Source organism: Bidens hawaiensis, unplaced genomic scaffold (assembly GCF_021521415.1).
Source record: "Bidens hawaiensis isolate Kalapana, Puna unplaced genomic scaffold, B.hawaiensis_p1.1 tig00014923_1, whole genome shotgun sequence".
Taxonomy (NCBI): domain Eukaryota; kingdom Viridiplantae; phylum Streptophyta; class Magnoliopsida; order Asterales; family Asteraceae; genus Bidens; species Bidens hawaiensis.
This window is the reverse complement of record NW_027492326.1, coordinates 166,337-310,515: the sequence shown is the minus strand read 5'-3', so window position 1 is coordinate 310,515 and position 144,179 is coordinate 166,337. Positions and strand designations below refer to the sequence as shown.

Here is a 144,179-nt window from a genome sequence, read left to right as displayed (position 1 = left end):
TTTAGGCAATGTACAACTAGAATCTAAAATCATGTTTACATAAAGGACAAAGACTTACCACGTCTGCCGTGTCCAGCTAACGCGGCTTCCAATTGACCGCAGTTGTAGTCGTACATAGATTTTGTTGGCGACTCATACAGTACTTTCCACCAGTAATTGAATGATTTAGAGATATCATCCTGGAAAAGACTCTTATGTTTTCTCTGTATGTTCTGCATGATGTGCAACCTATAAAGGTTTTTGGTAGCATTGGGAAAGACTGTTTCACAGGCATTCATCAAGGCTTGGTCCCTGTCAGTCAGGATGACACGCGGCTCCCTGCAGTCGATGAGCATGTCTTTAAGGCGTTCAAGGGCCCATGTGAAGTTACACTCTTGCTCCCTAAAGATAACTGCGTGCGCAATACAGAAAGACTTTGATGTCGACGTCACACCAACAAACTGAACGAACGACCACTTGTACATGTTGGCGTTGTACGTCGTGTCAATCAGCAGCAAATCTGGGAACGCACGCCACATGGTATGCGACTTCTCGTGAGAAAAGAAAACATTCTCCGTCCTATTGGTGGAAGGATTCTTCCATGTGTAAAAGGTAAACCCATGGGTTTGAAGAAAGTTTTCAAGTACCTACGTTGGGTTTAACAAAAAATTAATAAATATTACAAATATTCTTATTAAACATGATTATTATAATAAAATGATATTATTAATAATATTCTTATTAAATCTTACAGAATATATATATTTTATATATGATAAAACAAAACAATATATATTCAAAATAATATATATTAAAAAGAAACTTACAAAATAATAATATTCTGACAACAAGTACCTGCATGGGGGTGTCACCAATTTTATCTTGGTCACGAAGACCCTTCACGACGTTGTTTATATCCCTAGTAATACATTTGTTACCGGGAAAGCTTTTCTTTAGTGCTGACTTAATTTTAGCAAGCCTCAGACCCTGCCTATGCAACGTCGCAACAATATCAATTTATTCGTCGGTCAGTTTCCTTAGTGTCGGGTGCCCCTCCTCAAACAAAACGGGATCGTGGTTGTGCGTCTCGTTGACAACCTCTACCTTCCAAAAATCACCTGGCGCGTTGTACCTCCCGACAAGTTTAAATGGACAACCCCTTTTAATACTCCCGATATGCCTCACCGTTCCCTTGAGTTTTGGTTCCCCACCTCGATTGCATGCAAGTTCAACACTTCTCTCCCTTGAACGTTGGACTGAGATAACACAACCATGCTCACGTCCTGTCTTCTTAACCCAATCCACCAATTCAGCAACAGAATCAAAATACTGATATCAAACAATGTAAATAAAGTAATATTTAGTAACGTGTTGAAAAAGAATAATAATAATTTTTTTTTAAAAAAAATAGGTCATACATTATTAGTTACATAAGAAAATGACGTCTCCCGTATGAAACGATCACCACCACCATCCATTAGTTACATAAGAAAATGACGTCTTCCGTATGAAACGATCACCACCACCACCATCATCATCATCAACAACATCGTCATCGCCTCCTTCGCGGTGACCCTCTTGAATGCCATCAACGACGTTGCTCGTGACTGGTCTTGACATGTATGGTTGCTTTCCTAAAGGTAACTGGTACGAATTCTGAGTTCCGTAATACGGACCGTTTACATGTAACTGCTGCGAAGACTTACCATAAGACTCCTCGACTCTGGCCTCATATGTATTAGACGATGTCCTATTATCCTCCGGCCACGAAGGGTGACTACCGCCGTATATGATATACCCCTGATAAAAAATATTTTGGCAAGACAACGTATAATATTTAAAATATAACTAACGCGTTGTTGTACTATATAAACACACTAAATAACCTGGTCTGGATTTGGTAAGTCGTACTGCTCGATATTTCCATACCCCGGCTCATGGTTCAAGTCGGGAACTTCATTCAAATCTGGCAAGCCCGACTGCTCCGGCTGATCGTTGTATGCGTAGCCCGACTGCTCGTCGTTCCCGTCACCAAACAAAATATCATATAAATCCATTATAGTTTAACAAACACAAAACACAAATACTTTCTATATCTAATCAACGAAAAATATTGTCTACAATATTTTGATGATATATGAGAAATGAGCATGATATATGTAGAGAAAGGGAGACGGATGTGCCAAAATTAAATTATTGACTTGATCAGCGGCGGATCGATCGATCCTCGGCGTATTAGGTACGGTTATGACGGATTTGATATGCCGATGTTGATGTGTACTCGATAAGCGGCGTATCTCTCAATCAGCCGCGTATTTGGTACAGACATAATAAGACAAAACCTGTTGACATAATAGGACAAAAAGGTGTGATCCGCGGCGGATCGATCGTTAAGCCGCGTAGTGGGTGGGTGTTTTAATTTTTGGGTGGTGTCTCTAACATCACCCTTTACATATTGTCCGCTTAATTATAATATAATAATAGCAATATTAACATTAATGTCTAGGGTCAAGATACTGTACAATAATGCCTTAACGTACGATAGGTACGCGATATGCTCAAAGGAAAAAAAATACTAAAACGCTCAAAACGCTCAACCAAAAACCTAAAACGCTCAGCCAAAAACCAAAACGCTCAAAAACGGTTTTCGTGAAGAAAAGTAAATAATTGATCGATTAACGATCCAAAACTGTATACTTCGGTGAACCAATGATTAATCTGATATATATTGACGATTTCGAGATCTTGTAATGTGATGTCATGGATCGATTTCATGAAAAATAAGTATTCTTGTACGTATTGTATTGAATTTTTTTCTTAATATCTAATATATTACTTAATTTTCTATAATAAAAGACATCCTTTTTGTCTTATAAGTTAAAATTCAAATTACTCTTTCATAAACATCGGAAAGTTAGTTAATTTGTTTTGTATTTAAACATCACTTTGGTTTTATAATTCCTTCAAGATATTGATCATCATAATTAGTTCTTCAAGATTTGAATAATGAATTATAGAACTCTAGACCTCAAACATTCAAAAGTACTAACAAACCCTAGGATCTTCGACAAATACAATCATGTCTACACGGTTGTATCCGTCACGGACAAAGCCGGGATGGTTCAAAAGTTCAAAACCACGTGGAATAAACCGATGAAGTTCATCGTTAACGAAGCCGCCTTGCTCGTAGTAAAGATCAAGGCCAAGAGGATGTTTGTTGATAAGAAGTTGGGAGAAGTTCGTGTGCCGGTTAAAGAGCTTATGGAAGGTGTGACAAGTGAAGGGAATTACACCGTCCAGACTATGATTTGTCCGGTTAAAGGGCGGTCGGGTGAATCGATGGGAGATCTTACTTTTTGTTATGAATTTGGGAAACGAGTTTATGGTGAGGCTAAGAAGAACAAGAAGTCAGTCACGACGTATCCAATGGTGGGACGAGTTCATAGAGTGACTCTGGTTTAGGATTTGGAACCGGTTTTCTAGGTGCAATGTTGATTGGTGGTGGTGGTGGTGGTGGCGGCTTTGAAGGAACATTATGGCGTAAATAATGAGTTTTTAGTACCCTATATGATTACGTGACAATGATAAGTGTAGTGTATTGTTGGATGTTTATGCGCGTTATATAGCGCTATACTGTCATTTTTTTTGTTTTTTTTATATATTTCTTGTGTTTAATGTATGGAAATAATAAATTTCTGAATGTAGGAATGTTATGTTATTTAGTATCATATGTCAATTAAATGTTTGGAATTGGACAGTGTGTTGCTTTGGGTTTCATTTTCCAACTTTTGAAGTTGTTTCCAAAGATCCTACCAAGATAGCAAGTCTTACCGAGAATACCCTTGGACTACCTTATAGATTATTATGAAGTTTGAACAACACATATACACACTTCTTTGCTACCATATATGTAATGTACCATACCATAGCTATGTAATTGGTGGAATTTACTGAGTATGATGATGATGATGATGATGATGAGTTATTGCATATTGCTTGATATTTGTAAAAGCCTCATGTTAATTGGGTTGTAACTTGTAATAATATATAGAAAATATTGTGAAAAAAGATCACTTTATTCTACGTACCGGCATGACATGTAAAAAAAATCCGTTTTAACCCGTTAGCCACCTTAATATGATATTTGGAAACACACTAAAGACGTTAATTACTGAATTCAAGATGTAATATTATTCTTGATCACACTACATATGAAACTTTTGAAGAATTCAAGATGTAATAGATGAACATATTAAAACTTGAAAGATACACATGAAAAGTAACATGAACAACATCTACCTATCTCAACTTGAAGCAAAAGATAAGAAAATGAAAATAAAAGAATGTTAAGAAACAAAATTGCTCAAAAATCAGGTTCAAATTTGCATCTATAGTTGGTACTTATAACTGAAACTTGGTTCTAAAAGAAGAAAAAATAAATGTACAAAAGCATCTCCTCATATTCATTCTTTTAACGTGTGGGTTTAATGGCTTCATGTTATATGGATCAAACCACTATTTTCATCAAGATAACGGTCATCAGTTAATTTATTGATCATTGATGAATCTAACAAAAAAATTACCATAATAACCATGAACACTAAAACTATTATCAAAATAGACATGGAGTACGTTTCATTGCTATTTCTTTTGGTTCAGGAGGACAAAAAATTGGCGTAGGAGACATGATGGTGCAGGTCAGGATGTCGTAGGAGTTTAAGGTCCGCGCATGCAATAGATTAAGGTTGGTGCAGGACATCAAGAGATTCTTGTCGTTGACCAATATTGACGCAGTAGGTGATTTGTTGCGGCATATGGGCGTAGGAGAAGGAAGATAAGAGCATAGGAAGTATTGAGATTGGCGAACAAGATCATGAATAGTTGATGCAAGAGCAAAAAGTGAAGGTAATTTTGGTAATTCAAAAAATGTATAGGCCCCCGGGAGGGCTTTCAGGGACTGGGTAGGGTGGATTATAGAGCTAGGGGCTAAGGTTTGTCCATTGGGATTGGGCATGGACGACTAGCCAGCATTGATGAAAAATGACAAAAGAAAAACTTCTCCCATCGCATCATTAACCGGTGTAGGATTAAAGATCAGGTCCAGGATTCGAGTCAAATCGACCTTCCCTCTCATCTCAGGGTGAGGCAAGGAATTCAAGCAAATGTTCGTTCTTCAATCTCTCGGCTGCTCAAGAAGTTGGACTAGCTGCTCCTCCGACCCGGAGTGGATTCTAGTGGAAGGGCAGAGCAAAGCCTTGCAGTAGGAAGGTGTTCGTTGCTGGGACGGGTTCAAACTGGACTGAAGGGAGGAGGAATTCAATAGTCCTCTCTTCCTGGTGATTCATCACTGGCTAGGGCTTTCGAATCAAAGCATGGGCATCTGCAACTAAGAGGGAGCAGTAGATCGTCGATGGAAGAGCCATGTCAGTAAACTTGACTTTTTTCATATATATATGTATATATATATATATAATAAAAGTTTTTTCATGCCACATGTCATTCTCTTATGCATTCTTATTCTTTCTTTCCGCTTCTCTCTCCTATTAATTATACATACTTTTTAAAGTTCTTTTTATATATTTTTTAAAAACGTTAGGTTTATTTATTAAACATTTTTATTATTCAACGGGTTCATTGTTAAAAACATGTGGATCTTTAATTGAACCCGACCCGCCTTCTTTTCACCTGTAACCATAACATCTTTCTTTCTATCCAAATTTTGTCGATCAAAAATTTATCGATTCTCCTTTACTGTACATTCTTCAACTAATCGAACGTTTTCTTCTATTGATGGTTGGTTCGTATCGATTGTACCGTTTATGTTCTCATAATACTATTTTACTTTAGTTGTTACCGTATTTTTAGTGTATTATTTAATTTTATATCGAAAGAAGTATTTAAAGATTTATGATTTATATTTAAGTTTGTGAATAGTAGTTATAATTTAACTTTGTACTTAATGTATTATTCAACTTTATTTATCAAAAGTTATCACTTTCAAAATTGAAGTTGTCCAACCCGTGTAAAACACGGGTACATAACCTAGTGTATATATATATATACATTTTTGTTATTTATTTTGGTGACTTTCACTTTTCTATAAGACTTATCTGACTGCCTTTTTTGCAGTTAGAAATAAGCAAGAATAACATCATATTGAAGTACATTTGATTGATTTATAATCGGCCTTTGTGAGGTGACACGTGTTTATCGAATTTTTTTAAAAAATAGGGTATATTTGAGTTTCTTAATCACTTGGAAGGCTGACTTCTATATTTAATCACAAATAGGGATTAGCTTTTACTATTGACGAATAAGTAAAGTGGGTATAGATGTACAAGAGACGGTCAGAAAATGTAAGAGAGTTGTCATATCAGAAACCTTTATTTGTAGTTGGTAGTGACGAATAAAATTAATATCTTTTGATAGTGACGAATAAGAGTGAACCAATGCTATTTACATTTAATAGTGGCGAATAAGCCTAATAGCATTTGATATTGGCGAATAAGGGCTACCACTTACTATACATATAGCATAGATCAACTATTGCCTTCACGTAAGAAATAAAAAATACAAGTCGGTTGATTCACTTGTCTACATGATTCACCTGTCTGCATCATTTCCTTCTCTCAAATATTAAAGAAATTCAAATAACTAATCATGTCATTTGGCTGAAAGTTGCCGGTGTCAAACACCCCGGTTCCACCACAAGCAAAGTTCACTCCGCCTCGCAACTTGTCCCGCGCATATTTTCTGAGCGCATACGGCAATGGAGACTTGATCCCCATACATGTGGCTGCAAAAAAATATCTTTTTTGGTGGTTAATACGTGTTGCACGCCAGGTGTTCGACGAAATTACGACTTACGTTCGGATAAGTTAAAGGTCGTTTACTTGCATTTGGGTGCTTAAGGGGGTATTTTGAGTTGGAGTTCTACCCAATTTGCTTTATTTTAGAGTTATACCTTCCTCCTCTTATGCCTTAGCGGTTGTTGTGGGGTGCTAGATGGGGGGTGAGCAACCCGTAGTTGCTCCCCTCCTTCGAGTGTGAGGGGTTTGGTCTTTGATTATTGCTCTAACTCATCTCGAGTCGGGGTCTTTAGGGGTCCGTTGTCTTTTGTGATTTGTTTGTTTTCTGTTCTCGTGTTTACATGGCTACCATAAAAAGAATTCGGAACGTAAATACAGGAGGGCTTGGTCCTAGCTCCACTAACGGTTTAAGGCCATGCCCTTTTAAGCATTTCCACGAGTGTAAGGATGGTAGACCTGGGTCCTCGGGGTTTTTCCGCCTACTTGAGCACATGCAAAGTACCCATTTCAAAACGGATACTCGGAAGAACCTTTTAAAAGATGCTATCTCCAAGGATTTGGACCTTTTTATAGATGTTGAGGAAGCCCTTCGGGTGGGGGATAAATGGTTATGTGGGAGGTGCATGACGTTGCATGCCCTTAGCAGGGGGTGCAAGCATGCTGATGGTGTCTATTCTTTTTCTGTGGATTCTGGAGATGCTGGAGAATTCATCGTTGGGATCCATAAACCTAATCGTGTGTCTGTGGATAGGGACCCAGGTCCATCTGTAGGAGTGGTTGGGGATGTATCCCTTTTGGAACGGGTTTTCTCCCTTCCCATTCAAACGGTTAAGAGCATCCCCCCAAGTTGTCGTTTGGCGTTTGCTCAGACTTTGGCATGCGCTTTACGCAAGGTAGTGGATTCACCAGGCTCGATTGAGAATTGGGTCAAATTACTATTGTTGTCGCGCTGTACTTTAAGGGTGGTGAAACCTTCCACTAGGCAGGAACGCAGGTCAGGGAATCGAAAGTCTTTGCAATGTAGTAGCATTTAGCAAGCACTTGCGGTGTGGAAAGATGGATCTGGTTTTGCTGACTTGGTTCTTTCTCTCTTTGATAACGTGGGGGGAAACACTTTTTCTATAAGAGAGGTGGGTGGGGAGGAGGGTTCTGAAAACAACCTCAATATTAAACAATGTCTCAGGAAAGTCAGGGATGGTCATTTCACAGCTGCAGTCAAGATATTATGCTCAAGTGGGGTTGCCCCTCTCGGAGATTCAACCATGAAAGCCCTCATTGATAAACACCCAGTGGTGCTGCCTCCGTCCCTGCCTTCTAGCTCTGTCGCCCTGCCTACTCTCTCTGTGGATGGGGACTGTGTGCTTAGATGTATCCGATCATTTCCTAAAGGGACCTCGTGCGGGAGAGACGGGATGCGGGCGCAACACTTGTTGGACGCTTTTAATGGTGAGGGATCAGTGACTTCCATGGGTCTGCTCTCAGCCATCACTGAAGTCGTCAACTTATGGCTAGGGGGTCAGTGCCCCAAGGTGCTCGCTGAGTTTATTGCTTCGGCCCCCTTACCCCTTTATTAAAGCCGGATAATGGAATTCGGCCCATTGCTGTGGGGGCTATCTGGCGTAGGTTGGTTTATAAAGTGGCTATGAAGATGGTTGGGAAGGAAATGACTCAGTATTTAGGAGACTTTCAGTTTGGGGTAGGGACCCCTAATGGGGCAGAGGCGGTGCTTCACAGCGCGAACCGGTTTCTTAACTCCTTTCACGTGGACGGTTCTTTAGCTATGCTTACCGTGGACTTCTCCAACGCCTTCAATATGGTCGACCGCACAGCCCTTCTCTGGGAGGTTCATCATCATTGCCCGTCTATCTATCTATGGGTCCAATTCCTTTATGCCCAGCCGGCTAGGTTGTATGTTGGTGATGACTGTATAGGGGCTACTACTGGGGTTCAGCAGTGAGACCCCCTTGGGCCCTTCCTCTTTTCCTTAGCATTACACCCTCTTGTTCTCCGGGTACAAAATAACTGTAACCTCCCATTTCATGCTTGGTACTTGGATGATGGGACTATTATTTTAGTTTAACAATTTACTTTTTACATAATATTGATCAACCAAGTCAATATCTTTTCCAAGTGGTGAAATAAAAAAAAATCAATTCATTTAAAGATCTGAAAACAAACATAAATGAAAAAAAAGAAACAAAATTGCTTAAAACCAGGTTTAAATATTGGTTTCTACTTGGTACTTATAGTTAAAACTTAAAACTTGGTTATAAATGACGAGTAACTTAATTAAATGTATAAAACACCTCATACAAGTGTAATTATAATTTTAAGTATAGATTAAAATAGAACAATATTGGTGTCCACAAGATGATGATTGGGCCACTTTCTGGCATTTGGTGAGCCACAAGATTAAAGACGTTAATTACTGAACGTGTATATATATATATATATTATTCTAGATCACACTACATATGAAACTTTTGAAGAATTCAAGATGTAATAGATGAACATCTTAAAACTTGAAAGATACACATGAAAAGTAACATGAACAACATCTACCTATCTCAACTTGAAGCAAAAGATAAGAAAATGAAAATAAAAGAATGTTAAGAAACAAAATTGCTCAAAAATCAGGTTCAAATTTTGCATCTATAGTTGGTACTTATAACTGAAACTTGGTTCTAAAAGAAGAAAAAATAAATGTACAAAAGCATCTCCTCATATTCATTCTTTTAACGTGTGGGTTTAATGGCTTCATGTTATGGATCAAGCCACTATTTTCATCAAGATAACGGTCATCGGTTAATTTATTGATCATTGATGAATCCAACAAAATAGTGTTTACTTCTTTTTGGAAACCAAATTACCATAATAGCCATGCAGAATAAAAATATTATCAAAATAGACATGGAGTGCGTTTAATTACAACCTTTTCTGGTTCACGAGGACAAAAAATTGGCGTAGGAGACATGATGGTGCAGGTAAGGATGGCATAGGAGTTTAAGGTAGGCGCATGCAATAGATTAAGGTTGGTGCAGGAGATTCTTGTCGTTGACCAATATTGACGCAATAGGTGATTTGTTGCGGCATATGGGCGTAGGAGAAGGAAGATAAGGGCATAGGAGGTATTGAGATTGGCAAACAAGATCTTGAATAGTTGATGCAAGAGCAAAAAGTGAAGGTAATTTTGGTTATTCAAAAAATATAAGACTATTTTCATATATACATTTTTTTTGTTTATGTTGGTGGCTTTCTCTTTTCTACTTATAAGACCTATTTGACTGCCTTTCTTTTGGTTAAGAACTTGTTTAAGCCAATCTAAAGCTTACACAAAACAATCATGCGTCGCGCTTGTGGCATAGCAGATTCAATTTGTTGCACCAAATTCTAATGAAGATCGTGGTTTGAATGGGACCGTTTACTCAACATGAATCTCATGTGCCACAGGAGCCAAAAAAAGCAAGAATAGCATCATATTGATGTTCATTAGATTAATTTATAGTCGGCCTTCCGACGTGACAAATGTTTATTGGAACTAAAAACAATGAATTTGTAGGCTAAATTAGATATATCTATTTAAAAAAAATTTAGTCAAACATGTTTATTATAGTAATTTACGCTAATTATATCCATTGACTTCTGTAAAAAGAATTTCACCAATCTTACTATACTATTAAAGCGGATATCCACATGACATTCAACTAGAATGTCCACATAGGCTTCCAAGTCATCCAGTTTTCATCTATAAAATTACCACATAATTCACTAATTAATATTTTCTACAATCATAACCTCACTAATTAATGTTTTCTATAGTCATAATCAACTATTTCCTTTCAAATGATTTAAAAACTGATTTTGATCACAATTAATTATTTATAATTGATTTTTTATTCTCTTTTTTAGTATGACTATTACTTTAGAAATTCAGTGATTTGTATAACAGTTTCTCATTCCACCATTTATACATATTTTTCCTACATCTTGTGGTTTTGCAGAGAACATAGTAAAGAATTCTTATGATATCTACATATATAAAACGTTTGAAATATTTGTCACATGTGTATAACACGGGCCAATATCATAGTGAAATTAATAAAAGAATACTAGCGACATTATTATTTTCTAGCATATATTGTTTTTAATTAATGGATGTTATTAATAGGTAAAGTCAAATCCTTTAAAAACCTGGATTAGGAAGATGTGTTGGATAGGTCTACATGGGCACGTTAATAATAGATATCCATGTTATCTTACAATTCAAACTCTTTCATAATCATCCGAAAGTTTGTTAATTTGTTTTGTATTTAAACATCACAAATCTCATATTCATATTGGTTTTCCAATCTCCCAAATAATAATATCAATTCTTGCATATTCAAATCATGGAATACACAACCTTAGACATCTCTCTCATCTCTTCTTCAAAAGTATTAACAAACCCTAGTATCTTCTTCAAACATAAGCATGTGTACATGGTTGTTTCCTTTTTGGACACAACTAGGAAGGTTCAAAAGTTTAAAACCGCGTGGAACAAACCGATTAAGTTTAGGGTTAATGAGGCGGAATGTGTTCGGAATGAGGTGACACTTTTGTAAAGATCAAGGCTAAGAGGATGTTTGTTGATAAGAAGTTGGGAGAAGTTTGGATGATGGTTAAGGAGCTTAGTGAAGGTGTGACAAGTGAAGGGAAGACCACAGTTAGTTATCCAGTTAAAGGGCGGTCGGGTGAATCGATGGGAGATCTTACTTTATGTTATGAAGTTGGGCAACTAGCTTATGATGAGGCAGAAAAGAAGTCATGACTCTGGTTTAGGGTTTGGAATCGATTTTCTACGTGCAACGTTGGCTGCTGAGGCTAAGAAGGAGTCGGTCAAGGCGGGGATTGGTGGTGGGACCAGTTCCCAGAGTATTGACTCTGGTTTTGGGTTTGGAACCGGTTTTCAACATGCAACGTTGGTTGTTGAGGCTAAGAAGAAGTCAGTCAAAGCATATCCGCCACGAAAGGCGGGGGTTGGTGGTGGGACCAGTTCCCAGAGTACTGATTCTGGTTTAGGGTTTGGAACCGGTTTTCTAGGTGCAATGTTGGTTTCTAATGTTATTACAAGCAGCGGTGGTGGTGGTTTTGGTGGCGGTGGTGGTGGAGGGTGTGGTGGCGGTGGCGGATGTGGTGGTGGCGGTGGCTTTGAAGGAATATTGTGACGTAAATAAAGAACATTGTGTGGTAGTAGTAGTGAATTAGTGTTGGTTGGATATTTGTATATACGTGTTGAAGAGACGTGGATCGACTCACTGGTAGACGATCTACTTTCCTCGGGTGTGATTATACTATTTCACCGATGGTTTTCTTGGATCTGGGTTCTTCCACCTACAAAATGAACAGCACCGTCAACTTACCCCTCAGAAAGGGACAGAGGGGTCCTCTTTGGGGTAACCCTCCGGTGTGAGAATAAGTATTTGTGGAGAAGATAATAATATGAGAGTAAGGAAATCTGGAGAGTGTTGCTTGATAGCTGAATACTCTGTGATTGAATATGATTGTGTATGTTACTGGCTGTAACTGTCTGTGATTGAATGTAATTGAATATGATTGAATGTGAATGAATGTCCCTCCTTGTGGAGTTGATGCTGTATTTATAGTGCTAGGGTTTCCACTGATTGGGCTCAGCCTTGTTGGCCTCCTCCAATTGCTCTGCGCCACGTGTCCTCTGGGACACCTGGTGCTTTCTCATTGGTTATAATCACGTGGTAGCACATGGGTTATGCTGAGTTGTCCACCTTTCATTTGGCAGCTGTCAGCATCAGCATATTCTTATTCCTTAAAAAGATACCTTCTGGAAGGTTGTCTGACGTGCACAATCAAGGTTGCCCTAATCCTGATTTGGGTAAGGGCGAGGTTGATTATGTGCATGTATGATATGCGCCCATCCTGAGGATGCGCGAGGTCTTCTCTTTATTCTCACGCGCAGATGTTTCATGCGCAGATGTGATATGCACGAGCATGTGATATGCGCCGCGCGCATATGTGATATGCGTGAGCATATGTGATGCGCGAGCATATGTGTGCCTGGGCATATGATGCCTGAGCATGTGTGGTGCCTGGGCATATGATGCCTGAGCATGTGTGGTGCCTGGGCATATGATGCCTGAGCATGTGTGATATGCGCCATGCGCATAGGTTTTGGCTTTGTGACTTCTTAATGTCTTGATTTCAAGCTTCTTGTCTATATCTTGTGGGTTGACCCGCCTTGCTCGGTGTTGAGGCGGGTACATACCTCTTCAAGCCCCCCCAGTCTAATGTGTGTCTTGTCTCGCGCGAGCGAGGCAAGATAGATATTAGACTTATCAGTTTGGTCTTTTAGTAGTGGTTTGTCTTTTTCTTCTTATTATTCACCGTTGCGCGAAATTCTATCCTCTTGGTTGCAAACGAATCGTCCCTGGACGTGGTTGGTTGTTGCTGACGTGGGCCAGTGATGGAGACGTGTCAGGCCTTTCGTGTGCTCGAGGTGCTACAGTTACCTTTCGTGTCCCCTCACATGCTGTCAGGGACACGTGTCGCGCTCGCGTTGGTCCGTTCCTGCGAGTGGTGGCGCGTGAACTCTGGAAGCAGCCGTATAGTTTCCTTTCATGTCCCCTCACACAGTGTCAGGGACACGTGTCGCGCTCGCATTGGCCAAGACCTGCGAGTGGGGGCGCGTGAAGTCCGTTCAGCACCAAAATTTCTCTCTCCTGGGCCTATAAAAGCCAGCCCTTAGAGTCTTTTTATCCTTCATCTTTTTGTTTAATATTCATAGCTCTTTTCTTTCTTTCCTTGTATTCCGATTACCCTTGTTCTGCTTCCAGCTATCTGTTGTTCAGAAGTTTTCCTTGTTCGATTTTACAGTTGTATGTCTGATAGTTCAGACAATACAATCTCCCCCATCCATTGCCGTAGAAAATCGTTAGTAATGTCAACATTGAAGAAGACCGGCAAGGGGAAGAAGGCTGCTGAGGGCTCATCGGAGGAGGTAGGGAGGACCAAGGCGGTGAAGAGGTGGAATGAAATCCCCTGCAAATTGAGGCAGGCTGATCTTGACAGCCTTATCGCCTCTCAGGGTTTTCCCACCCTGTTTGGCTGCATGTTGCCTGTGGCCGGGCAAACGGCGGCGGACCCGCCTACCGGCTATATATCCCTATATAGCCATTTTTTCACCCACTGCAACCTTCGTCTCCCGATGACAAGGTTTGTGGGTGCACTGCTTCAGTTCTATGGGATTCATATATCCCAAGTCCATCCGTTTGGACTTGTGCGCACGACTCACTTTGAGTTCATGTGCAAATCCCAGCGCGAGGAGCCCACCCCTCGGCGCTTTCAGTTTTTTTACAAGCCCAAGATCCAAGACTCTTGGTTCTCTTTTATTCCTCGTAGTCAGAAGGTGAAGTGCTCCACTGTTTCATTCAAGAGCCTTCATGACTGGTCTGAGAGGTTTTTCTATATAAGGGCTGGTGTGATCCCCATCCGTATGACCATGCGCTCGATTTCTTCTGCGCCTGCGGATGTGGGTGTCCTCAAGAACCCAACTGGCGCCTGGGTTAATAAGCTGACCGCTGAACCATCCCCCGCCAAGAACATTTGTGAGGAGGCGCTGGTGGGGGTTGGTATGAGCAAGAGGTGGGCGGACAGCGCGCTTGAGCCCGTTATCCAAGTCGACGGGTTATGTAAGTTTATTTCATTTCTTTACTTCTGCGCGAATATAATTGTTATTGCTGATATCATTTGACTTGTTTTGTGCAGTCACCAAGGAGTACATCCACGCCGCCTATGATGAGCACATGGAGGGTGGCTCCGTCGCGCTTGGCGCTGGGGAGGTTGGTTTCCCTGATCGCTTTGATGACATGTTCATCCCTGTTGATCTGGGATTTGTCTTCGACAGCGATGCGCCTGGTAAGCCTTTGTACTTATGCATTTTCCTTTATAATACCAAATTCTGCTAACACTTCTGCTGCATGTATTGTAGATGCGCTTGAAAATTATGAGCTGGAGCTCGCGGAAGAGGAGGAGGAAGAGGAGCCGCCCCAACTAAAGCGTAAAGCTAAGGGGAAAACTGGCGCAGGGGCCAGTAAGAAACAGAAGAAGGATGATGCCCCTGTTGTTCAGGATCCTCCTACCCAGGCGGGGGGATTTGGGAAAACCCAGGAGTTTACCACCAGGGTTTCCTTGGCTTCCCTGCCTCAAAAAGTGGGCAGACCTCCTGTCCACTTGAGGTATGGTGGCGCTACCTCCTCCCTTCCCGCGGTGGAAAAGGGAAGCGGAGTTGCGCCCTCGACAGGTATACTTTCCTTATCTTTTGCTTATCTTTATGGTTCTATGAGCGCGATTCTGATAGAATTACTAATGAATCTTTGCTCACTCAAATGTTTGTAGAGCCGGCGACCGCGCAACAAGATGCCGAGGCTGCGCCGGAGGTCGCTTCGAAGTCCCCTGTTTTACCCTCAAAGAAGGGTAGAATGGACTTCATGGCGATGTTTGCTTCGCGAACGGAGTTGCGCCAAGGTACGTATTGCGCTCTTTTTTTCTGACTTTCTTTTAGATCAAGTCATTAACCATTTGTTGTTGTTGATTTTTTCATAGAAGCCGTAGCTGGCGTACAAGCTTCTGGCGGCACTCCTGGCGCTGGCGCCAGCGCCGCTGGCTCTGCTCCTGCTCCTGCAAGCGATGAATCTCCCCTCATTGGGATTACTAAGGAGCAGGAGGCCGTTTTGCGCGCCGACCTGGCTGCGCCGAGACCTCCCTCACCTCCTCCTGCGCACAGCCCTCCTCGCGAGACTGATTTTGACTCTAGGTCGCAGGAGAAGAGGCCTATTTCAGAGGAGGATGAGGAGGTTCATGCTGAAGACTCCTACGGCGCCCGCGCCAGCCCTGCAGCGCCACGAGGTTTCGCGGCGGAGCCTTCTGGTGGGGCTGGCGCTGACTTTTCTGCTTCATCCCCGCAGGTATAGGTTATTTTTGCTTCGCTGCGCGGACTTCCATCTTAATGTTTTGATGACTTAGATAATTTCTTTGTTTTTGCAGGAAGCCGATCACACTTACCGCCCGAGATGGAATATTACTGAAGATAGCACATTTCAGTCCATGGGGGTGTGTGCGGAATTCTGGGCTCATGCTGTGCCTCCATCTGAAAGGAGGTTCCAGGAGGACCGCGCTCGCGACGACCTGCTCAATGATCATATGTTTGCTGGGTCGGCCTTCTTTGCTGCCTCCCAAGAGCTTCGCTCTGATTACGTAAAAGTACGTGATGCTCTTGCGGAAGCCAAGCAAGAGGCTAAGGTGTCTGCTTGGCATCTTTCTGATGCTCGCGAGAGAGCTGAGAAGCTCCAAGCAGAGCTCAGTGAGAACAGAGCGAGTGCCAACAGCGCCTTTGTGAAGCGCGGTCATGAGCTTCAGGCTGCGCGGGAGAAGCTGCAGGCGGCGGAGGCTGATGCTGCCAAGTACGCGCGTAGAGTGCGCGACTTGGAGCTCGAGGCGGAGGCGCGTGACCAGGCTCTTGTCCAGTCTGTCACTGAAAAATCATCACTGGAGAGTGAGGTTGCGCGCCTGAAGAGGGAGCTGGCCGCTGCGCAGGCCGATAAAGATGAAGCCCTGGCGACGGCAACGTCTAGCCAGGAAGCACTTGATGCTGCGCGGGCGGAAAAAGAAAAAATCTTGGCGGCAGCAGCGTCCGACAAAGAGGAGCTAAAAAAGACTAAGGAAACTGTTGGGTTATTAAACTCTCAGGTTCCTGCCCTCGAGACGTCTGTTGCTGGCCTCGCGCAGGATCGCCAATGGCTGATCTCACAGGGCATGACTCGTTGCGCTTACGCGATGAAATACTCATACGAGTTTCAGGCCCTGGTGATGGATTGCAACGCTGCCGCGCGCTTGGTGGGCCGAGCTGAAGGGTTCACGGATGGTTATGAATATGGCATGTTGAAGAAGAACCCATCCGAGTACCCTTATCAGAGCGACGCTGCCTGCGCGGAGATGGCCGCGATGGGGGAGAAGTATATGAATACTCCCATTCCCATCCTTGCACAGGTATTTTAACCTTAATGAGATTACCTTGACTTATTTTCTAAGTCTTTTTGTACTCATATTTTTGCTTATGATTTGCAGATATCCGCGCTTGCTGACCAGCCCGATCTCGCCGCGCTAAAGAAATTACTTGACGAGTGCGAAGGGGCTGGCGGTGGCGATGATGGCGCGGCGAATGCTGGCGTTGCTAGCGGTTCTGGCGTGGCCAAAGGATCCGCTCCTGACACTGTTGTGCTAGAAGACTCCATTCAAGATGAACAACTTGACTATGGTCAGTTTGGAGATGATGAGGAGCAGGCTGCGCCAGATGCTGAGGGCGATGATGAGGATGATGAAGAGGCTGATGTCAACGTGGAGACTTGAGAAGCCCTTCATTTTTTTTTTTTTTTTTTTTGTAGTTTGTATCTCATCTTGTAAACAAGTAAATTTCAATGCTTTGGAATGAAATTTTGTTTTTCCCTTCTTCGCATCTTGCGCATTCCCATTCATCTCTTTATATAAGATGAGGATAATGAAGAGGCTGATGTCAACGTGGAGACTTGAGAAGCCCTTCATGTTTTTATTTTTATTTGTAATTTGTATCTCATCTTGTAAACTTGTAAATTTCAATGCTTTTGAATGAAATTCTGTTTTTCCCTTCTTCGCATCTTGCGCATTCCCCATTCATCTCTTTATATCGCATGTGTGCTTGTTGAATATAAGATATGCTTGCACGTTGGAATAAGAACAAGGTTGTAAGGAATTTATTATACTTAACCCTTGTCATATTGTAAGTGATTTTGCCATATCTTGATTGTGTTGACACGTGTCTTGGCGCTTTCATTATTCCTCTTTTGCGCGACGTTATCGCGCTTTTATGGAATTATGAGTTTTGTAGATTTACGCGTCAATGTGTTACTCAGATATCCATTACAACTTTATGCGCGACCTCGACCTGAGACCTTAACAACTATGTTTTGGCATTCGCTTTGCCTTAGTTTTGTTTAGGTATTTTATGGTCAGGCTGCGCAGCATGCAGGATGGATGTTGTGAGTTGTTTGAGCTAAGGCTCACATTATTGGGCTAAGGCCCTGACGTTTTAGAGTTAAGACTCTTTAACGCGTTTGCGCATGTATGTTTTACTTCGTTTTATTTTGTTTTGATGTCAATACAATGTTGTCATATTGCTCAAAATTAATAAAGGGAAGTGTGAAACATGTATGCCAAAGGTAATAGAATTGGGCTAAGGCCCTGACGTTTTAGAGTTAAGACTCGTTAACGCGTTTGAGCTTGAAGCTCGCGCATGTATGTTTTACTTCGTTTTATTTCATTTTGATGTCAATACAATGTTGTCATATTGCTCAAAACTAATAAAGGGAAGTGTGAAACATGTATGCAAAAGGTAACAGAATCCACATTAAGCGAAGATAGCGCGTATCATTATTCATAATGGCTTAAAAAGCCTTGATTACAAACTTGACATTTTTACATGAAACATTTTCTAAGCTGTGCCGCGTTCCATGCGCGCGGGATCTTCTTTCCATTCAAATCTTTTAAAGCGTATGCGCCTTTTCCCAATTCTTCCGAGACTTGATAAGGTCCCTCCCAATTGGGGGACATTTTTCCCGGGGGTATCGCGCGGCTAGCTTCATTGTTTCGAAGGACAAAATCATTTTTCTTGAAGTGGCATTCTTTCACACGCTGGTTGTAATATTTTTCCAGTTTTTTCTTGTACTTGGCTTCACTGATGATAGCCGCCTCTCTGCGCCCTTCAAGTAAGTTGAGATCCAACCTTCTTTCGCGCTCGTTATCAATTTTGCTCATCATGAGCACTCTATGGGATGGGCATCCAATTTCCGCTGGAATCATTGCCTCTGTTCCATAGGTTAGGCTGAACGGGGATTCGCCATTGCTGGTTTTGCTTAATGTCCTGTGTGCCCACAGGACATTAGGTAGCTCTTCGACCCAAGAATGGGATTCTCCCTCCAACCTTTTCTTCAGCCCATTTAACAAGCTTTGGTTCGCGCGTTCCACTTGTCCATTCCCCTGAGGGTGATAAACTGAAGTGAAAATTTGGTTGATGCGCAATTCCTAGAGCCAGCTGGATATCTTCTTGTCAGTGAATTGCTTTCCATTATCGCTCACAATTTCCATGGGCAAGCCAAAACGGCATATGATGTGGCTCCAGATAAACTGCTTCATCGCTTCGGCTGTTATTTTTGCTAGTGGCTTGGCTTCAACCCATTTTGTGAAATAATCTACTGCCACTACCAAAAATTTTACTCGCCCGGGCGCTTGCGGTAGGGGACCCACAATGTCGATTGCCCATTTGTGGAAAGGCCATGCAGAGGTCACTGGAATCAAGTTGTTCTTTGGCCGCATGGTGTTTGGCGCATAGCTCTGACATGCTTTGCATTTTTGGATCTCCTTTAGAGCGTCCAAGTACATGCCTGGCCAATAATAGCCTGCGCTCATTGCCTTGGCAACCACCATGCGCGGGCCAGCATGAATTCCACAGATTCCTTCGTGTATCTCTCTGATCACATAGCTCGCTTCCTCAGCATCTAGGCATTTCATGAGCGGCCCAAGATAAGAGCGTCGATATAATGTACCGTCAAGCAGTTCATAGTTCTGCGCCTTGTGTCTTATCTTCCTCGCTTGCGCGCGATCATCTGGTACTCTTCCCTCCTTCAAGAATTCCATTATTGGAGTTATCCATGATGAAGGTGTTGTATGAGTTACCAGGACAGACTTCGCTACCACCGACGGGTTGCTCATTACTTCTACCCTGACATCTTTGCCAAAGTGATCAAAACTGGTTGATGCCATCTTACTCAGCGCGTCTGCAGATTTGTTTTCACTGCGCGGAATATGAATGATTCTGAAGCAGTCAAATTGCTCGATGAGCTTTTTCGCCTGCTCTAGATATAGAGGCATGGTGTTCTCCTTGGCATCATAAAGGCCATTGACCTGTGCTGCTACCAAGTATGAATCAACATGGGCCTCTAGCTTTTTAACCCCGAATTTGTGCGCGATGCGCAGGCCTGCCAGCAGGGCTTCATACTCAGCCTCATTGTTGGTGCTCTTGAAGTCCAACCTGATGGCGTAAGTATATTCATGATTCTCTGGATCCACCAGTTTGAGCCCTGCGCCGGACCCTTCATTGTTTGAAGCTCCGTCAGTGAACAATCTCCAAACATTTTCTTCATCATTGGCTCGCGGAGGGTCTACCTCGCGCTGAGCCTCTTCAACTCTTCCTTCAGGGACTTCTGCGATGAAATCAGCCAAGACTTGTCCCTTTATTGCTGGACGGGGCTTGTAGGCGATCGTGTGCTCACCTAATTCCAGCGCCCACTTTGTCAGCCTTCCTGAGAGCGCGGGACGCCGCAAGACTTGCTGGATGTTGTAACCAGTCAGAACTTCAATGGGATGACCATTGAAATATCTATGAAGCTTGCGCGACGCGTGTGTTAGTGATAAAACTAACTTCTCCATGATGGAGTAGCGCGTCTCAGGATCTGTCAGCACCCTACTCACATAGTATATTGGCGTTTGGATTCCCTTGCGATCCACCAATAATACTGCGCCGATGGCGCGCTCTCCTGCTGATGGGTATAATGTCAAAGTTTCACCAGGAAGTGGAGCTGTGAGCGCGGGCAGATTTATCAAACATTCTTTAATCTCGCTGAACGCTTACTCGGCCTCAGGAGTCCATTTGAACTGGCTTTTCTTTAAGCAGTTTCTCAATGTATTGACAAATGGGGTAGATTTGCTTGCATGGTTCGCTAGGAACCTGTTGATTGAAACCAATCTACCATTGAGCTTCTGAACTTCTTTCATGGTGGATGGCGAGGGCATGTCAAGGATGGCCTCCACCTTCTCAGGGTTCACCTTAAAACCATCCTTGGTGACCATTACACCTAGAAATTTTCCCTCTTGCACGCCGAAAGCGCATTTGCTCGGATTGAGCTTCATGTTAACTTCCGTTAGGCGCCCAAGGGTTTCTTCGATGTCTTTGAGCATTTGTTTTTCCTCCCTACTTTTGATCACCAAATCATCCACATAGACTTCTAGGTTTCTTCCGATTTGCTCGCTGAAAAAGGCATCCATAAGCCTTTGATAGGTGGCGCCCGCATTCTTCAAACCAAAGGGCATTTTTGTGTAGCAAAAAACACCCTTGTCGGTTCTAAATGCGGTCTTGTCCTCATCTTGTGGTGCCATTTGAATCTGGTGATAGCCCTTGTAGGCATCCAGGAAACATTTGAGTTTGAATGGCGCCACGGAGTCCACCTTTGCATCGATGTTTGGGAGGGGGTAACAATCTTTTGGGCACGCTTTTTTGAGGTCCTTGAAGTCAATGCACATCCTCCATGACCCGTTACTTTTCTTTACCATCACAGGATTGGCTACCCACGTCTGGTATCGTATCGGGCGGATGATGTTTGCGCGCAGTAAATCCTCAACCTGCTCATTCATGGCCCTCGCTTTCTCATCCCACGGATGGCGCCAATGAAGAGACGTGGATCGACTCACTGGTAGACGATCTACTTTCCTCGGGTGTGATTATACTATTTCACCGATGGTTTTCTTGGATCTGGGTTCTTCCACCTACAAAATGAACAGCACCGTCAACTTACCCCTCAGAAAGGGACAGAGGGGTCCTCTTTGGGGTAACCCTCCGGTGTGAGAATAAGTATTTGTGGAGAAGATAATAATATGAGAGTAAGGAAATCTGGAGAGTGTTGCTTGATAGCTGAATACTCTGTGATTGAATATGATTGTGTATGTTACTGGCTGTAACTGTCTGTGATTGAATGTAATTGAATATGATTGAATGTGAATGAATGTCCCTCCTTGTGGAGTTGATGCTGTATTTATAGTGCTAGGGTTTCCACTGATTGGGCTCAGCCTTGTTGGCCTCCTCCAATTGCTCTGCGCCACGTGTCCTCTGGGACACCTGGTGCTTTCTCATTGGTTATAATCACGTGGTAGCACATGGGTTATGCTGAGTTGTCCACCTTTCATTTGGCAGCTGTCAGCATCAGCATATTCTTATTCCTTAAAAAGATACCTTCTGGAAGGTTGTCTGACGTGCACAATCAAGGTTGCCCTAATCCTGATTTGGGTAAGGGCGAGGTTGATTATGTGCATGTATGATATGCGCCCATCCTGAGGATGCGCGAGGTCTTCTCTTTATTCTCACGCGCAGATGTTTCATGCGCAGATGTGATATGCACGAGCATGTGATATGCGTCGCGCGCATATGTGATATGCGTGAGCATATGTGATGCGCGAGCATATGTGTGCCTGGGCATATGATGCCTGAGCATGTGTGGTGCCTGGGCATATGATGCCTGAGCATGTGTGGTGCCTGGGCATATGATGCCTGAGCATGTGTGATATGCGCCATGCGCATAGGTTTTGGCTTTGTGACTTCTTAATGTCTTGATTTCAAGCTTCTTGTCTATATCTTGTGGGTTGACCCGCCTTGCTCGGTGTTGAGGCGGGTACATACCTCTTCACGTGTGTTTTTTTTGTATATACATTTTCCTTGTGTACATTGTAAATGATAAATTCTTATTATGAAAAATGGTAATTTAATTTTTAGTTTAACAGTTTACTTTTTACATAAAATTGATGAACAATAGGACTCAACCAAGTCAATATCTTTTCTAAGTGGTGAAATAAAAAAAAATTCAATTCATTTAAAGATCTGAAACAAACATAAATGAAAACAAGAAACAAAATTGCTTAAAACAAGGTTTAAATATTGGTTTCTACTTGGTAGTTATAGTTAAAACTTGGTTCTAAATGAAGAGTAACTTAATTAAATATTTAAATGTATGTATAAAACACCTCATACTAGTGTAATTATAATTTTAAGTATAGATTAAAATAGAACATTGGTGTCCACAAGATGATGATTGGGCCACTTTCGGGCATTTGGTGAGCCATCTGATAGATAATTTTTTTGGTTTTTATTTTCTTTTAAATTTGATAATTATAATGTTAAGATTCGTTACTGTTACGAATCTAACTGAATTTGTGGTTTGCACGTTGATGAAATTAATATTTTGGATTTAGTTATGGTGTCGTTTATTTAATTGACCGTTGGGTTTACATCTAGTACATTACGAAACTAACTGATATCGAATGAAATATGACTCAGTCTACAACCAACCTAACCAATAATGACCGAATCTACAGTTGGAATCTAACAAATTAGTTTGTGGTTCTAGTTTCGTTTGGTTGATTTATATAACAAACCTTAATATAAGCAAAAAGAAAAAATAGAGAAAATAAAATAAGTGACTTTTATTTCACGTTGGTGGAGGAAGGAAAATAAAATATTTCCACCTTTATATAAAAACGAAAGTGAGTTCTTACAAAACTTCTAAGCTCTTTATAGAAAGAGAAAGCTCATATGATAATATTCTTAATTATATGTCAAGTCACACCCATTGGTCCTAGCAGAGTGTGCGAGGCACCCGACGCACATGCGCACGGGCTCAGGCGAAGTGCGATGTGCATAATGTGGCCCTTTAATGTCGCATTTTAAGTTTTGTAATCTAGCTATGTGAGATAAGAACTCACTTTCTTAACTAGGGCTAACTCGACAACCATATTAACCACTGCTAAATACTTTAATAAAAAACACTGATATTACCGCTCAACGTTCACGTCTCCCTTCTATTTATATTTTAGGTTTAGTTATAGTACCCTGACGAACCTATCCATCATCAACTGAATAAACGTCTGGGGTTTTACCGTATTTTGTTTGTTTTTTTAGATATGTTCATTTTACGAATTAACCAATGCCGATCGAATTCATATTGACTAGACGCCACAATGCCCTTACTGATTTTTTAAAATATACTTTTTTGTTATTTTTTCGTTTGGGAAAAAACTTTTTTGTTTTAATGCCGATGTAATAACGAACCTATCCAATATCGACTGAATTCGTGTAAATAATAAGTTTTACGTGTGTCGATACTATTTTGGGCTTGTACAGATTTATTTTTTGAATTTACTGTTGGGGCCGTAACAAGTGTAACTGATACCGACCACATTCACGTCAATTTGTCGTCACAACGCGGCGAGCTTCTACTAGTTATTATTTAAGATTGTGTATATCGGGCAAAATTAGGGTCGTCGCGCCCAGAAAAACTAGAAGATTAAAATAATGCATCCATGGAAGATGGTTTAAAACGAACGATGATTAATCGATAAGTCGACATGTCATATGGTAGTGAGAAGGCCTATGTTGTTTGATATTATCAGTCACCCTGGAGTATTTATCCTTGCAAGGTGGTCCTTGTTGATTCACACAGGATTCCACGTGCCCCATGCCACTCGGGTATTTTTTCCATTTCGCCCTTTTGTGAGACTAATCTAAACCATATAATCTAAGATAAATCATATTGATGATGACCTTTACAAATTTTTCTATGGATTCATTCCGTGATCGGGCCAACTAGGAGCATGGCGACAACCCAAGGCCCACTTTCCTTAGAGGTCATATAATTTGTAAAATTAAAAACATATAAATATATTTTAAACAAACACTTTTAAATGCATTGAAAAGAGTGTATGTAGGTGAAAACAAAGATTTTGGGTGTAAATTAGGAATGACATAAATTATTTTTTTAATTTTAGGAGCCAATTTCTTTTTTTCTCGTCTCTTGACGTAATTATCGCCTTGAATTATAAATATTAATAGTTTAATACAATGATTTTAAAGTGTTTGATTACCAATGGAACCACCAATCATATTTGACGCGAACAAAGTACTTCCCTTAATCTATGTTGGTAAAAAAAATTGGGCAGGGATTTCTGCTAAAAAGGAGGCCCCTGTTAATTTTCTTACGGATCCTATTGAAGGGAGGTCTACTTTACGACCGGCTGATATTCTTGTGTTCGGGTGGGCAGGGGGGAAACACGCCTGTGTGGATCTTACAGGAGTGTCTCCTCTTGTTGGGCTCAGGGACCGTGGGTTTGTTGTGGGTCAGGCTGCGTTGAAGGCTGAATCGGGCAAAGTTGTTAAACACGAGAAAGCTTGTTTAGATAATCAACATGTCTTTCTACCATTTGCCTTTGATACATTTGGTTTTCTGGCTCCAGAGGCTGTGAAATTTTTGAGTAGGGTTCAGCGCGTCGTACACGGAACCTCTTCAGCTTCTAGGTCCCAAAGCTTCGTTTTTAGCAGGATTGGCTTTGCTGTTCAAAAGGGGGTTGCGGCGCAACTTGTTGCCCGTTTGCCTGCCACTTTATTGTAATCGTTTTATAGTAAATTATATAAAAATACATTAAAGTTGATAAAAAAAAATTATATTAATACTTCACAAAAATTGGGCTTCAAAAGATAGCAGTAACTTCTTCATTTAGGCTTCTCAGTGTGGGCCTAAAATCAGAAGGCCTAACCAAACAAGAAGGATGTGGGTGGGCCTGTTGTGTTCGAACTTCGAACAAAGCTTTTAAATGGAAGAGAGGGAGAAGATGCGCTTACATGGAAGAGTGAAATCATTTTTCAAATACGTAGGTTATTCTCACATTATATAAGTTATTGGACACCATATACTCACATTATATAAGTTATTGGACACCATATACATCCATACGGCTCATATAGAGACTATATGAGCCGTATAGGTGCAAAATTTTGTTCTTTTGTGTTGGAGAATGTCAGGTGTTTGAAGCATATACGACTCGTACATGGGCTATACAACCCGTAAAGACTGGAAAATTTGTCATACGTACATTAATTAGTCATATGAGGGTTATACGACTCGTATAGCCTCTATACGAAACGTATAGAGTTGTTAACACACCATGGGCGTGGTGTTTGAATATAACGACCCATTTTAAAATAAAAACACCTATAATGGATTATGCGATAGAGAGTGATTTCTTGGGATATTTTTACCGTGAGAGGGACGACCTGGACATTCACCCGCATATATAGAAGCGTTTTTAGGAGCTTGTATTCTAGATACTCTTACAACATTAAGTGCATATCGTTTTGTTACAAACTTGAACCAACGGTCCAACGTGGTGGGTAGTTCCTAAACATTTCAAAAATTATAACCTGTTGTAACTTATATATTTAAACTTTATAATATTATTGTTCATTATATTTTTATTTTTATGATGACTGATCATAATGATGTATGTCTAGGTAAAAGTTGTTTTACACAAGAATTGGTAAAATAGTACACCATTGAAAGCGTGTTATGGTGCAAGCTAGAATTTTTTTAGAAATCATAGTATACTTATGGACGTGTGTTGAAGTTGTCATGAAACCCATTATTTACTACTTATAGCAAACGGTAAACTTCCGCATGTTGTAATTAGTATTATTATGATTTATTATTATAGATGAAAACGACTATCATGTGAACTTTTTACCTTTTATAATATATTTCACTATATATAGCAAATAAGAACTATATATATCCAACCTCCTGTTATCAATTATTATAAAACAACAATAAAGTAACAAACATATTTAAAGAGTACAATACATTTAATTATTTTTACATAAAAGGTTAGGGGGTGTTTGGGATTCCTTATTTTTATTTCCTTTTTATTTATAACTTATGATAAGTTAAAAAAAAATGTTTGTGTTCTTATTATGTGAGATGAAATGTTGATGAGTAACACATACATTTGTAATTTATGACTTTCGTTGTAAGTTACAAGGAGGTAAAATAAGGACCCCAAACACCCCCTTAATATAACAAAACTTATTAACAAAAACCGAATATTGCAACGACGAACCAACATGAATTCTTTCGGCTACTTACAACACCAAAAGTAAGTCAAAAAATAAATTCTTCAAACACCAAAACACAAAATAAAACTCGCACGTTATTGCAGCGAATTGACACAAATTTAATCTGAAACAATAATTTCGGGAATAAATTAATAACAAAATATTTTAAGAAAGAAAATTGTTTTAGATTAAAAAATTAAAAAAAAGTGAAGGAAACAAAAATTGAATGGACCAACCAGATTCCGCCACGTGGAGCAATAAGGTCTCATACTCTTATAATCATCCAAAAATCAGTTAATTTGTTTTGTATATAAGGAACACCAATGTCACCATTTTCATTTCAATTTCCTTAAAACATATCATATCCATTATTCATATCAAATCTTCAAAAATTCAATCATGAAAAATTACAGATTCCAACTCACTATCAAACCTAGCACCTTCAACAATCACAAACATGTCTACACGGTGGTATCCATCTTGTCCACATCTGGGAAGGTCCAAAAGACCAAAACAACGTGGAACAAACTGATTAAGTTTAAGGTTAATGAGGCGGAATGTGTTCGGAATGAAGTGAAACTTGTGATAAAGATCAAGGCTTCAAGAATGTTGTTTGATAAGAAGTTGGGAGAAGTTAGTTTGATGGTTAAGGAGCTTATGGAGGGTGTGACAAGTGAAGGGAAGACCATGCAGACCATGAGTTATCCGGTTAAAGGGCGGTCGGGTGAGTCGAAAGGAGATCTTACATTTTGTTATGAATTTGTGAAACTAGTTTCAGGTGAGGCTAAGTAGTCACTGCTCAGAAGAGTAGCTCTAGTTCAGGGTATCCACGGAGAAAGGCGGCGGGTGGTGGTGGTGGAACTGCTCAGAAGAGCGGCTCTAGTTCGGGGTATACACCAAGAAAGGCGGGTGGTGGTGGTGGTGGAATTGCTAAGAAGAGCAGCTCTAGTTCAGGGTATCCACCGAGAAAGGCGGGTAGTGGTGGTGGAATTGTTCAGAAGAGCGGCTCTAGTTCGGTGTTTGGGGACGATTTTCTAGGCCGGATGTTGGTTGTTAATGCTGCTAGCAATGATGGTGGTTGTGGAGGGGTTGGTGGTGGTGGTGGGTCTGGAGGTGGTGGCGGGTGGCGGGTGTGGAGGGGGTGGCGGTGGCGGCGGGTGTGGTGGTGGTGGTGGCGGCGGGTGTGGTGGTGGCGGTTGTTAGCTTTGGAAGGAAAATTGCGATATAAATATGAGTTTTCGGTATCTATATGGTGACGGCTACATGTCAGTGATTTTCGTGCATCGGTAGATACTTGCATGTAGTTGTATATGTTTCTTTTTATTTGAACGACTAAATGTTACATTTTACATGAATTGAACTATTGATCTCGTATGTTACATCTTAGTCATCTTATCAACCCTATCAAAATAGCATGAGACTCGTATACTACATTGATAATTGACGAAAATGTAACATTTAATAATTAAGGAAAAAACCATACAAAATAAAATTATCATAATAATTATATCATATTACATTTAAGAATTGCTAACTGTACAAGACGGATAATACTTTTAAACTTCTTTATAAATGAAGCTTGAGCTTCTTCATTGAACTACAACATTGGCAATCAGTGGTCAAAATTTACAAAAATATATTAATCAACATTTTAATGTGTCTATACAAAAAAAAATAATAAAATAAACAACCTCACACTACAAATTCATATTCAATGTGCCTCATCTATGCTATGTGTTCACTATATCAACAAGACCAAAAGCGAACAAAAACCAATTAAAGACAAAAATCGAATAGTTTTCAAAAACTCAGAGTACTGAATTTTTTATATAAGGTTCGGTTTGAACCCAAAACTGACGATTGACGAACAACCAACCTTTGACACCACTACTACTTCCTTTGAACCAAAAAATTGTGTTAAGACATGAATTTAGAGTTGGTTTAGTCGAAGTATTTGAGAACTTTCAATAAAAATGTGAGCAAATTTGTAACAGGTGTGCTTAAAATAAAATAAGTTAAATGACTTATATCACAAAAACAAACAACTAAAACCTAAAACTCACACTAAAAAGGAAAATTAATTATCTGCATACACACAAAGTAAATAAAACTAAAACAAACTTAAACTTGGCATAACACACACATCAACCCATATGAGCTTCATATTGACAAAAACGTGTTAAAACAAGTGAGAGTGATTGTAGAAGTGACGTTTGACAAATATTTTAGATTTTTATTAGATATATAGTGATGAGTGATGACAATGGTTTTAGATAATCACTTTTATTACACTAATTAGGTAACAAAACCCGTTGGGTTGCGAGATTACAACGACGTGAATTAGTTCAGTATCGGCTAGTTTATAACGGTAACGACAATAAACCTAAAGAATAAACGTATAGAATACTATTGGCACTCGCATAGCTCAGAGCTGGCCTAAAGGGAGGACAATAAGAGCGACCAATCCACGCCCTGTCTCCTGAGAGGACCATAATTTTAAAAAAATTACATGTATTTCATATAGAACTTTATTTTAGAACAACATATATTAAAAAGGCTCTTTGATGCAATGAAAAAAGGTGATAAACTATATAGTTAAAGATCATAGGTTAAATTCAAATGCTAGCATCTTAAACAAACACAATAATGTCTACAAGGTGGTATCCATCTCGGGCACATCCGGGAAGGTTCAAAAGTTCAAAACCACGTGGAATGAACCGATGAAGTTTACGGTTAATAAGGTGACACTTGTTATAAAGATCAAGGCTGAGAGAGTGTTGGTTGATAAGAAGTTGGGATCGAAGTTCGTGTTCCACTTGAGGAGCTTTTGAAAGGCGTGACAAGCGAAGGGAAGGCGTTGCAGACCGTGAGTTATCCGGTGAGTCGAAAGGAGATCTTAGTTTTTGTTATGAATTTGGAAAATTAGTTTAGGTGAGGCTTAGAAGTCGAAAGGAACATTAATTGTGATGTAAATATGAGTTTTTGGTACCTATATGATTTAATGTATTGTTGGATATTTGCATGTAGCATTATATGTTATTTTTTCTTTTAAATTTCTTGTCATCATCATCATTATCGTACTCAGTATATCCCACCAATAGCAATGCTATGGTAGGGTCTGAGGAGGGTAAGATGTAGACAGCCTTACCTCTATCCCATAGGGATAGAGAGGCTGCTTCCGGTGAGACCCCCGGCTCGATAGTAGTTTTGCATCAAGTTAAATTTCTTGTGTTCACAGTAAATAATAAATTTCTGGTTTTGGAAAAATAGTATATTTTTGATTTCTAGTACTACTAATTAACTTTCTGAAAAATGTTTTAAGAAAAAGCGATGACTAAACCAAGTTATTTTCTTTTCTAACACCAAGATAAGTATAAAAATTTATTCTTGTAGTCACAATCTTTTCCAGGCTTGGTGATGACAATGGTTTTAAATAATCACTTTTATTACATAAACTAGGTGACATGAATTTGGTCGGTATTGATTTATTTCGTAACGATAACGAAAATAAACTCAAATAAAATAGACACATATAATAGTATTGACCTTCATAAGGTTTACGATAACAGAAACATGTTTAAAATGACTTGTAATCAGTTGGTAAACACACACGCTTCGACTATATCTTGACGTAAATTCGGTCGGTATTGGGTTATGACACACTAGAACTAAACCTTAAAGTTAATTCGCAAACAAAATTAGGGTAGTTCCAAAACATTTCAAAAATTATAATTCGTTGTAACTTATGTAATTAAACTTTGCAATATATTTATTGTTCATCATGTTTATGATCATAATGATGTATGTCTAGGTGAAAGTTGTTTTACACAAGAATCGGTAAAATAGTACTCCATTGAAAATGTGTTTGGTAGTGTATAAGGGATCATATTTATAGAAATCAGAATATATTTTTGGACGTCTACTGAATTTGTCATGAAATATAGATTATATGATTATCATATTATACATTATGTTTTCTTATAAGTAGTATGATTTGGACATAAATTAAATATATGGTAATTAATTTTCATCTCATTCCCATATACTTTCTAACCATCAAATAGTTATCATTAGAGTATCATAGTGTTAAAGGGTCACATACAACCATTTGATTGACCCATTAATTTCTTTCACTGTCGTTTTTATTTCAAATGATGTCACATTATTGTGTGATTTTTACCTTTTTAATAGCTTTTACTACTTATAGCAAACGGTAAACTTCCGAGTAGTTTCCTAAGTCGTAATTAGTATTAGGATTATAGAAGAAAACGTCTATGTTGTGAATCAAGGTAAATTCTGTAGTCAGCTTACAACACCGAAAGTAAACCAAATTAAAAATAAAATCTTCAACCATCTAAACACGACTTCTAATATTTAAAAAACGACTGCGAAGAAAAACTAACACGTTGTTACAGTGAACCGACATGAATTTGGTCTGAATCAACTGTGTCGGCAATTAATCATAAACAAAATATTGACAAAAAGAGTTGTTTTAAATTAACAAAAACAACTAAAGTGTCTAAAAAAACACAAGAATTGAATGGGCCAACCAAGCTCCAACCACGTGGACCAACAACAAGCCAAAAATGAGGTATTCTTTTGTATATAAAGATCACTAGTGTATCACCATTTTCATTTCAATTTCCTTCAAAATATCAACATTATTCATATCAATTCTTCAAGAATTCAATCATGAATAATTATAGAACCTTCCACCTCACACTCAACCCTAGTACATTCAACAATCACAAACATGTCTACACGGTCGTATCGATTTCGGGCACATCCGGGAAGGTCCAAAAGACCAAAACCACATGGAACAAACCTATTAAGTTTAAGGTTAATGTGGAGGCTTGTGTTCGGAATGAGGTGACACTTGTAGTAAAGATCAAGGCTTCAAGAATGTCGTTTGATAAGAAGTTGGGAGAAGTTTGTGTGCGGGTTAAGGAGCTTATGGAAGGTGTGACAAGTGAAGGGAAGACCAAGCAGACTGTGAGTTATCCGGTTAAAGGGCGGTCTGGTGAGTCGATGGGAGATATTACATTTTGTTATGAATTTGGGAAACTAGTTTCGGCCAAGAGTGACTTTGGTTTAGGGTTTGAAACCGTTTTTCTAGGTTGGCCGTTGGATAGTTGTGGCGGCGGGTGTTGTGGTGTTGATGCCCTTTGAAGGAACATTATGTCACAAATATAAGAAGTTTCGGTAATATATGATTAAGTTGAAGTGATTTTAGCGTATTGTTGGATATTTGCATGTAGCTTTTTAGGGTTTTTTGTTTTTCTTTTAAAGTTCTTGTGTTTTGATATCTAGTTTTATGAATTAACTTTCTATAAAATGTTTTTGAGGAAAAAGGATAGGATTAAACCAAGTTATTATCTTTACAATCGTTTCCATGCATGCGTGGAGAGTTTAGTGATGACAATGGTTTTAATTTTTAAATAATCACATTTATTACGATAACTAGGTAACAAAACCCATGTGAATTTGATCGATATTAGTTAGGTTCGTAACGGTAATGACAATAAACTCAAAATAAATAAATAAACACATAGAATGGCATTGACACTTGCATGACTTGAGATCAAAATAGCATATTCAAAACGGCTTGTAGTATGTGGATAAACCGTGCGGTGCAGTTGCGTGTTAACATAAATTAGGTCAGCATCGGGTTATGTAACTAGAACTAAACCTAAGAATAAATTCGTTAACACCAAATACAAAAATTAGCATATATAGTAGGAAAAAACATAATTGCGTGTTATTGTGGTTAACTGGTGGAAATTTGGTCGGTATCATATTACGATATTGAAAGTAGATAAAAGAACAAATACATCAACTTCAAAATACAATAAATGAACATAAAGTAATTTGACAAACAACTTTTCATCTCAAATTACATTTTCGTGAATATTCATTGCAAATTTATTATCATTAAGAAATGACAGACGTTATTTTTTTTTTTTTTATCAACGTTTGAAGCCAAAGGTTATTTGAAAATGTAAAGTCAGGGTTTTGTAGTTTTTGAAAATAAAAATAAAAATAAAAAATAAAAAATTTTTTAACTAATTTAAAAAAAACATTTTTATCAATGCTAAAACTTTTTTAACTTATTGGCTTTTTAAAAATAATCAATTAATCAATAAATTATTTCCAAACCCAAACACCCTCTTAATCATCTAAATATACATAAAAATGTGATATCAACTCAATTGAGTAGTTTAGGCTTAGGGCACTGATAACCTTAAAAAGCTCAACAAGTTGGTGAACATCGTTCGGTACATTATTAATTTCAAATAAAACCGGACAAATCACGTAAAAAAACAAAAAATAACCATCGATCATCTAACATACTAAAGTTCAATGATCCGATACAATATCACTTTCAACTTCAAGTAGAACTGGACAATTGACTAAAGTCACTAAATGTACTTTGAGAAATATTTTTGAGATGTTTCATGTTTATATATGTGGTCCATGTTTTGCTTGTTTTCTTTCATGTTCTTTTTGTATATGTATGAAAGTGATTTTTAGAGCTTCTATTATAGATACTTTTACAACATTAAGTGCATGTTATTTTGTTACACGCTTGAACCAACATGGAGGGTACTTCCAAAACATTTCAAAAATTACTATTTTCATCAAGATAACGATTATCGGCAAAATGGCAAAGTTACCGGTGAGTTCAATAAAATAGCGTTTACCTATTTCTGTAGGGAAAGTCATCATAATACCCATGGTATTGAAAATATAATACGTGTCTATCAGTTTTATATCTGACCCTGTTTTGACTTTTGATGACCACACCTGAAACCGGTTTCTATCCGGTTCCGGTTTCTAAAATACCCGGTTTCTGCACCTCTAATGTGACTAGGTTGGTTATTTGGTTTGGTCTTGCTCTTGCATGTGTTTGGGCTGGTAATTTGAAGAGTTGAGTGGCCTTGAAGCTGATGACCTAGTGCTTACTGGGCTTAAAGCTGACAGGGCTACTGCTTTGGTTCACATAAGAACAAGTTACAACTTACAAGTCCATGACATGAATTGTGGAGTTGTGGGTGTATCGTATAAACATAAAGAGAACAAGTTATTCTCTTTGTCAGATCATTGTGTTAATGATCTGGATTGGATTGGATTGTTTCTTCGTTCTAGTTTTGTATTTTTTTTGGTTCTTGTATATTTCTTGAGTAAAGCATTTGGGATGTTGGGATTAATGACATGAGTTTCTATGTTCAGACACACGTAGATTAAAAAGATTATTAAAACAGACATGAAGTATGTTAACTTACCACTCTTTTTGGTGCATGAGGACGTAAAATAGCGTAGGAGAAATGATGGTGCAGGAAAGGATGGCGTAGGAGTTTAAGGTTGGCACGGAAGATTCTCTCACAACACTATAAAACTTCAAATTACATAAAAAAACTATTAAAAAAAGATCAACTAAAGAGCTTGGTGCGAGGTGATTCCCATATAATTTCTCAAACGAGTCAAATGTGGTTTTCGTCCTTTTAGTTTTTTCAAATTTTTTATTTTAGTCCAAAAGTTTAGAGTATGTCTTTTTCATCCGTAGAATTTCATTTTCATGACAGGTCGGTCTCAGGTTAGGTTAGATTATTAACCCGAACGTCAAAACTAACTTGGAACCAAAGAACTGATTCTTGTTAACAAACAAATATTCAATGTGGGCCCCAACCTAATAAAATACGTATGACGGCTATTTGTTTCATCCACGAAATACATATACTTCAAAATCACAAAAGTATTTCCCAGCCTGGCCCAAGCTAAGATCGGCCCCTGCAAACTTTCTAATATTTTGGTCGCCAGTCAAGCCGGTCTATGTTGGTTTCGGCCTTTGGGTTGGGCATTATACTTTGCTTACCCTAAGACCAACCAAAAAAATACAGTCGTGTTACATGAATACCTATACCGTTTGGATAATATCGACACCCTATAGCCCAATATAACCCGGTCGCCTACTTTTGTGGCCCGACTTGACCCGTTATTCCTTTTACATATTTTTACTTTTGCTCATTTTAACCGCATATAACATTTAACCCAAAATAGCCAAACACTTGAAATGTTTTTGGAAATCAATATTGTCATGCTTATGAGTTATGACATAAGATTACACACACTTAATGACACTTATAAAATATATTCTCCAAGACTCATTATAAATCATATATACATAGAATTTCATTTCTTACCACAACTCATCAAGTTTTCAATCATGGACTATAGAACCCTAGACATCACCATCCTCTCCACAAATGGACTAACCATGTATAGTTCCTCCGGCAAACGAAACCATTTCTACGTGACCGCAACCATCTCTGGCACAGCTTCACCTCAAAGGTTCAAAACCACCACCAACAAAAACAACGGTTCAGACCCCACGTGGGAAAGTCGCATGAGCTTCAAGGTTAATATTAATAAAGCCGCCCACATGGAACTCGTAGTACAAGTCAAGGCCACAAGTATGCTCTTCGATAAGACCTTGGGAGAAGTTCGTGTGTCGATCAAAGACCTGATAGAAGGTGTGACAAGTGAAGGGAAGACGTTGCAGACTGTGAGTTATCCAGTAAAAGGGCGGTCCGGTGAACCTCAAGGACGTCTTAGTTTTTCATATAAAGTTGGGAAAATATTTACAAAACAATTAAACAAGGCTCCACCAGGTTATGAGTATCTTGGAAACATGAAACATGTGAAATAAAAACAAAAATCTTTTTATATAATTACACAATTTTCTATATATCGTTACGCATGTATGATTACAATAGAGGACAATGGTTTTAAATAATTAATCGTAATATTTTCAAAAATATCTTAATTATCACAAGGTTCTTTAAAACAGAAAACAAAGTCGGATATTAAAAATATATTCAAAGACTACTAGTAGAAAAGCCTGTGCATTGAGAATGTAACGGGAACTCGATTGGTAGCTATTATTATTATTAGTTTACAATAGATGATAGTATTATATGATTGTATTTCTCTATTTATCCTTGTATGGTAACTATTTATATTTAACTTACTAATTGGAATGAGAATAGCAACGATTCATATTTTTTACCCTAGTTTTTATTTATGGCCCCTACAACTGCACTAAGAACAAATCACCAGTGATAACCTTCTTTTGTGTAAGAGGGAAAGGGATGAAGGATTAATATTGAATATTAGTAAAGTTAAGGGTTTATTTGTTAAGTTATAATTTAGTTATTTGAATTGTAGTAGGTTTATGAAAGGTATGTCTTGGAGAGAAGTTGAGAGGTCTATAAATAGGGTCTAGGTTATTTGTTTTATTTGAGAGAAGTTGAGAGAGAGTTAAGAGAGAGTCAAGGAGTCTCATCTCCATGTACGTTTGATGAGTTCGTTTGTTAAGTTCGTTTGATATATGAAAAGATTCGAGGGTTGTCTCCTCAATATCTCGTGTTCGTTTGTTTGATAAGTTCGTTTGATTCGGTTGTTTGATCCGCCTGTGCCAACAATTGGTATCAGAGCTTGATTAGCTCTTGAAGATCAGAAACGTGAAAAAAGAAAAGTGAGCCAGAACGAAAATTTTCGGAGTATTGGTTCAACACATTGCTACTATATTACGATTGTGAGGAAATTGTGATTATCATTAATAGCCATCACCATTATATATTATATTGGTTTGTGATTTGTGTTTTTGAAAAAGCTTCTGCCGATATCAATATTATTATATGCAATTGATATATTTGTTTTGTGAGTTTACAACGCTCTACTTGCGGTGCGCGCATATAATGTATATATGTGTGAACCCTCGGGTGGGCAAAAGTAAAATTGCACTAATTTTGACGTTATTTTACTAATGTCGTGAAAATAACGTTAAAAGTGGTGGAAGGTTAATCAGGCATCATGTGGTGGCGTTGATAGCCGAAAGACAAGGGCACATGCACCAATCAGCCGGTGTCCCGATGATTGAGTGCTATGTCTCTTATGTCCAAGGCTTGATGCAAAACTACTATCGAGCCGGGGGTCTCACCGGAAGCAGCCTTACCTCTATCCCTATGGGATAGAGGTAAGGCTGTCTACATCTTACCCTCCTCAGACCCTACCATAGCATTGCTATTGGTGGGATATACTGAGTACGATAATGATAATGATGAATGATGTTTTGTGAGTTTACAATTAATTCATCATCATTGAATTAAGTCGGCGAACAACAAGAAAAGAAAAGGAAGTAATCCCTATTTTCGGTGGAGATCAAAAGCATATATTATATTCTTTTGGTGTGTACGAAGAAAAAAAAAGGAAGAAAATCGAAACCGTTTGAATCACCACTAGCCTTGTTAGGATTCTGACATGGCTGGTGATAAAGAAGCAGGAAGCTCAGGAACAGTGAAAAAATCGATTGGTGGTTTTGTGTTGCAAGCACCAAAGTTAACGTTGACCAACTACGCGTCATGGTCGGTTATGGTGAAAATTATTTTAGGTGTGAATGGTTTGCATGATGCGATTGATAAGGAAAAGGGGACTGGAATTGAAGAAAGAAAGAAGTTTATGGCCTTGGGTGTTATCTTTCAAACCCTACCTGAAGATGTGATACTTCAGATGGCCAAGTATTCGGAACCGAAAAATGTTTGGGAAGCGTTAAGAGTTTGTTATCTCGGTGCAGAAAGAACTCAAAAGGCTCGTGTTCAAATGCTAAGAACCGAGTTAGATGCATTGAAGATGAGGGAGACAGAAAGTATTGATGATTATGCAGCGAAGTTGGGTGGAGTACAATCAAAGTACAAGAGCTTGGGAGCGGTACTTGAAGAAGAGGTTTTGGTAAGAAAGTTCTTGAACTCTATGCCGGATAAATATTTACCTGTTGTTTCTTCAATGGAGCTGCTCGCAGACATCGAAACAATGGCGTTTGAAGATGTGGTTGGACGTTTGAAGGCATATGAAGAAAGAAACAAGTTCAAGAATGTGAATGGAAGTTCATCCCAAAGTCAGCTCATGTTCACCCAAACCGAAAAGAAAGTTGAAAACTACCGAGGACATGGTAGAGGCCGTGGAATGATGAACTGGGTGAATAACGGAAAAAGAACCCTGGAGAATGGAAAGATAGAAGGAAGTATTTAACGTGCTACAACTGTGATAAGATTGGGCACTACTCGAATGAATGTAAAGAACCAAGCAAAGGGAGTGATGAAGTGAATTGACAAAGAAAGAAGATGATGTTGATCCTTCTTTGTTCATGGCAGTTGGTTCAATAAAGAAGGTAAGTTTGAATGAAAAAAGGGTTATCCCTTGTGTGTTTGAAAAGGATGAAAATAATGAAAGTACATGGTACTTAGACAATGGTGCAAGTCATCATATGTCAGGAAAGAAAGAGTTATTTACTATCTTAGATGAACAAGTTTCAGGTTAAGTGAAGTTTGGTGATGGATCCAAGATCGAAATCAAAGGTAAAGGTGATGTGACTGTGGTAAGTAAGACTGGTGAAAAGAAAACGTTTTGTGATGTTATCTATATCCCTAAGTTGAAGACCAATCTTCTTAGTTTGGGAAAGTTGGATGAAGAAGGATGTAAGATTGAAATAGCCAATGAGATATTGAGGCTATATGATCAAAAAGAGAGATTGTTGATGAAGGTTCAGAGAAATCTGAATATGACGTACAACATCAAGCTTCAGGTATGTTATAATCCTAATAACTTTGAAGTTGAAAAGAAAGAAAGTTATGATGTGAAACCAATTATGAAAGTGAAGGATATTCGGTTTGGAACAATTCCAAATGATTTGTTCAGAGTTCATGAAAGTATTGGTCAAGAACGAATTGATGAGAAGAAGCGAGTTGGCAACGAAAATAACAACATGGTTTCAAAGTTAAGTACGAAAGGAACGAATGCTAAGTTTGAAGAATCGGTGAAGTAAGTATCCTATAGTCAGTTGAAAAGAAGAAATAAATGTAAGAAGATGAATAATTCAAGATTAAGGGGGTGAATGAAGGATTAATCTTGAATATTAGTTAAGTTAAGGGTTTATTTGTTATGTTATAATTTAGTTATTTGAATTGTAGTAGATTTATGAAAGGTATGTCTTGGAGAGCAAGTTTAATAGGTCTATAAATAGGGTCTAGGTTATTTGTTTTATTTGAGAGAAGTTGAGAGAGAGTTAAGAGAGAGTCAAGGAGTCTCATCTCCATGTACGTTTGATAAGTTCATTTGTTAAGTTCGTTTGATATATGTAAAGAGTCGAGGGTTGTCTCCTCAATATCTCGTGTTCGTTTGTTTGATAAGTTCGTTTGATTCGGTTGTTTGATCCGCCTGGGCCAACAAGGGACACTAGTATGGGTAACGTTTATGGGTTGTTTATCACATGGCAAACCCACCCCTAACTATGTGGGTAGTTTGTCAAATTACAATTTGTGCTTTTACCACATGGCAAACCCATTGGAGGTTTTTGAAAAATTAAACACCCATTAATATTTCAATGAAATTTTAACTTTAATTACATATAATTGTTTTTTTATTTTTAAGTTTAAACAAAAAAAGTTTTAGGGTACTTGTGGGTATGTGTTTCCAGTTATTTTATGGGTTGTGTGTACTTAAAGGTATAAATGAAATAACTGTGTATAATTGGTCGGTGCATGTGTACTACCCATGAGTGCCCCCTCCCCTTTAATGACTGATTCAGGGTCGTATCTATTAAGGGCTTAGGGGTAGCCCGGGCTATCTCTCAAATTGGTTGGAAAAGTACAAATATTTAACGCTGTAGCATTGTTATGAAACCGATATGTACATTAATTGTTTAGTGTTTTGAAAACTTCAAACGGAGGTGATGGAGTGGTTATCATGCATGAAAAGTTGTCAAGTAGGCTTTGCCCGTAGGTCCGAATCCTGTTGTATTCGGTTTTCTTTTTTAAAACTACAACTTTCAAATTGATACTTTAGTTATATTCATTGTTTGCAAAATTAGTTCTCAACTATCTTTTACGCCCTCTATATACTATAAACTGTTTGCAAAAAACTAGGATACTTCGGTCCAAATTTTTTTGCAAAAAACTAGGATACTTCGGTCCAAATTTTTTTTTTGGGATACTCCTGAATTCTTTTTCTAGATCCGTCACTGGACAGGTTACTTATGACAAAAATAAAGAGAGCACATTTTTGCCTTCGCGGAGTTTCTTTAGCAATATAAATACTAATTCAATTTGTGATTTCATGTCTTTCATACATAAGACCACCACGTTAGCATCTACCTCCATAATAGTATAATAGGGACATGTGTGTTCTCGATGCAGATGATAAATGTACAAGATTTAAAATTCCAAAATCATATTCTAGCGAGTAAGCCCGAGCTTCGTGACGGGTACAGTCACAAGACTTGGACAAAAATGCGCCCGTTTGGGGGTGGGGGTGGGGGTGGGGGTGGGAGGTGTTCAAAATTTCGAACAAAAAATGGTAAGTTTGCACCTAGTAAAGTTTTCGGATGAAACAGGTAAAATGACACTACTAAGCAGGGGTCGGGGGGGGGGGGGGGGGAGGGGATAGGACCCCTGGGCCATAGGCATCCTTTGCTATTGGGCAGATATATCTCTTCAAAGCTGTTGAAAAGCGATTATCAGATTAACAAAAACCGAGCAGCTTAATTTAGTTAATAGCCAACATGTTTAGTTGTAGTACATTTTAAAACAATAACCGAACCAAACCTACTCATGTTTACCCAAGTACCTAATGTCATTTTGCCTGTACCATTTTTTAGCATTTAAAGAATGCACTCTCAATAGTATCCCAAGGTTAAGTGTTTACTATAAAGGTGCACAAATATAATTACATACGTAAACGAACGGACATAAAATAATTTAAACAAATATTCAAGAACACAAATAAACTTCACGACTGTCACTTAACCACTTCCACCGTCACGCTCTTTGGCGGATTGGTAACTACTTCAACTTCGTATGCAAGTGGTTGAACAAAAATTTAGCTTCACATTTTAGTCATAGATAGAGCATTTCAATAAACCTTAATTTTTCCAATTTTAGTAACAAGTACAAATATTAAGATTTCTAGTCTTCGAAACAGAATTATCTTAAATGTATTTTATCTTTATGCCAAGAAAGTTGGCAAGGATTAAATGTTTGGTTGCTTGTTAAAGAATATATGGCTACCATCAAAGGTTACAAGTTTACCCTTAGATGAAATAAGTTTAAATAAGCAACCCTAATTAAGCACCCATAGATGTTTTTCTTCTAAGTTCATGGTAACATTGATGATATCTAAAGGCTTGTATTTGTGTAATATATACCCAAAATGTTCTTTTTATCAATGCTAACAGATGAATCTTAGACCGTAACGTATCGTATTCATAATCAAAGCTTGTAGCAATAATATGGCCACTCAGGGTCCTCTATTAGTTCCTCCATGATACTGTCAAAAAGTATATTAACTTTTCTGCAATATAATCATATTAACACAAAATGTCAATTTACCTTATAATAATTGACAAAAGATCCACCACTTTAAATAAACTTAGCCATTGAATATGCCAAGTCTGCAGCTCGTCTATAAAGTATTACATCTCTAAAATATTTCTTTCATCTTTAAAGCATAAATAACCAAATAAAATTAATTAAATAAATAAAATTACCATCCTGTCTAGGCTTTGGTCTACATCTTTAGTTTGAAGTTTTTGTTGGGAGAAAATTAGTCATAGTAAAAAGCATTGTGGGTGTTAGTATGTCATCGTCATCATCATTATCGTACTCAGTATATCACACCGATATTAGAATTCATTTTTTGCACAATAAAAGTTTCAATCGGTCACACTTAACTTTTACTAAAATTCAATTGCTCCAATTTTTGTTAATTTGTTTAAAAATAATTGAGTAACTTTACTATCTCGGATTAAATAATTAGACACCTTGATTTTCATATAATCTTTCTGTTTTCATCATATTAACTTTGTGACTTGTGAATTTTTCCAACGTAGGTTACTAAGAGTATATGTAGTGCTCACGCCCAAGGCGTTTTGGATCAACTGAGGTGGCGGTATTTTAGGGCATTTGTCTAGAGATACACGACGACGGAAAGTGGCGTTTAGGGTAGAGGTTTCGTTCCATAAGCAACATTTTGGGCGGTTTGTTGCTTCACCGAGTTGGGATTAATCCTGGCTAATTGGTCAAAACTGGGATAATGAAAATATAATTTAAGATTCCATGTATAGAGCAAAATTAGTGTTGGCCTGAAAACACCCGAAGAATCGGACTGATTATTCTAACCCTTACCTTCCCTTTATTGTAGATGTTTGAATTGGGTCCTTAAATTCTAGGCATGTCAGTTTTGGATCAGGTTCGGGCTCGGATATCAACAAACAACTTGGAACCGAAGAAATGACTCTTGTTAACAAACGAATATTCAATGTGGTAACTAAACCTAAGAAAATATGTATGAGGATTGTTTGTTTCATCCACAATTATAAATCCAATTCAACCCTTTTAATCAACCATCTCCATGAGGTTCAACATCAGTCTCAGACTTTCTAATATTTATCGGGTTGGTTTATGTCGGTTTCAGGTAGGGCCTACTTTTATGAGCCCAGTATGACCCGTTATTCCATTTATTGGCTTACTTTTTTTTTACTTTGACCGTTTTAAACCGTCATAAATAGCATTTAACCCAAAATAGCACAAAAACTTATATCCAAAGTTGAAAACCACCCAGGTTGAAAACTTGAAATGTTAACCCAAATTAATATTGTCATGCCTATGACATATTATACACCATCAAATTAATATTGTCATGCCTATGACATTATAACATATTATACACCATCAATGACATTTATAAATTACAAGACTCATTATAAATTACCATATACATGTTTTCATTTCTTTCCTTAACTCATCAAGATTTCAATCATGAAATACAAAACCCTAGCCCTCACTCTCCTATATGTTTGCCCAAATTATTATTGTCATGCCTATGACATATTAATTATACACCATCAAATTAATACTTTCATGCCTATGACATATTATACACCATCAATGATATTTTTAAAAATGTATTCTCTAAGACTCATTATAAATTACCATATACATGTTTTCATTTCTTTCCTCAAATTATCAAGATTTCAATCATGAAATACAAACAAAATAATTTCTACGCGGTTGCGTCCATCGATGGCACAGGCTCAAAGGTTCAAGTAGATTTCAAAACCCCCATGATGTTCACTCTTAATGAAGACGCCAATCTGACGCTTGTAGCAAAGATCAAGGCCACGAGAAGCGATATGAATTTGGGAGAAGTTAGTGTGTCCATCAAAGAGCTTATAACAAAAGGGAAGACGTCACAAAATATGAGTTATCCTGTGACAGAGCGGTATGGTGAACCGAATGGAGAGCTCAGTTTTTCCTATAAGTTTGGGATAAAGGTGGCAGAGCGTGGGGAGTTTAGAGATGATAGTTGTGGCTGTTGCGGTGGAGGTGGAGGTTGTTCTGGTGGTGGGCATGGCGATAGCAAAGGTGGTGGCAAGCGTGGTGAACGGGGTTGTTTTAGTTTATGTCGTGGTGACAGTGACAGTGACAGTGACAGTGACAGTGATGGTGATAGTAATAGTTGCTGTGATTGTGATTGTGATTGTGGCGATGGTTGTGTAGACTGTTGTGGTTGTAGTTTTGGTGGTTGTGGTTGTGGTGGCGGTGGTTGTGGTAGATGAGGTGGTACAAAACATTGCTACTGGTTTTCTTTTCTACGTGCATGGCCATGATTTTAGGTTATTATTGCATGGATGGATTTTTTACATTTCTTTTCTCATATTTAGCAATTTTTTTACCCATCTCGTTATGATGGTGTTTTAACATACGTTTAATTGTTATGAGTTAACTTCGTTATGATATTGATACTATTTAAATTAAACAATAATAATATTTTAAGTGTTCACACGCAGTTCATGTAGTTAATAAAAAAACATATTGATAAAACAAATATGTTAAGTTCATCCGATCCATTAATAGGTTGACGTGTTACAAAATTTTACAGGTCAACGAATACTGTCAGTGACTAATAATAAAACCATCGGACGACGGTTCTTGAGTGGCTATTTGGGAATTTTAATGATATGATGGCCAAAAATGGAAAAAAGGAATATCAAAATGGCTATTTTAGGTATATTTCCTATATAAAAAATTACAATTTTAAAATGACGACGTTGGTGATTTCGGAGCATTGTGACTGTAAGTTGACACACATTCGCTCCGTTTTAGTTACATTTGCTATACGTTACAAGAACTAGAACTAAAAGATTGTGATTTTATTAAGTCTTCAAACATGTGAGATAATAAAAATATTTTCTTTTAAGTTTCTTTTAACCACACAATTATTCTATTCTGTATCGTTTCGCATGCATAGATATCTATATTACATTACTAGCATAAGTGCTCGCGTGTTGCGGCGGGAACACAACGGGCATTCCGTCAAGTGGTGATCGGCTTTGTGGTGGTAACAGCGTTTTAGTATAGCAAAAATTATATTTGTGATATTTTACTATACACAAAAAATACAAAAATTATATAACCTTAGCAAAAAAAAAAGTAAATTAACAAAATTGAGCATTGTTATGGTTATAAGTTTCTAAAACCTAACCCGGGTACAGTCTAACCGAATTTACTAATCCAATGCCGGAATCTGCCTAGAATGGTGGTCTTGGCAGAGATGGACGATCCTAGAGGCTTAAATTTTAAAGTGCTAAGGACTTTGTTAGGACAAAATTAGATGGCCACGCTAAAGAAAATATAAAAACCTAAGGAACCCGTTAATTTTAAAAGAACACAATTATACAAATGATTAAACTAAGTATTAAAAAAATTAAAAAGGAAAAAATTTACAAACTATTCACTCAGTTTCTTCTTTCCGAAAACCATTCTTATATTTTCCAAGTTCCAAAACAACATAAATGCTAATAGTTTACAGATGATGCCTAATAATTATGGAAGGAAATGAATATATTATTATATTAACTAATATAGAAAGCATCGCCAATTTTGTATCTATTTGGTTGTGCAACTGCGGAGGGTGGCGTTCCAAGGTTGACCGTTAGATCCCCCGAAGGCCCGAACACAACAAGAACCCTGAAATCATGTCATACAATATGTAGTAGCATGCCAAATTTAACTTCCAACTGTTTTTGTCCATCACTAATCACTAAAAAAATGGAATTAGCCATTAAAATCTACAATCGTTGTATATAACAAAACAAATAGATAAATGAAAAATGATACTAATAAAGGTTACGAAGTCTGCCAAACTCGTGAACAAGATCAATGGGAAACAAACGGTGGTTGTTATTGTACAGAACATCATATAAACTTGGACCAAGCTTCTTAAAACATGTTAAGTGGTTTCTTAACTCACAGACAAGTGTGACGACACTTGGCGTCATTGTCACTGCTAAATTATAATATGATTGATGTCTCAAACAAACACTAACAAATACTTGCAAGTTGCAATACAAATATGATTTTGATAGTCAAACCAATTTCGTATTTACACACAGCTACAAAACTAAGTTAGAAAACCGCTCACACCGCAATCACTCTAATTTCTACTACAAAAGAATTTATAAAAAATATGTAAATAAATAAAAAATAAAAACATACAGTTATCATGTGTAGCAAGCTCCTGAAAAGTGTTTTTTAACCTTCATCATGTTCAGATAGCTAACATTCAACCCTTTTTGCACAATATCCTATCTGCAGTTAACAAAAAAAGAATCATTAACACATTCTCAAAATTCTTTTTTCATTCAAAGTTATATATAATATTACATTGAGTTATATTTTCGCATAGTGCACCGCTAACTGTTATGATGTGTCCCTTTCTGTTATATTGGTGAGTAAGAAAAACAGGGACTCGTTATCCATATATTCATGCCTGCAAATAAAAAAAAACTAACCACACCATATTGATAGCACACATGAGTAATTCATGAACATTAACTCAAAAATCCAAATTATAGTCGAGGTCTGGCCTTGGTACATCATAATATAGTATTTCACCTTCCGAGGTCAGGGACTTGTCAAGCAAAAATAATAAATTATTTGAACCCATTCATTTGTCTAGTCGAATTTAAACGAACGAACATGAACATGCCCCCCACATGTTTTCATTTGAACTTTACTATGGATGTATGATATTTTTGCAGCCATAGATGGAGAATACTTATCTGACGTGGCAGCCGGTAATCTATCTATACTTTTTGACGTAGGCGGTGTAGTGGGAGGAATCCTAGCCGGTCACATTTCCGGCCGGGTAAACGCTCTAGCCATTACCGCTGCAAGCTTCATGTATTGTGCTATCCCAGCCCTATACGTCTACCGAAACTATAGACACATGTCCATGACCATAAACATCATGCTCATGTTAGTAACCGGTGTGTTTGTCAACGCGCCCTACGCACTCATAACCACTGCGGTTTCAGTCGACCTCGGGACCCACAGTTCACTTAAAGGAAACTCACGGGCGCTTGCAACTGTGACTGCAATCATTGATGGAACCGGGTCCATTGGTGCTGCAATCGGGCCGTTGCTTACTGGTTACATTTCGACCCAAAGCTGGAGTGCAATTTTCACCATGCTTATGGCTGCCGCTTTAGTGGCATTGCTGTTTCTTACGAGACTTGTGGTGACGGAAATAAGTGCAAAATGGCAAGAGTCGCGTGAATCAGCAACAGATTTTGTAAGCATTGAGTTTGCACAAGAACATCTTGCTTATTATAGATGTCAATGAAGCTAACCTACCTCCCAACCTACATAAAACCATAATTGGTTACAAGATTTCAGATTATAAAAAGTATGATGGTAAACTTATTAACGTGAATAAATTATATAAAAATCGCACACGCAGAAGTGATTACATGACATGTAGCCTATCGGTTGTTTGCTCTCCGTTCCTATATCTTCCTCGATCATATGTTTTTCAGCAAGCAGTGATGGAATATCACGGGAGATAGGACCACACAAACCTGGTTATTAACGATATATGTTAATAATTACAAAAAACATATGAAACCACTAAGTAATTAGAAATAACTGAATTATTATAGGGAATATACCTCTCTAGTGTCCCCTTTTGTGAACCACAAGTCCAAATTTATACGTTTCAAGCTTTATAGAATGAAATGGCAACACAAGTCGTTCCACTACATCCTTTAAATGTGTCACGAACGACGTCAATAATCCCAAGGCAAGCTGTTAGGTAAATGACACAATTTGAAACATAACATATCATCACCCAGATAGTATTCGATCAACCTTTATAGCAGCATCTGTATCCGCCCCCGAAGAGATGCTCATGACACCTAAACAATGAAAAAAGAAATAAATATAAAACATTTCAATCATGTGCACAACATTCGTGTACAAAATGAACAGTTACATTAAATTTACCCATGCTAAATATACACTTGGACCACAATTATAAATATAATGAAACAGAGAAAGTACCTTTAAGAAATTTTCAAATTCTGCCAAACATCAACATTCTTAGTTTCCACAGCAGCTACATCTGCTGAGATGCTAACTCTCCTTCAACAGGCGCCTTGACTCGTATTGGGACCGAGACACACCACATTGTTTCCAAATTATGCTCATTAAGTGAATAAGTGCTACCCTACCCACGCTTAGTAAAAGCGCACCATTTCCAAAGCTTAAACTCCAGTTATTAAAACCTAAAAAGTACACCACAAGGCAAAAAACAATCAAACTCATATGAAAAAACATGTTTAAACTAAAACTGAGACTAAAAGACACAATCATATCACAATTTCCAATGATCTAATCATTTAGGAAAAACTAAACCACAGTGCAATGTTTAATCTGAGCTAACCAGTCTAACCTCATAGCATATAACTAACAGTTTAATCTACGGAATCATGTCAAATCACATGTGGATTCAACAAAATTGATAATACCAACAACAAATCAATAAAAATTAACCAAATACGTTAAAATTGAAGTACCTGCGATAGCTGAGTCGAGGTCAAAGTGGATGAAATCGATCAGCGGGATAAAGAATGAACCAATTCTTGCCTTTTTAATTGATGAAAAAAATATATATAATCACCTTCCAAAATACACATTTGATTCAATATCAATCATTGAGTTGTTCCACCAACACTTTGTCTCAATCTTTTTGGGAATTAATAATCAACAATTAACATATTATATGATAATAAAAACCATGTTACTAAATAACAATCAATGTAAAGAAATTACCTTGCCCTAATTAAACAATTGTGGAGTGTGATAACATATAAGCAATCGCTGGCTTTAGTTTATATCAGTAGTAAGCCGGAAACGTCGCCTTTAGTCGCCGGAGGTAAACCATATTAAATTTAACGGTGTCTCCCCTTGAATGTGGCTTAATTACCATTTTGTCCATCTTATATGTTTTATAAGTAATATAGATATAGATAATGCATAAAGTCAACCTTTCATATCCCATATGAGACGCCGTAATAACTATTGTATCTTCACTCCCCCGTCGACCTTATCCCAATACTTTATTGCTCTGGTAACCATTGATTGTCGACGTTCAATAATAACTATGTGCAATCAATTATTAGTTTCCTCAATTTAGGTCCGAGGGCGTTTGCTTGCCGAACTTCAATGGCAATCAATACTTTGCAATCATTTATCAGTTTTCTCTTAAGCATCTACCACCTTCAGTTTCTTTTATTTGTATTTGTATAGATAGATGAATTCCTTTACTGCTTCATCCGGCATCTACAATATGTTTCACCAACTTTAATCTCGCATGTATGTTTTACACCTAATTTTAATTTTTGGGTTTTTTTTTTGAATCCTTATTCCAATAATCATTAGTAACATGGGAATTAAGATCACCGCATTTATCAAAATAATCTAGAATAATTTGCTTGCTATTAGCTAAGTCATAAGTCACGCAAACTTCAGGTTGCGAATTTGATAACCATTTAGACGATGCATCGAATTAAAAACACTAAATGGTATCATGTCGGGATATACATATCCTTTTATAATTTTCATAGTATATTAGATATTTACACCCAACTTAGTTGGTTAATAATTAACTTTCTCTTGAGAACCAACATTGTATGTTTAATTATCATGAAGAATCTTCGGGTTCTCCATTAAATTCACATCATCAATGACTCGGAATGGTCAAACCGGTCAACCCAATATATTAAACAATCATGATCCATAAATTTTTTGGCTTATGATCGCATATGCTTTAGTTTTACTCGTGCTTGTTTAATACACGACAAAAGATCCCGTATTTTATTCTCGAACGTTCATCTCCTCTTGTGGTCGATTTTAATATTAATATTGTTGATCCCATTATCAACATGAGGGTCAAAACAATTTTCTCATTTACCATGTTTGTGACCTTTATAACAATCATTGTATAAATATCACATTATTAACATAGTTGATCTCATTATTAACATGAGCATCATAACAATTTTTAATTACCATGATCACAAACTTTACACGATCATAACATCACATTCACATCAAGGAATGGATTATTAGCCAAATTTTCATGGTTGTATCATTACAATTTCTTTATTTATGTACATAATCGTGACCTTTACACTGATTATATTTATATTCACATTCTCTTCAGGAATATATTAGGCCCACACAACATTCATCTTGTGGTTATTTTAAACCACTTTTTTTTTTCACTCATTTAACAATAATGCTACTTCATGAGCATAAATAAGATTTAATAAATGGAAATTGCATCATTAAACCTTTTTTTAGAAATGATATTCTCATCAAACACTCTCAATTAAGAAGTAATTATGATCAAGTGATGCTCATTTGTCTTTCAACCTTCAATAGTAAGTTTATAAGTTTATAATGGGTTGTAAAGAACAATGTTTTATATATAATCATGAAATTGATAATAGGCATCAATTGTCTTTTAATTATGTATTCAACACCCTTTAAAGACAAATTATAACATCTAATACAATGAGTAAATCATTTAATTCTAAATATGATACGGTACATCATAAAACGAATAATCTGATGCCTATAATGTAATCACAACTATGAGAATGTTACAATAAAACCATACAATTTTAATATGTTTCTAATACATCAATTTTTTTTATCATTGAGTGAATGAGTGAGTGAGTATATATTCTGGTCATGATGTATTGACAATAATGCATTACATGCAATTTGTAAATTATTTTTGGACTTGAATTAGGAAAATAAAAAACAGCCAAGTCTTGATAAGTGAAAACTTAACTTCTTATACCTTTCATTAGATTTCATAAGTTCTTCATTATATAAATGAAGTATATCTTGTCAAAGTGATTTTTTTGTCTCTATATAACATATAATCAACAATAACAAATATAGTTTAACGCTTTAACTTAAAATAACTATGCCAAAAATAAGTTTTAAAAGCTAAAAAATCCATTATGACTTCGTCTACATTTGCAATACGAACTTTTCCAAGTTTAGGCTGATATGTATGTAGTTATACTATTAATAAATACATACTTCTATGTTAAACCTAATAGTTGAATTGAAACATAAGCATGTACCTTTGACTTTCATAAAGTACCAACATAAGTTATACTCAATTATTCAAAAAATAAGTTGTTGGAGATGTTTAAAAGAAAATGAACCGAAACTACCAATTTGAATGATTTCTTTATCATCAGTTTGTTACATGGGTCGTGAGTGGGAGCTTAGTTTCCGTCCATGCGACCTTGGATTGTTGTTACATGGGACGTGGCGCCCAGTCAGCGAGGGTGGGAATTTGTTTTTGGGGTGTAAAGGTGTAGGGGCTACAAATAGTAATATAATAATAATATTTCCTTTCTTCCTTCCGGCGACAAAATCCTCCCGCCCCCGCCACATTTCGCCCCAAAATCGCCCCGGAGGCGGTGCCCCCCCCCCCTAAATCGGCCCTTATCGCCCCTAGATTTCGCCCATTACGAATGGCCTAAATAGAGGCTTCTTGTATTTGATATAACGTACTTAATGAAAGGACTTCTCCCATCCATCATTCTAAATTATCTCTCTCTATATTATGTTCTTATGTTTATCTACTATGAATGTTGGTTGCTAATAGATTAATTGTTGTTTTATTACACGTTATCAGCACAAATTGCTTTTGAATTGAACCATATTACGAAAGGGTGGATCATATTATCCTACAAGTAAGTTTTATGTTGATTCATCGACTTCTTATTCTTATATTACCTATTGTTATTGTTATTATCGATACTTTGGATAGTTATATATGTTCTATTTTTGATAATTTGTTTAAAAAATAAGAAACTTTTCTATCAGGGATAAAATAATAAGACACCTTGATTTTCATTAATCTTTCTACTTTCATCATATTCACTTTGTGCCTTGTGAATTTTTCGAACATAGGTTATTTAGAGCATATGTAGTGCTCACTGTTGGATTTAATGGTCGGTTCGGGTCAAGTCAACGCGACCGACCCGAATGTGACCCGGTATGAGTTACACCGGGGGTAACGATATATTAACCCACTTAAATGTTAATTGGGCTCGACACAATCAAATAGATGGACCGGACAATGGATTAGGCTTTGAACTTGCAATTGGGCTTTAAGCCCAATAGATTAATTGATTAAGCCCTAAAGTATTTTCTATATATAGTATACTATATATACATAATATCTAACCAAATATTTTACACAAGAAAAACCGTAAACCACCACACTAAACCCCAGCTGCAATTCCGGCACCGTTTTCCGGCGCCGTTTTCCGGCAGCTCGGTTTTCCGGCGGGTCTTTTCCGGCCAACATACACCAAACATAGCCATACCAAGTTGTTCTTCAGTCACTGCAAACACCACCGCACCTCAATAAAGCCCCGGCGTCGTTCAAAACTTTGAGCCGCGTTTTTCCGGTGACCGGGTTCTTTTCCGGCAAGCTCGTTTTTTCGGCGAACCTGTCTCCGGTTGAGCTTGTTGCTGGTTCTTGCACTGTTGCTGCTCTACTTTGGTGCTACTGCTGTCCATCGCTTTCTGCCGTCATCTCAAGCCGCTGCCGCCGTCGTCGGAATTCACCGCCGACCGCCGTCATCCACCTTTGCCCGCAAATCTCGCCGGATTCGTTGTTGATCTTGGATTGTGTCACTTCTAGCTCTTTCGTTAGCCTTCGGTGTCTTCCCGATTTCGATAACCGAGGTATATCGACGAACTAATCTATGGTTGTTTATTTATGTTTAATCGTACTCGTTTAACGTTGTAATCGGATCCGGGTTTTGGGTTTCGGTTTTTTGGTTCGTGTAAATCGTTTATATTCCGCTGCGTTTTTATAGCTTGTTTATATGTTTGTATATTAAATCATTAATATTGATTAATATCTATTTAAACGAAATTATTAACTAAAACGGGTTTAAATTATTTGACCGTTTTCGTTCCGAACCACCGTTGAAACCCAACAGTGGTATCAGAGCCGCGGTTACAACGTACGAGTCGATCCGGTTCGCTTAAACCGGATCTACATCATAAACTTTAAATCGTTTAAAGTTTTGATCTAGATTTATTTTTGGGTGATTTTAGATTTAGTCAAAGTTTTGTTTATTTTATTTGACCAAGTAAAAACGACCCGAAATTTATTATTTTGAATATGTAAATCCGGCCCCGACCTATGTTTGTTTGGTTGTTGAGCTTGTTTTTGGCCATATGGATGGTTCAAAAGTTGTAAACGGTTATTATTTAATTTTCGGTTTTCTTTTGGCCATAAAGATGGTTCAAATTTGTAATAGGGGAAATTATTGTTAGTTTATAAATTTGTAATTAAGAAGACGCGAAGATAACTAAGGACAAGCTCAAGGATTTCTTGGAGTTAGTGGGAGTTCGGGCAAGATGACGGGATGCACGAAGAAGTCCATCCTTGTGGTTGTTTTGTGTTGTGAACCCCTTGACCCGATCGGTCTCCCTAATTGGCTCTAGGGAGACCGATCACCTTTTGGCCATAAGGATTTACATATTATTATTTGCTATTGTGGTTGCTTGGATTGTTTATAATAAGATTATAATATCACCGACCTAATATCAAATAAATTTGAAAATAAACATTTTATTAACCAATTATGTTTTGCAAATTAAAAGCGTTTTGATTTCCAAAACTAATAACTTAATAGATTTCTATTAACTTAAAATTGGTTAGTCATATCGCGACAAACTTAGTTTTTAATAGGTTATTTAAAACTAAGTGTCCTGAGAGATGAAAGGGTTCATCAATTCGTAGAAATACAGTAAAATTTGACTTTTACTCTATTTGGTAATTTTAAAATTAATCCCAATTTAAAACCAATAGTTTATGCCAATCCTACTACAAGTCACACTTGAGGCATACTGCGAAATTTCAAGTGTTTGGAGCTACAACACCGCACTTGTTTTCTAGCCTATCTCATCAAGGTGAAAGCGTTTCGTTGACACATCCGGCCCTTTCACACGTCACTGTACTAGGACAACTATTACTTTACTCTCCTGTTACATGCCAAAGCTGTCTGGAGACTTAAAGTGGGCAAGGATGAGGCTAAACGTATCTATATAGACAATCGTTGTCTCTATAGGCCTCATAACCGAGAGTTGTGCTCTATTCACAATTGGCAATCGTTGTCAATCTGCCTAACCACTTATTAATTTTGTGTGCTACAGCTGCCTTTAATAACTGGAAGTCGGATTCTCATGCTCCCATTTCATTAATGTTATTGGGTCATTAATAATGGGACTACAACGTCGAAAATACTAATTAAATTTACTTTTGCTTAATTAATCAGATGTCGTCAAACGAAAACTCACCCTACGCCCTTAAGACTATCCTTGAGAAGGATAAACTGAACGGTACCAACTTAATCGAATGGCACCGCAAATTGATACTTGTTCTCTCCATGGAAAAGCGCCTGTATGTTCTCGATGGACCTGTTCCAACCGAGCCTGAAAACAACGCAGTCGTTGCTCAAAAAGTTCTTGAAAAGCATAAGGATGACTCGGCTGATGTCTCCTGCATTATACTAGCCACCATGACTTCTGAGCTTGCTAAAGGTTTGGAAGACTTGGGTGCCTATGAGATGCTTGAGCAACTCAAGGGCATGTTCCAGAAACAAGCCCGCCAAGAACGTTTCGACACCATGAAACAACTCATCAGTTGCAAGATGGCAGAGGGGTCTCCCGTCAGTGCGCATGTCCTAAAGATGAAGGGGCACATCGATCAGCTTAAGAAACTTGATTATCCCCTGCCCGATGAGATGGCAGCTGATTTCATCCTCAACTCTCTCCCCAGCTTTTACGACCAGTTCGTAATGAATTTCAACATGAATGCCTGGGTGAAGACAGTGCCGGAGCTTCATAACATGCTCAAAACGGCTGAGATGAACATTCCTTCAAGGACCAACCAAGTTCTGATGATTCGATCTGCTGGTGTCAAGAAGCCAAAACCAAATAATCGGGGTTTTAAGGGAAAAGGCAAGAAGAAAGTTATTGTTGCTGCCAAGGTTGCCACCAACACTAACAAGAAAGTTGCAAAGCCACCGTCGCCGCCCTTTGAGGAGCGCCAGTGCTACAAATGCAACCAGATGGGGCACTGGATGCGTAACTGCCCCGAATACCTAGCTGAGATCAAGAAGAAGAGAGCCAATGGTGAAGGCTCTTCTCGAGGTATTTCCATATACGTTATTGAACTTTTCACTATCTCTAGCAACACATGGGTATTTGATACCGGATGTGGTTACCACATCGTTAATGTCTTGCAGGAGCCTGAGAAGTGGAGGAAACTGAATAAAGGCATCATGGAACTCATCATTGGAGATGGGAAGAGAGTAGTAGTTCTGGCAACTGGAGTATTTCATTTTACTTGTCCATCTGGCCTAGTTTTTCCTTTGAATAATTGTTTGTATGCTCATGGCTTAACAAGAAACATCATTTCAATTTCGTTGTTGTTTGAACAAGGATTTAAGTATGTTCTTAATGGCATGGATATTTCTGCTTACTTAAATGATATCTTTTACTTTGAGGCTAAACCTCGAAATGGTATTTATGAGATTGATGTTCAAACTGACAATAACGTATATCATCTTTCAAAACGTATCAAGACTAGCATCAATGATACTTTTCTATGGCATTGCCGACTTGGCCACATAAGCAAGGCAAGAGTTAAAAGACTCCAATCCGAAGGGATTCTTGAATCCACAGGACCAGACTCTTTTGATGATTGTGAATCTTGCTTAGCTGGCAAACTCGCCAAAGACTCATTCACTCATAAAAATGAATAGCAAGTGATCTGTTAGAACTCATACATACTGATGTATGTGGACCTTTCAGAACCATGACTAGAAACCATGAAAGATACTTCGTTTCTTTTATCGACGATTATAGTCGATACGCTTATGTGTATCTTATGAAACACAAGCACGAAACTTTTGAAAGGTTCAAAGAGTTTCAAAACGAAGTGGAAAAACAACTTGGTAAAGCCATTAAAATGCTTCGATCAGATCGAGGTGGAGAGTAGCTCAGCTCAGAGTTCATCACTCATCTAAAAGAGCGTGGAATTGTTTCACAGCTCACTCCACCTGGCACACCCCAACTTAATGGCGTGAGCGAGAGGAGAAAACGAACTTTGCTAAACATGGTTCGATCGATGATGTGTAGAACTAACTTGCCTCACTCCTTTTGGGGTTACGCCCTTATGACCGCCGCCCGCATTGTCAATCTAGCTCTAACTAAGAAGATAGACAAAACTCCATATGAGATATGGCATAAGGGAAAGAAGCCCAAATTGTCTTATCTTAGAGTATGGGGATGTGATGCTTATATCACAAGTGAGTCTGATGACAAACTTGATCCTCGCGGCGTAAAAGTTGTTTTCGTCGGATACTATAACAAAAGCGGTTATTACTTCTTTCATCCTGATACAAATACGATTTCTATCAAGAGGAAAGGCCACTTTCTCGAGAAGAAATTTATCAATCGAGGAACTGGACATAACATTGTCGATCTTAAAGAAATTCGAGAACCACAAACAACCGCTGAGGAAGTTGGAGCGTCTGATCAACAAGTTGTTGTTGCTGATACATCAGACGTGAACACGAGCATTCGCAGAAGTAGTAGGACTCCCGTACCAAATTCTAGATACTTATGGCATCTAGATGGTCCCGAAGTTTTATTAGTAGCCGAGTCAGGCGACGAGCCTACTAACTACAAATCTGCTATCTTGGATCCGGAATCCAAGAAATGGCAAGATGCCATGAACGCCGAGATACAATCCATGCATGATAACCAAGTTTGGAAATTGGTTGAGCTACCCCCGATAGTCGGGCAGTAGGGAGCAAATGGATTTTCAAGAGAAAAACCGACATACATGGAAATGTGAAAACCTATAAGGCATGGCTAGTCGCGAAAGGTTTTACTCAAACTCAAGGTGTTGACTATGATGAAACCTTTTCGCCCGTTGCTATGACTAAGTCAATTAGAATATTGTTTGCCATTGCTACATACTATGACTATGAGATATGGCAAATGGATGTTAAAACCGTTTTTCTTAATGGACATCTTTCTGAAGATGTCTATATGGTTCAGCCTGAAGGTTTTGTCGATCCAAAATATCCTAATAGGGTTTGCAAATTGAACAAGTCCATTTATGGACTTAAGCAAGCATCTCGAAGCTGGAATCTTCACGGTTTTGTCAAAAATGAAGATCAGCCTTGTGTTTACAGAAAGGCTAGTGGGAGCACTATATCATTCCTCATCTTGTATGTGGATGATATACTGATCATTGGAAACAACATTCCTATGCTTAAAGAAGTTAAGCACTGGTTGGAATCTTGTTTTGCAATGAAAGATCTTGGAGAAGCCGCATATATTCTGGGAATAAAGATCTATAGAGATAGATCTAAGCGGATTCTAGGGCTAAGTCAAAGTACTTACATAGACAAAGTAATGGCACGCTTCTCAATGGAAAACTCCAAGAAAGTAGCTGTTCCAATGACTAAAGGAACCGTGTTGAGCAAATCGCAATCTCCGGCAACGGACATTGAATCTAAACGCATGCAAGCAATTCCATATGCTTCTGCGGTTGGCTCCATCATGTACGTTATGTTGTGTACTAAACCTGAAGTCTCGTATGCCTTGAGCATGACCAGTCGTTTTCAACAGAGTCCTGGCATTGCCCATTGGACTGTTGTGAAGAACATTCTAAGGTAATTGAATAGCACCAAAGACATGTTCTTGGTGTTTGGGAGAGTGGAAGAGGAGCTCACTGTAAGGTGCTACACTGATGCTAGCTTCCAGACTGACCGAGATGATTCTCGCTCACAGTCGGGTTTCGTTTTCACTCTCAATGGAGGAGCTATTTATTGGAAGAGTTCCAAGCAGAGTGTAGTGGTGGATTCTACCTCCGAATCCGAATATATAGATGCATCAGATGCTGCTTGGATGAAGAAGTTCATCACCGATCTCGATGTGGTTCCGAGTATTCACAAACCAATCGAGATATTCTGTGATAACACAGGTGCTATTGCTCAAGCCAAAGAGCCAAGGTCTCATCACAGAACCAAGCACATTCTAAGGAAGTTCCATCTTATTCGGGAAATATTGGAACGAGGTGACATCGTGATAAGCAAAGTAGACACAGATCAAAATCTAGCTGACCCGTTCACTAAGCCGATGACTCAGGACAAGCATGATCAGCATAGAGATGCTATCGGGCTTAGACTTGCTAGTGATTTATTTTGATTTAGTATTTGGATGTATGAACGTTTAATCAGTTGTACTTTTCTGTTCACTTTTGATTTAATGGTTAAATGCAAACGTTGAATAATACAACTGTGTTCATTTTAATACGTTTAATCCGTGAATATTATATTCTAAATTATCCGTAGTCGGTCAGACTCGTGGGAACGATTCTGAATTAAGACTATTCTGACTTTGGACTCAAGCAATTGACTTCCAAACTTACAGACTTCATTATGAATGACGTTGGATGTAACTCGCATCAAATCATCTTCATGGATATTGATCATAAGATGTTTTGATAATGGTATGCTCATTTAGTATCCTAAGACCTGAGATACATATTAGAACTCTCGTTTACCGAGGAATATTCTTTGATCATGTCAACCGCTGTTGCGTAACTGCCAGCCATAAAGGCATTGATTGGATATGTTCTGGAGTTCAGTGGGAGTTGTATGTAGTCAAGATGAGATTCTGTACTCTTACATTAAAATGTAACAGTTAGACATATTGGCGTCCTCGTTGATTCAAACTGGTAAAGTGTGAGGCCTCACCCAAACTTACTGTGTGTTTGAATGTACCACTTTGACTCTATATCGAGAACTACAATAATTGAACACTATATGAGATTGATATGATCCATGTCTCATTGTTCAATTGATGTCTTATACAAAAAGGATAGATGACAACGATTACTATAAATTCATTATCTTGCAATAAGGTATTCCAAGATACTTTGGTTATGGATTTAAAAATGTCATATTTGGTTGGGGACAGCTATGTGTAGCTAGAACGCCTCTGGCTGTTAGCGTTGTGATACTTGACCCAAATCCGTCCAAGTGGGAGACTGTTGGATTTAATGGTCGGTTCGGGTCAAGTCAACGCGACCGACCCGAATGTGACCCGGTATGAGTTACACCGGGGGTAACGATATATTAACCCACTTAAATGTTAATTGGGCTCGACACAATCAAATAGATGGACCGGAAAATGGATTAGGCTTTGAACTTACAATTGGGCTTTAAGCCCAATGGATTAATTGATTAAGCCCTAAAGTATTTTCTATATATAGTATACTATATATACATAATATCTAACCTAATATTTTACACAAGAAAAACCCTAAACCACCACACTAAACCCCAGCCGCAATTCCGGCGCCGTTTTCCGGCAGCTCGATTTTCCGGCGGGTCTTTTCCGGCCAACTTACACCAAACATAGCCATACCAAGTTGTTCTTCAGTCACTGTAAACACCACCGCACCTCAATAAAGCCCCGGCGTCGTTCAAACTTTGAGCCACGTTTTTCCGGTGACCGGGTTCTTTTCCGGCAAGCTCGTTTTTTCCGGCGAACCTGTCTCCGGTTGAGCTTGCTGCTGGTTCTTGCACTGTTGCTGCTCTACTTTGGTGCTACTGCTGTCCATCTCTTTCTGCCGTCATCTCAAGCCGCTGCCGCCGTCGCCGGAATTCACCGACGACCGCCGTCAGCCGCCTTTGCCCGCAGATCTCGCCGGATTCGTTGTTGATCTTGGATTGTGTCACTTCTAGCTCTTTCGTTAGCCTACGGTGTCTTCCCGGTTTCGATAACCGAGGTATATCGACGAACTAATCTATGGTTGTTTATTTATGTTTAATCGTACTCGTTTAACGTTGTAATCGGATCCGGGTTTTGGGTTTTGGTTTTTTGGTTCGTGTAAATCGTTTATATTCCGCTGCATTTTTATAGCTCGTTTATATGTTTGTATATTAATATTGATTAATATCTATTTAAACGAAATTATTAACTAAAACGGGTTTAAATTATTTGACCGATTTCGTTCCGAACCACCGTTGAAACCCAACACTCACGCCCAAGGTGTTTTTGATCAACTGAGGTGGCGGCAATTTTCGGGTGTTTGATTAGAGATACACCACGACGGAAAGGGGCGTTTAGGGCAGAGGCTTCGTTCCATAAACAGCGTTTTGGCCGGTTTGTTGCCTCACCGAGTTAGGAATAATTTCAGCTAATTGGTCAAATTATGATTATGAAAATCCAATAACTCGTATAGCTAAAGAAAACATTATTTATTAAGATTGTATAGATAGAGCAGAAGTAGCATTGGGCCGAAAAAACCCGAAGAATCGGACCGATTATACCTAACCCATACCTACCTATATTGTAGATGTTTGAATTGGGTTCTTAAATTCAAGGTATGTCGGTCTCAGGTCGGGTTCGGGTTCATATATTAACAAATAGATTGGAACCGAAGAACTGGTTTAACAAACAAATATTCAATTTGGTAACTAAACCTAATAAAATAATCCACAATTATGAATCCAATTTTTAATCGATCATGTTGGCTAGCTTATTTTTACTTTGCCTGTTTTAACCGTCATAAATAGCATTAACCCAAAATAGCCCAAAAACTTATATCCAGAGTTGAAAACAACCCAAGTTAAAAACTTAACATGTTCCCCTAATTAATTAATATTGGCATGCCTATGACATATTATACACCATCAAATTAATATTGCCATGCCTATGACATGCATATAGCATATTATACACCATCAATGACTCATTATAAATTACCATATACATATTTTCATTTCTTTCCTCAACTCATCAAGATTTCAATCATGAAATACAAAACCCTAGCCCTCACTCTTCTATATGTTTGCCAAAATTATTATTGTCATGCCTATGACATATTAATTATACACGAACCATCAAATTAATATTGTCATGCCTATGACATATTATACACCATCAATGACATTTATAAAATGTATTCTCTAAGACGCATATTATAAATCATGTACATGTTTTCATTTCTTTCCTCAAATCATCAAGATTCCAACCATGAACTACAAAACCCTAGACCTCACTATTCTCTCCGCAAAGAACCTAATCAAAGATTATCCCCCCAACAAACCAAATCTTTTTTATGCGGTCGCGTCCATGGATGGCACAGGCTCGATGTTTCAAGAGTTCAGAACTCCCAACAACAAAAATAGGGACTGGAACGAGGTTTCGGACCCCACGTGGGGTTTCCCCATGAGCTTCACTATTAATGAAGAGGCCAGCTCGCTCAAAATAAAGATTATGGCCGCGAGAAGTGATATGGGTATGGATATGGGAGAAGTTAGTGTGTCAATCAAAAAGCTTATGGAAGGTTTTATAACCGAAGGGAAGAAGTTGCAGACTGTGAGTTATCGAATGACACCGTGTGGATTTCTCAGTTTTTCTCGTATGAATTTGGGGAAAAGGTTTCCAAAAAGGTGGCAAAGCATGGGGAGTTGAAAGATGATAGTTGTGGCTGTTGCGGTGGTGGTGGTGGTTGTTCTGGTGGTGGGCATAGTGGTGGCAAAGGTGGTGGTAAGCGTGGTGGACGTGGTTGTTTTCGTTTATGTCGTGGTGATAGTGATAGTGATAGTAACAGTAATAGTTGTTGTGATTGTGATTGTGGCGATGGTGCTTGTGTAAGCTGTGGTGGTTGTGGTGGTTGTAGCTGTGGTGGCTGTAGCTGTGGTGGTGGTGGTGGTGGTTGTGATTGTGGTGGCGGTGGTTGTGGTAGCTGAGGCGGTAAAAAACATTGCTACTGGTTTTCTTTTCTACGCGTGCATGGTCATGATTTTAGGTTATAATAATAATCTGTTAACACAGAAAGCAGTAGCAACACTTATTAACTTATAATTACCAAAAGTTAACATATTGATAAAACATTGTATTGGACAAATACTGTACTTAGACGATACCATAACTAAAATAAAAAGAAAACATATATAGTTTATTGAAGAAACACTAACCAGACCCCGGGCAGATTACGGATAACCTGGGGGTTAGATAGATGTTTCCCACGAGGGGTTAGACCCTTGGAAGATGGTTCTTCTGATAACCTGCAAAACAGACACCGTGAGCTCGTCACTGAGAAGGGGGGGGTTCCTCCTTGTGACCACCCTCCGGCGTGAGAATCAGACTAGATTGCTCTTTAAATATAAAAGTATATTAAGAGATTGCTAGAGCAGATATCAGGTATATATGATAAGATAAGATGTTGTAAGATGATCATACCATTGGGGTATTTATAGCCGAAGGTAGGTTTCCAAGGGGTTTAGCCGGCCCAACACGCTACCAACTGTAACCTATGCACGTGCCCTGCCTGTGAGTGGTGGATAGGTAGCGGCTGACACAGAGCAGGCGTGTCGTGCACTCTTCCTCTTCTGCCAACTACAGGCTAGGCACGTGGTATGGCAGGAATTGGTGGGTAGGCGGCGGCTATTGGTCACAGTGCTGTGGCGTGCTGCCTGCCATGCTGCTGTCAGTGAGCTGTCGCATTCTTGGTCAGATCTTTTGTCTGTACCTCGTCAGGTATCACACAAAAGATCCTCCATCATACGGACTGGCTCATTTAGGCGGGAGTTTTCCCCCTCCCGCCTTTGCTCATTCCTTCAGGTGACACTGGGGAGAGTTAAGTGCCTTGTGCGTGTAGCCATGCTGCGCGGGTGGCCTTCCCTAATGGCTTGTATCCGAGGCTGCGGGGACAGGCGGAGTCCTTCACCATTGGGAGGCATTTCCTGCGGGACCAGCTTGCGTACTGCGCGTAAGGACGTTACGTCTCTGAGCATGGTTGGTCCTGCGGATCCAGTTGGTCTCTGCGCAGACGTCCCTGTTTAAGGTGAGTCTTGCGGGTCCAACTGGGCTCTGCTGGGACCTACCTCTTCAAGTCCCCCCAGTCCAATGTTCTTCTCATGAGTGTTTAATAAAATGAGGTGAACTTTTGGACTTGAGCAAAGGGTTTTGAAAAGGGTTTTGTAAGGTTTTCCATGGGGATTCTTTCCGCGGAAGTCCTTGTCACTTGCAGAAATGCCCGAGTTTCCTGCTTGGTCTTTGGGTATGATGCGGGTAGGTCTGTAACCTCCTCGCAAGTCAGGAGCATTGAGTCCCAGTTGTATGTATTTTCCATGAGGTTTTGGTAGTTTTGAACATAGTGATCAATTATGTTAAGACCACCAATTCCATCTTGGAGCTTCAAACAACGTAGTTCTCGACGTTCCCGCTACGCGGGGATGTTATTTCCGTTTCCGCAAGCATTGCCCAGAAGATCCTTCTTGGTTTCAATTCCCAGCGGAGCGCTAGGTATGTGAAGGGTTTTGCCTTAACACTGTACCTGTGCTCGTCTTACGGTTACTTTACTTCCAAGGTATTCCTGGCGTCAATTCCCTGCGGGTGCTAGGTATGTGAAGGGTTTTGCCTTTACACTGTACCCGCACCCGTCTTATAGTTACTTGGTTGCCGAGGTACTTGGCTTCAATTCCCTGCGGGTGCTAGGTATGTGAAGGGTTTTGCCTTAACACTGTACCCGCATCCGTCTTACGGTTACTTGTTCACCAAGGTTTTCTTGGCTTCAATTCCCTGCGGGTGTTAGGTATGTGAAGGGTTTTGCCTTAACACTGTACCCACAGCCGTCTTACGGTTATTTGTTTGCCAAGGTTTATTTGGCTTCAATTCCCTGCGGGTGCTAGGTATGTGAAGGGTTTTGCCTTTACACTGTACCCGCATCCGTCTTACGGTTACTTGCTTGCCAAGGGGTAAGGGGTATTTTCCCGCTTACTTTTTAATATTTTCGAATTTTGAATTTTGAAATTCGAAGAGTTGGTGAAAAGATAAGTCCAAACCTCTGAAAAGTCGTGCGACGGTTTCTTCTGACTGTGTCAGGACGTGCAGGGAGTTATGGTGACGTGACAGAACATGGTCATTCCAGTTGCTTCTTCAGGCGCGTGGGCACGGGATTTCGGGCGCGTAGCCGCGAAATCTCTGGCATACGTCCTTGTGACAGATGTTGCCAGCTTGCTTTTTCCACGCGTCATAGTTTCATTGCACCTTTGATTTCTCTCTCTTCCGTATTAAATTCATCGCATTAATTGCGATTACTATATAAAGGGGGAGAGGGTTATTTGCAATTCACACTTTTCACTTTCATCTCTTCTTCTCAAGTAATTTCCGGCGAATTTTTCTGTTCAGTAAAGCATTACCCTGAAATCTCTTTTCATCTTTCTTCCACCATGTCTTCTCATGATGCTGATGACCAGAAGACTGCTGGCGAATGCCAGCGCTTTCTTCCTGTCGATCTGTACCAGTATATCGTCAGGAAGTTCATGCTCTAGTCTCTCGAGCCTGAGTTTCCTGAACCCCACCATACTGTGTACGATGCCCCTAGTGGCAAGATCGGGGTTTATGCTGCATTCTTTGTCTACGGAAACCTTAGGTTTCCGTTGACAAAGTTTGTGTACCGTGTCCTGGAGAGGCACGGTGTGCACCTGACAGAGGTGCACCCCATGGCCATTGCCAAGGTCCGGCACTTTGAGTGGGTGTGCCGGATACTGGGCCTTGAGCCCCTCGTTGACCGTCTGATGACCTTCTACACTTGGAGGTGCATCCAGGGGTGGTACACTCTTACAACCCGTATCAAGGGTTTAAAGATTTGTACCACCGAGCGGAGTCTTCGCTCATGGAGAAGAGAGTTCTTCTTCATATCCGCTCGCGCCATCCCCATCGCCATGAAGTTCAAGAATGGCCAGGCGCTTCCGAACCTTCCCGCCCTCAACTACGAGGAGGCGGAATGGTTCTCGAAGATATCCCGGGTCCAGTCCCCGGTTTTCCGTTTTCCGGAGTCGGCGATGGTGATGCTGGGGATGAGCCGGGTGTGGAAGGCGGCGAATGCGGATAAGGTTCCGATCGTCCTTGAATATGGTTCGAACTCTGTCCCTTATGGTACGTCTTGTTTCATTTTGCTGACTTCGATTTTTTCTAACTTTCTTGTTGATTTCAGAGGGGAATGATCTTCAGTCGCTCCTGAACCCGCGGGAGGAAGATGGTCCCGCGCGGATGGGTACTCGTGCTCTGGACGAGAACGAGTTGCCCATCTTAGAGCAGACCGCGGGTCGGTTCGTGGAGGTTTACCCGCCAGGCCAAGAGATCCTGAGCCACCGACGGCCAGGTAAGCCTATCTTCTACCCTGAACCTCTCAATGCTGTGCCTGCTGCTGGAGTTGACATTTCTTCTTCTGAGGAATCCGCAGAAGGTCCTCCACTGGTGCGGAAGAAAAAGGCTGCCGCCGGGAAAGGCAAAGAGAAGGTGGCCTCTACGGCCGACCCGGTAGTCCTATCTGACTCGGAGTCAGATAGTGCAGAGGTGGCGGGGAAGCCCGGTGGTGAGGAGACCACCGCTCCGAAGGCTGTAGCTGTTACCTCCGGGGAGGCAGCGACGACGACGGTTACCGGTGTCAAGAGGCCGGCTCCATCGGGTTCGCCCCCGCTCGTCCGTACGTTCAAGCTCAAGAGACCCCGTAAGTACCCCCATAATTCTTGTCTAGATTTGTTGTTTCAAATAAATTTTTCTAACACTTTTGCTTGTGCAGGTGTGGATGTTGACGCATTCCAGGGTGGAGTTGGAGCAAGTATTCCCCCGCCAATGAGGGAAGGTTCGGTCAGCCTTCCCGAGGCGTCGACCCAGGCGTCTGCGCCTGCTTCCGTTGGTTCCAGCTTTCCTGAGGCTGTTCCAGCTGAGAAGGTGTCTCCGCCGGCCGTGAGTGCAATTTTTACAGCATCTTTCACGGAACCGGCGGTTACTGTTGCTGAGGAGGCGACGCCAACAATGGCTACCACAGCGGCTGCCACTATACCTGCGCCACCGGCACCGACGGCCGGACCATCAGGTACGCGCCGGGCTTCCCGCCGATCTATGCCACCTTCCCATCTGCCTGACCTGTTGGATGGATTTCCTTTAGGTTCAGGTGATGGGTTTGGCGGCTATCGGCCTGTTATTGACCCTACAGGTACGTAGGGTTCTTTTTCCTTTGTATATTTTTGTCATCTTTTCCTAACTGCCTTTGTTTCTTTTGCAGTGTCGGATTCCAATGAGGTGTATGTTCCAAGATGGAACATACGCCGAGGAACAACCCTTCGCACCCCTGTGGAGTGCGTGGATTGGGCTCGCCACGCTGCTCCTCATGGTGCGTTGGGGGAAGCCATGGCTAGCTACCAGGAGGGTAGGCTAACCAATGAGCTTCGGGTTCTCCAAGCCCGGATGCAGCCCCGCGTCGAGCTGCTTTGTCGTGAAAACGACAAGTTAAAAGCAGCTCGCGCCAAAGAAATATCTGAGACGCGGGCTCTGCGGGAGGAGAACCGGCAGTTGGCCGCTGCCGCCGCCGAGAAGGAGAGAGCATTCAAGGCCCTCGAGGTTGAAGTCCAGGCGCGACTCGAGGCCCGCTCCAAGGCTGCCCAAGCTGTGAATGAACAGCTTCGGCTGGCTAAGGAGACTGCGCGAAACTCAACTGAGAGGGCTGCCAAGGCTGAAGCTGTTGCTGAGCCGCTTCGCGAAGAGAATGAGCAGCTTAAATGCAAATTAAAGGCTCTTCAGCATGCTCATGACGCCTTGGCAATGGAAGATGCCAAGAAGCTGCAGGAGATCCTTGACCAGAGGGGGGTGCTTGACCGCACTGAAAGGAAACTCAAAAGCGTCGAAGAGGCTGCCGCCAAGGAAGTTCAACTTGCCAACCTTGATAAAAGCGGAGCCGAACGTGCTTACAAAGAAAGTCAAGCTACCCTCCAATGGCTGCTTCGAGAAGCGTTGCCTCAGGTATCTTTATCTTTTTCTTTACGCTTTCCGCTCGTAATTAGAAAATGTTCTTACTTTGTATTCTTTTGTAGGTTGTGCGTCGGGTCCTTTCTGAGACCTCTTATGACGATGCGATGAGCGCAGCCCTCAACGCTTCTCATGAGGATGGGGAGAAGACTGGCTTCCTGCTTGGTCTAGGGTTTGCTGAGAGAGGCTTTCCGCCCTCCAACTTCCCTTTATTCAATGTTAATACTGAAGCTGCTTATGACCAAGCTGTGAACCAGTACGCTGCCTTCCCGCATCCAGTGGTGGAGAAGGTGAATGAAGCTGCTGCTGCTGATGATGGGCTAAACATCCTTAAGGCTTTCCTTGGGCAGCCGCTCTCTGACGGTGCTGGTCCAAGCGGAGGTGGCCCTGAAGCCTGATCCTGAAGATCCCTTCCCACTGCTAGGGTAGACTTAGCTTTGTATAGATTTCTTTTAGGCGGGTAGTTACCCGGCCACTGTTGTAATATATCATTGAAATATACGATTGTTATTCCTTTCATTGGATTCTTTGCTTTATAAACTTATGACTTGCATACTTAGTTTAAAATAGCAATTTTCCAAGTGTTTAGAATAAGAACCTTTGAACGTGGTTGATAGTGGGTTAAAGTTTCGCTTCCTCCTTCGTGATTGTGCGGGTAGAACCGTCACTTGCACTTGGTAGGATGGCTAAACTTTAACTTTTATCTAACCTGCGTGTAGGTTTTTCTTACTTTTTGAGGATAAGTTAACCTTTGAACGTGGTTGATAATAGGTGTGAAGTTTTGCTTCCTCTTTCGTGATTGCGCGGGTAGAACCGTCACTTGCACTTAGTAGGATGGCAAAACTTTACCCATACCTGACCTGCGTGTAGGTTTTTCTTACCTTTTTAAGAATTTTGTTTTGAACCGTTCGACGCGCGGTTGTCGGTAGGTTAGTGTTCATCTTCCTTTCATGATTCGTGCGGATAGACCGGCACTTTCATTTAATGGAATAATTGAACTCTTCTCCTTCAACTGACCTGCGTGAAGGTTTGCCACGTTATTGGGTTCGTGCGGGTAAGACCGCCTTCCCACGCAACGACTTCACGTAATGTGAATGCCGTCACCAGTGTTGGATAGTTTTAACCGTTCGACGCGCGGTTGTTGATAGGTTAGTGTTCATTTTCCTTTCATGATTCATGCGGATAGACCGGCACTTTCATTTAATGGAATAATTGAACTCCTCCTTCAACTGACCTGCGTGAAGGTTTGCCTGTTGAGGATAAGTTAACCTTTGAACGTGGCTGATAATAGGTGTGAAGTTTTGCTTCCTCTTTCGTGATTGTGCGGGTAGACCCGTCACTTGCACTTAGTAGGATGGCATAACTTTACCCATATCTGACCTGCGTATAGGTTTACCTTTTCCTCTTAAGAATTTTGAACCGTCCCACGCGCGGTTGTTGATAGGTTGGTGCAGTTCCCTCGAATGATTCATGCGGATAGACCAGCACTTTCATATGGTAACTTTTTTCCCCTTCAACTGACCTGCGTGAAGGATTATCATGCTTTTTGGGTTCGTGCGGGTAGGACCGCCTTCCCATGCAATGACGTTTTTTGTAATTATGCGGTGAAAACCGGCATATTAGTGTGTACAAAAGTATAAATGTAAATCATCAGCTTCGACGTTTGAAAGAGAATCATTTCCATTAGAAGTGGCTCTTGGCCTTTTCTGTACAAATTGGAATTGATTACATGCAAACTGTGTAATTGAACTCCCTTCCATATTGGGACAGGAGTGCCATCGAGCCGACACGCACCTGTTTCGGGATCTCGTTCTTTACGCAGCATGTAGTCTCCATATTGAAGCTGATTTTTTATTCATGTTTACCCCAGCCATGGTTCCACACGCACCTGCCTGCCTGCTTAGCTTTTATTTCGCCACGAGGTGTGCGAGCGTCCCATCTCTGACGAATGTTTCGACCATGTCTTTTACGTCTATGCATTCTTCAGTGTTGTGGCCTTTTGTTCTGTGATAGTCACAGTACTTGCTCCGATCAGCATCATGACGATGTCGGATTACTGGAGGCTTTGGCCATGGGAGCTCTTCAGTAGCAAATATGTCAGTGACGCTTTTGGTAAGTGGCGTCCATCTGGAGTTCCGGTGCAGCTTTACATTATCCCTTTCACCCAATCGGTGCTGTAAGCCGGATGAGGTGTCAAAGTTTACCCTTGACTGCCAAATGCCTTGCTTCCGTTTTTTGTTCAATCGGGCGGTGAGGACGTTGTCCTCTCTCGTCCTCTGGGTGTAAAGGTTTGTGCTCTGCGGAAGGTCTCTACCCAGTTGCTTCTCCGTTTCCGCATAGCGTTTGGCTGCTGTCATGATGCCATCCCATGTGGATGGCATTCCATCTTTACCCGTTAGGGTGCGGATAAGCTCTGGGTCCTGCGCGCCCTGGATGAAGGCTGCGCGAACAAGATCCTCGCTGATATTGCCCAAACTTAACTTCTTTGAGTTGAAGCGAGTGATGAAGTTTGGCAGAGATTCATCTTCTTCCCGTATGCATTTGAGGATTGTCCATTGCTCCTCGGTATACTTTCGCTGCTGGCTGAAGTGTTGGCTAAACTTCTGCTGGAAGTCTGCCCAGTCGTAAATGTGGTTAACCGGTAAACGATCAAACCAAACCCTAGCAGCCCCCACCAGCGTCATTTGAAACATGTAACACCACGTGGGTTCCGTCCAGTTGCTGACGGTTGCCCCTGCTATGAACCTGTTCAAATGGTCGTCTGGGTCGGACATACCATCATAAGTGCCTATGTTGGGCATTTGTTTGGCACTTTTTGGGGCAATTGCTTCCGCAATGTCCCTTGCAAATTTGGACGTTCCCGCATTTGCAACGTTCGGTCTGAACGTTTTGGAGAAGTCTCGTGAACTTCCACCTGTGCTTTTTGGTTTGAAGGCTTGTCCAAAATGCCTTCTCGGTTGGGAGTCCGTTTCCTTACGCTTCCCTTTTGCCCTATGGCGAGGGTTCGCGTCGGAGTCGGATTCCTCCGAGTCATTGTCCAAGTATTCTTCGAATTCGTCGGCCTGTTGGACGGAACGCAAGCGTTCGTCCAACTCAGCTTGGAATTCCTTTTGTCGTGCCTCCGCCCATGCCTTAACTTCATCGAGAGTTTGGCGGGGGAGTCTTGTTCGTTTTTCAAACTGGGTATCGGTGAATCCCAGTGGGCGATTATTTACTGCACTTGCCCCAGCTTGGGTAACTGGGGTAGTGTTCGTAAAATTTACTTCACTTGCCCCGGCTTGGGTAACCGGGGTAGTGTTTGTAAAAACTGTGTTGCCGGTATTCCCTCCAGTAGCTGGGGTTGTGGTTACCGGAGTTTCTTTAACCATCTTTCTAGAAGTTTGAAAAAACTGGAGAAAAATGAAGTTCTAGCTTTATGCACGGATGGCGCCAATGAAGAAACACTAACCAGACCCCGGGCAGATTACGGATAACCTGGGGGTTAGATAGATGATTATTCGGTCGGTAGTACTCAGACTCACGACAGTGAGTCAACGCATTCGATCAGTTTACTGTACCAATATTAAAAGATTTCATTTAATAAACAATATGAGTCCACCAGGTCATGAACTCATGATTATATATCTTTCAAATTGACGTGTGAGCTTGAAAAAAAAAATAATTATCATTTAATCACAGTTATTCTATTCTATATCGTTTCGCATGCATAGATATTTAAATTTGTGGACAATGGTTTTAAATAGTCGCAATCATATATTTATTACAAAACCTGAGTATCAGTTAACCCTTACTCAATCAACACCCCTAATTTTGATAAGCTAAAACGCGGTATACATACGTGTAAGTTTCGATAATTAATCGCGAATTAACACCATTCGACCTAACATTGATTTTAAATAAACCGGACTAATCGCGAATAATAAGAGACATTAGTATAAGCAACTTAGTAGCTTAGTAATATCATCATGTTTGCCTATGCCCTCACATAATTTAAATTATGGACAAAAATATATTTGACAAAAATATCATCATGTTTGTCATGTAACGTCCTGTCAGTAAAGGGTGGGTTTTTGTTTTTGGGATGAATGGTGTTGTAGCCTCATATATATATATATATATATATATATATATATATATATATATATATATATATATATATATATTAAGTTCAAGAAAAAAATGAAATTACTGCGAGAAATGAATATGAGTCACTAGTTTTATTTTAGGTTTTAAAAGTTTAAATATAAATGAAAAAGATACAAATGCAAAAATAAATGCACAATCTCTCTACAATTAATACAACTAATATAACCATAATAAATATCTCTCTAATTAATATATCTACATAATTTAACTAAAATAATTAAAAAGATAAAACACTAATTTAGTTTTCATAAATAATAAAAAAAATGTCATACAAATGTGTCCATTAAATATAAGCAATAAATATGCAACCTACACAAAATTATATAACTTACACTTATTTTGAGCAATAAAAACGTACAATATACAAAAAAGCATATAACTTACATATTAAATTCGACATCAACAATTATATAAACTACACAAATATAAACATATCCTACATATGTGTAGGTTATATGTTTTTCGTGTGTAGGTTATGTTTTCTTATTCTTAGAACAAGTGTGGGTTATATGTTATTGTGTAGGTTGTATATTTCACATTTAATGCAAAAATATGTAAGATTGTTTTTTGCATTATTTAAAATCACAATGTAACTACGTGTTAATGAATATTGATAAGTTGAGTTAGAAGAAATTGTTTTTTAAATAGAAACTTTTTTTAATGTATGAATAAATTGTATTTGTGTAGGATAAAGTTTTCATGTGTAGGTTATATGCTTTCGTGTGCGTGTGTATATATTGATGATGAATTGTGTGTATGTTATATGTTTTCTTATTCTCAGAACAAGTGTAGGCTATATATTTTTGTATATGTTATATTTTTTTTGTTGATAGTTAATGCTAACACATGTAAAATAGTTTTTTATATTATTCATCATAATGTAAATACGTGTTGATAAATATTTATATATTGAGTTGGAAGAAAATTTGGATAGAAAGAAATTTTAACGTATGAATAAATTGTACTTGTGTAGAATAAATTGTACTTGTGTAGGATAAAAATTTGGATAGAAAATAAATGATTTCTTATTATTTTTCAATTATAGTAATTTGATTAGTTATATTAATTTAATAGATATATTAATTGAAGAGAGAGATGCATTTATAGTTTCTTAATTAATCTTGAGCTTTTAAAATCTAAAATAAAACTAGTGGCCCATATTCATTTCTCACAGTAATTTCATTTCTCTCTTGAACCATCCCCTATATATATATATATATCACATATATATAATAATAATATAAACACACAGACATCGCAGGGCGAGAAAAACCCCCCACCCCCCACAATTCGCCCAGTGACGGTGTTGGCGCCCCAAGTCGGCGGATTTCGTCCAAATTTAGAAATAAAAAGATAATTTGATATACTAGATGAAACCTTTTTGGGCTGAACAGGAATGGCCCAAACTACCTTAGGGGCTGTTTGGCAAGTGCTGAACCATTAAGTGCTGAACCATTAAGAGGTCTGAATGATTAAGAGGGTCTGAACCACTAAGATCTGAACAAGTTAAAGTCTGTTTGGTTGGACATCTGAATAACTGTACAAAATGACTATCTTACCCTCTGAACTATTTTATGCCAAATGAAATGTATCTTTTTGTTTAAAACTATGAATGATAAATAGTTATAAAAAGAAAAGACAAAAATCATTGAAAATTCAAATTGCATATTATTACTTCAAAATTCATGGAAACATACTAAATCTAAATAGAAATTAATACTTTGTTTACAATTTTAATTTTATTAATTTGAAATTAGTCGAGTAGCTATCTCGTCACGCAAAGTAGTCATATACTCAACACCTTGTGAACCTCATTCTATGTCGTGAACGAACTCGCCATCACTTTCTTCGCCTTGTATTTCAGGAAAGATTGTGTTCTCATCATAGTTCAAAAATAATTGATCATGGATATTGCATTTCCTTATAAAGTTATGGACAGCAAAACATGCAATCACTATGTCTCTTTGTATTGGAAATGAAAAGGGAGCCATTCTCTTTAGGATTGGGAATCTAGCCTTCAAAACACCATACGTGCGCTCAATAACATTTCTGAGTTGTGCGTGAGCATGATTGAATCTTTTTTCCTTAGTTAACGCACGTTTTCGTCGAAAATCAGCTAACCAATACCTCGTATTATGGTAAGGAGCCATAAATCCACGAGTGTTAGTGTATGCAGCGTCGCAAAGGTAGTATTTGTCTGTAAATGTGTATCAAATTTTTTTTACAAATACGGTTGCATATATATATATATATATATATATATATATATATATATATATAATGTATTTAATTCTAAAAGTTGAAAAATGATTAATAACCTGGTGGGGGGGAAAGGAAAACCGGAATTTGGGTTAAATGCAACTTCTTTTAAAACTCGTGAATCATGTGAAATGCCCTCCCATCCGGCCCATACAAACGTGAATATCATATCGAAATCACAAATTGCTAACACATTTTGATAGCATTCACCTCTTCCTCTTCACCTATAACGAGTTTGTTGATCATCAGGCACGACCGCATGTATAAGAGTTCCATCTAACGCACCTATTGCCCCAGGAAATATTCGTTTTAGCTTTTTATGTCGGTCTGAGGTATTTGTGATTGCATTAGAAGATGTTGGAATTATAACTTCTCTTGCGAAATTCATCATTGCAGTTAGGACCTCATGAAAACATCTATGAATCGTTTCCGTTGAGTGTTGAAACCTTCGTTTAACCACTCGAAAACGTTCATTATGTCCTATAACAATCAAAAACATAGCCACCTTTTCTTCCAAACTTATTGACCTACTACTATACAACCAATTTCTTTGCTTAAAATGATTGCACAAAAGTACATATGCATCACGTGAAAGACGCATCATCTCATAACATTGGGTAGAAGATCCATGCAACAATTCTTGTGTATATGCGTGACCGCTTAATGCCGAATTTAAGTCTCTTATCCTTTCAGTTCTTCTTGAGGCTAACCCTAGCCAATGCCAACAAAGAAAAATGAACACTATAATCTCATCGTCCGAGTCCATAGACTACCTGTCACAATAATTGCCAACATTTAAAAAATATTCATAAGATAACATCCAGGTAATCCATAACATAACATCCACATAACATTACAAGATCATCCTACAAACCGAACATTACAAAATCCTACATAACATAACCTAAAAAATATCCAAAACATCCAAAAATAAAAATAAAATCCCAACATAAGATCCAAAAAAACATCCACATAACTTCTATCCATGACACATAAAATCAAAACAATCCATACTTCGCTCCCGCATTCTTAACCCATGTCTCACAAATGGGCGGTGGAAGTCGTAACCACACTTTTCTTAAATCAGCACTTTCACCAAAAAGCAAAAGCGCCGTTTGATATTTGGCATCAAATTCTCCCCATCCCATTGTCTCCAACTTCTCCATACATGCATCCATGTCATTAGAAAGATTGTGTTTTTCAATCAACATATTTGCCACCTTGGTAATATGGTCACCAACTTCTATTAGCTTTGAATTAAATGTTTCCTTAACTTTACGTTTCCCTTTAGACCGACCGGATGACTCCTCACTAACACCTTGAGTTGGGGGGTCCATTTGAGTGCATTCGAAATCCTCAAGATTATTTAAATTATGGTCAGAAACTTTCTCAGAAGGATGAGGAAGTGTAGAAGATGGCTCCCAACTATCAAAGCCGTTTGAAGTAGGGCCCTCAAACAATTGAACACAAAGCTCGGGGAAGAGAAGTGGCGCACTTCTCAAAGATTCTACTTTATTGTTGGTCTGTGTGAAAAAAATATATTATAATATACTATAATCTTATTGAAATATAATAATAATAATAATGACTTTTTAGACGAAAGAAATACCTTAATCTCAATTTTCCATTCTTCTTCGGACATGTTAAAAGTGTTTGTTACGGGATTATAAACATTGCCGGTTTTGTTTTTTAGCTTTGACCAAGCTTGAAATTTTTCCTTTAGATATCGTGCCGGTTCTTCATTTGTTTTTTTATCCACAATGAATTTGTGTTCTGTTTTCAGTTTTTCTGCTACATTCTTCCATGATGTTGATTTAAGGCTACCTCCTTGAAGTCCATGGAGTGTTATTTCATGAATACATGTTTCAAGAAATGTTTTGTCAACACTCTCTGGTTTCCAATTAGTCCTAGTTCTTTTTTGTGCCATTTCTTTGAACAATTCAAAAAAAAATAACATATATAAGTTGATTTTTTATGCCTTTTGTAATGACTTATAAAAAACATAGATTTAAAAACAGTTTCGGGTCAGATTATAAGATCATAACCGGTCATGTTAGCCAACCTAAAACATATTCTTCGTTAATAAAGGCCTAATTTCACAGTTAATAAAGGCCTAATTACTCACAGTTAATAAAGGCCTAATTTCATCGTGTTACGGTACTTATACATCTATATCTATGAATAAATCAACAATTAACACATAACACATGATAATGAAAATAGTTACTATAATAAGTGTAGATTTGCAGACCAAGTACAAAAAATGCAGCAGACTAATGACCTACAGCAGGACATGCAGTGGCTGCAGGAGGAAATGCGGGAGGCGCGGGCGAAGGCGGAGCAGCGCCAAATAACTCTCAGCTCTAAAAAGTCTCTCAAATTAACTCTTAGCTGGTTCGGTTTGTTCTCAAACCGGGTATAAATTGGCGGTTCAGTTTAATTTCAAACTAGTTTCTGGATTGGATCGAACCAGTTTATTCGGCTCCTAAACCGGTTTGATTTCAAACTGTTTTATGGACCCGAACCATTTTTGACCCGTTATCCCGCCTAACCTGACTCATCCATTTTGCCAAATATACAAACTTTAAGTAGTATTTTTACCCAATCGTTGAGTCATTACCCGACCCACTCAACCTGCATATATGCTAGTTCAATATATATATTTCATCCCTAATCTCTAACAAAGAACACCCATAATTGAAACCCTAATCTCTAAAAATTATGACTAATCTTATAGATCTAATTAATTCATGTTATAAATACAAACACACAAACATTATACATGCATAGCGGATCGAATGATTCATCAATTTCAAAAATAAAAATCTCAAATTGCTATTGAAGAAAACAATTACCTGGTTGAGGGTTGGGAGGGATAGTAGATGAGAAAGACTGATTGGCAAGCATCACTGCAGCAGCACCACCGAACTGGAAGGAGGTAGGATGATTGGAAGGTTGAGGGTGGGGAGGGATAACAAATGAAGAAGAAGAAGAAGCGTGTATTAGGTTAGGGTTATTGTTGTCTATGTTCTCATTCCGAGCGATTCAGGTGTTTAATTTTTCATTCAGATGAAATTTTTAAACAAACAAACGGTCTGAATCTGAGCGATTCAGATGTTCAGGTCTGAATGGTACCATTAAGAGGTGAAACAAACAGCCCCTTAGCCGAAATAGTAATTTACTCAAGATTCAAGAATACATTATGCCATGGTATGTGAAATTGTAAAATGATATATTGTGACTAATTTTTCTTTTTTATTTTTTTCTAATCTTATAAAAGCTTTTTGGTCTTTGATTTGCTCAAATTAAAAAAAAATATATGAGGACGAAAGTATCACATGTTAGAGATTAAGCCAATCAATTAAGATCCTCAAATAGATAGCATCAATGATAAGTGTTTAAGTCTTTATAACTAGAATAAACGGAAAGAAATAGAAGGAATCTAGAAAATTTTGTGTTTATGAGTTTTTAATGGAATCATATGAAAAGAGAAGATATGAAAACTTAGCGCACGCATATGAAGAGAAAGTAAATTCTTTTTCTAACTCGGGAACACAAAGTTAAATAGAACACAAAGTTAAATAACATGTCTTTCTTTCTCTCGCATTCTTTTCTCTCCTTAATTTCCTATCTTTTTTTTTATTCTTTCGTTTATTTGTTTTATTCTTTCGTTTATGAATCTCGGGAACATAGAGCACTCATATAACAATTAAACATGTATAGATCGGGTTTCATCCCAAAACGGTTTTGAAAGACGAAACTCCAAACCAGTCAAACCAATTCGTGTCGGGTTACAAACTATTTTGAGACAAAAGAACCATTTTTTTACTATGGGTTCGGGTCATAAACCAAACTCCAAGAACGAGAATAGTAGAATACAAACTGGTGTAAAACCTACGGGTTGGGTCGGTTTACAAACCGGTTAGGCCTAAACCAATTACAAACCAGTTTCATGCCGAGTTGGATTAGAGGTTCACAAATCGGGTTTTTAAATACCTGGGTTAGGGTATAAACGGATATTGGAAAATCGGGTTGTCACAACCCCCGACCCCTATACCCTGGGAGGGGAGCCGTGAACATTGATTGGTGGTATCGGTGTTTATTAAATTATTTTGCAGCGGAAAATTTCATTAGAACCGTAGTTAGAAAAAATGATCAGAGTTATAAAAACACCATGATTATTATTATGATAAAACGAGAATTTAATCCATTTTGATACAAACATAAGTTTTATAGGGTTAACCCCTTATTTACAAAACACGTTTTTTTATTCTGGTGACAAGCCACTTATTTAAGCTGGAAGCCCGCAGGCATTATTCCTTTGTCTCTATAAGTCACCTGAAACATGTTTAAAGTATTTGATCAGCAAGAAATACTGGTGAATACATTCATTTGTAAATGACACATTTTACAGTTATAGCATTAAGATGTTTTTACACCTGCCTGCTTACGAATTACCGAAAGGTACTTGTCACTCGACCGTATCTATGACTGTGGTCATATTACTTATTGGCTAACACTTGTCCAATAAGTAACGTGTAATAGCCCAGTAGGCAAGCCTTGTATACAAAACCCCACAATACCAGTAGTAACCATCCCTTAAGTCAACAGAGACTTAATCAATAATCACTGTAATGTATTTAAAATACTTTAAAATATATTTGAAAAGATTTAGACCATCTGTCATGAGTTTTATAGGTTTTGAAATCATCATGACAGTGTCGGAAAATAGATGTCTCACACAAATGTGAGTGGTACAAAAACTCGAATGTCTCACCTTGCAAGTTTACAATTAAGTAACACCTCCTGGTATTAAGCACACAGGATAAACACAATGTAGTATACCTAGATTAGTATAAAACTAATAATCATAACGATAATCACGAGAGTAGAAACTTTACACGATGGCACAATGTCATACCTTAACAGACAGAGCTTTCGGATTCGTGTATATCTCTTTCGATCGGATATCGTTACAACAACTCGGTATTATACTCTTAATATATATTAATATATGCGTGTGTAAATTCAGAGAGGGAAAGAAATTTTGAGCAAATTGTGAATGTCCCGTTTCCTTTCTATTTATAGTAAGTTTCGGACCCTGTCGTGGTACGCGATGGCCATAAATAGAAAGCCGTCGCGTATCCCGAAGAATCTTGTAGCTATGTCGAGTCAGCCCTAGGCCTGCTACGTGGCACGCCACGTCGCAGTCTACGTGTCCTCCACGTCGCGGTACGCGATGGGTAGCTATATCAACCTATCGCGTATCGCTACGCCGCCATATATTTGGATAATGTTGCACGTCATTGATGTGCTAAAAGTAGTTATAAAATAAATAACTAAAATTATACTAATCTAGACACTAAGTAACACTCTAGACCCTTAAACTACTTACTGGCAAGTGAACCGGTCGACTCTAGTACAGAAGTAAGTCCGGATATCGAACCCACGAGACTCTTTAAATTACGAAACTAGGAAATTAGACTCAACTACAAGACACGACTATTTATTAATAATATTTGAGGGGGATTTAAACTAATTATTAAAACTAATTAAAACAAACCCAAATTAAAAAAATAATAATAAAACATAATCTTTACTTTAAACTAATTAATTAATTAATTAAACTTAAACTCAATTACTTTAAACTAAAGAAAACAATTAAGAAAACTTGGATTGAATCAGATGATTAAAATAACTGCCCAGGCCGGAATCCCCAAAGTTACGGTTATTAATTTAAATGGAAAAACGCAAGTTATGAAACCGGGATCATACGACAGACCCTTGACAGAAAACCCAAACAGGACCCTTGAACTTCAAGAAGACGCCTATGGATTTCTAACAAGTTTTAAGACTCACCAGTTTTATATTAAACTTCCTTACGGTTATTTAATTGCTTATGTCTAAGTATCTTTTATGACGAAAACCTACCTTACAGCGCGAAATTCAAAAGACAGCAAAGCAAACCCAATTAATTTAATAGACTAAGCTGACAATCAAATCTAGACGGACTCCTTACGAAGAACTAAATCTATCAATCCCGACAAGCAAATATCTATTAATAGCCTATCACTTTACAGCTTTTTAGACTAGCAGCTCACTTTTATTTTTTAATTGATTTTGTTGTTTCTATGATCTTAATCGATATCAATCATAAACTAGTCAAGAACACACAGTAAATGACCTAACAAAACCCTATCCTATGAAACAATTAACAAGGGCAATGTGAAACAATAAATTCAAGTAAACAAAACCAAACAATCATACGCATCAACTAAACAAAACTCAACCGTTTACTTAGAACATAATATCCATAATGAAACGAAAATCCAAATAAAATCAAACCGAACTAAGGTTCATCACGACCTAGGCAGTCTATGGAATTTAGCCTAGCATATTAAAAGCTAAATCAAACAAAACAAATAATGATGAAACCATGGTGAAAGTATAAGAAACGGGGAATCGAAGATGATAAAACCCGTAAACTCGAACGTGAACGCGTAGCTCTTCACCGGATGTTCTCTCGCTTTCAAAATCACCAACAAACGCGTAAAATAGCTCCAAGAACTCTCCAAAATCGGCTGGTGGCTTTCAGGTTATGTCAGGTTTAAGTTAAAGGTGTTTAAATAGCGAAAACAGGGCCCGACATTAAGCAAAAACGAATTAAAACCCATCAGCAGCCCCTAGGCGCCGCGCTAAGGGCATTTAGCCTTCCCCCTTCGCGCGGCGCGGCTTGCTTCTCCAAGGGGGCCGGTCAGACCGGTTCTCTGTTCTGGTTCTTCCTGACGCGTTCTGGATCTCCGTTTCGACTCGTTTTAGCTCGTTTTTCGCCCTTTTTAATCACGATCAAATCCCAAAACCTACGAAACATAAAAACATTAATAGTATACAAATCTTGACTAAAAACGAACAAAAACAATTAAAATATTAAATAAAATAAACAAGGGAAACATATATATTTAGCATTATATCAGTCATCGCGGTACGCGATGAGGCTAACCCAAACCTGCCGCGTATCGCGATGGGAGACAAAAGTACTAAGGCGGCCCTTAATGCAGCTCGCGGCGATGCGAGCGTGCGAAGTGCGCCATCAAAGCGCCACATTGCGCCCATCGCACTTCGCCCGAGCGCGTGCGCGTGCGGGTGCTTCGCACCCTCCACTAGGACCACTGGGTGTGATATGTCTTATAAGAATATTAACATAGGAATTTTCTTTCTTATAAAGTGCTTACTAGTTAGTTTTATAATCTAGCGATGTGGGACAAGAAATTTACACACCTATTTATATTAAGGTGGAAGTCTCTCCTTTCCTTTCCTCTACCAATGTGGGATGGAGTTTTCCTTCTTCTATTTCCTTTACTTTTTATTTTATAGTTTGTTATACGGGTATTGGCATTAATCGGGTCGGGGTCGGGTCCGGGTATTGTCTCTAAAAACATACCCTATGCATCGGGTTCGAGTCGGGTATAGAACCAGGTATTTGAATACCCTATTTCGGGTATTGAAAAAAAACCCTATTTTTGGGTTTTTTCGGGCCTTTTTTCTGGGTATTTTTTGGGTATAGATTCGATTTTTAGAAGGTTGCACTTTTTAGGGGTATTTTTCGGGTATTTTTAAGATATTTTTTCAGGTATACATCGGGTATTGGAAAAACCCGGTTCTGGATATGGAACCGGTTTGGGTTTTCGAGTATTACTGGATATAGATCGAGTCCGGTTCGGGTTCGGGTTTTACTACCGAAATGCATACCCTATCCGTACTCTACGGGTAGGGTCGGGATTGGGATCGAGTATTAAAAAATCGGGTATTTGAAAAACCGGTTCCGGGCCTTTATTTCGGGTCCGGTCCGGGTTCGGGTTTTTTTTTTCACCTTTAGGTTGGATACCGGTTTTCCAGGCCCAACCCGGTTTTTTTTTTTCTTTTACCATCTTCAAATGACAATCCTTATTGGACTAAAGGCCCAAGTCTAATTTGAAAGAAAATAATACACTTGCAAACGAACCTCCATCGCCTCTGCTACCGTAACACCGCCGCCGATTGTGCTGTTGCTCCGGTCATCAGTCACACATCACTGGTAATTGGTTTCTGACTTTGTGCTGATAATAATTAAACTGATTGGATTAGCTATTCTTTGATTATGATGAACCAATAAAGTATGTTGTTTTTAGGTTTTGTTCTTCGAATGGGTCGATTAATTCAAGCTTGTAGCTTCCACAGCTATAAAGTTTCAATCTTTAGATTTTTTTTAGTGTTTGATTTTGAAGATAAAATGGCATATTTTTTAATCATATTTTTTTACTGTTAGCTTTAATAATCCAAGTTGGAATTATTTACTGTACAAAGTTTATGAATATTTCTTTGATTGAGAGATACAACTAATAAAAGGAAATACTGCAAATTGATTGCTGATGTTATGGTGTTCGATGTTGTTACGAATTGTGAAATCCGACTTGACCTGTATTTATTTTTTTTTTTGTCAAATTCTGTTATGACCCGAACCAAAATGAACCATTTTCTAAATGACCCGAACTCATTTTGAGCTGCCCGACCCGACCCGTCCATTTTGCCAGGTATAGCTTAAATTAGGACTGGAAAACTTATTAAGGTCGAAACGTATCAATTAAAAAAAAAGTTTTTTTTTGGGTTCGTGTCAGAACGGGACAACGGGTGGATTAAAATAATTTAACGGGAATCTTAAAAGGAGATAAGCTTTAAATTAAATCGAAAGAAGGTACATGACTATGCAATCATGGTTTCAAAAGTTTTGTAACTGGAAAAACTTTTGAAGCTTATACGAGTTACTGATACGATAATTGAAACATTCATGATGTGTACATGTGTATATATATTAGACAAATATACACTTTTTGAAATATCGGTGCACTTGTTTATGTGTTACTGATGTGATTGTATTATGTATACTTGTATAGTATTATGCATACTTGTATTAATTTAACGTTTTAACACATTATATTAAAATTTTTAGTTTAACATAATCTTCTAACTCGTTTAGGTTACCTGTACAATCACAATGCCCCGTAAGCCAACAAGAAGAACTCAGTTTCAAAAGCCCCATCCCACATTCTCTCGTTTGGCTCGTTCTATGGCTCTAACTACATCGGCCCGTAAGGCCAAACAGCAGAATAATGATCTCACAGTGCACACAAAAGCTGCCTCCAACTCTACAGGCACGAATTTTCCGATTAATATATTTTTCAGTCATATTTTAATTATTATAAAATCCATTCTAATTCTTGCTTATTGGTATCAAAACAGATGATTACGATACTAAAAAATCGAAGAGAAAAGAGTCGCATTCTTCTTCTGAAGATGAGGATTTCGAGGTAAATATTTGGTCATCATAATAAAGTTTAAATCTTTAAAATATGATTTGGATTTATTAAAATTATATTTTTTATCGTAGGGAGTTGTACAAGCGGATTTTGCTTTCTTTGACCCGAAGCCCGATGATTTCCATGGAGTCAAGGTCTTGTTGCAGGCGTATTTAGATAATAAAGAATGGGATTTAAGCAGCTTTGTAGACTTAATCTTGCAACAAACTACAGTCGGAACCGTAATTAAGATAGAAGACGACAAAGATAACGGAATTTATGGCTTTATTTCTGCTCTTAACTTGCACAGATACAAGGTTAACCAAACTACCGAACGTTTATTTTTAAATATCTAAGAATCTTGAAATTTGTATATTGTTTATTAACTTTATTAATGTAAAGTTTTGTTTTTTATACAGGATTGTAAATGTATGATGGAAGTGAAGGAGTTTTTATTAAAAATGTGTCAAGACAATGATATAAAAGAAAATTTGAAGTCGTATTTTGGAGAAAAAGCAGCGGGTGTCGGTCTTTTGGTCTCGCAATATGTCGTTAATCTGCCACCTCAGCTTTTACCGCCTTTGTATGATGGTCTGTTTGATGAAATCTTATGGGCTACAGAAGATGAGGTTAGATGAGAATAATATTTAAACATATTTAAAAAAACAATTCATGATTAGCCAAAAGTTAAATTTTTTTATTTTTGAAAATAACTGTAAAATGGTTAAATTCTTATGAAAAATATTTATAAAATGTTTGTTTATGTTAGCCGACAAAGGAGCTTCGGAAGTCATTCTGCTTCAAATATTATATATTGGTCAGCAAAGTGTATAAGGTATGTTGGATTATAAGTTATAACAAATCTTTCTTTTGGTCAACATTTTGACTTTTTTTTTTATATTATTGACCTTTAGCATAAGGGAAACCAGAAAAAGAAAGCCAGTAGTAGCTCAAATGAAGAAGATGTAATTTACTTGAAGCCGGAAGATGAAATATTTCATAATGTACCTCTCTTCTTTTATCTTATTTTTTAAAACCGTATTTATATATATATATTTATGTTTTGTATACTGATATTTTATTTAATGCATCAGCTCAGTGCATGGTCTTTTAGGTTTCCAATGCGCAGTCAACAGGTTACCACCAATGAGGTAAGTCTTGATTTTTACTCGTTATATAAGTTTCTTCTATTTAGAGAATAAGTGTTACATTAGTGGTGTAAACGAGTCGAGCTCGAGCCTGAGTTTGACTAAGCATGGGATCTGCTCGTTTTGAGCTCTATTTCTATAGCCTGACCTTAGCTTGTGAATATTTTTTCAAGCTCGGGCTCGGGTTGTTTTAACTTATAGAGAGCAGAGCTCAGCTCATATGTAGTTTTTGAAGGTCGAGCTCGATAAGTGAATCTCAGGCTCGAGCTCATTTAAGCTCGGCGCTATCCAAGCTTTTAGCGAGCCGATCTCGAGTAATTCACAAGTGGCCTCACTCGTTATATCGAAAGAGCTCGAGTTTGGCTTGTTTTGAGCTATGTTTTAAACTCTAGCTCGACTCGAGAGTGGTTTTTCAAGTTCGGCTCTGGCTCAACTCGTTTTATATTTATTAAGTAAATTTATATACATTTATATTTATATTTTATGCATAGTATAATTATAAAGCTCGTATATAACATAAAGTATATTATTTATTTATTTTTACAATAATTTCATATAAAATAATATCTATTACTTAACTATATATTTATTAAGTTAGATAAATAATATGCTGGAGCCAGCTTCAGCTCGATAAGTGAAGCTCAAGTTCATGCTCGTTTATTAAACAAATTTCTTTTTTAAACTCAGCTCGATTCGCTTTTTTAGCGAGCCGATCTCGAGTAGCTCTTGAGCAGCTTGAATCATCATTTGATGGCATTATTCATATTTTCTTGCAGCTGAAAAACTACCAGTCAATGGGTTTAGTCATGGCAGTCGAAGCGTCACGCGTCTCAAGTTTCAAACAACAACTGCATTCATTAATAGAAGAATCATAAGTTAAACCATGTTGCAATTTTATTTCCTTGATTATTATCATTTTTAAACTCCTTCAACTGTTTGATTATTATTATTATTATTATTATTGTGGTTAGTGAAAGATGTATTTGGAAGACAGATGCCATGAAAGTTGATGGCATAAATTTTGCATACATATTATGTGGGGTGGGTTACCTAGACCGACCTGGTGTTCCCGACCCGGAAGCGGTTACTACTTGTACCTGAGCCGCGGTTAATTAAGAAACAATTTTATAGTAAAAAAAATAAGCAAGTCATGAGTCGCACGAAATCCAGATAACTTTTAAACCGGGTTATAATATCTCATTTATTTGTGAAACACTATCATCATCAAACCTTAAGTAGATTATTAACTTATTTACAATAAACTAATTAAAATCCAGTATAATATATAAATATTATTATATATAATAATTTAGGAGTTTGGTGACGCTAAGTGTCGATGGGGCAACTTGGCGGCACAATATTAGTCTTCGCATTTTGTTTTTTGATTTCCGGTACAATAACAAACGTAATGTTAACCGACCGAACGTCAATTTTGTTTTTTTATTGTTATAATTTCGGTATGATAATGAACGTGACGAAAACTCGAGTTTTAATTTCGCGTAGACTCATAGCCTCGACATCTAGGACTCACAACGCACTGGTTTTACTAACGCCCCGAGTTTATCAAACGACGCCACCCATTTAGTCCACCTCAATTTTTATATGTTTTCCGTTTTTTATCTCCGGTACCGTAACGAAATTAACATAAGCCGACCAAATTCGTGTTGAGTTACCGCCACAATGCTTGAGACTGACAATGTCTGGGTTTTTATCACTGTCCGGTTTACCGATCAAATAAATGTCGAATATTTTAGTTTTTTATATGTTCATATTTTATACGTTAACTTGACTAATTTATTTTTTGGGTTTTAACGCTTAGGTTTACTAACGGTCACGAGCCTACCGGATAATGTCTAAATTCGTGTCGACTCGCCGCTGTAACGCTCGGGTTTTACCAACATACGTGTTTTAACGCTGGGGTTATACCATCTGCCTCGGTTGCGGCGCGTAAATCATTAGTTATAAATTAATGTCGGATTATTACCCCAGTCATTCCTTTTAATCGTTCCATTACGGATAACCTTATCATAAGGTGAAAAGGTTTGACAAAAAAAAAAAAAAATCAAATTGAGACATGAATAACCACAAACATGTTAGTTGACCATAACCACTAAAACCAAAAAAGACAAGTTTCCAAGTAGTTATTCTCAAATGTCGGATTAGATTCCTAGAAACTTATGGTCCAAATCTTTTAACATAAAATATAGAGATTTGTTGGATGGTGACGAAGTTTGAAAGGGTCTCCTTGAATATTTTGATCAATACATTTCATAATAACAATAATAATCTCTCTTTCTCTCTAAGAGTTTGATCACCTACGTACCATTTTTGATCAAATTAGCGTTGACTCGTAAAAAAGTGGTGTATAGATCGATCAATCGTTATGGAAGGAGTGGTGGGATTATTGAAGTTACGAGTTAAAAGAGGGATAAATCTTGCTGTTCGTGACACCAAAACCAGCGATCCGTATCTTGTTGCAACCTTGGATACACAGGTTTTTATCTCTTTTTAATGTGTTCATAATTTTTAAATCATCTTAGTTATGATCCTATATTCATATGTACCGTTGCCGCTTTGCAAAATAAGTTGTTTTTTTTAATTCTAGTTAATAGGGATTAGTCAGATTGGAATTTATACGTAAATTTTTCAAAAATACGTGTATATTTCAAATTTTATATGTAAAGTTTGCAATTTTTACAGATTTTAGACAAATGGGGATTAATCGGGCATTAGTCGGGATTTTTGTAACGCTGACTATTATATGTTAAACAATAAACATGTTGGGGAACCATGTTACAAATCTATGTTTGCTTGGTCACATGAATTCGTTGACTTTTTGCTATAAAGTCTATGATGTTTATGAAGGAAAAAAAAAAGAGTTTGACCACTTATGTCCCGAATGCATTGGTTAGGTACCAGTATTTCGGTATGGTACCCGTTTTAGTCTCTAATCTTCATTGATCATGTCAACTGAATTCATTGTAACCAAGGTTAATCAAGAAAGTAGAAGTCGTATAAAATGCATTCGTGGTTAATCATCAAGAAACCATATAAATTTCTATAGAAAAACAAGAAAGAAATGTACGGACACCGGTACATAATACCCAAGAAAATATCTACATTTGTCAGTCGGTACCAATTACCGAAATACCAATACTACCGAAAATAGTCCCGTATATATCTTTTCGGTACTTGTACAGGCACGGTATTGATATTCGGGAGAAAAATCTCATCCCTAACCGACATTAAGGTTTTCCTTGGATTGTTTATCAAGACAACGCAACACGTGATTCTATTATCACACGTATTTTTTATTTTATTATTTTTATAAGTACATTTTGTGTTAATTTATGATCTAATGTAGAAAACAAAGACTAAGGTTATCAAGGGAAACTGCAATCCTGTGTGGAATGATGAATTGACTCTCACCATGAAGGACACCAAAGCTCCAATTCATATTGTAACTTTTACCAAAAAAAAAAAGAGCATTACATTTACATATACAATATCCATTAAAAGAAACAAAACTTTATTTGTTTGTTGTACATGTTTTAGGCGGTGTACGATAAAGACAGGTTTAGTAACGATGACAGCATGGGGGTGGCGGAAATAGATGTAAAGCCGTACATCGAATGCCTTAGAACGAACTTGAAAATGAACATGAACAAAATCCCAGACGGTACTAAACTAGAGCGTGTCCAACCTAGTAAGCACAACTACCTAGTCGAAGAGAGTTCGATTGTTTGGGAGAACGATAAAGTTGTACAAGACATGATCCTTAGATTGAAAGACGTTGAATATGGTGAAGTTGTAATCCAAATAGAATTGGTTCCTCTTCCCGGTCGTAGATTAAATGTCTAAATGTATACATATGTAAACTTATAATGGTTGGTTCTTCTTCCTTTGGTGTTTATTGTGTGTACAATATAGTCTAGAATTTAGTATTATAATAAGCAAGATTATAGTGTGTTTTATTCTACTTAGGATGTGTTTTAAGCAATGTTATGTTTTGAATGAAAATGTGTCGGCTTCGTATTTTAGCATTAAACTGTCGCACCTGTTTAAAGGCCAATATAACCGAACTTCCAAACGATGAACACATGCACCAAGTCACCAACATTCAAATATACTTTGTTGGCTTTTGGACCAGGCAATCTATTTATGTTAGCTAGAGGTGCAAAACTAGCAAGTTTAACTGGTTGGACGAGTACGGTCCCTCAAAAAGACATGTGAATTTCTGCACGTGTCATCACTCGTATAACTTATTAAAGATAAATCATCGGCGCCTAGTTCAACCTATTTTTATAAGGAAATAAATATATAAAACAAGTGCAAATTGCCACATCTAATGTAATCTTATTATTTGTGACAACATGACAATGTCATGTCTGTGTTATATATAGTTAAGGGGCTGGGCAGAGCAGTCACCAGTGTTCTGCTGAAGCCTGAATACAATGATTAACAGTCTATGGTTTGGCCCAACTCGGCCCAAAATCCATTACTTGGGTTGGGTCTGGGCATTTAAATTTACCAATATTTTTTTTATATTTTTAAGTTCGTATTACGCAATTACTTTTAGCCTTCATATAACGAGTTTTTTATTTACATTTGTGTTTCTAATAATATTTTTTGAAGTATTAATTAATTTGACGTTTGTAATATACTTGGACCCATTTTGGTCCATTTTCGTTAGGTTATGTTTATTTTTGGATGAAACATTAAATGAATTATCTACTTAATGTTTTATATTTGTTTGTTTGTTCGTTTACGTTTGTTCATATATGTTCGTTTACTTGTGTTCAATTATGTTCATTTACGCTCATTTATCATTTATGTTCATGAACTGTTCATTTAAATTTTAAATAAACGAACATTTAACCCGGGTTTATATCAAACAACATTAAGATAAAAGACTAAATCATACATACTTTTATAAATTTAAGATAACATAGTATATTAGTAATATGTCATCAGTAACAATTGTTCTAGGCATGGAATGAAGGTTGGCATGGTGGTGGTATGAGTGATGAAAGAGTTTTACATATAAATGAGATACAACAAGTTTAAGGACTACCCGAGTTTGGTAAGACCCTTGACCTGCTTATTTTGTAACTTAAATGGGATGCTATAACACGTTTAACGGATATCCGAGTTTTGTGAGACTCGTAACCCATGGAACTAATTGTTTGATGATTAAAATGTTTCATAAATAAATAAGATGTTATAACCTGTGTAAGGGCTATCTGGATTTGGTGAGACCCATGACCGACTTATTTTTTAACTTAATCGGGTCAAATGCATACATCCCCACCTTTCAAGAATGAAGCAATCTGGTAGCACAATTTTTTTTTCTTTTGGGGGGTGGGGGGGGGCATCTTTGATTTTTAGGTAGGTTAATATATATCTTATTATTTTGTTATGTCAAACTAGTTCAAAAAAAACCTGCATAACCTGATATCCAGATAAAATATCTAGAACTGGAATACAAAAGAGACTTTCATGACTTGATCAAAACAAAATATTTTATTAATAACCTGATTGAAACAATTTCAAACTTAGTATGGTAGATGCCTAGGTATCCAGAGACGAAGAAGGGCGTAGTAACTGACAAAATTCTTCGGGAAGTTAAAATAAGCATAGACTATTTTTTACGGTTATTAATTAACTTTCTTAGAGAAATTATTTATATTTTACCATGTGCTTAAAATTGAAACTTGTTTGTATTCGTGGATGGTAGTAAACTAATAACCGACAACAGTAGTACTTAAACTTTATGTGTAAATCTTGATGAGAGCGGATGGAGCCCCCTCCCACACCACACACACAAAAACATGTGTCTAATATTTTAATTTTAGAGAAACAATGTTTGAAAGTGGAGGCAACATTGAAGAAGACATAGACGTGTATGAAATATGATGTGCTAGCTAATATGATATATTTTAAAATGTATATTTTAAAGATTAGAGATGCCCTAAATTTTATTTTTTTAAAAAAATCAATAAATTTTCATTACAATTTACAATAAACTAGCAAGAAGCTAGCCAAACAGGTATGATCATCAAATACAAGATTTAACAACATACCTCCTCCCACATACAATTATCCACCTTGAAACCTAAAAACTTCCAATCATCCCAAGTAGCAATAGTGATTTCCGCTTTGTTATGTACCCAAAGAAAACTTATCACCTTAACTTCCTCCACCAAGCTCGCCACTAGAATGACCGCCCCCGTCATGGACTACTTCATTTCGGGCCTTCCACAACCTCCAAAGCATAACCAACATTATAACATAAAAGGCTTTAGCCTTCTTTTTTGGAAGGGAGGAGAATTTGTGGAGCTTACGAAGATCCATGACTCGAAATGTGTATATCGTGGGGACCTGACACTAAAAGGAGATGGAATGCCAAATCGCTTGGGCAAGGCCACACAACACATAAATATGCTCCACCGATTCATTGTGATCTCCATGAAAAGCACAATTAAGCGAGGGAACACTATTTTTTCGAGTCTCTAACGCAACCCGAGTCAGTAGGCGATCTAACTTCGCTCTCCAAGCCATCAAATTCACCTTTTTGGCTACCCAATTATTCCACTTAAACACAAAATCAGGCAATACATTCCGTTCGTTTGCAAGGAGCCACTTAATACTCTTAATATTAGACGACCTCAACTCATCTAGATCCCAACATAATTTGTCTCCTCCCAACTCAAAAAACTATTATATTTTTTTGAAGCAAAGCAAAATTGTTGTTTTTATAATATTTTTTTTAAATAAATACATACTAAAACATGTGTAATTACATGTACCCCTATAGAGAAAGATAAGAGGTGTATTTTGAAAGAAGAGATTGAAACTCTTGCTCATTTTCTTTCAATCTTTTTTTCATTGTAATCTTGCTCATTTTGGTTTCATTCTCTAGCTCCTATGACTCTATGAGATACATTTGATTTCGCTCTATAAAATAGTAGTCGTTATAGATGAGGTGTGTAGTCGTTAAAAAAAACTGGTAACCAAACACACCATGTCATCAAAAATAATTTTTTAACCTAAAAAATCTATTTTAGGTAACATGTCCATGTCATTATTATTAATAGTATGATGGTTCAATTATTTCAAACTTGCTAGTCATTATGCTAGAGTGTTCAATGAAAGTGACCAACTTTTGGATATGTCAAGCGTAGAACATGATTCACGAGTTATTGATTTTCTGAATATAAATATATCCATCTTACTAGAGTTTCAAAGATATATATTATATATGTTTATATCCTCAACTCTACTTTAAATGTAATAAATAAATATGTTGCTGAGCCATTAGAATGCCTAATTAATTAAGAAGTAGCTTCTGAATTGTTAATCATGTTTTTAAAACATTTTCTTATAGATGAATTAAACACTTTCTACCTCTTACAGAGATAGACTTTTAATACAATTATTAAAAGACTACCAAACATCACCTATTTATTTTCAAACTTCATTATGTTTGTCTAGGTATGAATATATTATGTGATTTTTACACCTCTCTCATTAAAACTAATATGCATGTAAATTTAACATAAAAACAAATTTTTTTCTTTAACGGACTACAAGCAATTTTAAAATGCAAACTTTAAACGGGTCATGACCAAGTAAATGGGGTAACTTGACTGTTATATATGTATTTACTTTTGTTCTTAGTTTATAAGGTTGATGAATCTGTCTGTTTAGTAAAATTCTAATACAACGCCCCCTCCCCCACCACCACCACCACCACCACCACCTTCTTCTCTATTGGTTCTGGCTCCACTACCGTGCAAAACACTTGTTGTGTACATAATGATTCCGGCTAAAAATGAAGAGGAAAACGAGGTGGATGGGGTGGGGTGGCTGATCTTAATTGTTTTTAGAGCCACAATCAGTTATTACGCATAGTCTTATAGATGTGATGTAGGTCTCAAACGAGACCCAACATGTGAACATGACCATTCATTTGTATTAAATGGGTTGGACCATCTACAATCAATGATTTGAACTACAGTTATCAATATAACATTAATGTTAAAATATGGTTCCTCAAGTTCAACTCCACTTACTCTTTATAGCATATACTTTTGTATATGGCTTTTCCTTTCTTGTTTTCATGTCTTTGACATGTGACATACTCCCATTTTTTTTGGTTTCTCTAATAACTTTCAGAATACAATTTTATAAATTCATGAATATATCGTTACGATGTGCTTATTTTTATCTAGGTTTATGTTTAAATTTTTGAAATGGAGTTATGCGTGAAAATATGCAAGTCATCGAGACACAAATGTTAAAATCATCAAAGTAGCTTCATGGTTTCAATCTTTTAGCATTTTTTTGTTATTGCTTTCCATTAATAGTTTTTAAAATATGATGTTTTATATAATTCTAATTTGCCGTTATGAAGTGCTTATTTTTTTTAAACAAAGTTTCTTTGTGAACCTTTTGCAAACTAGTTGTCGTTCTTAAGTTTATTCGAAACTGCAAGTGAATAATAAAGTACGATTCGGATTTATGGAATTTATGTGTAACCTAATACGGATTCACCTCATAGCCAGTTTTAATGTAATAAAATACAAAAATATATACGGATTCACCTCATAGCCAGTTTTGATGTAATAAAATACAAAAATATGTTTTGTAGATACACACTGAAGAAACACTAAGTGAACCCTTGGGCAGATTATAGATAATCTGGGGGTTAAGTAATGTTTCCCACGATAATGAGGTCTAGCAGAGAAGGTTGTTCTTCAGGGGACCTGCAAAACAGACACCATAAGCTCGTTACTGAGAAGGGGGGGGGGGGTTCCTCCTTGTGACCACCCTCCGGCGTGAGAATCAGACTAGATTGCTCTGAATATAAGTGTATATTAAGAGATTGCTAGATAAGATTGAGATATCAGATGATGTCCTTACCATTCCAAGGTGTTGGAGTATTTATAGCCGAAGGTAGGTTTCCTAGAAGGTACAGCCGGCTGAATAGTATTCCTGTTCTACCAACAGTGGACTACGCACAGGCCATGCTGGTTGGTGGATAGGCTACGGCCAACAGTAACAAGGTCGGCTGTATACTGTTCCTTTACTGCCGGCTACGCACTGTTCCACCAACTGTAGGCTGCGCACGTCCCATCGTTAGGGTTGGTGAGTAGGCAGCGGCTAATAGTGACAAACAGTACTAGAGGGTGCTCCTCCTCGTATTGTTGTCGGTGAGCTGTCACCCTGTGATTGGTTCATGGGCTGCTCTGGTCAAATTGTCTGTTCCGCCCATACCTTATTAGGTATAGTACGAAAGACCTTCCAGAAGCATACGGACTGGCTCATTTAGGCCGGAGTATTCCCGCCTTGCTCATTCCTTCATGTGACTACTGAAGTAGCGAATGCCTTGTGCGTGTAGCCTTGCTGTTAGTGCGGGTAGCCTTCCCTGATGGCTTGTATCCGCAGCTGCGGGAACAGGCGGGGTACTTCACCATTGGGAGGCTTTCCCTGCGGGTACAGCTGGCGTACTGCGCGTAAGGTTCTCTGAGCATGGTGGGTCCTGCTGGAGCAGTTGGTCATTGCGCAGACGTCCCTATTCAAGGTGAGTCTTGCGGGTCCAACTGGGCTCTGCTGGGACCTACCTCTTCAAGTCCTCCAGTCCAATGTTCTTCTCATGAATTATTAATAAGTGAGGTGAACTTTTGGACTTAGCAAGGGGTTTTTTTTGAAAAGGGTTTAGTTTTTAGGTTTTCCGTGGTGTTTCTTCCCGCGGTTTTCCTGATGTCACGCAGAAATTCTCGACTTTTCTGCTTGATCTTTGGGTGTGAAGCGGGTAGGTTTGTAACCTCCTCGTACGTCAGGAGCGTTGAGTCCCACTTGTGTGGATTCTCCGTGGGGTTTTGGTAGTTTTCAACATACTGATCAATTATGCTAAAACCACCAATCCCATCATGGAGTTTCGAACAATATAGTTCTCGACGTTCCCGTCATGCGGGGATGTTATTCCCGTTTCCGCCAGCATGGCCCAGAAGATCCTTCTTGGTTTGAATTCCCTGCAGAGTGCTAAGTATGTGAAGGGTTTTGCCTTGACACTGTACCCGCACTTGTCTTACGGTTACTTTACTTCCAAGGTATTCCTGGCGTCATTTCCCTGCGGGTGCTAAGTATGTGAAGGGTTTTGCCTTAACACTGTACCCGCATCCGTCTTACGGTTACTTGGTTGCCAAGGTAAGGGGTATTTTCCCGCTTACTTTTGAATCTTTTTGAATTTTGAATTTTGAAATTCGAAGAGTTGGTGGAAAGATAAGAACAGTCCAAACCTCTGAAACGTCGTGCGACGGTTTCTTCTGACTGTGTCAGGACGTGCAGGAAGTTATGGTGACGTGACAGTACATGGTCATTCCAGACGCTTTTTCAGGCGCGTTGGAGCGATTTTTCGGGCGCGTGGCCGCGAAATTAATGGTACGCGTCCTGTCAACAGCTGTTGCCAGCTTGCTCTTTGCCACGTGTCATAGTTTCATTGCACCTTCGATTTCTCTCTCCTCGGCATTAAATGCATCGCATTAATTGCGATTAGTATATAAAGGGGGAGAGGGTTCTTTTTAATCCACACTTTCACTCTTCTCTTCATCTTCTAAGCGATTTCCGGCGAATACTCACCTTTTCAGGCAAGCATTCTCCCGAAATCGTTTTCTTCTTTCTTTTTGCAAGATGTCGTCTCGTGATCTCGAATCTACAGCCGATGACAAGAGTACTGCTGGCGAGTGCCAGTGTGCTCTGCCTGGCGATCTGTATCGGTACGTCGTCAGGAAGTTCATGCTCGAGTCTCTCGAGCCTGAGTTTCCTGAACCCCATATGACGGTGTACGATGCCCCCAGAGGCAAGATCGGGGTTTATGCTGCATTCTTTGTTTATGGGAATCTTAGGTTCCCATTGACAAAGTTTGTTTACCGTGTCCTTGAGAGGCACGGTGTTCATTTGACCGAGTTGCACCCCATGGCGATCGCCAAAATTCGCCACTTCGAGTGGGTGTGCCGGATTTTGGGCATTGAGCCCTATGTTGACCGCCTGATGACCTTCTACACTTGGAGGTGCATCCAGGGGTGGTATACCCTGACGACCCGAATCAAGGGTTTGAAGATTTGCGCGACCGAGCGCAGTCTTCGCGCGTGGAAGCGGGAGTTCTTCTTCATCTCCGCTCGCACCATCCCCCTTGCCATGAAGTTTAAGAATGGGCAAGCTCTCCCAAGCCTTCACGCCTCCAACTACCAGGAGGGGGAATGGTTCTCGAAGATATCTCGGGTCCAATCTCCGGTTTACCGGTTTGCGGAGTCCGGGATGGTGATGCTGGGGATGAGCCGGGTGTGGAAGGCTGCCGATGCGCAAAAGATCCCAATCGTCCTCGAATACGGTTCGAACTCTGTTCCTTACGGTATGCTTTGTTTCTTATTGTTGATTTTGAATTTCTTCTAACTTCTTTCCTGTTTATTTCAGAGAGGAACGACTTGCAGTCGCTCCTGAACCCGCAGGAGGTTGACGGTCCCGCTCGGATGGGTACTCGCGCTCTAGACGAGAACGAGTTGCCCATCCTAGAACAGACGGCGGATCGGTTCGTGGAGGTCTATCCACTAGGCCACGAGATCCTTAGCGCCAGGCGGCCAGGTAAGGCGCTATTCGACCCTCGACCCCTCAATGTTGAAACCTCTGCTGGAATTCCTTTAATCGTTTGTTCTGATGAGGAATCCGCAGATGGTCCTCCGTTGGTGCGGAAGAAGAAGGCTGCCGGCGGGAAGGGGAAGGAGAAGGTGGCCTCCACTGCCGATCCGGTGCCTCGGTCTGATTCGGAGACCGAGAGCGAAGAGGTGGCAGGGAATCCCGGTGGTGATAAGACCACCGCTCCGGAGGCTGCGACAGTCACCTCCGGAGAGTCCAAGAAGACGACGGTGAGCGGCGCCAAGAGGCCGGCTCCATCGGGTTCGTCCCCACCTCTCCGTACCTTTAGGCTCAAGAAAACCCGTAAGTACAAACTTCCTTTAGCTTTTATCTTCATAGCTTAATATCATTTAACACTTATCTTCTTTGTGCAGGCGTGGATGTTGACGCATTCCAGGGTGGAGCGCAGAGGAGTACCTCTCCGCCAATGACGGTAGGCTTGGTCAGCCTACCTGAGGCGACGACCCAGGCGCCTGCGCCTGCCCCCGCTGGTTCAGTTGCTCACTCCTTTGAGCCGACTGTTCCAGCCGAGATGACGTCACCGCCGGCTGTGAGTGCCATTTTTACGGCATCTTTCACCTAGCCGGCGGTTACTTTTGTTGCGGATTCCGCGGCGGCTGCTACCATGCCCCCGTCATCGGCAACGACGGTCGATCCATCAGGTACGCATGGGGCTTCACGCCAATCTCTGCCACCTTCCCATCTGCCTGACCTCTTGGATGGATTTCCCTTGGGTTCAGGTGATGGGTTCGGCGGCTATCGGCCTGTTATTGACCCTACAGGTGCGTAGGGTTCTTTTGGCCCTTTTCATATTATTTATTTTTTTTTATATCATCTTTTCCTAACTGCTTTATGTTTTTGCAGTGTCGGATTCCAATGAAGTGTATGTTCCACGATGGAACATTCGCCGAGGAACAACCCTTCGCACCCCTGTGGGGTGCGTGGAATGGGCTCGTCACGCTGCTCCCAGTGGTGCGTTGGGGGAAGCCATTGCTAGCTACCAGGAGGGTAGGCTAACCAATGAGCTTCGGGTTCTCCTGGCCCGGATGCAGCCGCGCGTCGAGCTGCTTTGTCGTGAAAACGACAAGTTAAAAGCAGCTCGCCTTAAAGAAGTGGCTCAGGCGCGGGCTGTCTGGGAGGAGAACCAAAGGCTTTCCGCAGTGGCCGCGGAAAAGGAGAAGGCCTTCAAGGCCCTCGAGGTTGAAGTTCAGGCTCGACTCGAGGCCCGTTCCAAGGCTGCCCAAGCTGTTAATGAACAGCTTCGGCTGGCTAAGGAAACTGCGAGGAACGCAACCGAGAGGGCCACCAAGGCTGAAGCCGTTGCTGAGCCTCTACGCGTGGAGAATGAAGAGCTTAAAGCCAAATTAGAGGCTCTCCAGCAGGCTCATGATGCCTTGGCGATGGAAGACGCCAAAAAGCTCCAGGAGATCTTGGACCAGAGGGGGGTGCTTGACCATACTGAGCGGAAGTTAAAGGGCGTCGAAGAGGCTGCTTCAAAGGAAGTGTTGCTTGCCAACCTCAATAAGAGTGAAGCCGAACGCGCCCGTAACGAAGCTCAAGCTGCCCTCCAAGAAGCTCTGGTTGCCAAGGAATGGCTTGTTCGAGAAGCGTTGTCTCAGGTAAGCTTTCATGTCTTTACGCTTTTCTTTGTAAATAGAAAGGATTCTGATACTTGTATATTTTCTTGTAGGTTGTGCATCGGGTCTTCTCAGAGACGTCTTATGACGATGCTATGAGCGCAGCCCTCAACGTTTCTCATGAGGATGGGGAAAAGGCCGGCTTCCTGCTTGGTCTAGGGTTCGTTGAGAAAGGCATCCCGCCTTCCAACTTCCCTTTGTATAATGTTGATACTGAAGCTGTTTACGACCAAGCAGTGAATCAGTATGCCGCCTTCCCGCATCCGGTGGTGGAGAAGGTGAACGAAGTCGCTGCTGCTGATGATGGGCTTGCTATCCTTAAAGCTTTCCTTGAACCACCACGCTCTACTGATGGAGCGGGTCCAAGTGGAAGTGGTCCTGAAGCTTGATTCTGAAGATCCCTTTCCACCACTAGCGTAGATTTTTGCTTTTGTATAGCTCTTTGTAATATTTGAATTTTGATGAAATAAAGACTGTTTGTTCTTTGCCTTGTTTATTTTACGCATGTTTTGATCTAACTTAGCAATTTCTTTAGTACTTAGATAAGTTAACTTTTTAACGTGGTAAATTATAAGTTTGTTTCGCTTCCTCTTTCATGATTGTGCGGGTATGACCGTCACTTACACTTAGTAGGATGGCTTAACTTTACTTATATCTGACCTGCGTGGAAGTTTTCCTCATCTTTTCCTTTGAAATTTTCTAAGTGTTCAGAATAAGTTAACCTTTGAACGTGGTTGATGATAGGTTGAAGTTTTGCTTCCTTGTTCGTGATTGTGCGGGTAAGACCGTCACTTGCACTTACAAGGATGGCTAAACTTTACTTACACCTGACCTGCGTGTAGGTTTTCCTTATTTTTAGCGTTGTGTTTAAGCGGGTTTTGCCGCCTTCCACACGTAACGACTTACTTCTTCCCCCATTTATGCGGTGAATAGCGGCACCAGTGTGGGAAGTTCATAAGTATAAAGGTAAGGCTATCAACACATTGTGAAAGGAGAATCATTTCCATTAGAAGTGGCTCTAGGCCTTTTCTTTACAAATTTGGAATTGATCTACATATAACATTTGCGTAATTGAGCTCCATTCCATGTTCTTGGGATGGGAGTGCCATCGAGCCTTTCGAGCCGGTATGCGCCCTTTCCCAGGACTTCTTTGATAATGTATGGCCCTTCCCAGACCGGGGCCAGCTTTCCTGGGCGTTCTTGGTTCGAAGCCTCGTTGTTACGCAGTATGTAGTCTCCTACATTGAAGTTGCAGAGTTTTACCCGCGTGTTGTAGTACTTTTGCATTTGTCGCTTGTAGTTCTCTTCACGCACTGCGGCTAAGTCTCTGCGTTCCTCGGTTAGCATAAGGTCCAACCGTCTTTCCGCATCATTGTCTTCTGGCTGAATCAAGACCCTTGGTGAGGGTAAACCAATTTCGACCGGGACCATGGCTTCAGTGCCATAAGTGAGACTGAACGGGGTTTCTCCCGTACTGGCCTTCTTCATCGTTCTGTTTGCCCAAAGGACGTGCGGAAGCTCGTCCACCCAGCCGGATCTGTGTTCCAAGAGTCTTTTCTTTATGCCTTCGACGATGCTCTTATTTGCTCTTTCCACCTCACCATTACCTTGCGGGTGTGCCACTGAGGTAAAGGTGTGGGTGATTTGAAGTTCTTTCAGCCACTGTTGTAGCTTCTTGTCAGCAAAGTTGGTGCCGTTATCGCTCACCAAATTCTGTGGAAGTCCAAAACGACAAATAATAAATTCCCAAATAAATTTTTTGATATGTTTCGCGGTTGTTTGGGCTAAGGGTTTTGCTTCTATCCACTTGGTGAAGTAGTCGATGGCTACCACTAGGAACTGAACATTTCCTGCTGCTGTAGGAAATGGGCCTGTCACATCGATGGCCCACTTCTGAAATGGCCATGAAGAGGTGACTGGAACAAGTTCATTCTTCGGGCGGTGCGTGTTGGGTGCGTAGAGCTGGCAAGACCTACATTTTCTGATGTATGCCAGCGCATCCGTATGCATCCCCGGCCAGAAGTATCCCGCATTGTTTAGCTTAGCTACAACAGCGCGGGGACCTGCGTGTATTCCACAGATGCCTTCGTGTACTTCCCTTAGGAGGTAGTCAGCATCTTGGTTGTCCACGCATCTCAAAAGTGGGCCAAGAAAGTTACGCCTGTAAAGAATGTCATCGATGAGTTGATAATTCAGTGCTTTACAGCGTAGTTTTCTTGCCTGTGCTTTTAACTCTGGCAGTGTACCTGTCGCAAGGTATTTTATTATTGGTGTCATCCACGTTTCTGTGCCGGTTTGGATGACACAAATTTCTTTGTGCGGGACCGAAGGTGTCTCGAGGAGTTCAATGCGGATATCCTTTCCTAAGTGGGTGAAGGCTAATGATGCAAGCTTGCTTAACGCATCCGCAGATTTGTTTTCACTTCGCTTGACGTGTATTACTTTGCAGTCGTTGAAATCGCGCATAAGGGATTTTGCTTGTGCGAGGTACAGGGCCATTGTGTCGTTCACGGCCGTGTACGTCCCGTTGATTTGATTGGCTACTAACATGGAATCCACGTGGGCTTCCAAGTTTTTCATTCCCATCTTACGCGCAATTCTCAGCCCAGCCAAGAATGCCTCATATTCGGCTTCGTTATTCGTACTTGGAAAATCCAGTCGAATAGCGTAAGTGTATTCTTGGCCTGCTGGGTTGGTTAGTTTTAGCCCTGCGCCTGAACCCTCGTTACTGGCTGCTCCATCAGTGTAGAGTCGCCAGACATCATTGATGTCTTGTGCTGGAGAGGGTTGAGCCTCTTCATGGCACTCTTTTTCCCGCGATGCAGGCACTTCTGCAATAAAGTCGGCCAAAACCTGGCCTTTTATGGCTGGTCTTGTCTTATACTTTATCGCGTATTCCCCCAACTCAATTGCCCATTTGGCTAGGCGTCCTGATAACTCGGGTTTGCCTAGAACGTTTGCAAGTTTGAAGTTAGAGAGAATGGTGATTGGGTATCCCTGGAAATATCGTCTTAACCTGCGTGAAGCGTGTATAAGTGCCAAGACTAATTTTTCGAGGGTAGAGTACCGGGTTTCTACGTCTGTTAGGATACGGCTGACATAATATATTGGCATCTGGATGCCTTTTCGCTCTACTAGCAGGACTGCCCCGGTTGCTCTATATGTTGCGGAAAGGTATAGGATTAACTCCTCTCCCGTTTTTGGTGCTGTGAGCGTTGGGAGTTCGATCAAGCGTGACCGAATCTCCTGAAAAGCTGCTTCCGCTTCTGGTGTCCAGCGGAAGTGCGTTTTCTTCAAGCAGTTTCTCAGTGTTGACACGAAAGGAAACGATTTATCCGCATGGTTTGCCAAGAAGCGATTAAGTGCGACTAGTCGCCCATTCAGTGTCTGAGCCTGTTTGATGGTGGTAGGTGATTCCATTTTAACAATGGCTTCGACCTTTTCAGGGTTCGCTCTAAAGCCATCTTTAGTAACAATGACCCCCAAGAACTTCCCTTCTTCCATTCCAAAGGCACACTTGCTCGGGTTGAGCTTCATGTTTATCTTCCTGAGCGTGTTGAAAGTTTCTTCGATGTCTTTCAACATCGCTTCTGGGTCAGGGCTTTTGATGACCAAGTCATCCATGTAGACTTCCAAGTTCCTCCCAATTTGGGAATGAAACTCTTTGTCCATCAGGCGTTGGTATGTGGACCCGGCATTCTTAAGTCCGAATGGCATCATTTGATAACAAAATGTGCCATCGGGCGTCCGAAAAGCGGTTTTGTCCTGATCATCAACGGCCATGTGGATTTGATGGTACACCTTATACGCGTCCAGGAAGCATTTAAGGCGGAACGGTGCCAACGAATCCACCTTAAGATCAATTTCAGGTAACGGATAACAATCTTTGGGGCATGCTTTGTTCAAATCCTTGAAATCTATGCACATGCGCCATTGATTGTCATTCTTCGGTACCATAACGGGATTTGCAACCCAAGTTTGATATCTACTAACGCGTACGATGCCTGCGTCAAGGAGTTCCTTGACTTGGGTTCTACACGCGTTAGTTTGTTCTGGCCCCATTACTCTGCGCTTTTGTACGATCGGCGTAACAGCCGGATCGCATTTGAGCTTATGCTCTGCCTTACTTCGGGGTACACCAGTCATGTCAGCTGGTGTCCACGCGAAGATGTCAGCGTTTTTTTTGTAATAAACACTTGAGTAAGGTGCGTGTGGGATCAACAATTGTTGGGCCAATGGTGACGGCCTGGTCAGGGTACTTGCCGTTGAAGGCCCATCTTTCTGGTTCGGTGATGGTTGGTTTAGCCATCTTTGGTTTGGGTTTAGATGAGACAGATGCGATGCATACCTGGGGAATGCCGGTGATCGTCGCTACACCCTCAGCCGTTGGCCATCCCATCATGCCGTGAACTGAGGATACCACGGCGTTGAATCTTGCCATCCCGTCTCTCCCGAAGAGGATGTCGTATGTGTGGTGTGGCTTCCTCATCACGACAAAGTCCACATCTTCTGTGCGGGAGTGTTTCCCATCCGTAAGAGTGACAGGGAAAGATAGGATACCCAGGGGTGTTTGTGCTGCCATCAAACCCTTCCATCGAGGCGCAGATCGTTTCCAGGCGTTCCTTGTCTTCGTCATCTAGCTTGTCGAAGAACTGCCTGTACATTACCGTTGACGAGGCGCCGTTGTCAGCAAGAGTGCGAGAAGTGATGTAGTGCCCCAGCTGGCTTTTGATGACGATAGGGCCTTCTTTGCTGGGTCCTCCTGGCACTCGCGGGAAGCGCACTTCAGCTTCCTTCCACGCACATGGTTCTGTCGTTCGCCTTTTTCTTCCTCTGATCTTACCATGAACCATGTTGATGCTGATGTCAACGGGCTTTCGTCCGTTGCCTCGGTACCGGTTGTCGTTCCTTCCTCCCTTCTTGATTGATGCCACCAGGTGTGCCAGTCTTCCATCCTTGACGAATGCTTCAATAATATCCTTCAAGGATGTACACTCTTTCGTACTATGACCTTTTGTCCCGTGGAAGTCACAGGATTTACTCTGATCTGCATTAGGTCGCTGCCGGATCATTGGAGCTTTTGGCCATGGTAGCGTTTCAGTGGCAAATATCTCCGTGACGCTTTTGGTGAGTGGCGTCCACCGGTGCTTTTGGCTTGAAGGGTGTGTGTGATTTCTTCCGCCAACAAGAGGGTGAGAGCTGGATGAGGTGTCAAAGTTTACCCTTGACTGCCAGATACCTAGCTTCCTCTGTTTGTTCTGCCGGGCGATCCGAACATTGTTCTCTCTTGTCCTCTGCGTGTAGAGGTGTGTACTCTGGGGAAGATCCCTTCCCAGTTGCTTCTCCGTCTCGGCAAAGCGCTTTGCCGCCGTCATGATGGCATCCCATGTTGATGGCATGCCATCCTTACCCGTTAATGTGCGGATAAGCTCTGGGTATTCGGCGCCTTGGATGAAAGCGGCGCGAACAAGATCTTCACTTATGTTGCCGAGACTTAGCTTTTTGGAGTTGAAGCGGGTGATGAAGTCTAGTAAAGATTCATCCTCCTCTCTCACGCAGTTGAGGATCGTCCACTGTTCTTCAGTATATTTCCTCTGTTGGCTGAAGTGCTGGCTGAACTTGTTCTGAAAGTCCGCCCAGTCATATATGTGGTGGACCGGTAAACGATCGAACCATGCCCTGGCCGCTCCAACCAGAGTCATCTGGAACATATAACACCACGTGGGTTCCGTCCAGTTACTGACGGTTGCCCCCGCAATGAATCTGTTCAAGTGGTCGTCTGGGTCGGATAGACCATCATAAGTGCCAATGTTGGACATTTGTTTGGCACTTCTCGGGGCGATTGCTTCCGCAATGTCCCTTGCGAACTTTGACTTTCCTGCATTTGTAGCAGTTGGCCTAAAGGTTTTGGAGAAGTCACGCGGGTTTCTCTCCGCATTCGTGGGTTTAAATGCTTCCCCAAAATTCCTTTTCGGCTGGAAGTCCGTTTCCTTACGCTTCCCTTTCGCCTTATGGCGAGGGTTTGCGTCGGTATCGGATTCTTCCCTCTCGTCGTCTGAGTACTCGCACTCGCTGTTCATATTGAGATGTTGGCGAGTACTGCCGAATTCGTCAGCCTGTTGAACTGAACGCAAGCGTTCATCCAATTCAGCTTGGAACTCTCTCTGACGTGCTTCGGCCCACGCCTTCACTTGATCTAGTGTTTGGCGAGGGACCCTCGTTCGTTTTTCCAACTGGGCATCGGTGAACCCCAGTGGAATATTTACTGCACTTGCCCCGGCTTGGGTAGTCGGGGTAGTGTTCGTAAGATTTGTATAACCGCCGGTGTTCCCCCCAGTTGCTGGGGTTGTGGTTACCGGGGTTTCTTGGTCGGTTACTGGCCTTAGGACCGGAGTAACGTTAACCATTTCTTCAGAAATTTTGAAAAAACTAAATTAGTTCTAGCTTTTATGCACGGATGGCGCCAATGAAGAAACACTAAGTGAACCCTTGGGCAGATTATAGATAATCTGGGGGTTAAGTAATGTTTCCCACGATAATGAGGTCTAGCAGAGAAGGTTGTTCTTCAGGGGACCTGCAAAACAGACACCGTAAGCTCGTCACTGAGAAGGGGGGGTTCCTCCTTGTGACCACCCTCCGGCGTGAGAATCAGACTAGATTGCTCTGAATATAAGTGTATATTAAGAGATTGCTAGATAAGATTGAGATATCAGATGATGTCCTTACCATTCCAAGGTGTTGGAGTATTTATAGCCGAAGGTAGGTTTCCTAGAAGGTACAGCCGGCTGAATAGTATTCCTGTTCTACCAACAGTGGACTACGCACAGGCCATGCTGGTTGGTGGATAGGCTACGGCCAACAGTAACAAGGTCGGCTGTATACTGTTCCTTTACTGCCGGCTACGCACTGTTCCACCAACTGTAGGCTGCGCACGTCCCATCGTTAGGGTTGGTGAGTAGGCAGCGGCTAATAGTGACAAACAGTACTAGAGGGTGCTCCTCCTCGTATTGTTGTCGGTGAGCTGTCACCCTGTGATTGGTTCATGGGCTGCTCTGGTCAAATTGTCTGTTCCGCCCATACCATATTAGGTATAGTACGAAAGACCTTCCAGAAGCATACGGACTGGCTCATTTAGGCGGGAGTATTCCCGCCTTGCTCATTCCTTCATGTGATTACTGAAGTAGCGAATGCCTTGTGCGTGTAGCCTTGCTGTTAGTGCGGGTAGCCTTCCCTGATGGCTTGTATCCGCAGCTGCGGGAACAGGCGGGGTACTTCACCATTGGGAGGCTTTCCCTGCGGGTACAGCTGGCGTACTGCGCGTAAGGTTCTCTGAGCATGGTGGGTCCTGCTGGAGCAGTTGGTCATTGCGCAGACGTCCCTATTCAAGGTGAGTCTTGCGGGTCCAACTGGGCTCTGCTGGGACCTACCTCTTCACACACCTAACACCTATCAATCATGATTATGAAATTATGTGTTTCCATGATCAGGAGAAACTAGGTTGTCGTTTAATATATGGCCATTTTGATTTGATTTACTAAATTGGATTTGGCCGGTGTACGTTTTTAAAAGATAAGATTGTAATATTAAAGATGCATCATACATGCGCCATGTTCACACCTTTTAAATTTCGTCAGTTTGGTCAATAGTTGGTACTACTATTAACCAATCGATTTTTCAGGCCTACGAGTTATGATCAGAATTTTGCTTCGAAAATGTTAGGGTAGAGATGATATAATCTTATTCTACATATTGGATATTTTTTTGTTTTCCAACTTCTATACCAAGTCAATCTTTTCTTCAATCTTAAAATCTTAAAAGACATTAAAATATATAAAAAAATTATTAGAATGCAAATTTTAAAAAAATAAATGCTGTTATTTATAGAACCAATAAATTTGTAGTTTATATGGTTAAAATTTTCAAACCACATTAACAAACTAGTTTGAAGTTTTTTTTATATATAATATATAATTTTTATAAAAGTGAAGAAAACGAAAAATATGAACCACTAATAAAAGAAAAATAATAATAATAATTTCACTATGGAAATGAAATGTTTTGTGGATATAAATCAAATACAAAAATTGTTTTTGTGGATATAAATCTAATATTTTTTATTTATGGTATTTATTTCTTTCCATGCTTGGGAATAACTAGGGTGTCGTTGGATAATATATGTGACCATTTTGAGTCACTAAATGGGGTTGGTGTGACGAGTCTTTACTCTAACTCTCTAAGGGCCTGTTTCTAGAAGATAAGATAAGGCCACCATACTAGTGTGTTAACTTGTTATGTCTCGAAACTCATGGTTGAGGCCTGAGGGACATAGTTTTGGTTGTAAACTGTCGGTGATCAGGTGACCAGGTCGTGTATGAAAAATGTGACGCTACAAAACTATTTTCAAATGTTTGAGATGTACATGAACACATGATCATATTCATTATTTGTTCCATTTACTTAATTTCCTTTAACAAATATGTGAGATGTATATGAATATATGATCATATTCATTTGTTGTATATCCAATTATCCATGTTCTTTGTTTTGTGTATGAGTGAGTTTTAGAGTTTGTTTTATTCACATATCACATATGCATCATTGTGGCTTTTTACTATGAAACAACATCAATATTTATGTGTTTAACCTTAGAGCGTTCATAACAGGAAACTCTAAACTTATATTTTATTTACAATATATAATATAGAATAAAGAAAACATATAAAATCCATGTTCTTTGTTTTGTGTATGAGTGAGTATTAGAGTTTGTTTTATTCACATATCACATATACATCATTGTGGCTTTTTATTGATGAAACAACATCAATATTTGTGTGTTTAACCTTAGAGCATTCACAATAAGAAAGTCAACTTATATTTTATTTACAATATATAATATAGAATTAAAAAAACATCTAAAACCCTTCTCCATTAGAATCTCTAAAATGAAGAAAATTTTGATAAAAGCAATAGTGCCATTTTATTTTTAAAGGGTTACTATTTATCAGTCTATATAACTTTGTGCATGTATAAAGCCGAGAAAAAAAACAATAAAATAAATGAGTAAGATAGAGATAGAGATAGAGAATCGAATATGTGATGTTTTAAAAATTTAACTAAGTTTAAAGAAAAATACGTTTTTTTAATTAAATTATGTAAATGGAAATGCTCTTATATGCATATGATTTTGTTGTTTCAACTTTTATGCACCAATCCTTATTCATCTATCAACAACGCTATATGTTGCGATAGCAATAATAAATCAATCTTTCTATCTTTGAAAAAACATATAAATATAAAAACATAATCAATAATTAAACTGCTATATATTTTTATCCCTATTTTCAAGAATTCCAAAAAAAAAGAACAAATATGTTTTGTAGTAGTGAAAATATTAAAACTATGTTTTCTTAATATTCAAAACTTAGTTATGAACACTTAAGTTGAAAAAAAGGGTATTATGAAACTTATTGAAAAATAAAACAATACAAATTAATTTATAAAAAACAGTTTTGAAAACTAGATTATTTTAAATGTTAAACATGTCATTAAAACTTATTTAAAAAAAAGTAAATTTAATTTTATTAATCTCACTTTTTTGCGATTGGTTGAAAAATGTCCCGTCTCAGAAAATTGCTCTTAGTTGTTGCACTTTAATGCTATTTATTTATATTGGACCCTCTTTAGAAAAAAAAAACTTAAATATGAATTTCAAACAGATGTTTTAGGCTATTCTGATAGGAAGAAAAATACAGGTCGATTGATGTAAAATTTATCCCGAAAGAGTGATCTAAACAACTTAATTTTTGTTCATTGGAAGTTTAAACACCCGAATTAAAGCAACGTTTCGGGATCAGATTTACATCAATCAAGGTATGAATATCACTTTTATAAACTTGTCTCCAGTGGAGTATTGTAATATCCTTATGTATCGCCTCATGGTTCCTCAATTCCCGGTTGATGAGATATGCCAAGTTTGTCGCAAGGCGTGTTCGGACTCGTGTGGGGAGCACGTGGTACATTGTAAAAAGCTCCCGGGATTCAAGTACAGACACGATCTAGTTAGGGATGTGCTCTTTGATATATTCAGCTGACCGAAATTTCTGTTAAAAAAGAACATGTGAATTTATTGACTGGCCCATTGGATGGAAGATCATCTCTTCAACCGGCTGACATTTTGATCTTTTGAGAGGAAAATATGTGTGTGGATCTAACATGGGTTTCCCCTCTGGTGGGCTTAAGGAGTAGTAGTTTCACAGTTGGTCAGACATCTTTTAAAGCTACTTGATGCAAGGTGATTAAACATGAGAATACGTGTTTTGACAACCAACATTAGTTTATACCTTTAGTATTTGAAACTTTTGGTTTCCTCGTGCAGTCGCGCCCAAAGCTGTGGAGTTACTTAGCCGAGTTCAACGAGTCATGCATATTAATGTTATGACCCCAAAATCAGTCAATATGGTTTTTAAAAGATTAGGTTTTTTAGTTTAAAAAGGTGTAATAACACAACTTATTATCCGTTTACCTTTTGTTTCGATGTAGTAGTTGCTTTTTAAATTGACCGTTAATTAAAGAACTTCACAATAGGGCGAGAGCATGTGAATATGGATGCTAGTCTTTAGATGTATAATATAAGCATACACCCCTTCATGTAAAATAACCTTGAACATATAATTCAACTCACAAACATTATTATGCATCATATATAATACAACGATTATTCATAGACAACACAAGCACATGCAGGTGAATAATCTCCACCAAAACCAGATGCAGCCAAACATCAACTTTTGATTTAAACATCGCGCAACGACATGATTAACGACACTTAACTTATGCATGACGACGTATAATTACTTTCAGTTTCACTTGGGAAGATGATGAGTCTCAATATCTTTAGTGACATTGAGACAAAACTCCATCAAACTATCCGGCTCACCAATATTCTCATTCACCTTCTCGTAATGGAAAGTCCACGTCACGACGTTCTCTTCACCGTGTGTGTCCACATGAACCGTGATCAAGAAGGTTTTGTAAGCCTCCAATATATCGCCCCCAATCACCTTGAAGCACACAGACTTTTTCTCCTCGTCGATCGCCTCAATCACTTCCTTAGCCACTTTTGGCTTCCCATCTAATTAACACATCACAAACATACTATTAAAAAAAATACATGGCTTTTAGTGACATATAATAGTTGAAAAAACGTGACGTACCATGAAAAAAGTCCCAGACAATAACAGATCCAACCGTACCCCATTCACCTTCGTGCAAATTAACGCCTTTTATATTGTTGGGGCTCATTTCGGATATGTGGTGTGGTCTGTGTCTAAAGATTTCGTGGAACACATCACCATCGGACTTGATGGTAGTTTGCTTAACCAAAGTGCCACTTAGAGACATGTTTCTTGATTTGTGATCAAAGAAGAAAAGAAGAGAAATATTGAATGAGCAAAATGTTATGTGCTTGTTTGGCTTTAAATAGACTTCTTGGTTCAATCATGTCCTCTTAACTTTAACTTGCTCTTAATATAATATACTTGTCAAACTATTATATATATATATTATATATCTATATATATATATATATCTATACTATATATAATACAATGATAAATTAAGACACTTGATTTTAAAAATTTTTAAAATGCTGATGAATAAAGTACATGTGTTAATAAAGGGAAACTTGTATTTTAAACACAATTCATTCAACTTACAAGTTTGTCTCCTCATCTTTCGTATTATGTATTTAATTTCAATTTTAAATTAACTTCCACCCACGTTTTTTAAACGACTTCCATATGTTAATATTTATATAAAAGAAATTACATCATGAAAACGATCAATTTGTTCTCTTGAATTTGAATATGATATTGCTATATTTTCTCAATTTAAAAAATTAATATATTACGTAGGGGTGTTCAATGCAGGGTTTGATTGTTTTTAGGTTAAACTTGTGAGCCTAATTGTTAGTACCGTTTTTTGTCTTCCAAAAACCAAAACTAAACCATTGAAAATTGAAACCAAACTGTTACTAACGGTCTAGTTCCGGTTTAGTTTCACAGTTTAGGCTTTGATAATAAATTTTGTTTAAAATGATTATTAATTTAACTGTACCATCAATCCTAACTAAGTATCAACAAAACATGATAATTGAGAGTATGGATGAACAAATTTGGTATTGGTACTGGTACCGATTCGGTATCAAAGTTTTGAGTTTCAGTATCGGTATGTTGCCGGTATCTCCCGAATTTTACCTTCGATACCGGTACCGGCACAAAAAATTAGCGATTTTTGGGATCAGGAATTTTCAGTGTCGATACGGTACCGGTCTCATCTCTACTTGAGATGATCATAATATGAAGCATGATAATTCTAGCCACATAAATGATAAACATTAATGGAAGACCTAGGAGACAAAATAATTAGAACAAAGATTACATCAAATCATATTGGAATTACCGAATTAGGTTAACATAGAGTTGTAATATCCAAGTTTACTTATATTAAAAAAGACTTTGTTAAATTATATTTTAACTATATCTAATATATATAACAAAACATATCTAACACTAAATAATAGAAAAGAATGAAATGACTTCAACATGTACAACCTAGTTTGGTTTCCTATGACATGTTTCTTGTATAAATCGTGAACAAAACCATTCGCTACTGTTTGAAAATTTGAAACCGATAAACTAATCGAAAGTAAACAAAAAAATACTGGTTTACGACCAATATTTCAATCTTAACTTAAATAATAAATCCTTTTCTTTTAATTGTTTTACGAGCAATAATTATAGAGTTGCAATGTTGTGACTCGTTTGCTACTAAATTTAAACGGTCACATCCTTTGCGACCCCATAAAACCCCAACGGTCCAAATCAAGTTGCTTGCGGCCGGATTGGTTGCAGGTTGATTTACGACCGTTGGGTTATTTTGGCCGCATACAACTGTCTTTTTATTCAGTCGAAAATAATGTTTTATATAGTTTTAAACAAGATACAAATTATTTAACTAAGATACTAGATTTTGATATTGTCAACCTCAATTGTAAGTGTAGAGATATTAATAATAGACGAGAGGGGACATATATTTTGACAACTTTACTTGATTGAAGTGATCTGCCATGACTATTTAATACAATGCCAGCTAGAGTGTGTGAATATATATATAATAGAGTCTATCAATATCAATATCTCGACGTTTACTTTCTTGATTGTGCAGTTGAATCTCTTATTAATCTAATGGTTTTGTTTGCATAAACCTATGCCTCTTAATTGTTATTCCCATTTTGTGGTTACCTAGTATTGTTTATATTTAGAATATTTATATTATGTATATATATATGATTATATTTTGGAATGCCAAAATCTTACATTCTTATATTTTTGTAATAAGTAATAACCTTTTCATGATCATTATCTTAGTTATATAAGATATTATGATCTCAAGTTCGAAACTTGATTTAAAGATATTTTTTTATAGTGATGAGTTTCTTTCTTGATGGTGTTCTTGGGTGAGTTAGCCTCAGTATAGACGGTTAACATCCCGTCTCAAGATCACTCGCTTGGATATTGGGAGTTGTTCCAAACACCGTTACGAAAAATAGTAAGATATGATATTTTTATAATTTTGGAGTACAATTATGATACCATCTATTTTATAAGTTATATCCCTATTAAATTGTAAGATTCTATTTGGAAAAAGAAGGATTAATAGTACTTCTCTTCACATAGTTTAATTTCAACTTGTAGACTCAGATTAAACTATTTATATTCTTTTTATAGTTTAATTAAACTATTTATATGCTTTTTATAGTTTGGGTATAATTTCTTTTTGACTAAAACACTAATGTTCGAATCAATACCCGGCTTGCATTGAGGCAAAAAAAATAAATAAATAAAATAAAATAAAAAGTGGAAGCTGAATTCGAACCCTCAGACTTCTCAGGGACTCAAACGTGTATATGAACCAACTCTTATATAATTGATAAATTAATTAATGTTCATGTCAGGTTGATTGCTAGAGGTGTGAACTTGAGATGTCTCATAATATAATTTTTTTATAGGTTAACTAGTTTTTATCCCCTGTATTACGGGGTTTTTTTATATTATTTGTTTTTAATATTTATTTATTTTTTGAATTTTTATTTTTTTATTGTATGAAAGTTAATAATATACTTATAGTTTAATGATAAATTGTTTCGTAAATAAATTAGATGTTATAAACCGGTTTAAAAGCTATATGGGTTTGATGATACCCAAGACCGGTTTCTTTTTTTACTATAAAATTGGTTTTTTAATTATAAATAATATATACTTTTTTTAAATAAATCAAATATTAATTTTTAGTACATCCCTACTTTATAGGATTTTTATAACAAATATTTGGTAAGATTAGTTTTTAATTTAATTAGATGTTATAACCCGTTTAAGAAGTATATGGTTTTGATGAGACTTATACGCGTAAATTCGAGTCAAATACATGAGAAGTCTCAATTTAAAAATCAAGCAAATCTGGTGACTCCAAAAAAAGGGGAGCGACTACATCACGACACGTAGGATTTTTATGTTTTCGTTTATACAGATTATAGATTATAGATTACTCTCTTTTTAAAAAAAAAACAACAGATAATTAAGAGAGATTGAAAAATTGAATAGTAGCCCTCAATTAATAATAATTCAGGCAATAAAATATATAAATTTTCATATGTATAGTTGAACAGGTTGTGTAGTCTTCTTATATAAAATATAAAACTTAACTCTTCACGTTATATTTAATATGTTATCCATTATCACGAGCTTAGATTAAGCTACAAGTATTAAGACAAATATTAAACATAACTAATTTTATTTAAACAAAAAGAAAAACAATAAAGGTGACGAAGACCGTGTCTTTTTTTTAACGACCAATTTGAATCGCTAATGGGCCATATGTCGTATTTTATAACTTTACGGCTTTATCTACCTCTACCTCAATGACGTTAAGCTTAATGGTAAATCCCGGTTAATACTGGTGAAAATGTTACATTTTCTCATTAATTTCATGTGGTTTAAATTTTGGAATTACTTCTTTATTGTTAAATCTAGAGTTTGTCTATCTGAAACAACCTCTTTTTTACTGTATTTTACAGATGAACTCGGAGATGATGCGCTGATTATCTGCACCATTAAACTTCCACCTGCACATATAATGCATTTAGTTATTATTGCACAGCACAGCATATGCAAACTTGACCAACAATAAAAAAATAATAAATTCATGATCACCTAGAACAAGAGCCGCACCAAGCCAACCCGATACACCCCATCGTTCACCAAGGAAAACCCATGCAAAACCAGCACCCCAAACCGGCTCCAAACCATAAACAATCGCGGTTTCTGTTGCTGACACGTCTCGCATTGCTGTCATCTGTTTCAGTCAATTTGATTACTACTACTAAGCTCGAGATGTGAGACCCGACCCATAAAGCAAGAACGAAACATATTGCATACCTCAATCCATAAACATAAGCCGGTTGAAAACATCCCGGTGAATAAAGCGGGTATCCAAGGGAATTTAATAATCTGGTTTAAAAACATTTCATATGTCCATGATGATGGATGATAATCCAGGCTACCGTTAATCACACCTCCAATTAAATGCCAGATAATTGATGAGAAAGCAACAACACACACCTGTTATTCATTCAGATAAAATAGGAAGAAAAAAAAGACATAATGCGTAAATTGCAGTTTTCGTTCTTTACGTATTATGCAGAATGTGTTCTTTAATATCAGTAAGTACAGAAAACGTGCCTAAAGTTCATATGTCGTATGTTGTAACACATTACGTCTTTTCCACTAACTGGTGTTAATTTTTCTGTTAGTTTTTTTAAATGACCATTTTGCCGTTATAACTAAAGAACAAAATGTGTAATTAAATTAATACAAACTATTTAAAATAAATAAACGTCCCTAAAGATCATGATTTGATATTTTATTATTTAGTTTTGTTTTGTTATACGAAAAATATGTTATCACGAATTATGTCTTTTAGTTGTAACTTGTAAGGGCAAATTTAAATGGTCATTTTCAACAAATAGACAAAAGTTAACGTTAATTAGTGGAAAGGACGTAATGTCTTACGACATACGAGCTTCAGGCATGGTTGTAAAAATCCCGCCTAGGTGCCGATTAATCCCTGATTATTTGCTATTTCAAAATCGGTCAAAATTAAAAAATTTATATATAAAATTTGGTTTATATATGTATATTTGAAAAATTACATATAAATTCCATCCAACTAATCCCGTAAAATCTCTTATCAATCCCGATTAATCGCTAGTCCCACCACCCGACTAGCACCTAGCGATTTCCACAACACTGGCTTTAGGCATGTTTTTTTGAACTTATTGAATGGGAGTCAAAGCTAATGGGCAAATCATTAATGGGTCGGAGCCCAATGGACCTAGCCTAGATTGAAGGTACAATCCACATTGTGAAATTAGAACTTATGAATGAATTAACGAACCTCGTATCCAAGGACTGGCAAGAAGTTTGCTTTGTCTATTTTTCTTGATATTTGTTCGGTTCTTAGCATGTGTACGCCGAAGAATAAGGCGCTCAGAAAGTTAAACAAATCACCAACCTGAAAAATTAACATAAGCTTCATTCACCTTCATCAACACATACACTTGCAAGATGTATAATGCTTACACATGGAGGCGAGCCGCTGCATTCCATCATTCCAACTCCAATAATGGACATAAGAGCTCCAAACCAAGTAGATGCAGGAATTACAGCTCCTAGCATACCATCAATTAACGGAACCACAATTACCTAATTTGATCATATCATATTAACAATATTCAATAATTACAAGACGTTTGTAGAGAAAAATGGTTAAAGTTATAAGAAAATTCATGAGCTTCTTACTGTAAACATGGTTATAACGGATGCACGACCGGCATCAGATGTCAGAAGCCCAAAAGCCTGCATTAGATAGCCTAAACTGGCCCACAAGCCCAACTCAAGTCCTGAATTGAGAGCTTGAACATCACCCAAAGCTCGCCAAGCATATGGAAGAAATGGAATGGCTGCAATTTTGAATCTCACAGCAGCAAAGGCTGAAGGATCTACAACCGTCTCGACATCTTTTAACACAGGTATGTTGCTAGCTATGAAAATTGAAACGAATCAGTTTACAGGCTTGATGTTCAACTGAAAGTCAATTGCCAGTGCAAGTTAATCAATAATCATGTAACTAAGAACAAGTAGATTATCTATGCAAATCAATCAAAGCACACTTTAATACACCAGAAGGAACCTAAAGTGAAGAGAATGTGAGATATGAAAGTGCAATTGTATTCTCTTAGTGTTTCAATACATTGATCACTTATTTATACTAGTTAACAACCACTATTAACCATCTAAGTAACTCACTATGTAACTATAAGTGTTTATGGCTTTATTCTAACATGGAACCAGAGATTAAAATAAGATGACTGGCTTCCAAACGAAGAAGATAAGGTTCTAATTATGCCTGTAAGCAATCAACCGTTCGGCAGAAAGTTCATTTACGTTCGTTAGCTTAACAACTAAAAGAACATGAACAAGGAATTTCGTTCAATTAACTAAATGAACGCACGTGATCAGAGGCCATGTTCGTTCAATTGTGTTTGTTTGCGTGTGTTAATGTAAGTTAATGATTGTTCATTAAAGGTCTTTAATGATTTTTCTAATCTTATCATATACATTTAAGTAAAATCATTAACTATCAACAAAAATATATATGAGCATTAAGTGACTTATTTATATGAATGTGAATGTTCAAAAAACACCACCAGAAACTTGATAGCGGACTAAACCATTGACCCAGACCATTCTCAGTTAGCCAAATCAAATAAAACATTGTTTGAGTTCGTGAACTGTTCACGAACAAGAAATTTCGTTCAGTCAGTTGTTCGCTCTCGTCCGATAAAAGCTTAAACGAACGAGCATGAACAAAGACCGTGTTCGGTTCAGTTCGTTTCCAGTCCTAATTCTAAGGGTCAAATTAATATAACAATAAACACAGCACAGTGGTTACATCCTCAAATGATAATTCAATCCAATCAGCATTACAGTAACTATTTCAAATCTACAAGTAACAACTGCAATTCCTATATCCATTAAAGCTACTGAATCAGATCTAGAGGCAGAAAAAACAGTAATTAATTATGCCGATGAAACAGAAACATCATTAGGAGTGCAAACGGCCCGGGCTGCTCGTGAGCCACTCAAGATCGATCAATAAAAAGCTTGAGACGAGCGCCTTATCGAGCCTGAGCCTCAAATTAAGCTCGTTTAGTTATCGAGCCTTCTATGGGAAGATCGTTTAGACTCGTCTAGCCTTAACAAACCTTATGTATCTTTAAGTTTTAACTCTTTTGGACTCCTATGAATTATATTTACATTGTACAGCCAAGTTCAAGCAGAGCTTTGACTCATTTACGATATATTTTTTTTCCCAAATATATAAAATAATTAAAATGCATATAACTTAACTAATGAAAAATATAAACTAGCCGACCTAAAGTTTGAAAAACGACTCACGAGCTAAGCTCAGACTTTAAAAAAAGAACTAAAAACAAGCCTAGCTCGAGCTAGAAACCTCATTTGTCAAAACGAGCCGAGCTCAAGCCTAGTCAAGCACGGGCTCCACTCACTACACTTTCCTAATACAACAAAGAATTAACCAAAAACGAGAAACAAATTAATTAATAAAATAACAAATTAGCCGAGCTCGCGCTTTAGAAAAAGAACTTGAAACGAGCCTAGCTCGAGCCCGAGCACTCGTTAATCTATAGAGGATGTAAATTACACCATCTCTCCTAATTCTAACTATCAACAGTTAGTTCAATACAACAACAAACTAACCGAAAACGAGAAACGAATTAATTAATAAATAACAAATTAGCCGAGCTCAAGTTTGAAAAAACAACTCACGAGCCGAGCTCACGCTTTAGAAATATAATCTCGAAACAAGCCTAGCTCGAGCTTGAGCCCTAGTTTACACTCTAATAATCTACAGATGATGCACATCATCTCTCCTAATGCTCTCTTAACAATCATCAACTATCAACAGTTCAATACAGAAATTAATTAACCGAAAACGAGAAACGAATTCGTTACCGTAAAGTAACGTAACGACGTTAAGCAAAACGATTCCTCTCACTTTCGTCGATGCAGAAACTACTTTCCGCCATAACACACGCCTAGTTATAATCCGGTAACTGCTCACTTTCATTATTATTAACTTCAGTTTCACGGATCTGAAACTTATTATTATTATTATTATTAACTTTACTTTTATCAATTTTAAGTCCGGCATTGTAATTACAGTTACACCGCCGCAAAGGATATTGATAGTGAAGAAACACCTGAATGTGATTTCTGTTAGTGAAGATTAACGGCTTAACGGCTTTTGAAGATGAGTTAATTTGATGCATTCGCCATGGGAATGAAGCGGCCATGACATTCGAGTTCGAAGTGTGAGTGTGAAATGACAACATTGCCCTTGAGGGTAGGTTTGGTGTGTGTCACTTGTGTTTCTAGATAATGTAAAGAAAGATAATAATACTATTATTTTATGTAACTTTTTTTTTTATTTAAAAATGCATGATATTTTATTTGGTATAGTGTGTATAATATTATAAGTTAGTTTAACGTGAATCACTCGAAGTTAGTTTAACATATTGGAACTACCCTTAACACTTGACTGGCCATTTTCAAGACTGGATATTAAAGGTTTATATTGATTTTGACAATCCATATTTAACTCACACAAAAACACCGTCAAGGAAGGACTCACCACTACGAGAAAACTCAATTGAGTCAGGTTTCAAACCAGAGATCTCAATAATCCAAACATTAACCATCACTTTCATGTCATTTGACCAAAAGACTAACTATTATTTACGATCAACTTTCACACTGAAAAGACAAATACTCATATCAATAATAATTTTTCTTGTGTAGATTTTTCATTGATGCAAATCATAAAGCAACTTTGAACTTAAAACTACAACATATATAGCTACGCAAACAACATACACAATCCAACAATGTTACTTATTCTTGGTATTAAGTGTTAAGTTTTAGTTTGGCTGGAGGAGGTGATAATTCTCAACATCTTTAGCAACAATGAGGTAAAGCTCTATCAAATTGTCCGGATCTCCAATATTCTCATTAACCTTCTCGTAATCAAAAGTCCACGTTACCACGTTCTCTTCGTTGCGTGTGTCCACTTTAATTGTGATCATAAACGTTCTGTAAGCCTCCATTATTATATCGCCCTCGATCACCTTGAAACTGACAGACTTTTTCTCCTCGTCGATTGCTTGGATCACTTCCTTAGCCACTTTTGGCGTCCCATCTAACATTCAACCAGAAACATTAAACATATTAAGATGTTATAAAATAAAAAAAAACGGACCTAGTAAAATCTCACTCATAACATATTTTTTTAAGGATTGACTTACTTACCAATGACCAGGTGCCAGACAATAATGGATCCAACCGCACCCCATTCACTGTCTTGTAGTTCAATTGCTTTTACAAGATTGGGGCTCATTTGAGATATGAGGTGTGTCCTGTATCTATATATATTAAGGAACACATCACCATCTGACTTGATGGTAACTTGCTTAGCTATTGTACCCCTTAGAGTCATTTTAATTTCTTGATTTTCAAAGAGCTAACAAGAGCATTGAATGAGCAAAATGTTATGTGCTCCTTTGGCTCTATATAGACTTCTACATTTCAATCACTTTCCTTTCTTTCCCTTAACATTCTCTTTATTTAGTAAAAGAATATACGAAAGCTAGTTGTTTTTGGGATATCAGTTACCCATATAAAGGATGTTAAAAGAAACTAAACCCGAAAATTGTAACACTATGTGATTTTAGGTCCAACCATAAACATGTGTGTTAGTTTTTATTTATTTATTTTTAAACGCCAACAATAATATTAAAAAACCTCCACTAATAAGAAACTAGAGAGGACGAAACATGACCCAAATACAAAACATGACTCACTACAAGAGACTCATAAAAGCAGGTAACAAGACTATAAGATAAAAGAACACGAAAAATAAAAATGTGAGTCCATAAAGAACGAATTGAAAACGATCTCCGATTGACTGACCCGACCACCTGCTGCACATTACCTCAATGACAAAGCGATCTAACCGACATCTAATATATTCACACTAATGCACGATCTTAGAATAATTGTCCCATTTTTATCAAATTTATCTTTGTAAAACAAAATTTAAAGAGATACCAGCTGTGTATTAGTTATGCCAATGATAATACATAACAGGACAATGTGCCACATAACCATACTATTTGTCTCATAACGAACCAATTTTCATTTCCATTTTAGTATATATATGACTAGTTTCTAAATTTTGTTTTTAATAAATTAGTTAACAATATATGTTTGTATTGATTAATTATTAAATTAACAACAAATCATGGGCTGATTTATTTCATATATTTACTGTAGTGTAAGTGTTCTTAAAAAATCACGATAAAATGTATAAATAATAAATTATTACATAAAATACTATGTAAAACATTTATCTAACGAATTCTTTTTATATCATTGTGTTAATAGATTCTATTTTAACAAGAAACGCTCATGTAATAATCGAATAAAATGTGGAATTTCACCACAAGTGGCAAAGTGCTATCCTTTTGACAACTTCATATATGGATTAAATTGTAAGATTCCTCCTTTATGAAAATGGAATGTATACTTCTATATGCTTCTTTCACTTATAATATAGAAAGCCTTATAATCTGGTCTTAATCCGACCGGATGCTAATTTTCTTTGACTCGATCCAACTTCCAAGCTGGTTAATAAATCGATTCGATTTGGCCCAAAATTCAGTTTTGTGTGCCTCTATTTGCTATATACCTCAATAAAGAATGTGTTGGCTAGAAATTATTTGTTTAGATTTGTAGATAGAAAACATTGGAATTATTATACAATAACAATTAAGAACTTTGGTGCCGTCAAAGCCCTATTGGACCACTTAGCAGCACTGTATTGGTCCACAGATTTTTTTTGCTTTGTTTTTATTTTTACTTTTTTAAAGTTCAGCAACACCGTAATGAATGTAACGGAAAACGACTGAATGCTAATTCTTTTTTTGTTATAAGGGTGCCATCACAAACGTTACGGAAAAACCGACAGAATTCGCTTAGACTTATCGCCTCAACGCCCGAGTTTTACCAACTGATGCCACCCCCGTTGGTTTACCTCAATTTTTATATTAATTTTTTTGTTTTAGTTCCGGTACCGACCAATGGCCAGATTTTACTAACCTTTTTGTTTTAATTCAAGTACTTAACGAACGTAGCCAAAACAAATTGAATTCCCATCAACTCACCATCTCAACGCTAGGGACCTACAATGCTTGGTTTCGCCAGCGCACAGTTTTACCGTCTGAATTAAATACGCATCGACTCTCCGCCGCAAAGGTTTAACGAGCGTACTGGTTTTACCGACCGAATAAACATTGTTTTAAATATGTTAATTTGTTTTACAATACACTATACACCGATACTGTATTATGTTTATTTATTTTAAATATGTTAATTTGACAAGTTTATTTTCTAGGTTTAGTTCCGAACTGTAACGAGCGTAGCCAATACCGACCGTATTCGAGTTGACTCGGCGTTGCGTCGCTGCATATTACCGAACGAATTATCAACGTTACGATTATGGACTTTTTAATATATTAAATTTTTATTTACAAGTTATACGAGCGTCGATTTCGGTATTATAGATTAAATTTGTTTTTAAATTTGTGTCGGTATTTTAAGGAACATAACCCATACCAACTGAATCTACATTAGTGAACTACCGCGATGTGACAAGTACATAAATATATTCGAATTGCCCCTGCACAACGCGCCATGTAGTAAACTAGTTTCTTATATTTTGTAAGTTATATTCGTGTGTCGCTTACAAAAGTGTGACAATGAATACAAAGAGTTTGTACAATGTTGATCAACTTAAGTTATTCACTTATGTTCTAAAAAAGCTTTATGTCACAAACTTGAGATTAACTCGGATGATGGCATTTGAGTTGTGTTAGATTGTCCTTAATTCTTGAGTTGATGGTTCTCCATATTATTTGGGTCCTCGACATTTTCATTGACACTCTCGTAATTGGAAGTCCAAGTCACAAGGTTCTCGTCTCCCTGAGACTCCCTCCGTATCCACTTAATGGGACCGTGATCAAGAAGCTCTTGAAGGTATCAGAGATTGTTGAGACACTTGTGTAGCTCATTCGAGACACTTGTTGTTATAAGACAGGTGTCAACTCACTTTTGCATTGAATTCCGTCCGGGCTACCTTGGTGTCCAGAGATTCCCAAGTGAATTATTGGATTATGTGTTTTGGTTCGGTTTTTTTTATATATATTTTACAGAGTTTTTGGTCAAACATGCCTATTTTGATATTGTTCACTTTAAAATACGATGTGAAATCCAACCTACCCCAATCACCATCATCCAGAGTCTAGACCTACACCGTGCGTATGATCAAGACTCATGTCGGATACCTAGTGTGGCCTCAGTAGGCAGTGTTCATGTCGAAACGAGTTGTTTTTAAGAAAAAAGGTATCAGTTTCGTTAGGTTAAAACGGGTTTACTTCATCAAATACGATTGTTTTCCATTTGATGTGAACAAACAACAAAAATGATAAATTCTCAATATATAGTTTATACTTTATATACATGTACATGATTTGAAGACACATTATTATCTCCACATGCTCTTTTCTGGCTCTAAGTTGTACATATCCTAGTCACAATATTACCTATATTCTGCATAATGTTTTAACCTTCATTCTTCTCTAAACCACTGTATATAATTATATACACACATAGCCTATATCTACACTCCTATAGTATGCATGACATGTTAATATATGGGATATAATTACTTCTTCAATAAGTCAGAGACGTCTTTTCTAGACCTGACTGGAATCGGCGTAGCAGAAAGCCCGTGTTGCCTATCTGAAATAAGCGTGACACCATCTGTTTTACTGGAACCGTCAGATGAACCGGAGAAGAAGCCCCGAATATCTGCACCATTAAACTTCCACCTGAAAACATCAGTTTAAATTTATAACTACCACAGCTACTACTACTACTACTACTATTATTATTATTATTATTATTATTATAATTATTATTTTATTTTTACTATTTCACTTCGAAAACGAGATGGTAAAAAAAAATGGTGACCTAGAACAAGAGCAGCACCAAACCACCCGGGGAGACCCCATCTTTCACCAAGGAGAAACCATGCAAAACCGGCTCCCCAAACAGGCTCCAACCCGTAAATAAGTGCAGTTTCTGTGGCTGATATATCGCGCATTGCTGTCATCTGTTTCAATTAAGCATAATATATTAGCTCAATATGTAAAGAAGGCATTAACAGGGGTTAAGTTTGAGTCAAATACTTTTATGGTTCGAACAAAATCATTACATATCAATTTAGATCATGTAACCAAGAACAATGCAATGCATGAGGATTTAAAGTTTATACATGTTACCTCTATCCACAAGCATGCACCAGTTGAAAAAGCACCGGTATATAAAGCGGGTATCCAAGGGAACTCCACAACCCAATTCGAAAACGTTTCCCATGTCCAAGACGATGGATGATACTCGAGGTTACCGTCAATCAAATACCAGATAATAGATGACAAAGCAACAACACACACCTATGAATTACAAGGTTAAGCTTAATACTGGTAAGAAAATTGTAAAGATACTTTTAGTTATGAGAAACTTTTTCCATGAGTTTCCCATCATTGCCTGTAGACGGTACCCTCAGTCTGGCTCTCTAGGCTGGGTCCATGGGGCTCAGACCCATTAATAATTGACCCTCTAGGTTTCGGGCCGATCATTAATGAACTAGCCTAGTGGGCCTGAGTCCAATGGACCTAGCCCCAGATTAAGGGTACCATACCATCTACATTGTGGAAGCAAAACTTATGAATGAATTAACTGACTAACCTCATATCCAAGGACTGGCAAGAAGTTTGCTTTGTCTGTTTGTCTTGATATATGCTCGGTTCTTAGCATGTGTATGCCAAAGAATAACGCGCTTAGAAAGGTAAACAAATCACCAACCTAACAGATTTAACAAAAGATTCATTAAAAATAATAATAATAATAATAATAATAATAATAATAATAATAATAATAATAATAATAATAATAATAATGATAAGAAATCTTTGAAAATGAAAATAATTATTACACATGGAGGTGAGCCACTGCATTCCAGCATTCCAACTCCGATAATGGACATGAGTGCACCAAACCAAGTTCGAGCCGGAATCACGGCTCCCAGCATACCATCAATCAAGGGAACCACAATGACCTAATTTGATCATGTTTTATCATATCAGTAAAAACACAACCTTATCACAAATAATAATCATTTCAAGTTTTCAACTACCAAGTGCTTCTTACAGTAAACATAGAAATAAAGGATGCTCGCCCGGCATCAGAAGTCAACAACCCAAAAGCCTGTGTGATATAGCCCAAACTGACCCAAAAGCCCAACTCGATTCCTGAATTGCGGGTTTGAACGTCGCCCCATGCTCGCCAAGCAAATGGGATAAACGGAATGGCGGAAACAGCGAATCTCACGACTGTGAAAGTTGCAGGGTCCATGACTGCTTCAACCTCTTTCAACACAGGAATGTCACTAGCTATGAAAATGAAACCAATTTATTTTCATATTGATATATGTTATATGTCAACACTTTTTGCATACTCTTACTGTAATCATACCACACAGACCGCATTATTAAAGATAACTTAAGTTACTGACTTGGTGCATAATTGAATATCATTAGGGCAAATCAGACAGAACAATAGACAGGTGATCATCATTCATCTCATGGAATATTTTATAGTATAAACATGAGGGCAAATGAGGTTCAACATTCCAAATCTGACCAAAAGAGGACAGTACATGAATACTAGAAAGTTATATGTAAAAAAGGGCTGTAAACAAACCGAACGTTTGGCGAACTGTTTAAGAACTATTAGGCTGGAGGTTCGTTTATGTTCATTTGTTAAATAAATGAACGAACTTGAACAGGGAATTTCATTCGATTACTAAATGAATGACCACGAACAGAGACTATGTTCATTCAGTTGTGTTCGTGAACTTTCGATAATGTGTTTGTTGACGTCCATTTATGTTCGTTAAGTTTGTTCATTAACGGTTTTTAATATTTTTCATCACTTTTCTAATCTTATCATATGTATTTAAGAAAAATTGTTAACTATAAAACAAAAGGTATATAAGTATTATGTGACTAATTTATATGTAAAATTGGCATATGAATGTTAAAAAAAATGACACAACACAAACTTGGTAGTTGGAGCGAACCGTTGTCACTAGCCATTCTCGGCCAGTCGAATCAAGTAATATATTGTTTGTGTTCATGAACAGTTCACAAAAAAATTCATTTCCTTAATGAACGAATACGAACAAGTAAATTTTGTTCTGTTAGGTGCTCGTGAATCGTTCGCTTGTCCGATAAAAGTTTAGCGAACAAACATGAACAAGACCTTGTTCTATTCGTATACAGCCTTAAATTGAGTAAAATAACAACCAATACACTTTCTAACCGAGCCAAAAACCTTCAAATCTAGTAAAAGTAACAATAAACTTTGAGAAAACCATAGAACTATATGGTATTATCGCCTCTCAAAAACAGATTAGACTAAAATACATTACATTTTAACCAATACTCTTAACTTAGCAAAACATAAATCAGAAATTTAGTAATCACACCGATTCAATCAGTCAATTGTCTCTCAATACTGTTAATGTAATTGAGAAACAGATTCAGATTAAGCAAAATTAAAGACAGAAAACTAGCAATTTACTATATGCCCTACTTAGTATAAAATTTTGGCAACTTTTGTTTCACTACAAATGTGTTATTTATCATATCCTTATACAAGTTGCTATACAGGCCGTGTTGTGTCTAACTTGTTTCTAAACAGGTTCATATTCGTGTTTAAAAAAATAACACTATTATTAATTATCACGCCGTGTTTATGTCTAGCACCACAGGTAACAGTGTCTTATCGTGTCGGTCTAACCTATTATATACTCCTAATTTAGCAAACCCGAAGTCAAAAACTAATAACTACACATATTCAATAAATCAATTTAGGGGTGTGCAAGAAACCGAAAAAACCAAGCCGCAACCGAAAAAACTGAACCGAAACAAAAACTAATGGTTCGGTTTTGGTTTTGCATATAATAAAAACCAAAAAAACCAAACCGAACCGAATTCCTAATTTTTTTTTTTTACATTTTATATTAAGCTAAAACTTAAATATTTTTAGTCAAATATATAATAGTCTATTGTTTTACAATTAACAAAATTATTTATACTTAAATTCATTATTGTTAGCCAATTTTTCTTTTCGGCCTGAAAATTTCAAGCTCAAATGGCAAAAACCGAAACCGAACGGTTTCAAAAACTCCAAAAACCGAAGTTTTGGCTTTCGGTTTGGTTTTAGCCGAAAACTGCACCACGCACACCCCTAAGTCAATTATCTAATATCTATCAACACAAGAGATTAAGATCTACCGTGTATCACTGATATATAGGCGATATCGACTACATATACACTCCTAATTTAGCAAAACCGAAGTGATCAAAAACTAACAACTACACATATTCAATAAGTCAATGATCTAATATCTATCTATCAATCAACACAAGAGATTTAGATGTACCGTAAACTAGAGTCAGAACATTAAGCAACAAAACACTTCGAACTTTCTTCGACTCGAAAAATATCCTCCGCCATAACGATTTATTACACTTGAACAAATTTAATCTCTTCTTCTTCCGCAATTGCTCAATTCTTCCAATTACATTAACATTAACATTAATATCATCTCTAATTAAAACCTCTCCGATCGGAATATGTTTATCGAGTTGTTTGAGTCTCCAGTTATCGGAATTAGCTCCGCCGTTGGAGTAACAGTACGCCGGAGACTGAGGCTGGTGAAGGTGAGGAAACGTGAAGGAAGTTCGCCGCCGGTGAACGGAGATCGGAGATGAGATTCCGGTGAAGTTAAACGGTGTCGTTTTGAGGGTAGACATGATCGGAGCTAACTGACGACGGTTATTGATTATTGTTATTATGTTATAATAATAATAATATTATTATTATTATTAGCTATCTGGACGTGAAAATGACTGTATTGTCCTTGTATACACGTTTGTTTTGTTTTAAAGACACGTGAAAGATGAAATAGATTTTTTTTTTGGGTGGAGGATTTTTATAAAATAAAACTAGCAAACGGATGGAGAATAAGTTTTATTTATTTTGGAGTATTAGCGTATTAGGCCATTGATTGTCTCATTCTAGTTAGATTATATTATTTTAATCGGATTCATGCTAGTTTAGAGTTTGGCTTGAGTGTTTCATCGGGGAAAGTATATCGTCGACGACCACTTGAAAGTCGTTGTGGCACCAAAAGAGCAGAGTTCTCTGGTGTAACACACGGTGGGACGAAAACCCAGGTGGGCCCGGGATCCAAACTGACAATCTCGCAAGACCTAGCTAAAATTATCTATTGTCATAATCTATCAAAAGTGACACAAATGATGATCGAACTTGGGTAGTTGGGTCTCCATTAAAGAGCATAAGCCTTCCTAGTTTCTACCACTAGGCCACAAGTGAATGATACATTTATTTTGATTTAAAGACACATTAAGATTTTTTTAATGAACCCAATGGCAAATTAGCAGCATGTAATCACAGACAACATTGGATAATCCAACCTTACCATCTTCTGTTTTAAGAAAAATCTGTCACTCGAAGGCCCATTATGGTAAAACATAGTTAAAATCATATTCGAACTAAGACCATGTAGTTTCTGACTCATACATTCACTTTCCCTCGATGTCAGAACTGACATCGTTGGCTAAAGACACGTGAAGATGAAATAGATTTTTTTTTTTAATTTGGACGGAGGATTTTTATATGAAATGAAAGTAGCAAACAGATGGAGAATAAGTGTGACAAGTATAGATATTTAATTTTGGATAAACATTATGAAATAGATAAACATTGGGTTATACTTTTGGATTTTAATGGAGTAAATGTTACGTTTTAATAATTTCGATTCAACTATTGACAAATATTCTCTACCTCACAATTAATTGGACTATCTGACTTATATGTTTACTTTGTATGCAATTCCATGCTTGACTAATTTGTGTTGTTTAGTTTTCTTCATTTTGTTTACGTGTTATTAGTGAATGAACTAAGTAAAAACCACATTGTCTAAATATTATCCTATCATGGAATTTTTTTTTTTTTCAGATATACTCATCTTCTTTATTTAGATGTGTTAAAAATCGGGTTCCAATATGTAGAAACATAGATATTACATCAATATAGCAGGTAGGCGGGCAACAAGTTGCGCCGCCACCCCTTTCTGAATTGCAAACCCTAACCTGCTAAAGACATACCCCTGCCCCTTTGGAGTCGACACATTGCTATGCACAACCTGTTGGACCCTGGTTAGAAAACGGATAGCTTCCGGTACCAAGGAGCCAAATGTATCAAAAGCCAGAGGGACAAAATCATGGAATGAATTGCAATTTAATAAACACGGAACCATGTATACTATAGGCACTGCTACTAGAGTGCACATTACATATACTACATCAGCAAGTTCGCCATCTTACAAAAAGACCATGCGATTACTCGAAATAACTAATGGGTATACCCGAAACCCATTAGTTATTCCCGAAACCCGCATATTACTCGATACCCAACAGGCAATTGCTCAATATAAACCCAACCGGTTTGAAATAAAATTTTATACTCGAGTATGGATTTGGAACACCTCTCACAAGTGGAGCAGTATGTACTTCTCCAAAACATGAAAATGGGCGGATCACAAATAGAGGTGCACACAAAAACCTGTTAACCGGTTTCTCTAACCAGTCAACACCTGTTACTACCCAACCAAAAAAAACCAGTCTGACCGGTTAATTCCCGCCAAAAAAACCGGTTAGTATATTTAATCAGTTTTGTGCACCTCTCACAAATGAGAGCTATATGGGATTATGGGCTTTTCACGAAAGCCCAGCCCACCCCCCACCCCCCTCCCCCCTCCCTCAATCCCTGATGAGAAACCTGAGATTGATCATCTAGTAGAGCTAAATGGGCTTATTCAAAGCATATAAATTGGGCCGGTGAAGAGCCCCTCCCTTGCTTGCACCAACAAGTTTCGTTGAAATAAATTGCATAGATGCTTTATTAGCTATGAAATCAAGTATATAGCATATGATATGACAGTTAAATGAATTTATTGGCATTTTATTCACAAGTAGCTGACAAATCTCTCTCACTTACAACCAACGTACCGAAAACACGTTGGTGATATTGAGGTCATTCATTACTTATAAACCCCTGATCTTTCATGCCCGCATATGGGACTTTCGTATGATGCTACATCAAGAACCAACGTATCGAAAACATGTTGGTGATATTGAGATCATTCATTACTTATAAACCCCTGATCTCTCATGTCCATATATGATACTTTCGTATGATGTTACATCAAGAGAAAAAAAAAAACCCTTTTGGAGTGCTCCAACCATTTGTCCTATCATACTAAAATCAATTTCAGTTATTTTGTTTCACAAAACATCTTTGTATGGTATGGTATCACAATCATAAGACTTTATCGTACAAAAGATGTTATTTTTTTTCCTTTTAAATCTTTAGAAAGTTGTATATCAGGTACACGTAGTTTAAACAATATCATGGGTTGGCATGCTACTGAAGGGATCACTAAGTTTATCAATAACATTTATTCATAGTCAGAAAAAAAAACATGTTTTTCAACTTTACACAAACGGAATAGATGGTCCATCCGCCATTACTTTTCGATGATAGCACACATTTTCGTTGAAAGAACACCAAAACATTCTTCATAAGGAACCATATCAAATCTTTCTTCAAAGGAAAAAAGAACCCAAATCATAAGTTTAAAAAACAACCTCTCAATCAATTAATGCTAGCCTTTATAAAGCCCAACCACCTTCTTGTGAGTATATAGGATATACATGTTGTCATCAAGATTCAAAAAGCATGTGAATGACTGAATTCTGGCCTCCAAGCATTAACAAGGTCATGTTTTGGTTGTTGATAGTATGAATTTTACTTCCTAATGGTACGGTATCATTTTAATTGGACAAAGCTATGGTTGTTATTATTATTATTAGGGAAATTTCACAAAATATCTTACTTTTAAGGAGAGATTCCAAACATTTCCCTTCAAAATTCAAATTCTCTCTTTGTCTCTATATTAACTTGTCTTTGGCTCTACGTTATGAAATCAATACGATATGTTTCTTAACTCGCCGCCTCCCCTTCATATTAGCTCATAACTCGTCGCCTCCCTGTCATGTTAGTTCAAAACTCATCGCCTCCGCTCTATGTTAGCTCAAAACTCATCACCTCCACCCTATGTTAGCTAAAAAATTAAATTTAATATATCTTGTTATTTAAAAAAATATATCTAAAAAAGGTACACATAAAATAATTTGATGGTATGCATGACTTTTTTAAATCATATTATTATCCAAAATTCAATATACAAGAATTTAAAAACCAATAAAATTTAAAATATTTAAATATTTTTTAATTAAGTTTTGGATTCATGTTTTTAGTAAAGATAAGGTAGATTTTTTTTAGCTAACATAGGGTAGAGACGACGAGTTTTGAGCTAACATGGAGCGGAGACGATGAATTTTGAGCTAATATGGCGGGGAGGCGGCGGGTTATGAGCTAATTAATATGGAGGGGAGGCGGCGAGTTAAGAAACATATTGTCTCGATTTTCTAACGTAGAGCCAAAGACGAGTTAATAAAGGGACAAAGAAAGAATTTGCATTTTGGAGGGACATAGTTGAAATCTCACTCTACAAATGGGATATTTTGGGAATTTTCCCTTATTATTATTATTATGATTCTAATATAAGTCCTATTAAAATCAGTTATTAAAAAGTGGAATAATTTGTTTTTCTGAAATAGATATTTTGAATGGCAACGGGAAATTGAAAAGGATAGCTATTACTACTGACATGGATGGATGGGACCGAATAAATCATGATTTTTATATAATTGTGTCTTTTTGATTAACTTATGATAGAGACTAGGGTGATTGTGTGTGTGAGAGAGGGTAGTTGATATAATTGATATATCATAAAAACACACTATTTTAAGCATGTACTAGACAATAACGTAGCTAGCTAATAATCCTATCATAAAAACACACCATTTTTGTCCCAAGAAATTGGACAAGTCTACACAATTTTAAGTATTAATAATGAACCAAAGTGACAATGGGTTGTTACTTGGTATAGTTCACTTGTATGTTTAAACCAATTGGATCACTAACATTTTGGTTTCAACAGGATCATTTTCATTAACCAAAAACAACTGTATTACAATAAGTGACGGGTAAATGAGTAATATGTTGCGATGCAACCTCATTTTGAATAGGAAACCAATCTTGTTTATAAATTTTGGTTTTAGATTTTCATAAAATATATGCGGTTTGGTTATAAACCATTTAGTTAGTCGAGTTACCAAAAAATGATGGTTTAGTTAACTCTTTTAACCGTCAACTTTAAATGCGAGTGAATTCAACATCATTCATTCATTTGTGTTTAAAAGGACAGATTATCTCTTGAATAAAACAAATTATTATTACTCATTAAAATTTTTAAACAATAGCGAGTTTTTATAACTCGTGCGTTGTGTTGGGCTTATGACACAAAAAAACAAACCAGTAAGCATCTGAAAATCTCAATGCTACTCGATACACAAATGAAAAGAAAGGACCTTGTTTATGGATTGACCATTAATTGAACAGATTGTAGATGTAAATACATTACACCAGGCATACACGTTAATTAGCCAATATTAAAACGAAGTGTACAGATGAACCGACAATTTACAGAGCAATAAATTGTTTTCGGCGAAACCATTAAATCGAACAAAAAATAAGTGTAAAAACATTGAGCCACGTGCTCGCATTGTGGCATGTTAACTTGTGAAATTTTGACCGAAGTATATATAAAACATTATCGTAAAAAAGGATAACCGATTGGTTTTTCACTTGATCCTCTTAAAATGAACTTCCTAACTAATTAAGTAATTATATTAAACTAAATAATATTGTATATAATATTGCTCAAAACCGATCTCCACAAGAATCTTTCGATCAAACCGTTCAAGTTATATTTTGGTTCAAGAATTTGTTTTTACCTAAGTTTTCTAATATTTTACAATGAATTTTATTGACATGTGGTCATCGAACATAAGTCATTAATTCCAAGGAAGTTTCTACGGCATTTCTAATACATCGAGATGCATGATCGATCACATGCCTACACATCAAATGATCATATTAAAGAAACCTTAATACCTTATTATTGGTTTTATGATAGTTGATGTGATTTAACTTCGTTAGTTCTCTAAAATATGTCTTCCATATCCAATAATGATCACACGTAAGAACCATTAGCTTAAATGTTAAAAAGGTGTTCAAGTCATAAAACTTTTGTTTATTCATCTTCAAGCACAATCATAAAGTCGTCGACACCACATCCCCTTGATCGTATATTTCTAAACTTTAAAGGTGTCAAATAAGCCGTGTTCTTGGGTTTGTAGGTGCAACCCGATATGACCATGGGAATTTGACTCAAACCTGACTACAAATTAACGTGACAAATACCTTGAAATTTAACGCAAACTCAGACAAGACACGTACTAGAGTGACACAAACCTAAACATGATAGTCATCACCATCACGTCCCGTTGACCGCTCTTTTCAAAATTAACAGCAGTATCAAATTGGTCATTCGTGTGGGGTTACAACTCCTCACCTTGACATTATCCCAAAAATTTGACACAAACCCGAACACACACATATTTAAGAGTTGACATTTCTGAAGTTTATTTTATTTTTGGTTATTTAGCATATGACTAATTTAAAGTTATAAAATTACAACAATAATCAAAGCGCTTATAAAATTACGTTTAATATCAAAAATATGATAGAAGTTCTTTTAACCTCTTAGTTTCGGTGTGAAATACCTAAACTGTGTTTGTTTTTTTTAAAACGACGATTTTCTTGTATATAGGCTACCGCATCTCCAAATTTGGAGAGCCCCGATGCCCCACCCTGGCCAGACTATGTTGTCTTAACAGGGCTCACGCTGGCTTCAGAGTTTGGCTTGGACGTTCCCCCGGGAAACCATACCACCGACTGGCACTTGACAGCCGTTATGCCACCATAAAAGCAGAACTCTATGTCGTAACACAACGTGAGACGAAAACCCATGTGGGCTCAACCTTTGTACAATCCTCACACCCATAAAGTTTTCCTTTTCATGAGTCAACTCAAAAGGTCCGCAATTATTTTTGTACCAATTGACTGTATATGACTGTGTTACCTTTTTTTTTATTTAATATTTTAATCCATTTGTTTGTCATGAAGTGGGGGATTATTTTACCTTATTTTGCAAGGGTGAAGCCTTAAAGTGTGCAAATTAATTATGAGACAGGCATCCCCTATGAGAAAGTTTCGAAGCATTGAAGTCGAGGCAAAACAAGGGTAAAAAAGAATTGGGTGTTTCTAGGAATAAATAATATTCTAAAAGTTGAAAACGATATATCTTATCCAGGAAGGTAATAACTTTACTGTTTTTTTTCCCTCCCTTTTCTTATATATTGTTTATAGAAGTAATGTTATAAAAAACGGTTTAAAACCAAACGAATCAAATATAATTGATTTTTGTTCTTTAATGTGACAAGCTAAAACGATACCGTTCGAACAACTTTGATAGCGGTGTCAGTATTCATTTTTATGATTTTCGGTATAATTAAACGTTAAGCTTCGTTCTGTTCCGGCCAAACAAAGTTGAAAGAAAAGTTAACTTCAAAATAAAATGTTTTAATGTATGGTAAGCTATAATAAATGTCGGTAACGCACCGGTGAGTTTTTTTTAGTATTCATACTATTGGAACCATCATCAATATTTATTTTAATGGTACAAACTAACTGAACATCAAAAGCTCTAAGAATTTCCGCAACTAATGTATGTTGAATTGTTGGATACATACATGAAAGATATAAGGGGTGGTCCTTGATTCATGAAGGGAGAATGTCGGTTTCTGAGAGCTGGGTGAGAGAAAGATAAATGGCTTTGTGGACAATAGCGTTCTAAGAAGGGATGTGGTAGGGGACTCACGAATCCCTCTATTGCTATATGCTCTTTAGAATTGTAACTCTTACATATCTTCGGATTCATCAATTGAACTGGTCCAAATTTGGCATATGTTTATCATTTTAATCTATTTGTTTTCTAAGTTTTCGCTTACTTTCATGACTTTTCATGTTTATGAAAATACATAAGTACAAAAAAGTATTTTCTTTGTAAAAAGCATAGGAAGTTGTAAGGATGTGAATGTGTGTGTGTGAGTTTAGGGGATGGGTAATTTATCGGATTAGACACGCCATTGTTAAGATAGCGTTGGCACTCATATTATCTAAAACTCGTTACAATAGCGATTTAGATATAGAAAGTTGGACATTGTTGTAATGGGTTGGTCTAGAACTGGTAATTTGTAACATAACTCAACATAAAGTTAAATGAGTTTGATTTTGAGGTAAGCGTGTTCATAAAAAGACAGGTGACACGTTAATGACGTAGTTATAAATGTGTCCAAATGGATTCAACTAAATTGTGAGACGTAAATGAGCTCATATTGTCAATAGCATGTCTAAGAGTTTTGCATAACAAACTAAGTTAATATCTCATTAAAACCAAAATTTTGAATTAGTATACTTGGTCTTGGTGAATTAATAAGTTGAATCAAAAATATAATTATTACTCAAAACCCTAACCATCATTTGGAAAGTGATCTAGGATTTGCCATATTTGACTTCCATCCATGTTTCTTTTTTAGTTCTTAAAAAGCACCTGCATGAATTAAATGGCAGTGTAGGGATTTAGGGTGTATTGGTTTAGCAACCAAAAAGTGTGCTTTCCCTTTGACAATATACAAAAGTACAGCAAAACCCTAAAGACTCCAAACTACAAAATAACAACAAACATGTTATTCAAAACCCAATTTTACCCCTAAAATAGGTCACAACATACATCAACCTGCATATGATAATGCAAAGGATTAAAGTGTCTTTACACACAGTAACTTCAGGTCAATGCTATTTTTAGCTAAAAAACTGAGCCACATAAAAGTAAAGCCAGTAATTGACAGCCATGTAACAACATAGAATTTAATGCACAACACAATAAATTCTTTGGCAGAAGGTTTCAGAGGGAACAACATGTTAATATAGATGTAAATCCTTCTAATCACTTGTACACTATGCATTACAACTTGTACTTAGATTTTGACATTTCAACCCTAGTAAATTCCTCTCTGTCCCTCTTCCACCATTTCTAGACTGTAACCATATTGCTGAAAAAACTAAAAGCTTTGCTACCATTAATTCTAATTCAGTAACCATCCAACAAAAAAATAATTAAAAAAAATTACAAATAAGAATCAACATTAGCAAAGCTTGAATCTTGATGTATCTTGATGAATCTTGATGATGAACCACTTTCATTAACTTCAACTTAAATTATTAATTGTGAAGAGGATTTGGTCCTGTGTGAATTATTCTTTTATCTTCATCAAACACATTATTATTATTGTTATTATTATTACCTTCTTCTCCACTTACTCCTTGCGCATGTGCTGCTTTAAAGAACATAGCTTTCCTGCTAGAGGACACTGAACTATGGTGGTTATGATGGTGGTGGTGGTGGTGGTGATGGTTGCAAGATGATAATGGTAAATGAGCAAGAATTAACATGACCCATATGAAAAAGATACAAAATTTCTTATTAAAATGACAAGTTTTACTTCTTCTTCCATGTGAACTTGATGGTTTCTTTGAAGAACATGAAGCCATTTGAGAACTTGTTGTAGAAGACCAAGTGTAAAGTGAAGAGTGAGATCTTTGACTTGCACAAAGTGAGCAAAATGAGTGTCTTATTATTATGTTAAGAGACAAAAACCCTTGTGAGGAGTCAAGTGTGTGTATGTGTGTTGAGGGTGGTTTGGTGTAAAGTGTAAACTGTAAAGCTTTGTATTTGTTCTTGTCTTCCTTATCTTATTGGTCTAAGTCACATGATAATGACCCTTGATTCCTGGAACCTTCTTATATATATCTTATGTCTGGTTCTGAATCTTTGGACTTTGCACCTTTTATTGACTTGGTTAATAAATACACTACCTAAACTATTGTAACAAAGTGGTTTGGCACTTTGGCATCTTTTAACTACAATTTAATATCATTAAGTTATAATTAGGGTAAAACTTGGTTAGGAGTTGGACTTTATAGGTGCTTTAACTATTATAAGTAATTAAAGTATTACATGAGTTCAACTTGATATTCAAATAACACTATTCAAATATTATTTTAGTTTTTTAAAAGAAACTCTAAAAAAATATTTTCAAAACATTGTTAAATGAAAAATTATCATTGAGAACTAAATCCTAGTCTTCTAGGAACAAGAAAATCAAAATGCACAAAGGTCATCTGTTGTGATAGCGTAAAACGTGGAAAACAAAAGGTGATGTCATGTAGGCGTCACACGTACATAGAGTGACTTTATATTACATACTTAAAAACATGTGATGTGGTTATTGTAAACGAAAATATGAAGATTGATTGAGGTAGTTCTAAATGATTGTTTTGTATATTAACTATTATTTAAAAGAAATAAAAAAAAGAAGAGATCGTGAGCCCTCGTGCACGAGAAGAACATCACCCTCTTGAAGACAACGCCCGTTACACTCATATATATTGTATTTAAATAAAGTTTTTCTTGTGTTATAAGCGAGTGATAAACATGTTTACTGAGTATCAGGACTAATTATAGTGAAGATCCGAAATTCGAGTATTGTTAATAATTTCGCTAACTAATAACACGGATTTATCCGAGTAATGTTATGAGATGCATCTAGAAGACCTACAAATACCAAACGGATGAAATCCGTATTGTTACCCGTATCCGTATGGTTGATTAAACATTTAGATAAGTTGATAAATTATCTATTTTAAATTACAATTTTATTCATAAAAAAACTTCTTTCGATGGAGTGGACTGTACAATATTAAAAAAAAGTAATATATAGCTCATGTCCCCATGGAATATTAGAAAACCTGTAAAATACTTTAGTGAAGTTTCTAAATGATATAATATTACCAAAAATTTTGAATCAATGTACGAGTTTCAACTTTCAATACATTGATATCAGTTACTAGACGACCCATTTATTGGCTTGTAATTTCACAAACTTTTAATAAGTTTTTATCATATAGACACATATACTTTGTTTTATTTGTGTTTTAAAATTAAATAGTTTCGTATCAAAGATAAGCTTATAGAGTAATACGAATTCAAACATTTATCTTAGTATAATCTACGTAACCAACTTAGTTGCACGGTAGAAACATACATCCATTAACCCCGTGAGTGATAAAAAAAATGTAAAGCCATTAAAAGAAGTTAAAAAAAACTAACGATATCGATGTTTTTAAAATATCTAGAAAAAATAATAATTTTCATTAATGGTGATTTAATCAAGAAAAAACAGCAATTCTTGGTTTTTAGATAACGGCACCCAAAACACTATTTGTTTACAAATTTCATTTTGAGATGGTGTCATGATCTAGGACCATTGTGTTTCACAATTTTAATGGTTAATGATGAACACAATAAAAATTGAAAATTGTTGTAAATGTGCAACTTCCACAAATATATATAAATTCTACTACCCTAGCTGTTTTTTTTTCCTCTGTCAAGTCAGTAATCCCCCAAGCTGCCGACATACAACTGCCCATACAAATCAATAGTCAAAAGATAGACTGGGCCCAATTGGTTTTTTAGAACACGAGGATATATACATATAAGAAAATAATAATAGCAATTTGAAAATAGGTTAGAGATGTGTTATGGGATGTGCTTAAGCGTGTCAGGATCTCAGCCAAAAAAGAGGCATCTGTTAACTTTCTGACTGATCCGCGGGAGGGAAGATCTACCTGCATCCTGCGGACGTTCTTGTGTTTGGCTGGGTAGGGGGTAAGCATGCGTGTGTTGACCTCACTGGAGTGACCCCGTTGGTGGGACTGAGAGACGGTGGCTTCGTACCGGGACATGCGGTTTTGAGAGCGGAATCTAAGAAGATTGCTAAGCATGAGGCAGCTTGTTTGAAGAATCAGCACGTGTTTATTCCATTTGCCTTCGACACATGTGGATCCCTAGCTCCCGAGGCGGTTCGCTTCTTGGAGCGAGTGCAGAAGGTGGTCCACAATGACTCGCAGAGCCCGAGGAACCAAGGATTTATATTTAGTAGAATAGGCTTTGCGATTCAAAAGGGGATAGCGGCGCAACTTGTTGCTCGCTTACCCAATATCCAAATGTAGCTCGGTTTAGGTTATATAAAATAGTTTTATTCAAAAAAAATTGAAAATAAATTTTAATACAAAGCGAGTAAAATAAAGTTGAACCGGAATAACCAAACTAAATTTGAAACCGATAGGAAAGAAGCAAGACTGACGGGGTCGATCTCTCGGTAATTACCAATGGATCAACGACGGATCCCACCAAACTAAGAACATGAAAATAAAAAATACTCATCTATATACACTTACCCGTGAAGTTGAGATTATTATTTCTGGATTCTCAATGGACCATTGACGTGGGTAAGTCCAAAAGTGGTCGTTTTCTGTTGGAATTTATCTCCAACGGACTATTTATTGGTAATTCGTATATGTTAGTAAAGATTAGCTTCCCGTCCGGCTTTTAAGATTTTTGTAGGATGAGAAAAGTATCCGACGTTGATAACTATTGATGATCATACTTTTCATTCTATTGTCGCTAGGTTGGAACATTTGTAATGGGTAAATATGTTGTTAATCCTTTAAATAATTTGTCCTACAAGTAGCAACGAAAACTATGATCATAAATGGTAATGGAGCATTACTTATTCAAGGCTATAATGTAATCAAAATACGGGTCTTTTGTTTTCATTTGATACCTTTGATTTCTTCTTTCATCTGAGAACCGGCTTTTATGGCTTAATTATTAGTGTATGTGTATAATTAACCGAATTCATCAAAGCGATATCACATGGAGCGGTTCTCGAACTGATCTTAAATCAGTGGTTTGGTTTGGTTCGGTTCGGTTTCAAACCAGTCTTTGCAGCGGTTCATTCTTGGCTTGGTTTCGATTCAACAACCTGTTTGTTTTCACAACTATTAACCAGTAGAGGTGCACAAAAAACCCGAACACGGAACCAGAATCGGATCCAAAAAACAAACCTGGGACCGGGTTATTTTATACCTGGATTTTTATTACCCGAACCCGTATCCGAAAACGGGTACGGATAGAGTATGCATTCCAATACCAAAACTCATACCCGTAACTAGACCCCATTTGTACCTGGTCATACCCGAAAATCAGAATCGGGTTTTTCCAATACCTGAAACCGGTTTTTCAAATAACAGATTTATATCCGAAATTTTTTAAAAAAACCCAAAACATAACCCAAAAAAATGTAGTCCCTTAAAAAACTCTTGTCTATACCTGAAAAATAGTCGGAAAAAAAGCACGAGAAAACTCAAAACTAGGGTTTTTTAAATGCCCGAAAATAGGGTATTCAAATACTCGGTTTTAGAATCTGGTTCTATACCCGACTCAAACCCGGTGTATAAGTATGATTTTTAGAGACAATACTCGAACCCGAACCTAACCTAGGTATTCCCAATACCTGATTTCCAATACCTCGTCATACCCGAATCTGATTCCATTCCCGGAACCGGGTATTCGAACGATTTATGCACCACTATTAACCATTGTAAGAAAAAAAAGCCCTACTAAAGTTTATTGGGCCAAAGTTCGGGCTTTGACTTATAATCATATCACTAACAAAAGCCCAATCATAAATTAACAAGTCATTCAATAATATCACTTGTGGGCCCATGAAACATAACATGCCAACAACTTTTGACTGTCCTACTGGAAAACCAGAAATTACATAATAAGCTCAATCAAAGTACCAACGAATATGCCAAGATTCTTGTTTTAACTCAACTCTTACATCTTCTTGATTCATACCCACATAAGTTCTTCTAGTTCCAACAACAATTTGTAGGTAAATATGTGATTTTCCTGTCAGTTGTTCCCATCGAAGGTTTAGGGCAATGTATGTCGGCAGTGGAATATCGGGCCATCCTCAAATACCGGTTATTGGTACCCCTTTTCCCGGTGGATGACCCGTGTCCCGTATGCCGAAAAACTTGTTTGGATTCTTTTGGGGAGCATGCAGTCCATTGCAAAGAATTACCGGGCTTTAAATATCGACATGATCTAGTTCGAGATGTGCTTTACGACGTCCTTAAGCGGGCCGGGATCTCGGAAAAAAAGGAAGCCCCGGTTAACTTCTTAACCGACCCTTTAGATGGGAGATCAACCCTACGACTGCTGACATTCTTGTTTTTGGATGGGAAAAAGGGAAGCACGCGTGCGTTGATTTGACAGGTGTGTCCCCCCTCGTTGGGCTACGGGACCACGGGTTTGTGGTGGGTCATGCGTAAACAAGGCAGAGGCGGGTAAAGTAGCTAAGCACGAGAAAGCTTGCCTTGAGAATCAGCACGTGTTCGTACCGTTTGCTTTTGACACCTTTGGCGCTCTCGGCCCTGACGCGGTTCAGTTCCTTAAGCGGGTTCAGCAGGTGGTCAGCAGTAACTCCGCCCATGCTAAAGGGAACGTTGTGTTTAGTAGGGTAGGGTTTGCTATTCAGAAGGGGGTAGCGGCGCAGCTTGTTGCCCATCTATCTGCCGTTAGTATGTAATTGTCCCGGTGTAAAAGTACTGTTCTCTTAATTCATATTGGTTATAAGCTTTAGAATTTTAGTTTATATGTTATCAGATGCTTAAAGTTTATTGCTTTAATATTTTAACTTCTTTTATTAACTGTAATATTATCTTTCTTGACAAATTTCAAGTTAATATTATAGAACACTACATGATATAGGGGGCTGCACAGTTCGGTTTGGGTCGGGTTTGGGCTAAAACCAAGTTTTTTTAAAAAATGGTTCGGTTTTGATTTTTTCGGTTTTTGTTTGAGTTGGGTTCGGTTTTTTAAGTATTGCCATTTTTGCGTGAAATTTTTGGGCCGAAAAAAAATTTGGCCCAAAATAATAAATTTTGGAGTAATATTTTTTTTTGTTAATTAATCATTAGTTAATTATTATACATTTGAACTAAAATATTTCGGTTTGACTATTTATAAATTCTTATAAATTACTTAAAATTCGAAATAAAAAATGAAAATCTATAAATTCGGTTTGGTTTTTAAGGTTTCTGTTACATTCCAAACCAAAACCGAACCAAAAGTTAAGTTTTTACGAAAATGTAAAACCAAACTGTCGGTTTTTGTCTCGGTCCGTTTTTTTTTGTTTTTATTACATTAAAACCCAAAACAGAACCGGAAGTTCAGTTTTTACAAAAACATAAAACCAAACCGTCTGTTTTTGTTTTAGAATGGTTTTTTTTCAGTTTTTATTACATGCAAAACCAAAAACAGAACCGAAAGTTCAGTTTTTACAAAAATATAAAACCAAACCGGCTGTTTTTGTTTTAGATCGGTTTTTTTCAATTTTTATTACAAGCAAAAAAAACAGAACCGAAAGTTCAGTTTTTACAAAAACATAAAACCAAACCGTCAGTTCAGTTTTTTCCGTTTCGGATCGTTTTTTTTTTTTTTTGGTTTCATGCACAACCCTAAGTCATGTTCCACCAAATACTCTAGTGTTCATGGGAATTAAAGATTGATTTTATAATAAAGCTTTAATTTGATTTCAGGTTAATATTACAATTCCTATAACATTGTTGGCAATCAGTCAAGTGTTGACTGGTTGCCAGTTGACTTATGGGCCAACAAACTCAAGTCAACACAGGAACAACTCTTATGTTCATGGAGTTCATATTATTCAGCATTCACCATTTGAGTTACAAGAAATCTCTCAAAATGGTAACTTTGACCAGTCAACACACGGACGGTTAACCATAGGCGTTACTCAGCTCTTAAGAGTTCATACTGTGCAGTTAGCAGCCTATAAACTTATTATCTTGTCACTAATATTATTAGTATATGTAAAATATTATTAACATTTTTCTTGTTTTGTTAGGAGAGTATGGGACCAGAGACCGTCATGTTTGAGACCGATTCATGGTTGTATGCACGGTATAAACAGTTGTACAACAATGCATTTGTTTAGTTAGTTATCGATAGACTATAGCGTTTAACGTTTATTTTTTTTTTAAATGTGGCAGGTGATAGACATCTTGGTGAAAGAATTGCAAATGTAGCTACTTCCATTCCTTTTATTGCTGTTGGTATTCAAGCTCCAAGGTATGTTGGATAAAAAGTAGAAAAACGAACGGGTTGGCCCGTTTGGGTGACGGGTCAAACGGGTCATGGTCAGACAGTTATTTTGTATGTGTCTTTTATAAACTTTTATCAGGTTTTATTTATCAAAAGTATGCTTGGTTGACTTTTGACTCATTTGACCTATTTCATTTTTTATCTATTTATTTTGATTTTACTCATTTACTTAAACTCGTGAATTATTAGGCTTGTAAACAAATCGAACGCACGCGAACGATGCATGTTCGTGTTCTTGTTCATGATTGTTCATTCAGAAAATGAATGTATTTGTGCTCATTTATGTTCGCTCGTTAATAGTAAAAACGCATGGTTCACGAACAAACATAACTAAACATGGATGAACGAACATAAACGAATATAACCGAGCGAACACCAACAAAAGTAAACATGAACATAACTCTGTTGGTCCTAAAAAAAATGGAACTAGAATAATTTGTAAAGAAAATTGTTGAAGCGCGCAAATACTAAACTTTTATTATTTTGAATTCCCAGAAAGAATTTAAATTCTAAGCTTTATGCGAATTCGTTAACTGGAGTTGGTATCACTTCGAGTTTGTACCATTCTTCTAAAGGGAGGTGGAGAAAGTATTTAAGATGGGCCGATTACACGATGATAGCTGCCGCCACAGTGGTTAGTTAAAAACTTAAAACACATTTATGTTACTACTCAACCGATATATATATATGTACTATATATATCAGAACTTACTTCATTGACTTTGAAATTTATTTATATTTTGTTATCCCTCATTTAGAGGATAATCTGTTGTACATTCTGTTTATATATATTGTACCAGTTTCAAATGAAACTAACAAACCTGCATACGCGTCATGGTCCAAAATTGACGCAGTCGTCCTTAAATGGATCTACAGGACGTTGACGGATGACTTGATGGTGCGTGTTTTAGATACAAATTCGACTGCTCTTGATGCTTAGTCTAGCGTCATAATCTATTTTTCCGAATAATAAAGGTACAAGAGCGGCCGCGCTTGAACATGATTTTAATAATCTCACGCTCAAAACCATGCGTCCTCTTGAAACCTATTGTCAGAAACTAAAAGAATTCGCAGACCAGCTCAATGATTTGGATTGTCCGGTAAATGCGCAAAGCCTCGTGTTAACACGAGGCGTTGCTCATTTACCGGACAGTTTGAGCTGGTCTGCCAATTCTTTTAGTTTCTGACAATAGGTTTCAAGAGGACGCATGGTTTTAAGCGTGAGATTATTAAACTCATGTTCAAGCGCGGCCGCTCTTGCACCTTTATTATTCAGAAAAAATAGATTTGATGCGAGACCAAGCATCAAGAGCAGTGGAATTTGTATCTAAAACACGTACCAGTAAGTCATCCGTCAACGTTCCATGGATCCATTAAAGGACGACTGCGTCAATTTCGGACCATGACGAGTATGCAGGTTAGTTAGTTTCATTTGACGAGTATGCCATTCAAAAGGGGGTGGCGGCACAGCTTGTTGCCCGCTTACCTGCCTCTTTATTGTAATTGGAACTATTTTTAATATAAAGTTATCGTAAATTTTCTTATATTTGAAACTGGTACAATATATATAAACAGAATGTACAACAGATTATCCTCTAAATGTTAAATAATTGTTGTTTTATTAATTTGAAGTGCTTATCGAGGGCTCTTAGTGACGAAAACCCGAAACTATTAGTGGCTGCATCCGATTTGTGTCTTCCGATTCAACCGATCATGGTTTCAGCTGTTCATACTGGGATGATGGAGGTAGGCTTGTAAACGAACCGAATGAACATTAATGGAGGATGTTCGTGCTCGTTCTTTTAATTTTAACCGAACAAACAGACTAACACAAACATGCTTTTCTTATTTGTGTTGGTTCGTTAAGAAAATGAACATGTTCGTGTTCGATTATGTATGCTCGTTTATAAACGAACAGTAATGTGGCAATAAGATATTAATGGATATATTCACTAGAACATATATGAATAACTATAAAAAAAATGTAAATTAACAAATGAAAATAAACGTACGTTCACGAACATAACTGAACAAACGAGACATGTGTTCGTAATTGTTCGTTTAACTAAATGATCAAAAAAATTTATTCATTTTCGTTCATTTTTTAAATTAGCAAACATAAACGAACTTCCTGCTAAACAGTTCACAAAGCGTAACACTTTTTGGGCAATTTTTAAAGTGTATGTTAATAATTTTTGTTTTTGTTTTCAGGTTGCATTTGCAAGAAGAGCGGTTAAAAATCCTGAACTTAAACTCGTGCATAACGTTCACAAAATGTCAGCACTTTTAGGTGGTGCATTTTTCGTGGCGGATGATTTGTTTCCTGAAATACCATATCTACATGCCGGTTGGCATCTAGCTGCTGCTATAGGTGTTGGTGCTTGTAACAAGCTTCTCGAGTAGCAACATAATATCCTAATTTGTCGAAATGGCACGTTTTCGTTTATTATTTTTAGAGATTTTTTTTTCACTTAATGGTGGATTAATGAACGAGTAATGGAGTAAAGACCGAGTATAGACGAGTCTGCAATATTGATTTGCTACTGTGGTTTATCGGTGTATTATATTACCTAAATTTAGGTTTATAAGTATTTGAGAAGCATGTAATGTTCGGATTGATCTATTTAACTTGTTTAATTTAACAAGCTATGATTACATGAGCATAGTATGGTAATATCATAAGATCTAATTATTAACAAATCAAAATTTAATTTTTTAAAAAATTACAAACTGCATAATATATAAGCAGAAGATGCAAATAAAGATTAAATGGCAGAAAAAACAAGCATTATCTCATGTAAAAATGTTATTGCATTGCAATTATGAACTTGGAATATAACACCATCTGTCATCAAATCTAGTCTAGTATCTTAAAACATAACATCAGAACATCCAGACATCAAGCAAAGCTTTCTGTTTGCAAACAATTAATTAGTCATGCAAAGTTCCCAAAATGTCCTCATCCCTGAACAAATGATACCTGCATCAAATATTAAAACTTGTTAAACTACAAATGTTAGCAAAAACAAAGCAAAGTCAAAGTCAAAGTCAACTACTTTGGTCAAATGATAACGAAAAACGTAATAAAATGTAATGGCGTATGGAGGCGGGAATGTGAAGAAGGGTAAGAATCGAAGGTTGAATAAGAAAAGTGGAACTAAAAGTTCATACTTTTCTATAAACCGAGATTCGGAAAGCACAAACCCGTACTATGAAGCCATCATTTATGTTCAAAATAAACACGAAAATTGATGTGGAGGGCGGTGAATGATAGGGCCAATTCAAACATGAAATTTACGTATAGATATTGTTTATAAAAGCCCGACTGATTATCAACTTATACGAGTTAAAACTTAAAACCATCGTTCTGGATGCCATCTTTTGCGATAAATTCACAACCTTGATGAATTTTCAGCTTTCAAGCGATCGCATCAAAACGCTTAATGTTTACGAGCAATTCAACACAAGATCAAATCTTTTAGCTGTTGGCAAACAACTATAACTTTGTTCTCGTGGAAACATGACACGAAACGACCAAACTTACTAACTTGACTCCAAATGTCTCTTTATTACCCAAACTAGGTTATTACCGCTTAGTTACACATAGGGCTGTAAACGAACCGATCAAACACGAACAAGGCCTTGTTCATGTTCGTTCGTTAAGAAATAGTGTTCATGAACGGTTCACGAACACTTACCGAACGAGATTTTATGTTCGTGTTCGTTCATTAAGAAAATTAATGTGTTCACGAACACAAACGAACACTAATAAAATCGGTAGAGGCTAGAGAATAAGACCGATGTATTCATCAAAGTGAATATTGAAAGCCATGAATCGAATGAACACGAACAAGGGCATATTCGTGTTCGTTCATTTAACTTTATAATTAATCGAACAAATATTTATGTTCATGTGCGTTTATTTTAAAATGGACATTTGTGTTCGTTTATGTTCGTTTGTTTAAAATCTAAACAAACATAACTAAACAAAGATAAATGAACATAAATAAACATATATGAACCAATGTGAATGAACACAAACAAACTTAAATCTGAAAACACATAAATGAACACAAATTAACAAATATAAAACCTTTAAACAGATGACATATCCAAATAATATTTAATTATTTTCTATTATTAAATACACGAACATAAACGAACGTTCAAGAACATAAATGAACGAACGGAACATGTGTTCATATTCGTTCATTTAATTAAACGAACACAAATTTTGTGTTCATGTTCGTTCGTTTATTAAATAAACGAACATAAACGAACTTCCCGCCGAACGGTTCACGAACAGTTCACCGAACGTTCGGTTCGTTTACAGGCCTAGTTACACACTCACGCTAATAC

The 144,179-nt window shown here is 37.8% G+C and overlaps 12 protein-coding genes across 14 annotated transcripts in view; 6 read left to right on the top strand and 6 right to left on the bottom strand.

The window, feature by feature from the left end:
• The first annotated feature begins 2,985 nt into the window (after window positions 1–2,985).
• Window positions 2,986–3,441, top strand: LOC143548182 (protein SRC2-like). The gene has a single exon (XM_077039421.1). The coding sequence runs from the start codon at window positions 2,986–2,988 to the stop codon at window positions 3,439–3,441; it is 456 nt and encodes a 151-aa protein (XP_076895536.1).
• Window positions 3,442–34,816: 31,375 nt separating this feature from the next.
• On the top strand, window positions 34,817–35,299 carry LOC143548181 (protein SRC2-like). Its single transcript, XM_077039420.1, has one exon. It carries the CDS (start codon window positions 34,817–34,819, stop codon window positions 35,297–35,299), a length of 483 nt encoding a protein of 160 aa, XP_076895535.1.
• Window positions 35,300–42,682: 7,383 nt separating this feature from the next.
• On the top strand, window positions 42,683–47,105 carry LOC143548180 (uncharacterized). The gene is made up of 2 exons (XM_077039419.1): window positions 42,683–43,253; window positions 45,746–47,105. Exons 1-2 carry the CDS (start codon window positions 42,683–42,685, stop codon window positions 46,327–46,329), a joined length of 1,155 nt encoding a protein of 384 aa, XP_076895534.1. The 3' UTR covers window positions 46,330–47,105.
• A 25,367-nt stretch (window positions 47,106–72,472) lies between these two features.
• LOC143548176 (uncharacterized) lies at window positions 72,473–74,054 on the bottom strand. The gene is made up of 2 exons (XM_077039416.1): window positions 73,960–74,054; window positions 72,473–73,873 (listed from the first exon to the last, which is right to left on the bottom strand). Exons 1-2 carry the CDS (start codon window positions 73,990–73,992, stop codon window positions 73,349–73,351), a joined length of 558 nt encoding a protein of 185 aa, XP_076895531.1. The 5' UTR covers window positions 73,993–74,054; the 3' UTR covers window positions 72,473–73,348.
• Window positions 74,055–81,303: 7,249 nt separating this feature from the next.
• On the top strand, window positions 81,304–83,781 carry LOC143548175 (protein BCCIP homolog). Its single transcript, XM_077039415.1, has 8 exons — window positions 81,304–81,538; window positions 81,627–81,694; window positions 81,775–81,999; window positions 82,102–82,311; window positions 82,452–82,517; window positions 82,597–82,686; window positions 82,777–82,833; window positions 83,607–83,781. Exons 1-8 carry the CDS (start codon window positions 81,382–81,384, stop codon window positions 83,703–83,705), a joined length of 972 nt encoding a protein of 323 aa, XP_076895530.1. The 5' UTR covers window positions 81,304–81,381; the 3' UTR covers window positions 83,706–83,781.
• A 1,335-nt stretch (window positions 83,782–85,116) lies between these two features.
• LOC143548174 (protein C2-DOMAIN ABA-RELATED 7-like) lies at window positions 85,117–86,768 on the top strand. Its single transcript, XM_077039414.1, has 3 exons — window positions 85,117–85,324; window positions 86,195–86,290; window positions 86,386–86,768. Exons 1-3 carry the CDS (start codon window positions 85,214–85,216, stop codon window positions 86,689–86,691), a joined length of 513 nt encoding a protein of 170 aa, XP_076895529.1. The 5' UTR covers window positions 85,117–85,213; the 3' UTR covers window positions 86,692–86,768.
• A 20,045-nt stretch (window positions 86,769–106,813) lies between these two features.
• On the bottom strand, window positions 106,814–107,618 carry LOC143548173 (kirola-like). Its single transcript, XM_077039413.1, has 2 exons — window positions 107,378–107,618; window positions 106,814–107,295 (listed from the first exon to the last, which is right to left on the bottom strand). The coding sequence occupies exons 1-2, from the start codon at window positions 107,562–107,564 to the stop codon at window positions 107,027–107,029; spliced, it is 456 nt and encodes a 151-aa protein (XP_076895528.1). The 5' UTR covers window positions 107,565–107,618; the 3' UTR covers window positions 106,814–107,026.
• A 3,611-nt stretch (window positions 107,619–111,229) lies between these two features.
• Window positions 111,230–115,433, bottom strand: LOC143548179 (uncharacterized). Its single transcript, XM_077039418.1, has 7 exons — window positions 115,319–115,433; window positions 113,081–113,322; window positions 112,862–112,984; window positions 112,677–112,793; window positions 111,659–111,841; window positions 111,434–111,575; window positions 111,230–111,345 (listed from the first exon to the last, which is right to left on the bottom strand). The coding sequence occupies exons 1-7, from the start codon at window positions 115,431–115,433 to the stop codon at window positions 111,230–111,232; spliced, it is 1,038 nt and encodes a 345-aa protein (XP_076895533.1).
• Window positions 115,434–116,244: 811 nt separating this feature from the next.
• LOC143548172 (kirola-like) lies at window positions 116,245–117,012 on the bottom strand. Its single transcript, XM_077039412.1, has 2 exons — window positions 116,672–117,012; window positions 116,245–116,561 (listed from the first exon to the last, which is right to left on the bottom strand). Exons 1-2 carry the CDS (start codon window positions 116,856–116,858, stop codon window positions 116,284–116,286), a joined length of 465 nt encoding a protein of 154 aa, XP_076895527.1. The 5' UTR covers window positions 116,859–117,012; the 3' UTR covers window positions 116,245–116,283.
• A 2,924-nt stretch (window positions 117,013–119,936) lies between these two features.
• LOC143548171 (uncharacterized) lies at window positions 119,937–124,408 on the bottom strand. Of its 3 annotated transcripts, none has more exons than XM_077039409.1 (7): window positions 123,990–124,408; window positions 121,691–121,932; window positions 121,476–121,598; window positions 121,229–121,345; window positions 120,763–120,933; window positions 120,452–120,593; window positions 119,937–120,309 (listed from the first exon to the last, which is right to left on the bottom strand). In XM_077039409.1, exons 1-7 carry the CDS (start codon window positions 124,360–124,362, stop codon window positions 120,152–120,154), a joined length of 1,326 nt encoding a protein of 441 aa, XP_076895524.1. In that variant the 5' UTR covers window positions 124,363–124,408; the 3' UTR covers window positions 119,937–120,151. The 3 variants fall into 3 exon arrangements, with proteins under 3 accessions (XP_076895524.1, XP_076895525.1, XP_076895526.1); XM_077039410.1 differs by having other exon boundaries at window positions 121,691–121,908; XM_077039411.1 differs by having other exon boundaries at window positions 121,691–121,928; window positions 123,990–124,045.
• Window positions 124,409–137,425: 13,017 nt separating this feature from the next.
• Window positions 137,426–142,361, top strand: LOC143548170 (uncharacterized). The gene is made up of 7 exons (XM_077039408.1): window positions 137,426–137,526; window positions 139,238–139,479; window positions 139,564–139,619; window positions 139,709–139,787; window positions 140,316–140,454; window positions 141,453–141,566; window positions 142,032–142,361. The coding sequence occupies exons 3-7, from the start codon at window positions 139,613–139,615 to the stop codon at window positions 142,221–142,223; spliced, it is 531 nt and encodes a 176-aa protein (XP_076895523.1). The 5' UTR covers window positions 137,426–137,526; window positions 139,238–139,479; window positions 139,564–139,612; the 3' UTR covers window positions 142,224–142,361.
• A 236-nt stretch (window positions 142,362–142,597) lies between these two features.
• Window positions 142,598–144,179, bottom strand: part of LOC143548169 (10 kDa chaperonin, mitochondrial-like) — a 3,107-nt gene continuing 1,525 nt past the window's right edge. Inside the window, exon 3 of the mRNA XM_077039407.1 lies at window positions 142,598–142,800. Within this exon, the coding sequence (XP_076895522.1) occupies window positions 142,752–142,800 (49 nt within the window). The 3' untranslated portion in view covers window positions 142,598–142,751. The remainder of the gene's footprint in view (window positions 142,801–144,179) is intronic.

Bases quoted from the DNA above. Each gene is read 5' to 3' on its own strand.
- LOC143548182 (XM_077039421.1), top strand. From the start codon at position 2,986: ATGAATTATAGAACTCTAGACCTCAAACATTCAAAAGTACTAACAAAC.
- LOC143548181 (XM_077039420.1), top strand. From the start codon at position 34,817: ATGGACTATAGAACCCTAGACATCACCATCCTCTCCACAAATGGACTA.
- LOC143548180 (XM_077039419.1), top strand. From the start codon at position 42,683: ATGAAATACAAACAAAATAATTTCTACGCGGTTGCGTCCATCGATGGC. The intron at 43,254-45,745 runs GTAGATGAGGTG...ATATTTTTGCAG, and splicing joins TTGTGGTGGCGGTGGTTGTG to CCATAGATGGAGAATACTTA.
- LOC143548176 (XM_077039416.1), bottom strand. From the start codon at position 73,992: ATGTCCGAAGAAGAATGGAAAATTGAGATTAAG. The intron at 73,874-73,959 runs GTATTTCTTTCG...TTTTTCACACAG, and splicing joins AATGGAAAATTGAGATTAAG to ACCAACAATAAAGTAGAATC.
- LOC143548175 (XM_077039415.1), top strand. From the start codon at position 81,382: ATGCCCCGTAAGCCAACAAGAAGAACTCAGTTTCAAAAGCCCCATCCC. The intron at 81,539-81,626 runs GCACGAATTTTC...GTATCAAAACAG, and splicing joins AGCTGCCTCCAACTCTACAG to ATGATTACGATACTAAAAAA. The intron at 82,687-82,776 runs GTACCTCTCTTC...TTAATGCATCAG, and splicing joins AAGATGAAATATTTCATAAT to CTCAGTGCATGGTCTTTTAG.
- LOC143548174 (XM_077039414.1), top strand. From the start codon at position 85,214: ATGGAAGGAGTGGTGGGATTATTGAAGTTACGAGTTAAAAGAGGGATA. The intron at 85,325-86,194 runs GTTTTTATCTCT...GATCTAATGTAG, and splicing joins TTGCAACCTTGGATACACAG to AAAACAAAGACTAAGGTTAT. The intron at 86,291-86,385 runs GTAACTTTTACC...TACATGTTTTAG, and splicing joins CCAAAGCTCCAATTCATATT to GCGGTGTACGATAAAGACAG.
- LOC143548173 (XM_077039413.1), bottom strand. From the start codon at position 107,564: ATGTCTCTAAGTGGCACTTTGGTTAAGCAAACTACCATCAAGTCCGAT. The intron at 107,296-107,377 runs GTACGTCACGTT...TGTGTTAATTAG, and splicing joins TGTCTGGGACTTTTTTCATG to ATGGGAAGCCAAAAGTGGCT.
- LOC143548179 (XM_077039418.1), bottom strand. From the start codon at position 115,433: ATGAAAGTGAGCAGTTACCGGATTATAACTAGGCGTGTGTTATGGCGG. The intron at 112,985-113,080 runs GTAAGAAGCTCA...TGATCAAATTAG, and splicing joins CCGTTATAACCATGTTTACA to GTAATTGTGGTTCCGTTAAT. The intron at 111,576-111,658 runs GTATGCAATATG...TGACTGAAACAG, and splicing joins GCTTATGTTTATGGATTGAG to ATGACAGCAATGCGAGACGT.
- LOC143548172 (XM_077039412.1), bottom strand. From the start codon at position 116,858: ATGACTCTAAGGGGTACAATAGCTAAGCAAGTTACCATCAAGTCAGAT. The intron at 116,562-116,671 runs GTAAGTAAGTCA...GTTGAATGTTAG, and splicing joins TGTCTGGCACCTGGTCATTG to ATGGGACGCCAAAAGTGGCT.
- LOC143548171 (XM_077039409.1), bottom strand. From the start codon at position 124,362: ATGTCTACCCTCAAAACGACACCGTTTAACTTCACCGGAATCTCATCT. The intron at 121,599-121,690 runs GTAAGAAGCACT...TGATCAAATTAG, and splicing joins CCTTTATTTCTATGTTTACT to GTCATTGTGGTTCCCTTGAT. The intron at 120,594-120,762 runs GTAACATGTATA...TAATTGAAACAG, and splicing joins GTGCATGCTTGTGGATAGAG to ATGACAGCAATGCGCGATAT.
- LOC143548170 (XM_077039408.1), top strand. The intron at 139,788-140,315 runs GTATGTTGGATA...TTGAATTCCCAG, and splicing joins GTTGGTATTCAAGCTCCAAG to AAAGAATTTAAATTCTAAGC. The intron at 140,455-141,452 runs GTTAGTTAAAAA...ATTAATTTGAAG, and splicing joins TGATAGCTGCCGCCACAGTG to TGCTTATCGAGGGCTCTTAG.